Genomic DNA, 144,179 nt, shown 5'->3' with positions numbered 1-144,179 from the left:
CTTTCTTTCTTTCTTTCTTTCTTTCTTTCTTTCTTTCTTTCTTTCTTTCTTCTTTCTGACTGACATATAGATTTATTTATATCTGAACCATATGAGTATTTTGAAGTCCTGTAGCCTATGTCAGTATGTCTGAACTAAATGATTAATCCTCTCTTTGCCATTTGGATCTCACTGTCTAGACATTCTTTTCAACATGAATTGCAAGATTGGAGGCCTGTGTGTGACAATGTAGAATTTCTCTGTGAGTCCAGAATTAAAAAGAATACTTCAATTCATGCTACTTGTAGGTGGGTCTAACCTTTAGTTTTAATTGGGAATGGGTGCTCACACAAGTATTGCTTTGACAATTTTTGGATGTCTTGGGAAGGTATCCAGACTTGGTGCTAAAAGATTTGAGGCATCCTAGCTCTACTTCTGTCCAGCTGTATGACTTTGGCTTTCTTTGGGCTCATTTTCCCCATCTGTGAAAGAAATCTATAAGGGCAGATCGATGGATCATAGAATCCCAGAGGTGGAAGGAACCCTAAGGTCCAATAAGGCCAGCCCATGCCTGAAAAACTCTTCTCTACAGGATTACTGACAAGCATGTGGTCATCCAGACTTTGCTTGAACACACTTTGGACAGAGAGGCAACTCATTCCCCTTACAGAAAGTTCTCATTAATAGAAAAGTTCTCCCCGGACATCTAGCTCAAATCTGGCTCTTCACAATTGTTGCTCATTGTTCCTATTCTTTTCTATGGGAACAGATGTTGCTTTCCAACCTTCAATCCCGCTTCAGAAAGGAAAATCTGTCTATTATTAAAACAACCGGAGAACATCAGCCTCTTGGACCAGTGTTTGCTTGGATGCTGGGGCAAGTGAACCTTCTACTAACCTCAGCCTCTTTCGCTTCTATTCTTGCCTCCCTGTCAACACTCTTCTAATTTTTTAATTTATTAGATTTTTAAAAATTTGTTTTCTTCATAATAAAATACAGCTGGTCTGGGAGTTCAAAGGAATAACAATTAGCCTGCATGACACAAAACAGTGCAACTGGTGGCTGGCAAAGTCAATGACAGGAGAGATCTCCAAGGGCAATCCACCATCACAGGGGAAGTCTTCCTTGCTGCCCCCTGGTTGATCTTCCATCCCCTTCCTGCAGGCTACCAGCAGGATCTCCCTGAAGAATAGTGCTGACCGTGGTGCTGCTCTGCTTGCCCGGCTTGCTATTCCTCTAGAATCAAATGCAGACTCCTTTATTCAGAAATGAAAGCTCTTCCTAGTGTTTCCTTTCAAGCTTATTACACATTATTTTCCAAATAGATTTTCTTGCTATTTTTACTTCGCATTCAACGTTCCAGCTTCTGCTTTCACGTCGTTGCACATTTTCTCTCTGAAATCCACAGCCATCCACTTCCTTCCCCTACTGTCTTCACTGGTGTTCTTTTATTCTCTCTTTAGCAGACTTAAGAGAAAAGTGAAGGATTCTGTCTTCTCTTCACTCAGTCAAAAGGTTCCTGGGGAAGAATCTTATCAGCTCATTCACACTAAGGAACAAATGACTCCTATGACTTTGGTTTTATTTTATCAAGGAATAAGAGTCTAATTGTAGAAAATTTAACATCTGAAATCTGGATGTGGGAGGTAGTGGAGGACATGGAGACATTCTCCTGGTGTCTTTGAAATTATCCCAAGTAGGGAGTTTCCCAGTTCCAAAGCTAGAGCCCAACTTCAAACTTTCAGACTTTTCAATCTGGAATGAACCTTCGATTGAGTCCAAGTCATTCATTTTCTAAGTGAGGAAACTGTCAAATTCACCAAAAGATACTGAGGGCTCTAAGAAGCCAGCGTTGGGTGTCTTGACAGAGCACACCTATCTCTAGGATCTAGGATGCTCTCTAGGATCATCTGATTGGTAATTATAGGGCATTATAGGGCAAGAGATTTGTATTCAAGGGATCCAGATTAAAACCCTGCCCCTTTTGCTGCCTAAGTAATTTTGGACAGATCATTGAAGCTTCTTGGATCTCAGTTTCCTCATCTGGACTATGAAGGAGGTTGTCTAGTTCCAAGTCTGTGTGCTGCTCTAAGTGAAGCTAGTGAATAGCTTTGATTTCAAAACATGGAGAGTGAAAGGAAAGGAAGTCACTGGAACTCACAGAATGTCAGGACCATCAATTTAAGGGGGAAAAAAATCCCAAGAGGGAAAGGTTGCATTGTAGATCACCCTCTGTCCAGGGATATCTCTCCAGAACATGATCTGATGGATTCAGAGTCAGGAAAGCTTGGGTTCATATCTTTCATGACTCTGGGCAAGGGCTCTCCCAGCCTCAGTTTTCTCATCTGTAAGAAGAGCAATAATAATATCTACCTCACAAGACTGGTGTAAGATATAATGAGATAATGTAGAAGGACTGCAATTTCCTTGAGGAAGGAACTCCCTTATTTTTCTATATACCCAGCACTGTGACTAGAAGGACTTCATAGATGTGTCATGAGTAATGGAATATGTAAATTGCCTTACAATCCTTAAAGTTCTATCTGAATGAGAGTTACTATTCTGGTTAGCAAGTCCCTGGAACATCTTAACAGATTTGCTATTCCTCCCTCCCTTTCTTCCTCCCTCACTCCCTTCCCTCCTTCCCTCCTCCCTCCCTCCCTTCTCCCTCTCTCCTTCCCTCCCTCCCTCCCTCCTTCCCTCCCTCTCTCCTTCCCTCCCTCCCTCCCTCCCTCCCTTCCCTCCCTCCCTCCCTCCCTCCTTCCCTCCCTTCCTCCCTTCCTTCCTTCCTTCCTTCCTTCCTTCCTTCCTTCCCTTCCTTCCTTCCTTCCCTCTTTCTCTTTCCTTCCTCCCTCGCTCCCTCCCTTCCTTCCTTCCTTTCTTCTCTCCTTTCTTCCTTCCCTCCTCCCTTCCTTCCAAGGCAATTGGGATTAAGTGACTTGCCCAGGGTCACACAGCTAGAAAGTATTGAGTGTCTGAAGCTGTATTTGAACTTATGCCCTCCTGACTTCAGGGCCAGTGCGCTATCAAGGGGCCATGTAACTGACCCCAAATTTTCTATTTCTTAAGGATCCTTTGTCAAGATGGAAATCAGGATCAAAAGAAACAAAATATATCCCTTTCCCAACTCCTTCTGGGAATAGGGAAAGATAACAGCTGCATTTTGGGAGCATAGGGAATAAGGTGTGAAATCATATTCATTTCTGGAGTGTTTGCTCAGTTATGGGCAGGCAGTAAAACATCTGATGACCCTTTTTTAAACTCCTTCCAACCAAAGCTTACCTAGAATGGCCATTGGTGTGTGCACCCACAACCCAGACGGGTTCAGAAGGATAAAAGAATTCACAGAGATAAGGGGAACTTTGTCCATCCTCTTAATCCTCCATGTCTTCCTCCTCCGAATCTGGGCTTCCAGCAATTTCTCTGTGGAGGAGTCTGCTCAATCTCAGTTGATGTAATAGTCAATACTATTTAGTGAGCGCTCCCATGGACGTGAGATGGATCAGACTGTACAAAATGAATTTAAAAAAAAATTAATGTTGATGAGTTTCTGATTTAACTTAAAAGCCAACAGAGGGGGAGCCCTGCTCTGGGTAATGATTTGTGCATGTGCATGAATGGGTGCTCTCTTTAATTGATCTCCAAATCATTGAATAAGCAGACTTTGTTGTCTCTTACGCTCCACCTGGCTACAGCGACTGTCCCGTGCTGGACTCTGCGGATGTGATGTTATCAGTGCTTACTATCAAAGAGATGGAAGTCATGTTCCAAATACAAGTTCAAAGGGTGATCTTTGAACTGGCGTGATCTAGGGTTCCCAGGGGCTTTGTTCCGGTGGGAGAGAATTGGGAGGAGGGGAAGAGGGAAAACATTCCATGTCTGGGGGATCCCTGTACAAATTTGTTAAAATGTTTTGAGATGTTCATGGGGGAAGGCTGGCTCTTGGAGAAGGCTATGAGGGACTGTTGTGGCTTGGCTAGTAGGAGTATCATTGTTGGAAGCCTCCATGGTGACTGTTGCCTATACAGGGGGCCCTAGAGGCCAGAAGGAGCCTCAGAGCAGGATGGCTGGAGAAACCAGGAAGGAACTCTGAAAGATGTGAGGGTGGTGGTGCTGGGGCTGGGCTGGGCTGGTCTCTTCTAACTGTGGAAGAATTAGGAAAGTCTCTTGGAAAAAAGCTGTTCCTTTAGGACAGAAGGAAAGGAAGAAGGGAGGGAGGGAGGGAGGAAGGAGGAAAAGAAAGAAGGGAGGAGGGGAAAGAAAGAGAGAAAGGAAGGAAGGAAGGAAGAAAGAGAAAGGAAGGAAGGAAGGAAGGAAGGAAGAAAAGAAGGAAGGAAGGAAAGAAGGAAGAAATAAAGGAAGAAAGAAAGAAAGAATTAGGGACAGAGGAAAAAGGGGTAGAGAGAGGGAGGAAGGAAGGAGGGCAAAAAGAAGGGAGGAGGGAAAGAAGGGAAGAAGGAAAGAAAGGAAGGAAGAAAGAAAGAAAGAAAGAAAAAGAAGCAGGGATAGAGGAAGAAGGGGAAACAGAGGGAGGAAGAAGGTAAAGGAAGAGAAAGGAAGTGATAAAGAGCAGGAAGGAAGAAGAGAGGAAGGAAGAGAATAAGGGGAAAATAAAGGAAGTAAAGGAGGAAGAAAAGGAGCAAAAACAACAAGGAAGAAAAAGTAAAAAAGGAAGGATGGAAATAAAAAGGAATGAAAGGGAAAGGAAGAGGAAGAAAAGGAAGTGTTTGAGAGCTATTAGAAGGCCCCTGTTTCTTCCGGACCTCATCTGTCACCTTTCTCTTAAGGAAGCTTCCCCACCCCTTGAAGCCAGGTCCCATCTTTGCCTGTTTCTTGGTCTGGAGCAGCTACTTTCCCAGAAAGAAGCTCCCCCTGAAAAAGCATCTCAGTAAATGGGGGACTACGGACTCTGCCCTCACTGAGGACCTTTCTGCCACCTTCACTGTAGATGGGCTGGGTCGCAGGGAGCTTCTCCAGGGCTGCGGCAAGGAGGACTTTGAGCCTTTCCTGTGAACTTATTTTTTCATATAGAAAAAAGTGAGCCATTTCTTTCTCCGGCTCCTTGCTCAAAGTTATCCTGTCAATAAGTGTCTGAGGCCAGATTTGAATTCAGCAAGATGAGTCTTAAAGACTCCAGGGCCAGCACTCGGCCCTCTCTAGTCCTTAGCTGCCTATAGCATTTATTAGGCACCTATTATATTCTAGGTATTAAGCTACAATCCAAGAGTTGGAAGACAAAAGTGAAAAACAAAATGACTGAAATATCCCTGGCCTCAAGGTGGGCTATATCAGTTATTTTTCTCTAGAAAGATTCTTCCAATGTTATTATGGGGAACATAAAAGTTTGGGGAAATAAGCTTCTTAAAAAAGAGAAAACGTGCCAAATATCTGGTGGAAAGGCAGCCCAGAAATAGCTTTTTGAGGCAGGGCCAAAATGTGGGTGTGAGAATCTTGCACACCAGGGCCAACATGAGGAAGGGAATGGAAGTGACCACTTGGGCTGAAGTCCAGCTCCTTGTCGTGTCCTGCAGATTCAGCTCCAGAGGGGACGCAGGGGAATATCTGCCCTATGGCAACAGATGGCCAAACTCAGCAGCCTCCCCTTCTGAGGCTCCATGCGGGACCCAGTCGGGCCTCCCAAAGGGCCTGGGATAGCTCTATTCTGGGGCCCCCAAGTGCTACTAAAAATAGGTTGGGAGTCACAGGCTTCCCTGAAGCCAAAGAGGACAATTTAAGTCAACCCCAGAGGCAGCAGGTTTGAAACAAGCAAATGCTGGCTCCTCTTTTCCAGAACGACATGCTCGTCTTACTTTCTCTACCTGGGACACATGGGATGCTGTGACTCATCCTGTTAGGATGAGTACAATCTGTGTATTTGGTTCATTCCAACACTCACAGGCCAGTCCAAAGCCAAGGCAGCTTTGCATTAACTATATAAAAATCATAAAGATCAGGAAATATAAGGTGCTTTTTGCTGTTTGTGGAAGATGTGCTTTTCCACATAAAATATCTAAGCAATCAAATATTTAAACAAACGAGGTGGACAATTTGAGGGGAGGAACTGATAGCAATCTCTGGGATTTTCCTTATCCTTCTTCATGGAAAACTATGATTTTTTTTTTTCTGGAGGAGGAGGGAAGGACTTGATACTGAGGCCATTTGGCTGACAACTCTCTTCTTTCCTCAGAGAAAAATAATGGGATAGAATAATTTCTATCTGCTCTCCTAAATATTTCTCTCACAGTTTTGAAATTCAAAAGGTATTAGCTTCTCTAGTCCATATCTAATAAAAGAGAAAGGAGAACTTTATACCTACATCCATTAGTTTGTTTTTTTCTTTCTTTTCTTTCTTTCTTTTTTTTCTTTCTTTTCTTTTCTTTCTTTCCTTTCTTCCTTCCTTCCTTCCTTCCTTCCTTCCTTCCTTCCTTCCTTCCTTCCTTCCTTCCTTCCTTCCTTCCTTCCTTCCTTCCTTTCTGCAATAGCTCTTTATTTTCAAAATACATGCAAAGAGAGTTATCAACATTCACCCTTGAAAAACTTATATTCCAGATTTTTCTCCTTCCCTGTTCCCCTCTAGATAGCAAGTAATCCAATATAAATTAAACATGTATACTTTTTATATATAGTTCCACAATTATCATGCTGCATAAGAAAAATCAGACCAAAAAGGAAAAAATGAGGAAAAAAAGCAAGCAAACAACAAAAATAGTGAAAATACTATGTTATGATCCACATTCAATCCCTACAATCCTTTCCCTGAGTGCAGATGGCTCTCTCCATCACAAGTCTGGCCTGAATCGCTTCATTATTGAAAAGAGCCACGTCTATCACAACTGATCATCACATGATCTTGTTGTTGCTATGTACAATGTTCTTTTGGTTCTACTCATTCCCTTAGTTTCAGTTCATATAAATGTCTCCAGGCCTTTATGAAATCATCCTCCTGATGGTTTCTTATAAAATAATATTATTCCATAACATTCTTATACCGTAACTTATTCAGCCACTCCCCAACTGATGGGTATCCACTCAGTTTTCAGTTTTGTGCCATTACAAAAGGGATGTTACCCTTTTTTTTTTTCCATGACCATTTTTGCATTTTCCCTCCATTATCTCTTTGGGATAAAAACCTAATAGAAATACTGTTGGATCAAAGGGTATCACAGTTTGATAGCCCTTTGGGTATAATTCCAAATTGCTTTCCAGAATGGTTGGACCAGTTCACAACTCCAATAACAATGTATTAGCATCCCAAGTTTTCTATAACCCTTCCAACATTTAACATTATTTTTTCCTGTCATCCTAGCCAATCTGAGAGATGTGTGGTGGTACCTCAGAATTGTCTTAATTTGCATTTCTCTAACCAATAGGTATTTAGAATATTTTTCATATGACTAGAAATGGCTTTAATTTCTTTGCCTGAAAATTGTCCATATCCTTTGATCATTTATCAATTGCAGAGTGGCTTGTATTCTTATAAACTTAAGTCAATTATCTATATATTTTAGAAATTAGGCCTTCATCAGAACCCTTGGATGAAAACTTTCCCTCGACTCTTCTGTTTCCCTTCTAATCTTGGCTGCATTGGTTTTGTTTGTACAAAACTTTTAAATTTAATATAATTGAAAATATATAATCAAAATTATCCATTTTGTATTTTGTGATGTTCACTACTTTTTCTTTGGACATAGATTCCTTCCTTCTGCACAAATCTGAGAGGTAGGCTATTCCTTGTTCTCCTGATTTGCTTATAGTATCACTCTTTAAGTCTAAATAACATATCGATTTTGACCTTATCTTGCTGTAGGGTGTTAGGTGTGGGTCAATGCCTAGTTTCTGCCATGCCAGTTTCCAATTTTCCCAGCATTTTTTGTCACGGAGTGAGTTCTTATCCCAGAAGCTGGGGTCTTTGTGTTTATCAAACACTAGATTACTATTGTCATTGAGCATTGTGTCCTATGAACCTAATCTATTCCATTGATTGATTATTCTATTTCTTAGGCAGTACCAGGTGGTTTTGATGACTGCTGCTTTATAATATAGTTTTAGGTCTGGTACAGCCAGGCTGCCTTCATTTGCATTTTTCATTAATTCCCTTGAAATTCTTGACCTTTTGTTCTTCCAGATGAATTTAGTTATTATGCTTTCTAGTTCTGTAAAGTAATTTCTTGGCAGTTTGATTGATATCACGCTGAATAACTAGATTAATTTAGCTAATATTGTCATTTTTATTATATTAGCTCAGCCTATCCATGAGCACTTGATATTCTTCCAATTGTTTAGCTCTAACTTTATTTGTGTGGAAAATGTTTTGTAATGGTATTCATATAATTCCTAGCTTTGTCTTGGCAGGAAGGCTCCCAAATACTTTATATTATTGAGTTATTTTAAATGAAATTTCTCTTTGTGTCACTTGCTGTTGGATTTTGTTGGTAACATATAGAAGTGAACTTGGCTTTTCTAGTTACATAAAAGATTATAACAATGATAGCAATTAGAACCATTTATCCAAGAAAAATAATGAACAGGAATTGGAGGAGGATAAAGAAGAAAATATATAATAGTGAATGAACTTTACATGAGATTGAGATGAGATCTCAGTTCAAGAGAGAGAAAGGGCTCTGTCTTTTCCAAGGGGACATTTCTCAAAGTCTCTGGGAAGACAAATTGGAAATCAGATATATTGAGGAGCTAGCTTCATCTATGTGTCCAGCCTCTAAAGTTTTTTTTCTCTTTTTTTCTATCATTTTTTTCCTGAGGCAGTTGGGGTTAAGTGACTTACCCAGGGTCACACAGCCAGGAAGTGTTAAGTATCTGATGCCAGGTTTGAATTCAGGTCTTCCTGACTTCAGGGTTGGTGCTCTATCCACTGTACCACCTAGCTTCCCCTTTCTCTATCTATTTTAAGTCCGACCCCAAGAGAATATGGAACCTCCCATATCATCAAAGCAGCATTCAGAAACTCTCCTTTCCAAAGCTCTCCCACCAGCTCTCTATCTGCATTTTCCCTACAATTTACTATTCTCTAGACAACATGCAGCATCTCAATCTGGTTGGAGTGAAAGGGAGGTTACAAATGACTGAAGGGGAGGGGGAAGTCTTGCTCTGGATCCCTTAAAATATTTTATTCCTTAGCTTTTGCCCTCCCTTTGATTGTCACAGTCGAACCAAAAAATTCTCTGGGTCTGGGTCGGGGTAGAACCAAAGTACTGAACCATTATGGAATCTCTTTGGCAGAGCATTCCTCTGAAATGGATGTTGGGACCCAGGATAACTTTAAGACAAATAAATGAGCATAAGGAATTTCTGATATCAAGTCATACAATTGCCTGGGACGACTGATTGTGAGTCAGAGCCAGGATAATCAGATCACCAACAAATTAAATGCCGGCAGGTATTGCTTCGCTAAATGGATACCTTGGGTTCCAAAACAACTTGTTTTCTGAAGATGAAAATTTTCCTTCTGGAGAGAAAAAAAATCATCTGCAATTGAGTCTCTAGCTGAATAGAATTGAAATGTTTTTTCTGCTTATGAAGAGAAGAGTAAGTTTTCCATAGCTTGATATGGTTCTGTGGACTCACATACAGGGGGGAGACTGAGAGAGAGAGAGAGAAAGAGAGAGAGAGAAGAAAGAGAGAAGAGAGGGAGAGAGAAGAAAGAGAGAAGAGAGGGAGAGAGAAGAAAGAGAGAAGAGAGAGAAGAAAGAGAGAGAAGAGAAAAAGAGAGAGAGAAGAGAGAGAGAAGAGAGAAGAAAGAGAAAGAGAGGAGAAAGAGGAGAGAAGAAAGAGAGAGAAGAGAGAGAGAGAAAGAGGAGAGAAGAAAGAGAGAGAAGAGAGAAGAAAGAGAGAGAGAAAAGAGAGAGAAAAGAGAGAGAGAGAGAAGGAGGAGGAGGAGGAGGAGGGAGGGAGGGAGGGAGAGAGGGAGGGAGTGTGTGTTGAAAAGTTTTTACTGACATTAAGCTGAAATTTGTACCTTTGCATGTCTTACCCCTTGCTCTGTGTTCTATTGTTTGGGACCAAGCAAAACAAATCTAATGCTTCATCCACCTGAAGGTCTTTCAGACATTTACAGACCACTATGGTGCCTTATCCTGACTCCCCTTTGCCTTGATGGTCTGCTTGATCAAATGATCCCATTCATGTCTTTTATTGTATATTGACCATATGTCCCTTATTCCCTCCTTAGTCTCTTTAGGCAGCTTTCCATTTTGCTTCTCATCAGATTTGTATTAGAATTTTGTTCTTAGGAGCCTCTTATCCCTCTTGGTCTGAGTCCCCTCTGCTATTTTAGTACTTAGCTATTCAAGTGCTAAACAATTTAAAAATTAAAAATTTCTTCCTGAATATAGATTTGTGTTTGTGTCACAGTTTGCTTGGTTTCTCTGTGTTTCTCTATCATAAACTCTGAAGTGATCACTTCCTCCTAAGGTTATCACTTCCCAAGTGATTACTTCCTCCTAAATCCTAATCTGTGTATGTTCCGATTGCAATTTTATGCCATTTGAAATTTCTATTGTTCTGAGATCAGGCTAAAGGTTTCCCCACCAATTTTCCACCTTTTCTCAGCACTTGAAGAGTGTGGATTTCTGCAAGATGGGGATTAGTAGCCAGAGACCCACATGCTTTTGGAAAACTTGTGGGGCTCCCAAAATTTTAATTTAATTTAAACCTCCCTTTATTCTCCACAGCTCACTATTGTGGGTATTAAAAACATTCGCAAAGTGCTGCCAAATGTAATTTCCTATAATTTTAAAATTCTTGAGTATTGACAGAAACTTAATCCTTAAAGGTTCAAATTCTCTAATATTTGGCTCATTACAGTATTTCATATAAACCCAATGTGGTCGATAGAAAACGTTTAAAGCTCTGGGACAGGAACTCCCACATCCCAAGAGGAAATGAATTAGAATTTCTTGGGATTCCATTTTGAAATCTTGGGTCCAAAACCAAATGGATTCTAAACTTAGAATTCTAACTTGTCCCTCTCCTAGTTCTTTTGATTGTGATTTCCTTTGAAATACATCCCAAGTGGAGTGGAAATAAACAGACTCCAAGAATTGGGATTTTCTTTAAAGATTCCATTTTGAACTTTTTTCTTCAGGAGTTCTGCTCCTAATACTCATAATTTTTTTCTCCTTTTCCTAGATACATGCTTTCATCCTCCACTGGGAAATCATTAGAGGCAGAGAGTCTCTGTGAAGAGAATGACTCAGTGTCCCAGGCTTCTTCTCCAGACTGACCCTCAGTGTGGGAAAAGAGAATTCTGATATTCTACTGAAAGATAGAGCCCCAAACCCAAGGAACAGTGGCCCAAGGCCTGCTCTGCCTGAGGCACTGTGCCCTGGGCCAGGTTGCTATGTGGCCCACCAAAGGGAGTGGAGTGGAGTTGGAGAGGGAAGAGGTGAACAAGAGACAAAAGTTCCTTAATGATTCAAGAATCCCCGGGTCAAGTTCACAGAACTTGCAGCCATTGAGTCTAAGTCAGATCTGAACAAGAGTTCCCTTGGCCACATTCCTGATCGATGATCATGTGACTTTTGTTTGAATAACCTCAATCAGAGAGGAAACTCCAGTCTCTCCTAACCTTTTCTTGTCCTCGACTGAACTTCCAAAATGATCTTTTTAAAGGGTAGATCTGACCGTGTCGGTTCTTCCTAACCCCCCAACACACACACACACACACACACACACACACACACACACACACACACACACTCTTGCACTCAAGCTCCAATGGCTCCCCATTACCTCCAGGATCAAACACAAAATCTTCAGTCCATCTTTCAAAGCCCCTGACCACTTCTATTTCCATTCTTTTTTCAAGGTTTACCCTTCTCTACATACTCAGACATTTAGTGACATTAACCATCTTGCTGTTCCTCCTCATTTCCTGATTCTGTGCCTTTGTATTGTCTGTCTTCCATTCTTCTATGCCGAGGGGATGTTCTTTACCTCCAACATGGGCTCTGGGTTTCCTTGAAGTTCGGAGGCTTTCCTCCCACCTCTCACTCCTAGTGCCTTTCCTCTGACATTGCCTCCGGTTTGTGCTGCTTGTAGCTCATAGTCATTTACATGGAGTCTCAGTCATTATATGCACCCATTTATTTATATGTGATCTCCCACCCCCTAGAATGGGAGCCACTGGACAGGGACTCATTTTGCCTCTCTTTGTTTCCCAGAGCTCAATGAAAAGCACTTGATAAATGTCCATTGACTAAGATGATTTTTATCAACATAGACAACTCATCAAAATTCTCTGAGCCTCAGTTTCCACTTGTGTAAATTTGAAATACCACCTGTAGCACATCCCTCACATATTTCTCATGAGGTTCAAATGCATAAAAGTTCTTTAAAACCTGAAATGAAATGCCTGAATTTGGGCTGTTATTATTTCAGTTGTCTGGAAAGTTTCCTGAAGGTTTTATATTGAGTATATAAAAAATAATAGAATTCTGGCTATTAGAACAGGAGAATAACAAGAGAAAAGCACAGAAAACAGAATGGGAAAAGATCTGGCTATGGGCAGTGTCTGAGATGTATGGGGACCATGAGTTGGCTAATTTCTGTGTGATAGGAGTCTCTGGGGCTGGTGGTCAGGCTCGAGAACTAAAAGGATCCAGAATGCTCCTCCAGGGGAACGGTGGAGAAACATCCATGACTGGGGAGCTGCAGAGTCAATAGTCAAAATCCCACCTTAAGAAGAGCAGGTTGGCAGCGGTGTCCAGGATGGATCAAGGGCTGTTAGAACCCAGACAGAGACCAATGAGGAAGCTATTACTGGGAGGCAGACAAGAAGGAAGGAGGTTCTGCCCTCTCTAGAGTGGTGGCCACAGGTCTGGCAACAGATCCATGAGAGGGAGGCTGGGCCTTGGCTCAAAGGAGGGGGGCCTGGACCTTGGCTCAAAGGAGGGAGGATGGGACTTGATAACAAATTGGTTGTTGGAAGGACAAAGGAGAAGGAAGACTTGTGTTTTGAGCCTGGGTGACCGACAGAAGGACGTCAGCACTCAAAGAAATGGGGAAGCTGGGAGGGGAACTGGTCTTGAGAGAAAAGAGGAGTTTGCTTTCAATTTGTGGGGAGGCACAGGAGTGGGGGGGTTGTAAAGTGTCTCCAGTTGTTTCAGGTCTCTCATGTGGGAGAGGGGCTGCTTGGCCCCTGGCAGAGTGAGGGACACTGGGAGAAGATCTGAGAGATGACATCAGGATCCGAGCTGTCCTGGAGGAGAATGAGCTGACTGCTCCCTCCCTCGGAGGCTGTTGTGGGATCACTGGCATCTGGAAATATGGGGCTAGAGCGCTGGGCTGAAGGCAGTCATGCAAAGAGGAGAGAAGGAGGGCCAGGGAAGTGAAGATAATCCAAGTGGAAAAGACCACAGAAAGATCGCAGGATCATTGGTTTAAAGCTTTTAAGCCATTGAGACCATCTCTCCCCATTTTACAGATGAGGAAACTGAGGCACACAGATGATAACTTGCGTAGTTAGTGTCACGCTGGGGTGCGACTTGCAGCCAAGCTTTCCTGAAGTCCAGGATCTTCCAAATGGAAGCATTGAAGACAGAGTAGCGATGGCCAAGAGGAGGAGCAGGGGAGCCAAGGAGGAGATTTTCAAATTCAGATTTTGACGGACTGTTTCTGGTTATGTGAACCTTGGACAAGTCACTTAACCTTAGCTTGAGACTCAGTTTCCTCGTCTCTAAAATGAGGTTTGTACTTTTACTTGGAAAGGTGTGGAGATAACCTTTAAGCAGTCTGTAGATGTGAGCTGTTACTGTCCACACCAATACTCGCTTCTGTTATTATAATTTTTGTTGTTGTGAGTACTGTGGGTTTGGGATCCTCAACAACGAAATCCACTCCCTTTCCAGTTATGCGACTGTGGACCCTGAGACATTGCTGGGTCGTGTGTCGAGTAGATGAGGGGCCCATTGTCACCTCCCCTGTCACAGATAATTAGGTAAGAACCTGGTGACATTTGGCCAAAATGACTGCCCGGAGGGGTGGGAGGTGGAGAGCTCCCTTGCAGAACGGCCACCCTTAGGCCAGTGCACAGGGTCCTATTCCTTCTTGTGTTGGCTGGCGGTTCTAAGCCGGAGGCCCCCTCTCACTCACCCGTCCTTCCTTCCTTCTCAGTCCTGATGCTCACTCACTGGAGGCTCCCTCCTTCCATTACTCTTTGGCTGCTTTTCAGCTTCCTTAAGGCAAGGCCTCAGTTCCAGTGCATCTCTGATTTCCCTTCTCTCAGCCTCATTTTCCTTCTCTGTAAGATAAAATGACTGGACTTGATGCTCCTCAGGGTCGTTTCCAGTCCAGAAGCCCTTGCTGCAGAGACCCAGGGAAGTAGATCCCAGTCCTGGGCCTTTGTGACCATGAACTTTGGGTTTCCAGCTGCTGCGGGGCCCCCGTGTGAGGTCTGCGCCTGCCCGCTGGCGTTCCGGTCCGGCTGGCTCTTGTGCTCCGGGAGCCACTGGCTGTGCGAGCCCACCTCCAGGCAGGTGATCCCGGTCAGGACAAGGCCCCGAGAGCCCAGGAGAACCAGTCCCTCACCTGTTTCTCCAGTCACCTGTGGTGCCCAAGCCGCTTGACCTTGACTCGTTAAAATTAATGAGCAGAGAACTACACTAATTGTTCTGGAACAAGGATGATGTAATTATCTCGAGAGGAAAACCAGGAAACTGTTTTTGATCCTCCCAGGGGCACAGGGGCCCCCCAAGGCTCCCGCAGCAGCCGTCAGCTGTGTTGGGGGAACTGAGGGTTGGATGCGTTCACTCTGCCAAGGCAGCCGGGCCGGGCCGGTCAAGTCCTCCCCATGTCTCCCAACCTGGCCACTCATTTGGAAGGAGACCTCGAAGGTCTGTGCTTGTGTCCGAATGGCCAGGGAGGAACGTCCGGGTCCCCAGGGTCTCGGCTTTGAAGGAGGCAATACTAGGTGGTGGGGCTGTCAGGGCTAAAGGGCTGGGATTAACCGCTCCAAGGGGCCCCATTTGCTTTATAGGGAGCCAGAATCAGGGTGTGGCGGGAGTGACCTGGCTACTCCTAACAAAATAAGGCCATTGGCTCCTCTATTCTGTTCCTTTCCATTCACTAGCGCTTGTTAAGCACCAATTAATTAAGTGCCAGTCATTTTACTTGGCACTGGAGACACAAAGAAAAATAAGTTAACATGTGGAAACTCTCTCTTCTCTCTCTCTCTCTGTCTCTCTCTCTTCTCTCTCTCTCTGTCTCTCTGTCTCTTTATGTGTCTCTGTCTCTTTTTCTGATTGTGTCTCTATCTGTGTCTACGTCTTTTTGTCTCTTTCTCTTTATGTCTGTTTCTCTTTATGTCTGTTTCTCTCTTTCTATCCCTTTCCCTTCTGACTCTCCCCCATTTAAACAGCTCTCTCTCTCTCTCTCTCTCTCTCTCTCTCTCTCTCTCTCTCTCTCTCTTTCTCTCTCTCTTTCTCTCTCTCTTTCTCTCTCTCTCTCTCTTTTTCTCTCTCTCTCGCACACACACACACACACTCTTAATGTAACAAAGATGAAAAAGTTCTTGCCCTTAAGGACCTTAAATTCTACTTGTGGATACAATATTTATGGAGACGAGCAGATACAAAGTTTATGTGAAGCAATGTCTAAGAGGGGAGAGAGCTCCCAGTTAGTGGGTTCATTTCTGAACTCTGGATTGGGCTCGGGAGGAAGCTGAGAGCAGTGTGGGTGAGGGGGCAGCTCACCCTGGGCCAGGAGGAGCCCCCGGGGAAAGGTCCAGGGACGAGAGGTGGGAGGTCGCAGGACACTTTGGCCAGAATGGGGAGTGCTTGAAGGGGAATAGTAAGATTGGAAATGTCAGTGGGAGATGATGTGGGAGCCGAGGGCTTTGTACCTTCTCGCTGCTGGAGCTTTTAGCAGGGGGCAGAGGAGCAGACGTGTTTTGGAAATCCCACTTTGGAGCTCTGCGGGAGCCGGGAGGTGAGGCAGGAGGACCCGGCAGGAGGTCATTACAGTGATCCAGAGGAGAGATGATAAGGTGCTCACAGGTAATGGACAAGACTGGGAGGAAGATCCAGCAAAAGAGACAGAAGGAGAAATCAAATAAGGTGGGGGCTGTGTGAGCGGTGACGGCCATGGGTAGAAGAGATGTTCTGCTGAAAGAATGGCCCAGGCTAAAAGGGAGGAGAGAGGATGACACTCAGGTTATTCAGCTGGCTGATGAATGAGGGCCCCTCAACTGAAGTGAGGAAGCTTGGGAGAGGGATAGCTTCAAAGGAAAAGGTGGAATAAGGTCACGAGGAGTTTGTGATGCTGTTGGACATCAGGGAGCTTCTCTGGCTACTCGGAGGGTAAATCTATTGTCATAGAAAATGATACAGAACATGAAGAAAAGATGATTTCATTCATATTTCAAATCTGTGCTTTCCAGCTCAGCTTTGAGGCAATTTAGAGGTAGTAGAGCTAGAGATAAGGACTTAGAACACTGAGTAAGAGCTTCTCCCTCCCTCTACCTTGGCACTTACCCGTGGGACTTTGTTTCCCCAAGTCTCCATTTCCCCTGGCTTAAAATGAGTGGTTGGGACTCAGTGATCTCCAAGGTTCTTTCAGAATCTAGGATATTAGTCTTCAAATTCTTATCCCTTAACTGAGAGAGTTGGACTGAATGTTCCCTATGATGTTTCCTGGGCCTAAATCTATGATCCTGAGTGAGAGCCAACGTTGTTAGGACTGGAGGAATGGTGGAGATCCTCTAGACTGATCCCTTATTTTACAACTAAGGAAACGGAGGCCCGATGGGCAGAAGTGACTCCCCATATCAGACAGGCTCTTGGAGACTGAAAAATTATTTGAAATTATATCCTCCCTCATTAAAATCAACATTTCTTCCATGGGACCATTCGAGCAGAGGCAAGAAGAATAACATCATGTGTCAAGGGAGCTCCTGGAAAGGTGAATTGTGTGTATATCAGACAAGTTATTTGAAAATCAAAAAAAAAAATGAGAATTTGCCTTTTTACTTAAATATTTGAAGATTTTTGTTTCCATAAACACATAAGCATCCCAGAGCATTTCCCTCCTCTTGAATTATTCAAAAGCAGCTCTGCACTAAGCCCAGCCCTTTGGCAAGCAGGCCACCCCACCCTGTTAGATCATGGATGGAAGGAATTCTTTTGAGTTACTCAGGCAATTTCCCCCCACTTTAGCTGGGTGACTTTCAAGTGAATTAAAGCAAGCATGACATTTTATTATGATGTGATCAGTGCATTTATTCTGCCAGAATAAAACTGCCTTCTCTAAAACCCTTCTTATCCGTGATGTCCTATGACCCTCCCAGAAACCCTGCGCTGGGCACAACAGGTGGGTATCTGGACCTGCGTGGACTTTGAACTGGCTGCCATCTAATCCAAAGGAAGGGAAACTGAAGCCAAGGAGTGGGAAGGGAAAAGCTTTTCTGGCTTTAAGAAAACTCCCAAATAGCTCACATTTTAGAGCCCTTTAAAAGAAAGTGTCTGACAATTGATTCTCCCAATAGTCTTGGTAAATAAGCACTATTATTATTCTCCTTTTCAGAGGAGGATACTAAGACAGGCAATACCCAAATGTGGCCAGTAAGTATTCTCTATCTGCTTCCCACTAGCTGCCTTTGTGAGGGTAGGAAGGGCTCCAGAAGGGATTGAAACCAAGTTTCCTTGGCTCCAGATGCAGCACTCTCTCTCCTCCTTCGTGCTGCCTTTCTCACTGGCCCCATCTTTAAAATGAGGAAAGTTGCTCACTGACTTTTATGTAGTTTAGATGAAAAACAAAGTGACAGATGTGAGTTTTGAGCCTCTTGTAGCAGACGCTCTCTCCCATCAGGGGATGCAAGTGCCAGGAGAACAGTTCTAGGTTCCTAGATCAGGACTCTGGGTGCTTCCCCATCCCCAATCAACTTCTCCAATGAAAAAAAAGGAAAATAATGAAGGGATTGGAGTCAGAAGGAAGCTGAATTAGTCGAAAGGTTTGCTTAGCAATGGACTAGTCACTGGATTTGAGTCATGAGATTCTAGGAGCCCACCAGGAAGGCTTCTGGCAGCCACAAACCAGGAGGGAAAGGATTTCTGTCCTGGTTGAGCTACTAGTCACTATGTGAAAGACGTTGGGAAGGTGCAACTCTGTTCAATCTGAAAAGAAGGGGGGGATTTGGCAGAGTGGATTGGGGAATTCTTTGTGTGGTGGTGAGAGGGAGGTAAGGAGGTAGTAACCAAGCTCCAGTCCACTCCCATGAAGCCCATGGAGCCAAAGTCTTCTCTTCCCAGCTTCATGGCCAGCATTTTTCTCAGTCTCTAAATTCGGAACATTTCTCACCTTGGGGCAAAGGCACAGAGACCCCATTCTAGGAACGGGGTAGTGAGGTCCCAGGCTTTTACTTAGGAGAGAAGGGCACAAGGACATATCAATGATGAGACTTACCCTCTTCCCCTGTCAGAAAGAAACTAATATCAGATAATTCTACTATCAGATAATTCCCACACTATCTAGGAATGAACGCTTTATCAATTCCCATTGTTCATTCTCCAACTTCTGGGTACCTTTAAGCAACCTTTGAGATACTGATTGACTTATCTTAAGAAGGTCTGGTCTGCCAGGGCATTCCATCTGGTTCCTTGATCTCTCCCTCTGAGTTCCCTCCTTTACTTCTCTGTTCTTTCTGAGAAAAAAAAAGACAACCCTAGAGCTATATTTCCCCTATAAAGGATCTGGTTATTATGAAAGTCTTTGCTAAATTCTCTTCAGGACTAAGCTCATTATGGGATTACTCTCTGTCTCTCTGTCTCTATCTCTGTGACTGTCTCACACACACTCTCTCTCTGTCTCTGTCTCTATCTCTGCGTCTGTCTGTCTGTCTGTCTGTATCATACACACTCTCTCTATATCTCTGTCTCAATCTGTCTTTCTCTGTCTCTCTGTGTTTCTATCTCTGTTTCTGTCTTTCCCTTTCCCTCCCCCTAATAGTGCCTTCCCTTGAATGGTGCTTTTTTTCTTACTCTAACTCTGGTCAGTGTAACCTAATTCCCACCTCACAGAATATTTCCTTTCTCCTGGTTAATTGTGAGTCCCCCTTGAGAACTTGTCTTTTTCCTCGATAACTATATGCTCTCCCAATTTGATTTTAGCTTCCCCCACTTACCTTTTTTGCCTGTAACCTTTCCCCCTAAACAAAGCTGCCTTTTGCCAAAGAGAATGGCCATGGCAAGGGTTTCACATGTTTATTTCTTTTTTTTTTCATAATTATAATTTCTTATTGCCAGAACCCATGCCAGGGTAATTTTTTACAACATTATCCCTTGCACTCACTTCTGTTCCGACTTTTCCCCTCCCTCCTTCCACCCCCTCTCCCAGATGGCAAGCAGTCCTATACATGTTAAATATGTCACAGTATATTCTAGATACAATCTATGTGTGCAGAACCGAACAGTTCTCTTGTTGCTCAGGGAGAATTGGATTCAGAAGGTAAAAATAACCCGGGAAGAAAAACAAAAGTGCAAACAGTCCATTCATTTCCCAGTGTTCTTTCTCTGGGTGTAGCTGCTTCTGTTCATTCTTCATCAGTTGAAACTGAGTTAGATTTTCTCTTTGTCAAAGAAATCCACTTCCATCAGAATACCTGCTCATATAGTATTGTTGTTGAGGTATATAATGATTTCCTGGTTCTGCTCATTTCACTCAGCATCAGTTCATGTAAGTCTCGCCAATCCTCTCTGTATTCATCCTGCTGGTCATTTCTTACAGAACAATAATATTCCGTTACATTCATATACCACAATTTACCGAACCATTCTCCAATTGATGGGCATCCATTCATTTTCCAGCTTCTGGCCACTATAAACAGGGCTGCCACAAACATTCTTGCACATACAGGTCCCTTTCCCTTCTTTAGTATCTCCTTGGGGTATAAGCCCAGTAGTAACACTGCTGGGTCAAAGGGTATGCACAGTTTGATAACTTTTTGAGCATAGTTTCCAATCGCTCTCCAGAATGGCTGGATGTGTTCACAATTCCACCAACAGTGTATCAGTGTCCCTGTTTTCCCACATCCCCTTCAACATTCCTCATTGTCTTTCCCTGTCATTCTAGCCAATCTGACAGGTATGTAGTGGTATCTCAGAGTTGTCTTAATTTGCATTTCTCTGATTAATAATGACTTGGAACATCTTTTCATATGGCTAGAAATAGTTTCAATTTCTTCATCTGAGAATTGTCTGTTTATATCCTTTGATCATTTATCAATTGGAGAATGGCTTGATTTCTTATAAATTAGAGTCAATTTCTATATATTTTGGAAATGAGACCTATATCAGAACCTTTAAGTATAAAAAAATGTTTTCCCAGTTTATTGCTTCCCTTCTAATCTTGTCTGCATTAGTTTTGTTTGTAGAAAAACTTTTCAATTTGATATAATCAAAATTTTGTATTTTGTGATCAGTAATGATCTCTAGTTCTTCTTTGGTCATAAATTCCTTCCTCTTCCACAGGTCTGAGAGGTGAACTATCCTATGATCTTCCAATTTATTTGTAATCTCATTCTTTATGCCTAGGTCATGAACCCATTTTGACCTCATCTTGGTGTACGGTGTTAAGTGTGGGTCAATGCCTAGTTTCTGCCATACTAATTTCCAATTTTCCCAGAATTTTTTGTCAAATAGTGAGTTCTTATCCCAAAAACTGGGGTCTTTGGGTTTGTCAAACACTAGATTATTAAAGTTATTGGCTGTTTTGTCCTTTGAACCTCACCTAGTCCATTGATCAATGAGTCTATTTCTAAGCCAATACCAAATGGTTTTGGTAACCACTGTTTTATAATATAATTTTAAATCTGGTGCAGCTAAGCCACCTTCATTTGATTTTTTTTTTCATTAATTCCCTTGAAATTCTTGACCTTTTCTTTTTCCATATGAACTTTATTATTTTTTTCTAGGTCATTAAAATAGTTTTTTGGGAGTCTGATTGGTATAGCGCTAAATAAATAGATTAGTTTAGGTAGTATTGTCATCTTTATTATATTTGCTCGCCCAGTCCAAGAGCAGTTAATATTTTTCCAGTTGGTTAGATCAGACTTAATTTGTGTGGAAAATGTTTTGTAATTTTGCTCATAAAGTTTCTGATTTTCCCTTGGCAGATAGATTCCTAAATATTTTATACTATCAGTAGTTACTTTAAATGGAATTTCTCTTTGAAACTCTAGCTGTTGGATTTTGTTAGTGATATATAAAAATGCTGATGATTTAGTCACATGTTTATTTTGAACTAGGTATTGCTGTCCCGATTTCATCACTGATAAAAGAAAAGTTTCGGAGGGGGGATTTTGTCTCGCTAGGGTTAGGGCTAGGCTGAGCACACGGCCTTAGATATTAGCAATCAATAAAGGCTTCTGGACTTGCTTTACATACATATGAATGCTGCTTTCCCTTTATAGCTTTATAAATGTCTTTCTAGACTCTAGATCCCTGGCTTCCAAAGAATTCTTTTTTTATTTCCTAAGCAAAATGCCTTGAGTTATTGAACCCATTTGGTCTTTTGTTGTGGGAATGTACTCTGAGCTTTTCAAAGAAGAAAGGCTATTAGTCTAATGCTACTGACTGGAAGAACCCCAATAATGTCTGGAGAAGCAGCTTCAAGGTGTAAATTTGTGGAAATTAATACTTCAGAGAGGACTTTTTCTGGGTTTGGGGTAATGAGAGCTTAGCCTCAGGGGGTGGAATTTAGACTGTGCTGAAATTAGAGGGTGTTGACAGCAGTTGGAGGCTTTCAGAACCATAAAAACACCAGAACTTCGCACCTGGTTATCAGAACAATTCATTAAAAGAGGAAGCCAGCAGATGGGAGAGAGGGAGGGACCACCATGTCCCACCATGCTCGGTGGCCCCAGAGCTGTGGCTTCCCGCCAGCCACAGGTGGTTGGGGTCTTTCTCCTCTCCACCTTGCAGCTTAAAGCAGAGTTTATCCTATTTACCCCAGCTGGGGTTTGTGCCTTTTGCTGCTCCTGGCACCCAAACTCCCAATTTATTGTGAGCTTTAATAAACTTTTCATCTCATCGGGTGGGTCCTTATAACCCCACACACCTTCTCCTCAGCAGTTCTTATCATGGCTCTTCTGTGAAGCCTTCATAGGAAATCTCATGGTGCTTGAGGTGTTCTTCTCTAGCTCTTTGAAGATCTTAGAGTGGAGGGAGGCTGTTCTAGAGCAAAGCTTCTTTGCTCAGGACCCTTCTGAGAAATTTTTATGGGACCCCGGGTATAAAGGTATATGAAATAAGTATACAAATCAAACATTTACTAATAACAAATCATAAAATAATTTAAAAACGATTCTTTGGTATACATATCATTATACCATTTATCAAAGATGAAAGCAAATTTGCATACTAATAAGGTGGATGTGATTGTATATTTTACATAAAGAATTAAATTTTACAGAGATATTTGATAACTTTTACTGTTGCCAATTAATTTTCGTGAGCCCCTCATTTATTCACACGACCCCATATAGAGTTGTGACCCATAGTTTAAGAAACTAGGCTCTAGAGGGTAGAGAGAAACCCAGGGATATTCAGGTTCAAATCTTCTTCTAGCACACACTGGCAGGGTGACCCTGGACAGAGACTTAACCTCACCATTCTCCAAGCAATCCTCTAAAGCTATAAATTGCAGTGATTACTCACATTGACAGAGGGAGTATCATCTGGAGATCTCTGGACGATGAAATCACAAAAATACTAATTCCTCGGCTAGGAAATCCTTTTTAGTAATCATGGTGCTGCCCACCTGGCATCTCTTCCTCTCTGTCTGGGACTGTCCTTCCCCCATTTCCAGGCATCCATGGTTTGGATGCCATTTTTAGGTCATTTTCCTCATTCTAGTTGCTCGATCACTATCTTTCCTTGGCCCTGGATTATCTACTGCGGTATTTCCTCTTGATTTTGATGAATCAGAATTCTCGGCTGCAGGAACAGCACAGGGAGGATATTGTTGTTATGGGTATGTACATATGTGTGTATGTGCACATATGCATTATATATATTATTGGTATAAGAAACTAACCTTTTTCTATAGGTGCATTATGGAATGATTAAAAATACGGCACATAGTAGGTATTTAACAAATGCTTTTGACTATTTGCCTGACTGCTTGGACAGGTGTCCTAAATGAAATCCATTTTGCTCTTTTACTCCTACCTGAGTCACAACCAATTCATTGCTGGTCTAGGGTATAGTTACTAAGAGACTGACTCAATGTTTGGAAATCCATCTAATGGTCCTCCAACTATTATTATATCAATATAAAATATTTTAGTACCTTAAATTTCAAATAAACATTGTTAATTTTCTTCTTGTTGCTGTTCTTCCTTCTTCTTGTTCTTCTTTTTCTTCTTGTTCTTGCTCTTCTTTCTCTTTCTTCCTCCATCTCCTTCTTTTCCTTCTCCTCCCCCTTTTCATTTCTTTTCCTCCTCCCTTTCCTCTTCCTCTTCTTGTTCCTCCTCCTTGGAACCTAAATGTGAGCTATTTGAGAGCAGTCAATATTTACTTTTGTCTGTGTATCTCTAATACCTATAATATTGCCTGACTTATTGTAGGCACTTAATAAAGGGTTATTGAATAAATGAATGAAGGCTGCATGAAAAGGATTGTTGACTGAATGTTTTATTGTCCTGATTTGAAAGTAACATACTTGACCTCTCAGGACAGATATTTAATATTTACTTGTGAAAAAAATATAAGAGGGCTCAATGTTGAAACAGCTGTCTGGGCACCAAATGGAATGGGACCAAAGGAGATGAGAGCAATTTCTGAGAGTCAAGAGCAAGCCCAGGGATGATATTGGATGTCGAGGATATACCAAGGATCTGACAGGGTGAATGGAGACAAGGGGGCACTGAGTATGTCAAGACTTACTTGGTCTTACTTCTTCTTTTATTTTGCAGTGAAACTAATCAAACCAGATATCATTAGGTATGACTTTATCAACATTAAACAATCAAGAACTACACAATCTAACCAACAGGAATCTGCATTGCAAAAATTATAAATATATAATTAAAGAAATCTTTAAAAACTGAAATCACATTTATTTTATTAAAAACAACAACAGATTGTTAGAATGGAAGCACCAAGGGCCTAGAGATTACTTCATTCCTTGTATTTGTATTCCTGGCATCTATCCTATAGTATAACAATACATATATATGTATAAGTATAGTATAAGAGACACTTAATAAGGTTGTTGATGGATTGATTTATAATCGAGGTTTTAAGCTTGTCTGGTAATCTTGTATTTTTAGTTCGGGAACACAAACATCCCCCTCTTCAGCTCAATTTGGGACAATCTTGATCTTTAAGCTTGAAGGAAGAGTTGGATTATACTTTGGGATGCTTAAAAAGACACAGAAGCAGTCTTTAAGAACTTCCTCAAAAAATGGAATTGGGACCTTAAGAACTGAATAATAACAATGGGATTCAATCTTTTTGCTCTTACCTAGGATTTAATGTCCCGAGTCAAAAAATGTTACAGGCAAAAGGAATAAATTGATGTCTCTTTCAAATGTAGAGGGTGGAAAGTGGATATCAGTGAGTTCTTACTAGATCTTCTGCCATTTAAGGAGGGAATCCAAGGGATTTACCTCATTTCTCATCTGGCTTCTTTCATGGATGTGTAGAATTTAGAAACTCATGATCCAACACGATGAACAAAAATCTTTAGTTCACATCTCCTCGAACATTTCCCTATCCCATTGGAAGGCTTCATCACATTTTCTTCTTCCTGCCCCTACCCACCTCCTTTTTGTTTCCTTTCTCTATTAGACCATGAGCACCTTGACAGCAGAGAGCTATCCCTGTCCTATGCCCTTCTTTGTAACCCTCTGAGCTTTGCACAGTGCCTGGCATAGTCAGCTAATAAATATTTATTGACTATTGATTATAGATATCTCACAGTAAAAAAGCAAACTGAATCTAACTTTCCAAGCTCAGAAAAAAGTTCTTTTTTTTTTTTTACAACATTATCCCTTGTACTCACTTCTGTTCTGATTTTTCACTCCCACCCTCCACCCCCTCCCCTAGATGTTGAATATGTCCTAGTACATCCTAGATACAATGTATGTGTGCAGAACCAAACAGTAGAAAAAAAGTTCTAATGACAAAGTTTGCTCTTTACCCAATTTCCCCTCCATGTGCTTATCCCCAAACACAGAGAGCTAAACTTAAATTTACTTAGAACAAAGAGCCAAATTCTGCATAAATTTTAGGAATTTTCCTAACTGGGGCATCTAAACTATTGTCATTTTGTTACTAATTTTTTTTTCCATCTAATCCCCCCAGAGGAGGGGATGATGGGACCTGGAGGGCCCATTACATTGCCCCTTACTGGTAAAAATTAGCTAATTCTAGTAATAAAATGCAGCTGGTTGAATCTCCAGAAGTGAAAGAGCAGGAAGAGAATGTGTGAATTGGTTGGCTCTCAACATGTGTGCCTTACATCACTACATGACCGAATGACTGTTTAAGGAAGGCTACAGTGCAAGGGGTACCTCCAGGTTTCTCCCTTTCTGGATAAAATATTGTAAGCCTCACTACCGTGCTGGAGGCAGGCATGTCAGTTGGTACAACTTTTTTGGTAAAGAAACATGGCAATATTCCGTAAGAGCTACTCTGTTATTCATGTTGCTGACTCAGAGGTCTAAGTAGGAAAAACAATCTAACCTAATTGTTCAAAAATAACCATAGTAACTTAATCCACAACAACAATAACAACAAAATCTTAGAATAGTTCATGTATACAGGACTGGGGAACGGCTGATAAGGTAAGATATGAACATGAGGAAATTATTATACTATAAGAAAAGTCAAATATAAAGAAATACAATGAATTATAAGAAAATCAGAACGGCACAAATGGATAAGATACAGAAGAAAATAAAATCAGAAAGAGTTGGGTTTAATTCCTGATTCTGCTATTGTACAATAAAATCAACACTGACTGAAGTCAGAGAATTTGGTCCCTTCCTCCCAATATGGTATTGGGCAAGTTATATATACTTTGGGGGGTTGGGTTTCCTCATCAATAAAATGAGATACTTGGACTAGATGGTCTCTGAAGTCCATTCTCTAAATCTCTGACACTACTGGGTGACCAGGATCAAGCCACAGTTTTCTCTTCTGCAAAATGGGTATAATGATATCTGAATTACACAGTTCACAGGGTTTTGCAAAGCCAGATACTATAAGCAAAATGTTTGATATAAATATCATTTATTATTAATATACAAAAGGATTCAGAATGAAGATCTTAGAATTAGGACAATTGACACGTAGGCTAAGTGACGATTACTAGAAATGACCATCAAAAGACAAATATGAACATGAGAGACATTGGAAAGAGAAGTGGACCAAACAGGATAGTTTTTTTAAAAAAAATTTTAAAAGGTAACATTCTTATTGTAACATTTAAAATATCAAAATGATATTGGTTATATACATGCATATATATATATATATATATATATATATATACACACCCATCCATCCATCCATCCATCCATGCATCATCTATCTATCCATTTCTCTATTTACCTATCTACCTACCTGTCATCTATTTATCTACCTATCATCCCTCTGTTTCTCTCTCTCTTCTTCCATCCCTCTTTCCCTCCCTCCCTCTCTCCTTCCCTCCTTCTCCCATCTGTCTATCTATCATCTATTTATCTACGCATCATCTCTTTCTCTCCTTTCCTCCTTGCCTCCCTCCCTCCTTCCTGCCCTCCATTCATCTAATCATCTATCCTTTATCTATCCATTTCTCTATCTACCTATATATCTACCTACCTACCTATCATCTATTTGTCTACCTTTCACATCTCTCTCCGTCTCTTTCTTTCTCCCTCCCCACTCTCCTTCCCTCCTTTCTCTCTCTCTCTCTGTTTCTCTCTCTCTCTCTCTCTCTCTCCATCTATCCCTCTGTCTGTCCATCTGGTCCTCTGCCTCCCTACCCCTCTCTGTCTCTCCGGAGACAGAGTTGTGCTAGACCCCGAGGCTGGTCTGGACCTCAGCTCTGGCATTTACTGCCTCATCTTAGGCAAAACCAATATCAGAGTCACCAGAGTCCTGAGGCCCCGGAGCTGCGCTTGGAGATTCTAGATGGTCTCAGAGGTCATGGAGCCCAAGTGGACCTCAGAGAAGGGGAAGCCAGGTGAGGAACCAGGAATTCTTCCTCCAGAAACCGCTCTCCACCCTCCCATCCCCCCGCTCCACCCCACCTTTCTCTCAGCCTCAGTTTCCCCATCTGTCACATGGACCATTGCTCCCTGCCTGCCTCCTGGATGTGCCCAACGGCCATCGCTGGCTGAGACTCTCGGATCCGATGTTTGCCTTTGTTGAAGTTTCCTTCATGTAGAAGGGGACAAGATGGAAGCTCGAAGTCGGGAGGGGGGGGGGGCTTTCACCACAGGCCCAGATTGTCCCACGTGCTTCTCCCGGGGCCGGAACTCCTCTGCCTATGGACTCTGGAGTGTGCGCCCACCTCCACCTGAGAAGGCAGCCCATGATGCAGGGCACCACTATGGCCAGAAGAGGGCACTGTCCTTCAGGGAGCTCCAGAGTCCTGGCTCAGGGCTCCATGTCCCTCCTGTTCCCAAAGAGGAGCCAGAGACATCGGTGTGATAGTTGTGTCCGGGGGCTGACCAGGCCACTCCGAGCTGCGGACGCTCGGCCACAGGGCAGACGCCCAGAGTCCCATGCGCGCTGGGGGCGTCTCTGAATGCGCCCCGTGTTTCTCTGGGGCTCCCTCCATTCCGCTTTGCTCCCCAGCACGGCCCCTTCCCTGGCTGGGCCCGCCACGCTGGGCGGTCCCAGCCACACAATCGGTTCTAAAGTGGTCCCGGAGCGCCCTTGGGTGGCTTTTCCCGACCCCTGGTGAGAGCTTGCCACGTGTGAGTTCTCTATAAAACAGCCTTTGGGCACCTTCAAACTGTGCGGGCCCAGAGGAGTCGGAACGGGGACCGCTTAGCCGCAGAAGGTCCCCAGTGTCTGCCGCCGCATCCTGCCGGGGGTCTTCCTAGTCTTCCCAGGACCACCCCGGGGAAGCGAGCCAGTGTCCCGGCCTGGCGCCGGGAGCCCGCCCAGATGTCACAGGTGAACACCACGGGGTCAGCCCGTAGCCCCTCAGTCCGGGGTCAGTCCCGTCCTCTCCTCCAGCACTTTCCTTTGGCGTCTCCCCCGCTGAGCCAGCTCTGGCGACGAGAGGGTCCTTCTCATCCTCAGCGCCGACGCCCCTGGAAGGTGGAGGGCCACGGGGAGCGAGCTTATCCATGACATTCAATCTGCTGTCCCTCACACTCGGAGATCTGACCCAGGGCTTTGATATTGTGCATCGTTCGAGCTTATGGAAAATTTTGGCTCTTCGGAGTCTCACCTCCCCTTCCAATCCAGGAAACTGGACGGATCCAGGCAGCAATGAAGGAGGGTCTCCTCAGGATGCTTCCTGCATCTCAACTCTTGGGATGTGAATGAGCCCGTCAGGCCCACAGCTCCCTGCCTCAATAGCTGCCTTTAGAAACCACTTTGCTTTCTCTTTTTGAGGAGCTTATTTTGTCTTTTCAACACAAAAACATCGGATGACTGTTCTCAGCTTCTGGATGTGGGCAAACAGCTCAGGACAACAGCCAATCACAGCTCAGAGGTCTCCTCTGTGGCTGGCCAGTTTGTTCTCACTAGGTGACCAGGCTGGTTTCCTCAGGATTATTCAATATTTGAATAAAATAAAAAGAACAAATTCTTCCAAAAAAGAAACTGAGTAGAATATTCAATTGTGATAAAGAAAAAAAAATCCCCTTTGAGATTTTTTCCCCCTAAAATAGTTTTCACAAAACTTTACCCAGAGAAAGGGAAGCTAACTTTGTCAAATGCAGTTAAATCTCAAGTGCCCTGGGAAGATCACAGAAGGGGTGAGAGGGCAAATCCATTTCTCAGGCTGATTTTTAATTACTGATTTAACACAAGCTAGGAGGCACAGTGGAGAGAACGCTGAGTCTGGGGTCAGGAAGTTCATCTTTCTGAATTCAAATTCAGCCTCAGGTACTAGCTGTGTGATTGAGCAAGTCACTTCGTCGTGTTTGCCTCAGTTTCCTCATCTGTAAAATTAATTGGGGAAGAAAAATGGCAAACTACTCCTATATCTTTCCCAAGAAAACCTCAGCTAAGATAATGGAGAAAGTGGGACACAATTGAAAAAAAAAAAAAACAAAACCAAAAACAAAATTCTGTGGCAACACTGATGGTAGAGACAGCCTGTGGAAAGAAGGCAAAGTTTGACCCGTGGTTATTCCTCATCCTGAGGGCTATAGTATGGCAACAAATAGATGCTCTCTTTGCCATTTCCAGGTCCCCATCCATTTTCTCTTTCCCTCCGGCCTGAGGAAGGGGCTCCTCTGTGCTTAGGATAGCCCCATTCTCCAGCTCAGTCTTTATAATACCATAATAATCATACTAACTGGTATTTATATGGTGTTTTGAGGTTTGGAGCCTGTTTTACATATATTATCTCATTCCAATGTGTGACAAACTCATAAAGGAGTTATGACTCCAATTTAGAGTTGAGGAAACTGAGGCTGGTTAGGGGACTTGCCTTGGGTCACATAGTTAATAAGTGTCTGGCCTGAGGTTTGAACTTAACTTCTTCCTGACTCCAAGTCCGGCTCGCCATTCTCTCTGTCATCTAGCTTCTGCGACCTTTTTTCATATTTTTCTCTTTCATATACTCACCACTCTCCACTTGGATGATTCTGGGGAAGTCAGTTCATCTTGCTGGTCCTGTTTCCTTAAAAGGAGGCCGTTGGATGAGATGACCTCTAAGCTCCTTGAAGTCCCTGTGATCCTATCAGCTCCAAATCCTGCCCATCCCACTTTGGAATAGCTGTAACTGTTAGCAAGTTCTTACATCCAGCTCTGATTGTTCTCCTTGTAGTTGCCCCCTTTGCTTGGGGTCCTGACTTCTGGTGCCCACAAGAAAGTCTGATCCTTCTTTCACATGATGACCTTTCAAGATGGATATTCCCCTCGCCAGCTCCCCCATCTCCTGTCCCCTCATTAGCTGTATTCCAGTCTCTGTGATCTAGCCAGTCTGAATATGGCATGTATATGAGACCTTTATGATTAATAAATAATATTTATTTTTAATATATAAGAAATAATAATAATAAGAGCAAACAATGCTTATATGGCTTCTCTTCTCTGCCAACCACTGGGCTGAGTCTCATTTGACCTTCCTATTTTCCTGCTTCAGGCACAGTCCTGCTTGTTAATGTGCTTCCTGAATGGTGGCCCCCAAACTGGCTACAAGGTTCTAGATCAGTTCCAGCAAGGGTACATTTTTTTTTATCTTGACGCCTTCTTCAAAGTATGAGGAAATTTATTCTGGATGAAACCACAGCTGAAGCCACTTCACTGTTCACTGCTTAGTTTTGTTGGTAAAAAAATGAATTGTCTGTTGTATCTAACATCTGTAATCATCTTCCCCTGACCCCCCTCCTTTTAATCCTTATGTTCCTGCATTTCCTGGAGCCACGTAGCAAGTTCTTTTGCTAGCAGGCTCCACTATGAGGAGGAAGACCCAGTTGCTTAGTTGGTTCAGGAAAAATCATAGCTTAGACAGAGGCCAGCTCCTCCTCCCCTCCCTGCCCTTTGATTAAGGGTCAAGACTGGCTTATGATGGAACAAAAGCAAATGTTCAGGAGAGGGGCGTCTCTGACTCATCCCTCGCCACCTCCTGGCCACCTCTTGCAGCCATCCTCTCCCCAGTCCCGGTGCAGAACTCTGGGCTTGCACTCAGAAGACTTGGGTGGGTTCAAATCTGGCTTCAGACATAGCATGGTGTGAACCCGAAACATTCCCATCATTCGTCTGAGGCTCATTTTCCTCATCTGTAAAATAAAGAAGGGGCACCAGTGACCCCAAAGGTCTGCGTCTACCAGCTCTGGACTTCAGATCCTGCCATCCAGAGCTGTTCCCTTACACCCAGGAGACAAATCCAACCTAGCAAGTCTCATTTTGGAGGGCTATTCCTATGGCTCCTGGGCCTAGTTTTTCCTTCAGCAATGACGGGCAGGGTTCTTGGTGATTCCTTTGGGCATTTCTTCATGTGCTTCCACCTTTTCATCCTCTCCCTGCTCTTGTCTCACTCAAGCCCTTCATCCAACTATTAAGCCCTCTTCCATCTTGTCAGACAATCTTCCCGGTGACTGGTCCTGGCTTGGAGATACAAGGATATAGCTAGAAACACAAGACAATCCCTTTGAGGACTTGCAGCAGTGCAGTCAGGATGGGACATGGAAGGGGATGAGAATAGGTGCAGTTTGGACAAAGCTGCCTTTCTGTGGATGGTGGGGATTGGGGGCTAACACACAGAATACCGTACACCATCTCAGTGAGGGTTCCTTGGGTGTCACTGCCTGGGATGCTGAGGCAGGATGCTGAGCGTGTGCTGATGGTTAATGAAGAGAGGGTGTGATCTCCATAGTGGACCCGGCTCTCTGCTTCCATTAGTCGGGGTTTTGGCTGGTCCATCAGCCTTCAATCCCCCCACGCTCTAAATCCCCAACCAAAATAGCATCCCTGAGCTCCAGGGATTATGGGGCACATTTTTAAAATAGTTCCCAGCATGATCCAGCGCACAGGCCATCATTTCAATGTCACTGAGGGATTTTCTGACTTCTCCACCCTGACCGCTCCCAGAGAAGAATCTGTTAGAGTAGGAAAGGAAGGCAGCCCTTCAAAGGCATCCATTCCACCCCCCTCATTTTCCATTTGAGGAAATGGAGCCCCAAAGGGCTAGGGTTTCTACAGCCCCTCAACATTCACAATGTGTGCTACAGACATGACTTCATTGAGCCTCCCCCCAAGCCTGGGGAGCTGTTGTCCTCTTGAGGTCAGGATCCCCACCCTACAGAGGAAACAGGAGCTCAGGAGCTGGAGAGATTGTAAGGTTCAATGTCACAGCAAGATTCGATGCCAGGTCCTTTGCGTGCTTTCCCCATGACACAGATGAGGTTGGTGATATACCATATGGTGATATACCCATTTGGACCTGTCTCCCTCAAGTTGGATGGATCAGCTTCAGATTGTCTTCACGGCAACTAGAGGGCCATGAGATCAGAGGGAAGCCTGAAAGCATCGAGAGAACTTGATTCAACCTCTCTGGGCAATGGGGCCCTGGTCAGCCCTCAAATCCTTAAATAGAGAATCAAGAACATTGTAGGTCACCAGAGAAAAATTCCTTCCAACTGTCCTCAGTTCCAATCTGTCTACACCCTCCAGCAGGGTGTAAACACTAATCAGCAGAGGGTGCCTGGGCATCTGGACTTGATAGAGGGCCAGCAGATGCCCCTGGAAACTTTGACGGCAGGTCCCCCCAGGGCAACCTCGCAGACAGACAAGTCAGCACAGATTTGCTGGTCTCGGGAAGTGGGTCTACCAAATAACCTGTCCGGTGTCCCATCAGGAGTGCCTCTGGGAGGAAAAGTAAGGGTAGTCTCCATCCCACTTCTCACTGAAGAAACTGAAGGCAAGTCGCAGAGATACTGAGCCAGAGAGCCAGGAGCTGACTGTGGGACTGATAATCTGGTGCTGCTTCCACTGGTGCCCATCACTGTGGTAAAGCCCTCCCTGCGTGTCTTCACCATTTGGCTGGGGGACATGCAGACTGATAGCCATTAGCTGGCAGTGCTAATTCCAGTGAATGGATTATATCAAATCAAGCTCCTCCCACAGTATAGAAATGAGACTCTTCTGCTTTGAGAGAAATGACGAAAAAACTTCAAACCAGCTTTTGGGGATCAGGCCCCCAGCTCTCTCACCCCGACAGCAGCACGGCTGCCGGCATGAGGGATGAACCCCAAATAGCAGCTTCTTGAAGGTGAAGACTTTTGTCTCTGTACTGACTGCCACAGCCCAAGACAAGCCCATTTATGAATGTTTGCTCTTTCTGGGGAGGTTGGCAGAGAGACTGAGCTGTGGGTAGCAGCCGTATGCATATGAGGAGATGGGCTGGGCAGGCTTGGGCAGGAGAGACTCCCTCTCCTAATGGGAGCCTCTGGGAAGGTGCCTCCATTGGCCATTGTCCCCATCAACAGGCCCGGCCTGGAAGCATCACGAGCTGTTATAAGTAAGTCACTGAGGACAGCCCAGCCAGCAGTGGTCATGGTAGCAATGACGCCTCCTGGACCATTGCCTCTCCAGCCTCTGGGAGCTCCGAGGCTGTGCTGGGCAAAGGTGCAGTGAAGTCCCCAGCCCTTCCAGAAGGGTAGAAGGGCACCCTAAGGGAAAGCATCATTCTGTTTTGGTTGTAGCTCTACTATGGTAAATAGGACTTCTACTTAGAACAACTGGAGTCCCAGATCAAGAAGGAGGGTTCAGACATTGATGTTATGCTTTCACCTCAAAAGCATTTTTACCTTTATTATTTCAGTTTTTGTTCAGTCAATGACTGAACTGTCAATGACTCGATGACCTCATTTGGAGTTTTCTTGGCAAAGATACCGGAGTGACTTGCCATTTCCTTCTCCAGCTCCTTTTACAGAGGAGAAAACTGAGGAAAACAGTGACTTGCTCAGAGGTTGGATTTCACAAGATTTCGATGGTTTTCATTTAATTCTTCTTCACGAAACCATTTTTATCACAATAGGTATAAAGTAGAGACCTAAAATTTTCCCTAGAAATTATTTTAGCTGCATCCCACAAGCTTTCATATCTTGCTTTACTGTTCTCATCTTCTTTGATAAATTTTCTGTTTTTCAAATAACTTATTCTTTGACAACATTTTTTAAGATTTAAATTATTTAGTTTCCATTTCATTTTCATTATTTTTCAGACTCTTTATGACATTTTAATTTCATCATACAAAGAATATATTTACTATTTCTGCAGTTTTGCATTTGTTTGTGATGCTTTTGTGACTTGATTCATGATTAATTTTTATAAAGGTACCATATGCAGCTGAGAAATAGAGAAAATCCTTTTTGTTCAACGACTTCCAGAAAGCTATTTGTTTTTTTTAATATTCTAAACAGTCTTTAACTTTTGTTTTTAGATTTGTCTATATCTAAAAAGAGTAGATTGAGAACCCCTATTATCACAATTTAACTGTCTATTTTTTCTTGCAGTTCAATTGACTTTTCTTTTTTTAGATGCTACACCATTTGATGCATATGTATGTGTATACATATGTGTACTTGAATAAATAAATCAATGATATATGTTGTGTCACCATTTGGCTTAAGGAAAATGAAGTAAAGAATATGATGGCTTGCAAATCTTCCAGTGTTATTCAAAAAGGTTGTTAGGATCATTCCCTATTAATAAGGACAATGCTTATTTTTAATGATGACAATAAAAATAGTAATAAATTGTATCACCCAGACAACACTAGCCTTCCAAATGAAAGTCTGCTTATTCAATGACTTCTATACAATGAGTCATACCAATCAGCATAGCCACATGCCTTGCAGAAAGGGAATTAGGAAAGGGTGGGTGGAAATGTGGTATGAACTTTGCTTTTCTTCTGACAGAACCATAGCATATTCGATCTTAAAGGGAATTTAGAGATTATCTGGGCCATTTTTCTTTTTTCTTGACCACTCAAAGAAAATCTTCTAGCAGATACTAATAATATTTGTCTTCCAGTTTGCACTCATACCCTCGTAATTCATATTTCTCTTCTCTCTAATTCTGATCCCAATAAAATGTAGCAAAAAAAGGAGAGAAAGGAGAGAAAAAATTCTCCTGGGAATTTTACTCCCTCTCTGTATCCTTAGCATTTATCACAACACATAATAGGACTGATAAATGTTTCCTGAATTTATTTACTTCAAGTACAGGTGGCAATGAGACATTCTTTGGTGACACTGGCTAATAAGGGCAGGTAAGATACTCAGTCTTACCTCTAACAGTGATAAACCATCAGGAAAGAGAACATTTATTGTGTCAGGACTCAGAGACTCTCTGTGTTAACATGTCCCATTTCTCCCTCTTCATATTCTTTCCCAGTAAACGTGTATCTCCCAAAGTCATGTCATTAGTAAATCATTAATTTTTCTCCTCAGGTCAGAAAGCTTCCAATCTGTTTTAGAAAGTCTAAGCAGATTTTGACTAATCTTTCATTCAAGTCAATTTATATGCATTTATTAAGAATAATTTATGTGTGAAACTTCCTGCTAAAAACTGGGGACACAAAGAGAAATGAAAGAAAATCTCTTTCCTCAAAGACCCTCCGTGCATAGTGTTCCTCCAACCCTTCTGCCCCTTAGAACCATGAGGGATTCACCTCCACAAGGGTCAGCTCCTACATGGGATTTCTCCTGATTTCCTCCATTTGCTTTACTTTGTGTAATTTTTCATTCACTAATTTGTATATTTGTTCTTTTTTAAATTTATAAAAATATATTTGTTCTTTTTCCAAATACAATATAAGATTTTTAAGAGCAGGAACTATTTTTTAAAAACTTTCTATATGTCCTGATCAATACGTCTACAGAAGTTGGTGGTCCGGTGGACATTGTGCCGGGAAGACTCATCTTCTTGAGTTCAGATCTGACCAGACATTCACTAGCTGGGTGAAACTAGGCTAGTCATTTGATCCTGTTTGCCTCAGTTAGCTCATCTATAAACTGAGCTGGTGAAAGAAACAGCAAACTACTCCAATATCTTTGCCAAGAAATCCCCAAACAGGATCCCCAAGAGACAGACATGATTGAAAGAAAACAATGTACCAATCACTGTGAATTCACTCAGCTAGAATGAGAACAGCATCTCTTTCCCTCAGGCTTCTTGGGGTCCCCTTGATGGATTGGGAGTGATTAGTGTTATTGGCTTAAGTCTCACTTCTGGTACATCTCCTCTGGCAGCCCACCAACTCCTAGTGATTGCTGTCCCGTTTCCTATGAGCCAAGAGAAATCATTTAGCTTTTACAAAAAATACGTCCTATGACAATATGGGAAAAACAAGGGGGCTCTCTCTTCCATGTCACCTCAGGCCCCAAGGGGAGAGGGCAGTGCTCAGGTGACCCTCTTCTACAAAGCATTCACCCATCAAATTCATGGCCAACCACAGCAAAGTTGATGGACAAATGTACCCATCTCTGCTCCTGTGGGCTGGGCCAGACCCATCACAAGGGATGGCCTTCCTTACCATCTGCCTCCTGGAAAACCTGGGCCTGGCCCCAGCTCCCCCACTCTTGTGATTCATTCTCTCGATTCTTCTCAGAATCCACCAGTTCACAACCAAATCCACTCTCCTTTACCTAAAATAGGACAGGACAAGAATAAAGGGGCAAGAATGGCATCCCCGTGGCAGTGTGGAGGAGGAGGATCTCAGGCCCTCTTCAGCTGGAGCCTTGCAGCTTCTCTCTGCCCTTGGAGCACAGCCAGGGAGGGAAGAGCCAGGCTGAGGGATGAGCCAGGCTGAGCGAAGGCCAGACCTCGGCGGGTAAGTCCCTTCTGAATATAGCCCAGGTCTGTGCATTAGCTGAAAGGCTTCGTCCCAGTGTGGGCAGCGGGCAGAACGTCTGGGTGAGCCCCAAAGCCACGTGGGGATTGCATCAGAGGGTCATGCTGTTACTTGCCTTCCCAGGGCCTGGGAGGGCAGGTCTGACCCTAACCCACATCCAGGGAAAGGACTTGCTCTATTGGCCGTGGGGGGCAGGACTCTGAGCAAGGGTAGAAATGATAAAGGAACAAAACCCACCAGTAAGAGACCCCCCAACACATCCGGGCTCTCCAGAGTGAAGTGGGCTGCCCGGGATGGGGGGGGGGAAAGAGTCTCTCAGTGGAGACCTACAAGGAAAATGTAGGGGACAATTTGTGGGGAGGAAGGCTTGTGGTAGATTTTTTTTCAGGTATTGCTTGGACTGGATAGAACCTGGAGTCCCTTTCAACCCTGAAATTCTGTGATTCTAGCTGTTATACCTCTAGACCAAGGGTCTTTAACTTGGAGTCCTTGAACTTGTTTTTAATATATATATGTGTGTGTGTGTGTGTGTGTGTGTGTGTGTGTATGTGTGAGTAGAAAACAATTTCAATAACCAATGATACAATGATAACTGGCTTCCTGAGACTGATGGCCAAAGGCTTCCATGATAGAAGAGGCCACCTAGATTACAGAAAGCCAGGAAGGCTTGGAGAACAGCTCAGCAGGAAGGGGGAGGGGGATCTGCTTCTCTCTGAAAGAAAGGGACACTGGCTCAGGGAACTGTCTGTAGCAAGGGCTGGAGTGGAACCACAGCTCTGCAAACGTCCTCACAGGGATGTTGGGCTTGGAAGTCCAGGCGGGCCGTCCATCTGTCCTACCTGGAATCCCATCTCTGCCTCCTCAGGGATGGCAGGTGATTGGCCAGATGTGGACCGAATTTCCCCTTCTCCAGTCTAAAGGCAGCTGGTCACTCTCTCTGCATTTGCCAAAGGCACGTATGTGAGAGGAATGAGCATGTTTACCCACTGGACTCAGGGCCAGGAGGCTCCTGGCTCAGGGTCTCCCAGACTCCCGTGCTGAAGGCTGAGATGGCCAGCTAGGACCAACTGCCAGCCAGGATGCCAGAACTTCAAAGGCCTCTCTCCTCTGCCACCAGGAGGCCCTTACAGGATGCCTAAGTGGAGCTGCCAGGGGCTTCTGGGCACCCAGAAGCCCTAGGGGCTATCTTCCCTGGCAGCTCTGGCTGGACCATCTGCAGACTAAAGCAGTGCAACTTCCCCACCCGGCCGAGCTGAGTGTGAGATGCTTGTAAACAGAAACACTTTGCTGCCCCTCATCACAATTGCCTTCACTTTATGGGGACAGGTGATGACTGGATCTCTCCTTGATGAATGAATTAAAATGAATTAAAATCCTCCCTTTCCCCAAAATGCTTTATTTTGTTTTGTTTTGTTTTGTGTGTGAGCACTGAATATGACAATACTTATAAAGTGCTGTGAAAAGCTTCTTTGTTGTTGTTCACTCATTTTTTTTTTCTGTCATGTCAGCTCTTCATGATCCCACTTGGGATTTCCTTAACAAAAATACTTTTGCCATTTCCTTCTCCTAATCATTTTACAGATAAGGAAATTGAGGCAAACAGGGTGAAGTGACTTGCTCAAGGTCATACAGCTGATAAGTAAGCTTATAGAAAGAGCTTATACAAATGTTAGTTTATATTTACTTTAATAATTTCTGTTAATCTTATTTCCTCAGATTTTCACTTGACTCTTTGATACTCTCCTTTGTTATAGAAGCCAGAAGGAACCTCAAGTTAGCCCAACTCCCTCTCACAAACTGAGGCCCATTTGGAATGACTAAAGCAAAACTTAAAAAAAAAACTTTTAAAAAATGACAAAATACTAAAGCAAAACTAAAAAAATCCTCTGGGGAGGAATTAGATCCGGATCTTCCTAACGCCAAGCACAGTACTCAGTCCACTCCATCATGCTCTGTGTCTTCCTCTTCACCTTTTGCATTCCCAATTTTTGCTCAGCTGCATTCGAACCCCAAAGCTTTAAGTAACATGATAGAGAGTTCGGGAGCCGCAGCCCTCACAAGAAATTCACATTTGCCCCTTTAGATCTGGAAAGAATCACATTCAGCCCTCAAAGTTCTGCAACATCACCTGGAAAGGTGAAAAGAACTTGGTGGTACAATGGAAGAGGTTGAGAACTGGAATCACGTTCCCTGGCACCTCCTGTGTCTGTGATTTTGAAGAAATGATATTGCCCCTCTGGGTCTCAGTTCTCTCATCTGTAAAACACAAAACTTGAATTTCTCAGGCTGGTCTCCCAGATCCTTCCCAGACCTAGAGTGAGAAGTCTAGATTTATGATCCTGGGACACTCAGAAGATGGATCTTCTCCTACTCTCCATGTGCTCCTGGTAACCAGAGCACTGGAGGATCTTTTGATTTCTCTGTCAAAGACTTGCTGGAAACATCATAGAGAAATATTTTACTTAATTGAATCAAAGACTTATACATAGAACCCAGATTTGCCGACGAGCCTGGGACATTTTTCCCACTGCAAGTGCAATGGAAGAGGATTTGTCTCGGGCACGGCTTGCTTGGAGGGAGCAGGATGGATGCCGGAGCTTGGGAGAAGAGAGCTCTTCTTTTTATTGTTTTCTAGAACAAAGCTTCTAAGACTGTGAGTTGTGACCCCACATGGGCTGCATAAGGGAATATGGGAGGCGCAAAAGTATGATTCATTATCAGTAAACATTTGATTTTTATACCTATTTTATTCAATATTCCCTGGGCCCGTGTTACGTTGGCAGCATCAGCTATTGCTGTTAGTTATAGGAAGGTGGGCTCCCCTTCCACAATGACTGTTCCCCTCAGCGATGTAGGGAAGGCTGCGTGGGAAGCTGTTCATGGGGGGACACTTGGGCTTTCAAGATTCTTGGACTCAGTGCCTTGAGCTCATTACCATGATCAAGGGGAAATGGGGAAGGGAAAGAGGGGAGAGAGAAAGGGGAAAGGGAGGGGGGAGGAAGGGAGGGAAGAAAGGCAGGGGGAGAGAGAGAGACAGAGAGACAGAGACATATAGAGAGAGACACAGAGACAGAAACAGAGAGAGAGACAGAGGGGTAGAAGGGGAAGAGAAAGAGCTCTTTAACATGTTCCTAATTTTCAGCTTGCCTCCCCAATAGACTGAAGACTTTCCTCCTTTGGTGAGATTGTTCCCTCCTCCTTGGTCAAGCTGGGATCTCATTTTGCTCTCATCATAAGAATTCAATATTCTTGTGTTTTTTCTAGTAGATTTTAGTTGGCAAACCTTCTCTAATTTCTCTTTGCTATTTGTTTAAAGAAATACTTGGGTTTTATTCTCTTCATTATTTGTGACTGTCCTTTGTGTAACTAGCATTTGGTGGGAAGACAAAATGACAAGTGTAAGGTCTCCCTTTAACTGGTAATGGCCAAGAAAACAGCTTTGATCTAACTCTATGTGTACTTAGATGGACAATATTTAGAAGAGATCTAATTTTAATCTGCTAGCACCCCTGGAGGCTCAGGGAATGGATGCTGAGCAAACAGCTTTGACTTCTCCTGTCTCTCCCCTCAGTTTTTCTTCTGCCTGTTCTCTTCATAGGTCCTACATCACATCACTATCTCCTGGGAGCCATATTGGGATAAAACATGTAGCTATAAAGGACAGCGGGCAGCATTTGCATGTTATCTAGAAATTTACACGTGTTTTTACATGCATATGTACACGCAGTAGTGTGCTGGTCAATATTTAACAGCCAACTTTCAGACAAAGTTCACATGACACATGCAAAAGTTGACTTTTCATTACTAACATTTTCTCCTCTAAGCCTAGATCAGCGGGGTCAAACTCAGATAGAAATGGGGTCCACTCAACTGTCCATAAAGATCCCTGGGGTTGAATATTGACCCAGAAAACCACATGTTGGTATTATTTACATTATATTTTTATTTAGTTTGTTTAATGTTTCCTAATCACATTTAGAAGAGGTCTTGTATTTGACATCTTGTGTTTGGAAAGCATTGAAACCATAAATCAAGCCCTGATTTGGAGCCTCTGCCAATTTCTGAATCATGAGTAGAAACTGTTCACACCGAATAATTGGTCCTTGAGGGCTCATTTATGCTGCCCCCGCCCAAGACCTTGTAGGTGTATATTTACCTGTAGACGTGTCCATATGTATGTGTATGGGATGAATGAATACGAAAGTGAACATGTGTGCTTGTGACTATGCAAGTATATTTAGAGTTGTTGTTTTTCTTTTGTTCTTGACTCCAGGAAGGTGATTCCATGACATGAACGTGAACTGGATGTAAACAAAGCAGGGCTGCACAAAGTCACTGCCTCACTTTTTCCTCCAGACCCCCTGAGTCCAGTGACCAGAGACAGATCAGACTAGAGATGGCCCTAGATGCAGGAGGGATCTTGGTCTTATTTTTAAGTTACCGTCTTGAAGGGGTTTCAGTTTGGCGGAAGCGATACCCAGTCACTGATTAAGGCACGGTAAGAAATGAGGCAGAAAATTTCTAGTCTAGTGGGTCTAGGAGGGAAAGCTCCTTGGCATTTGCTATTTATGTTACTCTGAGCCATCAGCCCAATGATCAAGAGGGGCTCGGACCAGGGCCTTCATATATGAACAGACACATTCACACAAACATGCAGGCGAGCGGGCACACACACACATGAAGCAGGGAGAAGGTGCAGCTCATCTTCTCATGGAGAACAGCCTGGGCAAGGCTGCGAAGAGGAGTGATAACGTGGGGGCAGGGATGTGAGCGAGGAAGTACAGCAATAAATAAGAGGGCGCCCCGTGAGGTTCCAGAAAGCAGGAAGATGGGGACTGGATTGTTTGTGACCGGGCCCGGTGGCTCAAACTGGGCGTAAATAGCAGTCATTTCTGTTTTGGTCAGAAACTCCTAAGGTCTTCCCCTCCCAGACATTTTTTAGCTAAGTAGAGGAGGCCATTCTTTGCCTCATTTCTTACCTAGCCTTAATCAGTGAGTGTGTCACCCCAGGATGCTTTCTAGAACTGCCTTACCCCCCACTCAGGCTAATGTCACAACCAACAGACCTTCCCATGCCATCGCCAACCGCAGTGCCAGCTAGGCTGGCATTTTGGGCAAGCCACATGTTTGGCAAGCTGTATTTAAGGAACTCTGAGTCCGGGTGGATAGGACGCTAAAGGCTGTCATTGGACAGGAAATCTCACTTCAGGACAGAAGGGCTGCTCTAAAGAACGAAATCTTTTTACACAGTGATCAATTCTGATGGATGTGACCACAGTGGGATGATTCAGACCAGTTCCAATGACCTTGTGATGAAGAGAACCATTGGCACCCAGAGAGAGAACTGTGGGGACCGAGTGTGGATCACAACATAGCATCCTCACTCTTTTTGTTGTTTGCTTTCTTTTGATTTTCTTTCTCATTCTTTTTCCTTTTGGATCTGATTTTTCTTGTGCAGTAAGATAATTGTATAAATATGTCTGCATAGATTGGACCTAACATATATCTTTACCATGTTTACCATATATTGGATTACTTGCTATCTAAGGGAGGAGATGAGGGAAAGGGAGGAAATTGGAACACAGGGTTTTGCAAGGGTTAATGTTGAAAAATTATCAATGCATATTTTTTGAAAAGTAAAAAGCTTTAATAAAAAAAAAGAATGAAATCTTTATACCATCAACAAAAAATAGTTTTTCCTGAAATGCTGGACAATTTCTATCTTGATGGGAGAGAGAGACTGATCATAAAACTAGAGAAATGTCTTCGAATTTGTGGAATCAGAGCACCTGGGTGCTTTGTCACAAAGACTTTAGTCGGGCACCTCCTCTAAGTGGGCCTCAGCTTCCTAATCTGTAAAGCAAGGAGAGTTGGACCCAATGACTCTGAGGTCCCTTCCAGATCCATGACTTATATTGACCAGCCTACTTCATTTTCTCTCTTCTGTTTTATTAAGACCGGACAAAGGACAAAGAACGCAGATTTAAGCTCTGAGGTGGAATACACCTAATGTTTTGTCAGGTGGAGAGCCCAGAGCCCAGTTGTATTTAACAGAAAATTAGTGGAAAATTCCAATCTGCCCCCCATCGATGTTCGGCAGAATGATTACTCATAGTGATTGTCCCCTTGGGATCTGAGATGCTGCCAACATCGTACCCACCTGGCCACAAAAGGGGAAGGAAAGTAAAAAGCGCTTCCTGACTACAGGTCTTGGATAGGAGTACAGAAGCCACGGCTGCCACAAACACTGACCCACTCCAGCTTCCTCAGGTGGTTTGGAATCGGGCTTGCAGAAACTGCCGTCTTCCCCTTCCATAGAGAGGGAAGCTCAGAGGGAACTGGGAAACACAGCATGTTGCTGAGGGGGACCCTGAGTGGGTAAGTGGAAATGCAAAGCCTAGGAAAGGGGGAGAAGCTGTTTCTTCAGTAATGAAGGTTCAAGCATCATTACCTTCTGATTTGTATCTGCCATTCTTGGAAACGAGGGCCGGTGCTGACATCATAAGCTTGCACGGGCTTCTTCAGGACCTTATCTCACTTTCCTGGAGAGTGGGCGCTTGATTTAAAAAAAAAAGAAAAAAAAAAAAAGAAGGGTCCAGTTTTCTATGATGTTGACATGGAAAACTGAGCCAAGCCATTGGGTCTTTGGAAATGATCAGGACACAAAGACGTGACTGTCAGGGGAGGAGACAGAATTGAGTCTGGGGAATAGTCCACCAGCCTCATGGCTGATCTGTAGCCAGCCACCTGATATCTGTGAAATGAATCAGTAGCTTTTGGTTCTGGCTTTGGCTGGCTTTCAAGCCCTGATTTAATTGATAGGGGAAACTTCCAGCGTGGAAATCCCCTCCATTGGTGCAGTTGGCATTTTCTCTGTACCTGACAGATGCAGAGAGCTTCATGAGACAACAGGGAAGTTAGATGATGTTCTAGGGCTATAGAGAAGTTAGAGGCAAACAGCTTTCTTAACTTCCATGCAAGTTCTCTCCTCAAAGAACACATGTACACACACATATACATATGCCATATAAAACACATATAATTTAATAGCATGTACATATATGTATATAGGACATATACACATATATGTATGTACTCTTTTAAAATTTATTTTATTTTATTTTTTTATATGTATATACTCTTAAAGTTTTAGGTTTCGATTTCTATCCCTCCCTCCCGAGGGGGTAAGCAATCAGATAGCAGTCATACATGTCCAATCATGTAAACTATTTCCATATTAGTCACTTTGTACAAGAAGACCTGAACAAAAAAAGAATGAAAGAAAATGAAAAATAGCATGTTTCATCTGCATTCAATAAATATTAACTCTTTCTCTGGAGGCCGCCGGTGTGCTTCACCATTACTCCTTTGCCTTGGATCCTTGTGTTGCTGAGAATAGTAAAGTCATTCAATTCTCTGTGTACAATGTTCTCTGGTTCCGTTCACCTCACCGTGCACCAGTTCATGCAGGTCTTTCCAGGTTTCGCTTGTACATTAATTTAATGTCGATAGAGGGACCAACTTCTTGAAAACATTAAATAGTTTGGAAGGGGATGATAAATTAAGTGCTTGCCATTTCTTATAGAAGAATAATATTCCATTATAATCGTCTATCACAGTTTGTTTAGCCATCCCCTAATTGATGGGCATCCTCTCAATCTCCAATTCTTAGCCACCACAAAAAAGCTGCTATAGTAGCTAGGTATATATATATGAAAAGAGAGAGAGAGAGAGAGAGAGAGAGAGAGAGAGAGGAGGGGGGGGGGGATTGGTCTTCAGGAGCTTATATTTTAATAGAAGGCAAGAACCAAAGACTTTTCTGCTTGAGTGTCTGGAGTAAAAATGAGTAAAAGACCCAAAGAGAAGAAGTGTGGATCAGTTTTACAGATCCAAGGAATCCTTCCTTTTAGAGAACAGCTATTTTAAATTAGCCACCTAGAAGACCAGTTCACAATGAAAATTGCAGTTACTTTGGGCTCTTGGAAAAGAAAAGGAATATTCAAGAGCCTTTCTGTTTTGTCCCAGGGAATGAGACTGCATGAAACCTGGCGACGTCAGCCCCGTATTTGAGCTCTTGGTTTGCTAGCGCTGGCTTTGAAACCGCTCCATCTAAATGCAGAGAACAGAGCAATGAAGGGTGGGAGGGAGGCGGGTCATTCCTCTGGTCATAGAGCACAGGGCCAGAAACACACAGACTTTTCATGGCTTCTCTCCTCATTTCACTCATTCCAGAAGTTGGTATGGATGGGCAGACAGCTCATTGCTGACTCCTTAAATTGACCTCCAAGTCTGGCCATTTAGTCAATGAACCCATTGATTGCCCAAACCCACAATTCTCCATTATGATGTAAGCATCCTAAGTACCCACTCTGGGGTCAGAGGAGGGGCTGAGGATTCAGATGATGTTTTATAGGAACACAAGAAATGACGAGACTTGGAATCAGGGTCTAGGGACAGTGCAAGGTTCCGGGACATCTACCTTCAAGTTAGTGAAGTTAGCTCCCCACTCCTATAGTATTTACAATTGATATTTATAGAAAATACTTATGTATTACATAGTACACAATGCTCACAGTATACACACAATGCATCTGATTGTATAAATATATAATAATATACATTATATATGTATGGATAATACTTTTATTGAGCTCAGAAGTTCACAAAGCACATTAGCATTTTTGTTCCTCATACAGGGCACAGGAGCTATCATTAGCCCTATCTGAGGATGAGAGTGGTTAGATCCTGACCAAGATTCCAGGGAGTCCTAGAGGCAGGTTTTGCAGCCACATCTCCCTAACTCCATGGCTAACACTGCCCGGTGTACAGCCTCGCTGCCACTCTTCCCTTAGAACTTTCCCAGCTAATCTCCAGCCTGGGAGTTGGTCCATGAAGAGTCCTGTTGAGCCAAGAACAGCTCCTGTGGATTAATCTGATCCCAAGGCCATCTTTCTCTAGCTATCCCAGCTTCAATTTCCCTAATGCCCTGGGACCAGGTGTAGACCTAGCAAGGACTTTGGAGGCCATTGAGTTCATGCTCCACATTTTACAGATGAGAGAACCAAGGATCCAGTTGGTTGTGTAGGTGGAGGAAGGGTCTCAGGCGCGGTTCAAATTCAGGTCTTTTTTACTTTAAGTCACTGGTTTGGACTTTTGTGGATGTTCCCGAAGTAGCCTCAGTATTGGAGGAGATGAGGATCTGCTGTGATTTTGCTGCCTTTCTTTTCATAGAAGACTCAGTATTCCTTAGGAAAGAGAGGAAGAAAAGGAACAAGCATCTATTAAGTGCCTGCTGTGTGACAGGCACTGAGCTTTGCCAACACCCTCCCATTAGTTCTGGGGGAGCTGAATGACCTTGGAAGTGGACGCTGTGGGTTGGATCTTCCACATTTAGTGACATACACGTTGGTCTTCACTTCTAGACACTTTACTGGGGAGGGGGAGGACTTAGGGCCCATTCTGGGGAGGAAGCAGGCCCTTAGAACTTCAGAAAGCTTGGGCAAAGCCCTGACTGCCACATCCTAGTTTGGGAAGTTCTTCCTCCATTGATGGCAAGTTCCTTGTCCGTCGGGTATGTCATCATCGGTCATGCTGAGGCCCCGGGGTACTCATTCTGATCTGTGTTCTGGTTGAACAAAGGCAGCTCTTGGTCCCTTTCCTTCACGTCTGGCCCAGCTTTTCGCCCTGCCCCCTGCTCCTGCTGTTCCTTCTCTCCTCCCTCCCCCTAGTGATGCCTTGGTTCCTCCTGCTTCTCTCCCTGCCCTTCCAGAGCACACCTTGTGCCAGCCCCTCCTGCCACCTCTCGCCTGCCCCGGTGATGTCACCCCGATTAATTTCCCCATGTCTTCTCCACATGGGGGCCAACTGAGGGAAGCCACGCCGTGAGCGCCCCCCCCCCCGGATATAGGGCTGACAGAGCATTAGTGGAGAACAGTGTCCTGGGGAAGCATCTGACTCACCTTTCCTTCTGGAGAAAGGCTATAATTTCCAGTCGCGCACCTAGGGTTGTGGCTCCCCAAAGTGGGAGCCGCCGATCTGGGGGCTAATCTCCAGCAAAGCTTCCCTTAAATAAGCAGGGGGGTGCCCGGCCCTTTGCCATTCTTGTGGTGCTGTACCCAAAGAACCGAGACCCCAGAACCTGGGTGCCAGATGGGTCAGCTGGGGGGGGGGCGGGCTCTGTTCACCTCCAGCCAGCTGAGGGCCCCCGACCTGAAATTCAGGCCGGCTTCTTGGAGTCTGCTACTGCTGCTAATTGGTGTTCAGGGCCCAATCCAGAGTTTGCAGAATGATTTACACAAATCATCTCACCCTCTGTCTTATGGAGAAGGAAACTGAGGCACAGAAAGCAGCATTGGCTCAGCCCTGATCACGCAGCCGGAACGTGTCAGAGAGGGCTCAAGCTGACCCCGTGTGTTTGACTGAGAGGCTGGGAGCCTGAGAAGGTGCCAAGCTCCCCAGCATCGTTCTCATCATGGCGATGGGAGTTCTCTACACCTGGGGCTGGCCCTTCCCAAGTGGAGCTGGCCCTTCCCAGATGGAAAAGGCCCTTCTCAGACCTGGCCCTCCCCAGTGACCCTATCTCTGTCTCAGTGAGGGACTCCAGCATCCTTCTCCAGCCCTCCCCCAGCCCTGGGCCCCTCTCCCTCCCCTTTCTCCAATTTGTGGATGTGGGCCCCTGGCCAACAGCCCTGGTAGTGGGAATGGGGAGGTGGCAGTTTTCCGGGAAGTGATAGGCCTGGGAGAGGGGCAGCTCCTTCTCTGAGGCGAGGCCCCCTTTGTGGGGCTCCCCCAGGCTGAGTGCGGCTCAGAGGCAGGGCTTCTGTTGGTACTTGCTTTGCCTTCCCCTCCGCTGACTCACCTCCATTGTTGACAGGGGCTGGCCTGGGTTTCCTGGTGAAGCACAAAGGGGGTTTGTTCCTTCTCCTCCTCCCCTCTCTTCTCCCGGCCCTTGTTCTCCTCCCCTTTCCCAGGGGCCTGGGCCCTAGCCCAGCTCCTGCAGGCCCCATCCTGGGGTCCTGCCACCGGGGGGGAGGGGTGTCTCTGGGCTACCTGTCCCTCATCTCCTGTTCCAGGACACCGAGAGCCTCTTCTGAGAACAAGCCAGGAGGGTGGGACGGCCGCCCGGCTGATGCAACAGTCTGAGAACACTTTGTTTAGGACAGAACCCACTTACAATATGTCCCTTTAAGAGTCCTGTGGATGCTGGGAAAGTCGGGGTAACTAGATTTCTGTGCACTTTGAAGCTTGTGAAATGCCTTTCCCACGTTACCTCCTGTGATCTTCCCATGAGCCCCGAGATAAATGTCATCATCACATCCTTTGTGGCAGGTGAAGAAACTGAGGCTGAAACGACCCACGTGATTTGTCCATGGCTGAGACAGAATTTGAACTCTGGTCTTCTTGACCTCAAATCCGACACTCCATCTGCTCTTCCCATGACCCGGCTGGGATACACATAAAAGCAGGGTAGAAGGGAAAACTCAGAGGGCAGACGGACCTCAGACTCTGGGTCTAGTGTGTCAGGCTGAGGATCTCAGCAGAGTGCTAAGTTCAGATCAGCCTCAGACACTTACTGGAGGTATACCTTTACCTCAGTTTCCTCATCTGAGAAATAGAGATTATTGTTGTGATGATCAAAGAAGAGAATGTTTGCAAAGCACTAGGTGCAGTGCCTGGCCCCCAGTAGGTGCTTTATTTTGTTATTATTCAGTTGTTTCGGTCCTCGTGACCCAATTTAGGGTTTTCTCAGCAAAGATGAAGGAGTGATTCTAGCTCTTTTCTTCCCCCGAAGGGAACATCATTTTAGTTATCAGCTGGTAAAGAGGGAAACATTATCAGAAACTTGTCTGCCAGACAAACCCAAATGCCCAGCTGGATTTATTAGCGTGAAATCCCAACCAGAAAGTCATTTGGCTGAGCCCCCAAAACTCACAGTCTGGAAAAGTAAAAGTCATTAAAATGCTGCTTGCTCTTTTCTGGATGGAGAAATGTGGATTTCTGGAGGTTCAAGATGTTCATGAAGACAGAGCATTTCCTCCAGGAGATTAGAAAATGCAAGATCCAATTTTGATAAATACGATCTTAGTGAAGATCTTTGTCTCAAAAAAGCATACATATCCCCTAATTATTGGCTTGTTCGATTCAATAATTGCCTTTGGATCATTGTTGTTGTTTGGCCATTTTTCAGTTGCGTTCAACTTTTTGTGGCTCTATTTAGTGTTTTGTTGACAAAGAAAAAACATCACTGAAGTGGTTTGTCATTTCTTCCAGATTATTTTGCAGATGAGGAAACTGAGGCAAACAGGTAATTGACCTGCACAGGGTCATACAACTAATGGGTGTCTGGGGCTGGATTTGAACTCAGGTCTTCTTGACTCTAGACCCTGAACTGTATCTTCTGAGCTGTACCTACCTGCCTGCCATCTGGAAGAAAGAACCATGGCCACCAATTGTTAAGACTGGCGGGGTCACTCTAAGGATAGGGATAGGCACGGGGGATGTTTTGGAGATAGAATCAATAAGCCTTTGCGAAAAAGAGGCAAAAAATGAGAAAGAAGAATTACTGACACCAATGGAGAAATCAGGAGTGGGTGTGTCCGTTTCTCTGCCTTCCAGACAACAGACTCCATTCATTGCTGGAATTATCCTTTCAGCCTGTTCAATTTAGCAGAGCCTGAATGAGTTTCCACCCTCCTCATCAAGCCTTCCAGATATCGAGATCTCTCTTTGGGGTACTTCGTGGAGGTTTGAATTAATTAGTCTACTGTAAGATATTTCTGACGTAATTAATCTCAATGATAGTTTGTGTGCACAAACATTAGCCAGTTGAGAGTCGATGAAAAAAAAATCTGTTCAAATCCATGATCTGTCAACTAAAAAATAGGAAAGAGGCTTTCAGATGAAGTATCAGGACCTTTGCACCTCTCTGAAAACTGGGAAATTCAGCACCATGTCCATGAGATTTGACCTGGCCCTAGGAAAATCACCACAACCACAGGAACTTTCTTCTAAGCCTTAGATGGATGTAAGACCCTTGTCTTACGATGTCTGCAGGAGGCTTACTAAGGCCAACAGTATCCCTTTTATTCTATACTTCTTTTTGTCACTAAGCACCAATAATCACTTACAATGTACAAGACAGGATGTTAGGTCTTGAAGATACAGGATCCATGGTTTCTATCCTTGAAGGGTCTAAAATCTAGGTTGGAAACACTAGATCTTCAGCTCTGGCAAAAGAGGGAGGGAGTGAATGTGATAAGTTAGAGATTGCCCAGAAGGTATAAACAGGATGAAGAGGACCCTCGTGGCCATGCCGTTGGCTGAGGGAATTGGGCATCTTTACCTCATAGGAAGGAAGACTCTGTGGAGATATGATGGCTGTTTTCACATACTTTAAGAATGTCAATTGAAAGAAAGATTAGACTTGGACACCAGAGAGCAGAGGTTAGGAAGCAAGGTCAGATGCAAGGTTTGGAGGTCAAAATGGGTCTGATGTCAGGAAGAGCTTCTGAGCGAGTAGAGTTGCCTCTGAGTGATAATAGAACTCTCCTCCCTGGGAATCTTTATTATTATTATTATTATTATAGCTTTTTATTGACAGAACATACACATAGGTAATTTTTCAACATTGACCTTTGCAAACACTTCTGTTCCAACTTTTCCCTTCCTTCTCTCCACCCCCTCCCCTAGATGGCAGGCAGTCCCATACATGTTAAACATGTTAAAGTATATCCTAAATACAATATATGTGTACATATTTATACAGTTTTCTTGTTGCACAAGAAAATTCAGATTTAGAAAGAAGGTAAAATAACCTGGGAAGAAAAACAAAAAAGCAAGCAAACAACAATAGAAAGAGTGCAAATGCTGTGTTGTGGTTCACACTCATTTCCCAGGGTTCTTTCACTGGGTGTAGCTGGTTTTGTTTATCACTGATTAATTGGAACTGAATTGGATCCTTTCATTGCCTGGGAATCTTCAACAAAAAGTTGCCTTTCTGATTTGGGCCATATTGCAAGGGTTTATGGTATGGATGGGATTTAATGGCTTCTTAGGTGAGGTTTCTTCTAGTGTCCAAACCAATTCAACAAGTATATATTAAGAAGAATCTGCCATTTGCTGGATCCTGTGGCAGGATTGTAGAGACAGACAAAAGAGATTCATCCTCAAAGAGATTTTATTCACTTGAGAGAAATATAACATGTAAACAGAGGGTAATTGGAGTTGGGAGAACACAGACAGCTAGGAGAATCCAGCAAGGCTTCCTGGAGGAAGGGAAACCTCTGAGTTCAAATGCATAAAATTGGGAATAGCAAATGATGACTAATTCATAGAAGGCATGGAAAGTTGTAGAGTGGGGACTCAGAAGGGGGACATGAGTGTGAGCCAAGGACATTATTGGAGGCTTCCTTAAAGAAGGGTCTGATTGAAGTAAACCAAAAGGAGGTGCTGGGCCATTTCTAGTCAGAGTGAGTCTAAAATGCCCTGCTTGGGCTGGTCCGGTTAGCCAAGCATCTCCTTCCTTATCTGCACTCTTCTATCTGATCCAGAAAGATAACCACTGGGGCGCAGCGTGGCAGGGAGAACACAAGCTGTACCGCATCCAAAGCTGAGCAAAAGCCTTTGAAAATGCCATTTCTCTTCAGTGATCTGGAAAATGAGTTCTTTGAATGGGCTTGGAAACTTTCAACTGTTTCAGACCGAACCACGATCTCCTACTCTCCCCTTTGTCAGGACATCCGAATCTGCAAACTCTCCTCCCTGGTCAGTCTGATGGCAGAAATCTTGCTCCCAGTGAGACAGGGAGGGATCCGAGGTTTTGGCTTTTCTGTCTCAGCTCCGCTTGGCAACACAAGGAGAGCATTGAGAAAATACCTTGGAAATTTTCTAGATCTGTGTTATGTTAAGGGGAGTCGTTATTAGTAAAACTCGCTGTTATCCCTTTCTGGGAGAGCTCTTCAGACAAAGGGAAGGAACGGCACACTCAGTTGAGGCTCATCTGTTCTGGCTTCCCATATCTGTCCAACAAGCCATCAGACTCAGGGTGTGTGTAATCCATCATGATCAATGGTAATGAGGGAGTTAGTGAGTCCTCCCTTCATTAATCCCATTTACCCAAACACAAAGGCAATTTGTACCTTGTTCCAAGTCATTACAGCCTCCAGCCAGCTCCAGGAACTCACTCATCTGGTGCAGGCTGTTTTTCCTATAACAAACTCTATAAATGGAATTATCCAGTCCATCCAATGTTAATTTGTCAAGAAAAGCAGAATAGTTAATAAGGAGTATTAAATTTATATTGTAATTCTAGTGTTAGTCAAGCATTGTGCTCATGGTTCTAGGGCATCAAAAGGAAATGTGATTGAATGCTAACTGAATAAAAGACTATGAAATCCATCTCTGTCAAGATCTACATACAGTGCTTTGGTTTTCAAAGTACAATAGACTTCACCTTCCCTTTCTTCCCCCCTTCTCTCTCCTCCTTTCCTTTTCTCCTACTATTTCCCTTCCGTTTCTCCTTCCTTCCTTCTTTTTTCTTCCTTCCTTCCTTCTTTTTCCTTCCTTCCTTTTCTCCACTCCCTCCCTCCTTCCTTCCTTTCTCCTTTTTTTCTTCTCTTCCTTCTTCCTTCCTCTTCTTTCCTTTCTACCTTCCAGCCTTCCTGTCTTCCCACTTTCTTGTCTTCCTTCCTGTCTTCCTGCCTTGCCTGCCTGCTTTCCTTTTTTCCTTGCCTTCTCTCTCTCTCCCTCCCTCCTTCCTTCCCTCCCTTTATTCCTCCCTCCCTCCCTCCCATAAATGTATCAAAGAGGTCAGAATCATGTGCTATGTGATATGTATTTTATATTTTCTTATGTGTGTACATGTTGACACCTCTTTCTCCTTAATAAAAGGCAGTAAAATATAAGCACCTGAGTTCCGGTGCTTTCTTTTTGTCTTTGTAAGTCCAGGGGCTCACAGGTACCGGGCACAGGGCAGGTGCTTAATGAACAGCTATTAAGTTGAATTGGCTTTATAGAAACCCAGGTGGATTGCCTTAGAAATCAGCAGGATCTTTCCACAGCTGGCTAAGATGGCACAAATGAGTCTGTATAAAAGAGGCTCCTTACAGTTTTATGTTACATTTCTGAGGCAAGCAGGATGCAGACTCTATCAGGATCAGGTAAGGGAGTTCTAATGTATTTCATCTCTGACTTATATATATATATATATATATATATATATATATATATATATATATATATATATATATATATACACTTATGTGAGAGACAGAGTCAGAGAGAGAGACACACACACAGAGAACTATAACCCTTATAGTGGTTTGAAAAACACTTGAAATTAAACAACAAAAAATAATGTGTGGTGGGTCTCTGTCTCTGTCTCTGTATTCCTTTCCTTTTTATTTACAAGTTATGTGTATGGGTAATTTTACAGCACTGACAATTGCCAAACCTTTTGTTCCAATTTTTCCCCTCCTTCCCCCAACCCCACCCCAGATGGCAGGTTGACCAATACATGTTAAATATGTTAAAGTACAAATTAAATACAATATAAGCATACATGTCCAAACTGTTATTTTGTTGTACAAAAGGAATCGGACTCTGAAATATTGTACAATTGGCCCGTGAAGGAAAACGAAAATGCAGGCGGACAAAATTAGAGGGATTGGGAATTCAATGTAATGGTTCTTAGTCATTTCCCAGAGTTCTTTAGCTGGGTGTAGCTGGTTCAGTTCATTACTGCTCCATTGGCACTGCTTTGGTTCATCTGTTGAAAAGGGCCACGTCTATCAGGATTGATCATCATATAGTCTTGCTGTTGAAGTATATAATCATCTCCTGGCCCTGCTCGTTTCACTCAGCATCAGTTCCTGTCTCCAGGCCTTTCTGAACTCATCCTACTGGTCATTTCTTACCGAACGATAATATTCCATAATATTCATGTATGTGATGATTTCTTAATTTCAAATATCAGGTAGTTATCAGGAATTGCTTAATTATGAGAGCCCTCCCAAGGTGGAATGAGTCCCTCCAAGGGTTCTGGGTTCTCCCTCTGCAAGCATAGGCTGAGCAACTACTTGTCTGCTAAGTATAGGGAGGATTCTTTCAGCGTATGGATTGGACAAATTCTGCATCTCAATGATATCATGAGAGAGAGAGAGAGAGACAGACAAAGTCTTACAATGGACCAATTATATTTCAACAAAGTGTTATGGACAGCATCCATGCTTCACTGGTAAGCACCCCATCTCTCCCCCAAGTTGAGTTTCACTGGATGAGACTGCCCAGATGCATCAGGAACTGAATCATTGAAGAGATAGACTCATGGAGGAGATAGATGGGTAATAAAGAAATAAATAGGTAGAGGAGTGGATGGATGGATAGATAGATGAATAAACAGACTGACAGATAAATAGATAAGACATTATTAAGGGCTTATGATGTGCCAAGCATTAGGCCAAGTGCTGAGAATTCAAAAATAAGCTTCATTTCCTTATGGTTTAAAATAACATGTGGAAAAGGAGCCAGAAATCTGGGTAAAAGAAGGGGCAGGGCAAAGTAGGAAGAAAAGCTCTCGAGACTGAATTAGAAGGGAGAGGAAGAGAAAGAGGTTAGCCTACATTCAGGGAATTCTGGGACCTAATTTGTCAGGGGATGGGATATGGGTATTTTTGGGGGTGATTTATTAATTAATTTTATTTTATTTAATAAATTTTATTAATTTTTATTTATTATTAATTTATGATTATTTTTAGCACTTTAAAATATTTTCCCATTTGATAATTATCCCATTCACAGGATTGTGATGGCAGGAATAGCCAGGAGCAATACTAAATAATCACATACATTATAAAATTTATTGGAAATAGGATGTAAAAAATAACCTTCAGATGGAATTTTTGATCCTAGAGCCACTGGAATTTGTTGATTGGAGAGGGGGATGTTGACATGATCATATTACTTTGATAGCTTTGGGGAGGGTGGGCTAAAAAAGGGAGAGAGGAGTCGGGGACTACAGTTTAGGCAACTACTGTCGAGTCCAGCTGAAAAGGAACGAGGGTTTCTGCGAAGGTGGTGGCTGGGAGACAGGTGCAAAGTAGCAACAGTGGGAATTGGTGGCTGCTTTAATATGTGGGATGATGGAGAGTAAATATTTGAGGATGACTTTGAGGATATGAAAAGCTGAGGGCTGAGAAGGATGGGGGTGGGTGGGGAACAATAGATAGAGGGAAGTTTGGCTGAGAAAGTGAGTACAAGAAAACTTCAATGCCCATCCCACCCCATCCATACCCGCTCATTGGGAGCGACTCATTCGGTCTTTCCCAAAACGAAGAGGAGGGAGAATGGGCTTTCCCTCGTTCTTTCTGTCCTGAAGTGCAGAACCCTCCCTTCAAGGAAAGGCTGTGTTGCTATGGCCAGGAGGTGATCAGGAAGGCAGGAAGTGGTATGCTGTTGTTTTTTGGAGGGAGGAGATTTTCATTATGACACATGCACAGCTAGGGATGTGGGTGACCATCCAGTGGTTAGGTTATAACCGCCCCCGGGGCTGATGCCCAATTCAGAAGGGAGGAAGTTGAGAACCTACAGAATGAGGGAGTTGTGAGAGTAGGTGTGGTTGTCCTGGGGACAAGGGCCAGTATTGATCCTCTTAAAGATGGTAGATAACGTCTCATCTTCCCATTTTCCTATCTTCCATCTTCCGATTGGTTTATGACACATCTCTTGACATCAGGTATTAGGCTATCTCCCCTTGGGAGGCCCCAGTGTCCACTGTACTCAAGGACAAAGCTTTCAACCCAGTCTTCCAGTGTAGCTACTTTTTAATCCTTCTCTTCCCTGTCATTTCAATTGCTAAAATAAAAAAGAGGACACACGAGTTACATTGGAATCAGTTTTTTTTCTATTTTTCCAGGTACCCTCAGTTATCTATCCCACTATAGATGGGATTATGTAACCCTGACTCCATTATGGTGCCATACTGGGTAGAGCTTTCATAGAGGTTCTTGTCAATTGAATTCCCAATGGCTCCTGCTTGCAACCCTTGACATCTTGTGGGGAGTCTAACTGCATGGTTTGGACTCAGATCTAATGATCTTCTCTTTGAAGTGAATGCCACAGTGGATTGAGCAATAAACTTGGAATCATAGGAAGTGAACTCTTGAATACAATTTATTGTAAGCATTATTATTGCTTTAAAACTCAACTGACACTATGAAGAAAAATATTTATAGCAGCTCTTTTTATGATGATATAGAATTGAAAACCGAGGGGAGATCCATGAACTGCTTGAACAAATTATGGTATATGACCATGATAAAATACTATTGTGCTGCAAGATCTGATGGAAGGGATGATTTTAGAGAAATCTGAGAAAACAGATGCAGAGTAAAGTGAACAGAGCTGGAAAAACAACTTCTACAATAACAACAAAATTATAACCACAAACAACTTAAAAAAAAAAACTTAATAATGTTGATCAACACACTAATGACCACAGTTCTAGAGGACTCATGATAATATAGTTAACTACTTCTTAATAGAGAAGCGAGGAACATGGTGTAGATTGAAATTATTTTGTTCCACAGTCAATGTGGCTATTTGTTTCACTTGATACCTGTGTGTAAGAGGGACTTTGTTTTTCTTGTTTTCGCAATCAATTGAGGGGAGGCAAGAAAGAAAGAAGGTAGATCTTCATGAGATTTTGCTATAGTCTCCTTGGTAATATTTATTTTGTATTTTTGTATCACTATCCATTAGTGCTAATTGGTCTATCCTTTTTTCCCCCCTCATTTGACTTTCCCTGGTTCAGCTATCAAGAATATCATCCTATCACAGAGGAAATTTGGTAGGACCCCTTCTTTTCCTATTTTTTCAAGTGCCTTATATAGTATTGGAATTAATTCTTTTTTTAAATGTTTGAATTCAATAGATTCCATTTTGGTGTTGAAACTTTCATTTGTTTGCTTTCTAGGGATATTTATGGTTGTTGTTATTGCTGTATGATCAATCTGTTGATCTATTCTTGAATATAATTTACAAAATTGTAAATAACATATAGGTCAGTTTCTTCACTGAAAGTTGGGGAAAGAGGATTGGTTGGACAAGGATTAATTCCCAAGTGTATTTAGGATGCTATAATCTGATAAGTGAATGAATGAAGTTCTCCTTGATTAGCAGAAATACCATCTCCAATAGAAGAATTTTATTATTCCTTCTAATGGTTGGTGAATGCTAATAAAAGTATTTTCTGTAAACTGTGTGTATTGTGTATCAACACGTATTGTTGACTTTTTGCATGAATGTTGTCTCCCCCTTTCTCCTTACTAGAATGTAAACTCTTTTAGGGCAGAAATATTTTGGTCTCCTCTTTTATTGCCAGCATTTAGCAAACTGCCTGGGATATAGTTGATGTTTAATGGTTGCTGAATTGAATTAAAAAGTATATTGCAGTAATCACATTGGAAAGGATAATGAAAAAAAAGTCATGTCAGTAAAGAATTTTTCAAAAGCTTTCAGAAGATGGCAAAATATAAACCCTCACTTGTGTAAGAAGCTATCCAGACCCTTAAAAATTGAAGATGGAAAAATGTGCGGTGCATTGCAATTAGGCGCTCTAATTTAATAACGTAAGGCTTTCCTAGGACCGAGTTGTTACTCTTCAGCTATTTTCTATTAAATATTTCTACAGAAAAGGGAGGGTTTTGATTAGCTGACAATTGCATCATCTCTGGGCACGGTATCCAGTGTTAAACAAATATGTCATTGCTAATAATGCTTCTCTTCCATTTCTAATGGTGCTAATAGACTCCGAGTGAAGGCATTTCTGAGGGGTTATTGAATTTCTCTAGTGGTTAGTTATTTATCCTCCGGGTCCCGGGCTCCCTTGTAAAGCCATCTAGAGTGAAGATCCTGTGACAAGGGGCAAAGGCAGAAGCAGCATGGCTTAATGGATATGGAATCGGGAAGTTGTGGGTTCAAATCTCACCTAAGACACTTACTAGCTGTGTAACTCTGAGCAAGGTTCTGCCAACTCTTTAAATATATATAGAATTTAAAATGTGTTTTCTTCACTAGTTCCTTATGGAGTAGATAGTGGAAATATTGTTATACTAGAGGCTAAGCAAATGGCCTCTATCACTTAAATTTAATCAATAAGTCAAGTGGCCACTAGAGTGCCTGGAATACAGTAGGTGCTTGATAAATGCTTGTTGAATTGCCCAAGTCATACAATTCAAGTTATAAAGAAGGGAAACTACTTCTACTGTGCTACTTGCTTCTTTCTCTCTCTTTTTAAATAGCTTTTTATTTTCAAAATATATGCAAAGATAGTTTTTTTTAAAAAGCTTGTGTTACAAAATTTTCTCCCTCTTTTCCCCCCATTCCCTTTCCTAGACAGCAACCCAATATATGTTAAACATGTGCAATTCTTCTATATATATATATATATATATATACATATATATATATATATATATATATATATTTCCACATTTATCATGCTTCTGCCAACTCTAAGATGCTAAATATGGCACAATTACTTGCAAATGGCCCTGGTGATGAAATTACAACTTTGGTCACAGAGATCCCCTTTTGAATGTACTTGGCCAATTCTTTCACCTGTCCTATGGTGGGAGTCTTTGAAGGGGGCATAGCAGGTTAAGAACTATTTGATTGATTTCTTTTTTCTCAGATTTCAGCCCATCTCATCTTACTTTTCTCCATGATCTGCTAGCAGTTCCCCTCAGGAAGTTTCCTCAACATTATCAAGGTCTGTCTCATGTCCTACTGATATTGGATGGACACCAATAAAACCCCAGAAGATTCTCTCTACATCAGTTGTTCTTCATTCCTGCCATAGGACCACACAAACTCCCCTTCCTGCTCCCCAACTCTCACCGCTGCCATTGGAACATCCAACTATGACAACCACACCATTTTAGAATGTGATTCCTTTTTGGTTATTGTACGTGTAAATGTAAAAACCAATAAAACAATTGGGAATAGGCGTGGAGAGTCCTTTGAACACAGAAAGTAGCCAATAAATATTTATTCCATTGAATCCAATATCACCAAGTTTCTATCGTTTGAAGACTTTACAATTTGGTTGAGTTCAATTCAACACATATCAATTAAGCACTTCTTACATGAATGGCTCTAAACTTGGTAGGGTAAGGAGACAATATATATGCAGAGAAGTAAATATACAGGATTTTTACAGCAAAACTCACAAAGGAGTGGGTGCGCAAATATGTGGGTTATCGGGGAACGCTGCAGGAAAATGGTTCCCCACTTGATTGGCCATTTGTTGAAATGTCTGATCTGCTTTCCAAATTACCTTTCAAGAAATAGTCTGGTGCTTTCACTTTCAGAGTGGAACATGAGAAAAATATCTTTTATGTCGGTCCCTCTCCTGCTTTTAACTATATCCTCAAGTTTGCATGAGATCCTGTATGAGCCTAATCTCATCTTCAAATCTTTAAAACAATTTTTTACATAAGGGAAGTATTTTCACATGAGTGAAGGATGGAGGAACTTATGGGATTTTCCAGGCTCATATGACCAAATGGGCTGTGCCTGATCTAAGAAACAATGCTTAGAGATCAAGCACCTATTTCATGATCGAATCCTTGTTCCACTCAATTGGACATTAAAAAAAAAAAAATTCTTTCTTAAGAAGCAGCCAGCCTGTTGACTGAAACAGGGAGAGAAAGAGTCTCTTTGCAGCCAAATAAGGCTTTGACCCCCTTTACTTGGGCATGCTGGACTTTGTCTCTGTTGACTGAAGTTGTTCCTATTTTTCTATATTTTATTTACATTTTTCAACATTCCTTATGCCAAAAAATCCAAACATTACTGAAGTTTATACAAAAGGAAAATCCCTGAAAATCTCCCAATGCTTTTAAGCCTCATTAGTGCTGTCTCTGTTTAGTACCTGGAGACATAGGAAAGGTTGCATTATTCTAGGAGGGGGAGAAAATTCAGGAAATGATGAAATTTGGGAAAAGGAATTTATTGGCATCTCCAAGCAGATAATTGCATTGAAAGTGGCTTTTTGAAAATTCTTTCATTTGGTTTTTAGATTTGTCCCAGATTTGACAAAGTCCATTTTGATGTTAATTACTTCCTGCTACCTAAGTTTACACTCTTTTTTTTTTTTTTTTTTTCCAACTGTATTTTTGAATGGAAGAATGGCAATTTTTTGGTGGATGATTCTTGGCTTTTTCCCATTTGTGAATCCCAAATGCTATTTGAAACTGGTTAATTTTTTTTAACATCTCATAATAATAATTAGTTCACTTTAACATTAGGGGGAGTTATAATGACCATAAGTTCCATGTAGTTCTTTGGCTTTAGGAAGTGTATTTTGGATAAAGTTATAAGCTCAGTTACCGTTGCTGCAAGCATCCCAGGTACATAAATCTCCAACTTTTATACAAAGGATAGGTTTTCTACAAAATTTAACATTTATTTCTTGTTACCACATCGGGCCTCTTTTTGGTTGAGATGTAATATAGTTTACTGGAAACATTTGGTAACCTAAACATCAAATCATATAATAGTATCATGTCTGAAGTCAGATTGGCCCTAAGAGGAGACACTGGGCAAAGAGTTAACTTTTCTTTAAGAATTTTCCACATCCAGGGTCTTCCACTTTGATGATAAGCTAATAACTCTGATATCTCCATTTTCCTCCACAACTTATTCCTCCCTTTGCTCCTGGCAATATTAGAATGTCATCCACGTTCCAGTTTCCAAAACTCAGAACCCTTCCCTTTGGTTCTGAGATTGCTTTCTCTTACACAACTTCTTTAGGACATGACTCAATTTCTCACAGTGGTTTTGATTGATTGAAGGAGGTGCTTCCAATTGATTCATTCAAAAAGTTTTCTTATCTAAGTATATCGGAGCTAAAATAGCTTCCCCTCCCTAAAACCCCTTCTCTAGTTTTTACTATTTGCTGTAATTTGGAATCAGCTTTCATTCTCTTAGTCTCATTATTTTTAGACAGTAAGAAAGATTTCTACTAGCTGCCTTTTAGGGATTGAACCATAGAGAGCATCAGGGGAAATTTGACTCTCTCCAATATTGAGACTGGGGGATAGCATGAGGATTGGGAAGGCCTTGATGGAGATGGATCCAAATTATTATATTGCAAGAATAAACTTGCTATTCATGTAAGACTACAAAATGATGTCATTTGAACCTCACAGCAACCTGGGTTGAGGAAGTCAACATGTAAACAGCTATGTGCTTACAAGATGTGGAAAACGTGAAGTTAATCTTGAAGGGGAGACATTAGGGTGAGAGGTTGGATTCTCTGGAAGTGGGGAGATGGGCTTGGGCAGGGAAACCCTCCTGTGGAAGGTGGGAGTTAAGCTGGATTTTGAGGAAATCCAGAAAACTCAGGAGGCAGAGAAGTTCAGGGGGGAGAAGGGGGATTCTAGATTTGAGGGACAGCCAGTGGTGAATAAGGCTTAGAGTCTGGAGTGAGTATCCTCTGGGAAGAATAAGCAAGAGGCAGCTGGGTACTTCAGAGCTTGGACCACCAGGCCTAGAATGAGGAAGACCTGAGTTTAATTTGTCCTTAGGCCCTTACTAGCCATGTGACAGGTGACCTGTTTATCTCTTTCTTCTTTGTAAAATGGGGATACTAAGAACCCCTGTCTCTCGGGGCTGTTGTTAGAATGACATGGAATAATATTGGTATCATGTACAGTGCCTAGTTAGTTTTCAGTCATGTCTGATGCTGTGATTTCTTTTTAAGACTTTTCTGGCAGAGATACTGAAGTGGTTGGCCATTTCCTTCTCTAGCTCATTTTACAGATGAAGAAACTGAGACAAACAAGGTGAAGTAACTTGTCCAGGATCACACTAATTATCTGAAGCCACAAGTTACTTGTCCAGGATCTCACAGCTACTAAGTATCTGAAGCCACAAGTTACTGAACCAGGATCACAAGCTTCTAATTATTTGAAGCCACAAGTTACTTGTCCAGGATCTCACAGCTACTAAGTATCTGAAGCCACAAGTTACTTGTCTAGGATCACACAGCTACTAAGTGTCTGAGGCCCCATTTGAACCCAGGTAGGGCAAAGTGTCTACTGTGCCACATGTAATAGTTATGATATAATTAGTCATTACTATTATTATAAGTGGGATTTGGGACTTTGACCTCAAACCTTGAAACAAATGTTTTCCATTGTATTATACTGCTTCTAAGTCAGAGTTTATAGACACACAGACACACACAGAGTGTTGATCCCAAGAGATAAGAATTATATGAATATTCATATATATATATTCACACCCACATGCACATGTGTATATTACATATTTATATGTATTGCTTTGTGTAGTTAGGGACGTATGTGTAGATGTGTGTGTGTGAGAGGACACACACAGAGGGATGTACCCACATGCACACGCATCTCTCTTGGAACAAAGGACCGGGCCCAGAGCTGGCCGATGACTGGGGAGTTATTTTTGTCAGACAAAGGATAGCTTCTGATTGTTTATTATAAAGTTGGAAAGTTTATTTTATGTGGGTATTCATATCTCCTTTTCTTTCCTTCTGCTCTGACCCATTTCCTGGAGATTTCAAACCACTCCATCGTGCAAATCAGCTCTTCCTCCAGAGAAAGTTTCCTGCTGAATTTAATGCCCTTAAGTGATTGCTATAGAAACCAGGCCAGATATGACCTCTCCTCTTCCTGGAATGAGGCCCTGGTCAGTTTTTCAAATCTATTTGTCTGCTTAAAATTCAGAAGTTTCATGAAGCAGAATGTGGGGGAAGCGATGGGCTATGTTCTAGGAGCCTGAAGTAACACATTTAGAAAGAGATAAAGAGACTCATTAGAGAGAGAAGGTTGGGTGGCCATTTCCATCTTCTATCAGTCGTATTCAGCAGCACCAAAAAAAAAGTAAAAATCTAAGACCTGGTGGGAATTAGAAATTGGCCAATAAATGATTCTGGAAGGCTTCCTTAAATTCACAAGTTGAGAGTTTGGAAACAATTAGGTCAGAAGATAAATTCATATGCTAAATATTTATAGTACTTGTCTTTCCCACCTTCACCACATAGGGTTACATTTCCCAAATTTGATGATTATTGTAGGTATGGCTCAGCAGCCAGTCAAACCATTGCCATGATCACCCATCAATGTGTTTCTTTTACCAGCCAACCAAAAATAAACATTGGTTCAAAGTGAAATGCATTTGATTAAACAGCACAGAAGTAGGAGGCAGGAAAGTTCCCCCCATAAACAAGGGGTATGCTCCCCAGCATCAGTGGCAGAGGGCAATGTAGGGAGCATTAGTGATCAGAGAGCATGCACACACACACACACACACACACACACACCCATGAGGTGAGGGCATATATATTTCAGAGCTCCTGATGCCCATTGTTGATGCCATCAGGAAATGTCATTACCTACCAAGACTGGGTCCCCCTTTTCTTGGTTCTCTCATTGTGTGTTCTCTTGAGGCTGCCTTAACTGCAGCTGGATGGTTTCATTTCTGGTGCTTTTTCCTGGCTGTGTCCACTGGATTTTTTTGGCCACTCGTTAGTATCTGCTGGTTTGGCTGTTATGCCGCCTTTGGCAGAAAGGCCGGCAGGATCTTTAGCTCGATCATCCCTGGTGCCATCTCTGGGGCTTTTGTGAAGGACCCCTAGCTAACGGTACCTAGTAAGGCAGCCAGAGGAGACCCGAAGCAATTATGTTTGCCTTTCCAGTGGATTTTTTCCTGCTTTTTTTTTTTTTTTTTTTTTTTTTTTTTTTTTTTTTTTTTTTTGTAACTCAATCTAAACTCTTAATTGAGTTTCATTAAAAACAAGCAAAAACCATCCTTTTAACTTGCATCATATTCTTAGGCCACTAACTTAGTCCACTTTGGGATTCCGTTGAGAAAACTCACCAAGTTTTGGTGGGGGCTGAATCCCTGAGCACCATACAGATGAATTTTGTGGCAAGACTGCCAAGGACCAGTGAGAACAGAGGCCTTTGTCCTGGCAGACGCAAAACCACTCGGGTATCTTCATACATAATATGGAAGACAGAGGGCGATCTAATGAATCCATCAGAAGCTGTATGAAACATTGCCATGTGCTCGTTCCTCCTTCCAGGGTCCCTTTGAGCACCCTGGGGATTGGCTGCTTTCCCTGAAAGGTGTGACTGCTACATTCAAGGTGCTATGTCTCTGACAGCCATTAGGTGGTACTGAAGCTCAAGATTCTCCAGTTCACTCAGCTGGGCATGGGCCAATGCCCACCGGTGGCAATTGAACAGGTGCAGTTCACAGACTTCTTTAATGCAGGCTGCTTGTTTTTTAAAGTCCATGAATTGAAAAGCACCTCCTAAATCTCTTTGTTTTAAAAGCTCCCTTGATTTGGATGTAAGTTTTGCTTCTCTTCTCAGAATATTGCCAAAGAATATTCTCACCTGGCATACAGGCTAATTACTTTTCCTCCAATTTCCTTAGGCTGACTTTTTTTGGACCGCTTCCAACCTGCCTTTTGAGCATTAGATTACATTAATTTCTTATTTAGCCACATTTATTTATTTAATTATTAATCAAATTATTTAACCAAATATTTCACCCAAACCAAAAAAACCAAAAAAGTGAAAAACAAGCCAACAAATCCTTTCCCCGTGACAGCTCTGTGACTGACCTGCCTTTTCTTACTCACTGTCTCACATCTCTGAGTTTCCTCAAGATCTTCCTTTTGCTCCTCATCCCGAGCTTCCTCTTCTCAACTTCTTGGGCACCTGTTGATGCATGCACTAGGATGGAAATCGCCCCAGGATCCACCTGTGTTGCTTTTGTTTTTTGTTTCGGTGCTCTGGACCTCATCCTGACACGTGCCTACTGCATTTTGTTTGTCATCATGAAATCAGGTCAATCCAAGTGGCCAGTGGGCTGACCACTTGTGGGTATTTCCTGGAGCCTCAATGGTTTCGACCTCTCCTTGGCACTTACCAGCTATTCCTAGTTTCAAGATTTAAAACTAGAAGGAACCTTAAGGGTTTTCCATTCCAGTTTTCTCATTTTATAGTTAAGAAAGTGAGATTCCAAAAGGTAAAGCAGAGCAAAGATTCAAGCTCCAAATCCAAGCCTCTTTCCAGGCAATCCTTTATATGATTTAGCATCTGGCACTTGGGTTCTTTATTTCCTGGGTTATCTTCACCAAAGTGAAGCCCCTCCTGATGATGAGCCCATCTGCACTTGCCTCACCCACTTCACAGAAAACATTCTGAACCTGTCACTGGGACAAGACACAAATATTTTCCAAAATGGCAGAGCTTGCCTTGGAGAGCTAAATCACCACAAAAATGCCACAATGGAACACCAAGAGTAGTAGTGGAAATACTAACTGCCATTTATATAGCTTTTCCCAAATGTTGTCTCATTTGACTTTCATGATAACTCTGGGAAGAAGGACTATTATTATCTCTATTTGACAGATGAGGAAACTGAGGCCCAGATCATGCAAGATCGTTCAGCTAATAAGCAACATTCAGGTGTTTTGTCTTATCAACCAGACTGCAAGCTCCTGGTGGGTAAGGGGAATATCAATTTTCTCTGTATTTTCAATACCTCACACAGAGCCTGTGTTACACACAGAGAGCCTGAGAACTGAGCTTTGAATGATCCTGCTCCTGGTTATTAGGAACTGAATCTCTGTAGCCTTTGCTAAAGTTCACAGCTTTATTTTCACAAGGAACCCATTAAATGCAAACGTTGTTTAGCACCTGGAAACAACTTCCCACCCTGGACAGAATGGGGAGGAAAAGGTTTAATGCAGCCTGGGAAAGGCATCTGTAAATAGACCCCACAGGGGTAGTAATCACTTCTCTCTCTACACCAATGAAACCTTCAGAAGGCAGATATGGGGGAGGGGGTTGGGGGAAGAGATGGAGAATCCGTCAGAAGCCCTTCAGAGTGTGGGCTGGTAAAACCTGTCTGACTGCCTCTGAAAACATTCCCAGCACCACTACATTAAGGAGAAAAGACAGCAAAGGCATAAAAAGGAGATGAAAGAAACTATCTTGTCTCGCCATTCTTAGACTCAGATTTATGACTGGCAGGATCTTTGGAAGTCAACTTGCCCGGAGCTCCCACTCCATCATTAACCAGTAGGGGAAATGGGCTCCCATAGATGATTTGTCCAATACCACACAGTATTAAGTGGATTTCAAACCCAGGTTTTTGACTTCAAAAGCAAAGCCTGTTTCCACCATGCCACATTTGTCTCTCCATCTCAGGCTGGTTCCAGGACTTTTTTTTTTTTTTTTAAACCAAGAACAGATTTCTTCTTTTTCTCCTTTTCCCCCCTCTTTCCCCCCCCTTTCCCTTTCTACAATCTTTTAAAGCATATGTCTAACCCTGTCGCTCTCTCCTCAAAAACCTTCTCTGGTTCCCCATTGTCTGCAGGCTGGGCTTTAAGGCCCAAATGATCAGATTCCCATCTATCTTTTTAGACTTATTCTAAAGACACTGATAGTGGCTAGTCCCGACTTCCTTTCATAAATTCTACAGTCGAGATAATAATGATAATAATTATTAGAGCTAGCAATTATATAGCACTTGAAGATTTACAAAACACAGTATGCAGATGATTTCATTTTATCCTCATTTTTACCTAGGAGGTAGATAATATCACCATTTCTCTGAGAAAACTGAAGCAGAGAAAGCTTGTGATTTATCCAGGGAAACAGAGCAAGTAGGAGTCTGAGACTGGACTTTAACTTGGGTCCTCCTGATTCCAGGTCCAGTGCTCTATCCATGGTACCATTTAGCTGCCTCCAATAAACTGTGTCATCATCTTCCACCTCCATGCTTTTGCTCAAGCTGTCTACCTAATTTGTCATCTGCTCCTTTGTTTTCTTCAGGGAACAGATCAGGTGCTCAGGAATATCCATCGTGTTGGCTAGGTCTTAATTTACTGGGTTTGTATATTCATTGTTGAATAAAGAATTTCCCCAGTAGCCCATGTACAAGTCTATGAAATGTCTCTTTCCTTCTCTCTGAAGCAAAATTGTACCTCTCATGAGGTTTCACTTCCCAGAACGCTATTGGGCAATGCTTGGAAGATCCCATAAGTCTTGTCCCTCAACAGCTGTAGGGCGTGGTGGACTCAGTAAATGATGGTGGGAGATGTGGGCAGAGAATTTATGAAAAAACAACCAACCTCCTCCCCCCCCCAGAAAAAAAAAAAACCTCTTTCCTTCTTCCCATCTCTGTAGTATTTAAACTATTGGAGTTCACTGAGTTGGTACGATGAAGCACCTATTTAGGGCAGCCATTGCTGAGAGATAGGAGTCCAAATCAAAAGTCAATAAGTACAAGTGATAGTCTGGCTTGCAGTTGGGAATTTGTGTGTTACATTTAAGCATCCCAAGAGTGTCCCAAATAGCAGTCCTCATCTCTTTAAAATCTGTCCTCTCACAGCCATACTTTATGGTAAAAAAAAAAAAATTTAGCAACACCATATTCTCTAAAGAATTGGAGATTGTATAAAGGCGAATGGAAAGCCGCATTGTGTACCAGTAGACGGTACCATATTCCTGACAATGACTGTCAGCAGAAGGGGTGTAAAATGGCATGCAAGAAAAAATATGATTACAATTAATTATATTAAGCACTTACTATGTGTCAGGGACTGTGAGGTACCGTACTAAGTAATTAAAAATGGAGATGAGATGATTGGAGTGAGGGAAGATGGCAGTTGGGCAACTTGGGGCCTGTAGAGAGTCCCACAAATTATAAAGCAACATGGAGGGAGGGAACATTGAGGAGACTGTCCCTCCATGATCTGTGGAGCACAGGGCAGTGTGCCCAGTCTGAGACTTGCAGCCATGGAGACTGCACTCCCCTGGATCAGACGCAGTTCACTAAAGGACTGAAATGGCCTTAAGAAGATCCAGAATGTGATGGAGACTCTTCTGTTTTTCCTCATGTTATGCTGATAGATGGGCAAGATCCAAGTAGCTTCATATCAGAAGCCTGTTCTATCTACATGAGTCTATAATACGATTTGTAAAACACAGTAAATCTCCCCCAGAGGGTTTACTTGGAGCTGGGAAATAAGAGGGACAGGGACTGAGTGCAAAGAAGGGGGCAGGCATTCACACTGATTAGACAATCTGATTTAAGGGCAGTATCATGGCGTGGGACACAGACATACACGTATGTGTATCTGTACATATGCAGAAACGTTCCAAATAAATACAAAGTAATGCAGGGGGAGGGGCACTCATACATTAGCAGCTCTTTGAATCTGACCCATCTCTGACTTCCCAAGCTACATCTTAAGGTCTCTGTGGTCTCCTGTTCATCTGCAGACCATTGAGAGACACCCAGGCGGAGGTCTTCCCTTGGCGCGTCTCCCAGTCAGCGGGACATGGCCAGTTCCTTGTTCACAGATGCTCACATTAGCTTTAGAGATGGTTTGAGTTTCCATTCCCTCACTAGTCTAGGACCAGCTAAACTGGGCATTTTTCTTCACGGCGGGTAGTTTCCCTACTGTGAGATAATAGACTAATAGTTCATTAGCTGCCCTGGCATTGGCTGAATCCCAGACCTAGAATAACAAGTTTCCATCTCTCACCCAATGCACACATTAGCTGGTTGTAATGACTTGCACATGTATAGCTTGGTTGACATCTCAGTAGCATGGAGGCTCTCAGAGATAAGCACAGACCTTAGGTCTCCATTTTATTCTCTCTTATTGTCTCTTACCTCCCAAGGTCTTTCCACAGGTCAGTCAGCTGGAACCAAAGCGAGAACCCTCTGGGAAGATGGGTGAGCCATCTATAATCTCAGGATCCAAGGCCCTCGTGTATTTTTAGTTCCACTCAAAGAGACAGCAGGCTGTAGTGGAGAAAGCTCTGGACTGGGCTTGCTCCCCTTGCCTTCTTCTGACATTGTCTAGCGGGTTGGACCATAGGCAAAGCAAATAAGTTTCTCCCCCTTGTCAAATGGAAATGGTAATACTGCCTGCCCGCAGAGCCTGCATCCCAGATTGGTTGAAGGGCTCAAATAAATAAATGCATGTACTATATTTTGCAAACCTTAAAGAGCCAAATATGTCAGTTATTATGAAAAATAACTGTCAGTTATACAAAACAGCTGGCTAACACAAGCTCCACATTGGAGAATTTTTTTTAGTGACATTATTGAACTTTTTTTTGTTGTTTTGTTTTAAAAAGGGAGTGTGGACTGTTCCTTATTTCTTTTAATTAGAAATTTGAAAATCATTGACAAACTCAAATATTTTAACATACAAAAGGGGGGATACATAGAGAAAAAATATTCATTATGAATCACTCAATTTCTATTAGCTATAATTTATTTTTCAAAATATGTATTAAATTTAACATGAGAATTGAACTGGGAATGTAAATTCTTGGATGATCTTAAACATTTCTTTGTCTATAAATATTTTCCATTTTTCTCCCTCTCCTCCAACAGCAAATTTTGCTCCATTCTCCTTATTTGTTACAATATATGTGTCATATTTGGGACATCCCAAATTCAATACACAAACGAGAATGGAAAATGGGTCACATTCTAGGATTAAAGATGGATGGATTTTCTCCTTGGGAAAGGGGTCCAATCATCCAATAAAAATTTTGAGGGTTTGAGGAGTGAAATCTCCATGATTTTATCCACAGAGTAATCACTTGGTATGGAAACACCTCGTTGCTCCTCAGCAGCCCGTCTTTCAGTCATACAGAGACAGCTGCTTCAGACACAGAGAAATTGACTTCCCAGCGTCACACAGTCAGTATTTGTCATGGACAGGAGTAAAACCTAGACCTTCTATCCAGTAAGTCAGACTGTCCCTCAATGACCTTGGCAGTGAAGGGAGATACAATCAGGCTTTGTAATGATCCCCACAGCCTTGTAATGATCTTTGTAATGATCTCCACATTCTTGATTTGGAGGAACAGGACAAGTGCCTGCAGCCCCTAAATGGGTGTAATGGACATCTAGTTACAGTCAGAGATATAACAGGACTTGATCACAGGCGAACCACACATTGTGCTTTTGCTATATAAAACAGACATAGCATAGCATGATAGACAGGCGACTAATTATGGTGTTAGAAACAGCCAAGTTCAAGCCCTTCCTCTGACATGAATTGTTTTTATGATTTTGGACAAGCCACTCCTCCCTCAAATCTTTAAGAGTACAAAGAATTACAGATAAATTGCTGGGCTGTCCCAATGAGGGGATTTTAGACCCTAGAAGTTCTAAAACTCCAATTATAACCAGAAGTTCATGATGACTAGAATGGCTGAATCTGTCCCCTATGTGCTCTGGAGTAATTTACTGCTGTTGATTTCTAAATGGGAAGGTAGAGGGCAGAACATTAGTCCTACTGAGGTATTCAGAGGCAACAGAGGCTCTTAATCCAAGACTCAGAATGTACAAAACCTTCATACTTATTAGAGAACTTCCTCTGCATCTCCTCCAAAAGTCTTTTTTTCTTGCTCTATCTTTGCCTGTCCAAACAGAACCAATTGATAAGAAGACCACCTGCCTATGGGGCAGTGCACCTATCTCATGTCTGGGCTTGCCAGGGCAGACAAATCTCTCTCTCAGAACTTTCTCCCAAATAGGCCTGGGTGGTGAGGGCCAGCTGCGCATAGATCCCTGGCCCTCCTGGAGCTTACCACTAACTTGGATGGAATCTAGCTTTTCCAACTGACTCCCTGCCAACTTTCATGGCTCGGGAGAGAAGATACCCATGAGAAACAAAAGGCTGAAAGAGGAATAATCTGAAACAGGAGCCCCTCATAAAATGTTTGAATGAAGGTTGGTCCAACACTTTCTTCCAGGCAAGAGTCTTTTTTTATATTAGAGTCTTCTGGGGTAGAGGAGAATCCCAGCTTGGGACAGGGAAGCAAGGGCAGGTCAGACCCACACCAAAGTCATGTAGGATTCTCTGCATATGTCAGAGACAGGCAGATTTATCTCTGCATATGGTCACAAAATTGGTGAGCAGGACATTGGAGACTGGTTTTATGGAAATTCAGGGTTAGAATATCCCTATTCTAATCCCTAATTCTAATCCCTAATAAACACGTCCAATGTAGGGAAAGTGAGATTTGGGATCGGCTGAGAGTGCAAAAGTCCAAAGTTTTGCAGGGTATAATAAGGGTCGTTTTGTGGAATCTGCCTATCTCCCATAGTTTAATTTGTACAATAAGAAAATTGAATCTTGGGAATAAGATTCACCTCAGCCACCCACTCTCCACACCGTCCCTGGTGCTTTTTGGCTGGCAGAGTTAGGGTATTCTGTTCACTTGTTCACCATCGAGGATGTAGCAAGAGTTACAAGAATTTTTCTAATTACAAGTCAGATAGTTGTCTGAGGCAAAGGATGTGACGCCAACCTGGGAGAAAGGTTGTAAAAAAGTCTTGGGTATTCTGCTGAGTTTTGTTAATTCCATGGATACGTGGTGCATTATTCCGTAATGTTGTTTTAAAGTAAAATAATTTGCTCCTATTATGGAGGGACTTTCTAGCTACCGCACCTTAGTGGATGGGAACAAAGGGCAGCAAAAATTCTGAAGGGCTAAAGCCTAGCAGATTAGCAAAGAACATCTAGGGCTGACCATGAGAATAGTGGAATCTTCAAACAGAGAGTGTGGAACAGAAAGCAGAAACACGACACCTGGCAGAAATGACATAATGCTCATGGGATACCCGGTGGGGAACAAAGATGTGCTAGTTGGCAGAGAGTAGCCTGATGATATCACTGGAGGATACTAAAAGCATGAGGGGGTGGGAATTTTACTGGCCTTTTATCTGTCTTGGCCAAAAATATACCCAGGAATGTGCCCTCCACAAAGGAGTTCCCAACATTTGCTGTTTTCCTAAATATTCCCTGGGCCATATTCCATACATGGGTTCTCCATAATTGATTGATTTCCACATTTCTTCTTTATGTATGTGTGTCCCCATTTGATTTTATGACAATCTGTTAATGAGAGTCATCTAGGTGCTCATGGAGCCATTTTAAATTATCTTTATTTTAATTTTCTGTATAGTTTAATTAATTCTTTAGTTTTGAATTAATTGTCATCTGACTGACTGGTAGAAGTAAACTCACTCCTGGGGACTCATAAGCTGTGGTTCTGAACGGCACTGCCCCACAGATCAACTAAAATTTGGAGTAGCTTTTCTGGGGGTCCAGGAGTGGGCGTCTGCAGGAAAAAGATGGGGAAGAAGCAGCAACTGCTATGAATAAAGATTAATGTCATGATAAAGTAAACCCCTTAAAGACCTGTGGTAGCATCTATTTCCACCTTAAGTCAAAGAAACTTGTTGCTATAAAATGACTTAAGAATTAAAACAAAATCAAACAAAACACAATCGTCTTCTACCTCCATGGCTTTGCACAGAATTTCCCTCATCTCTGGAGTGCATTGACTCCTTCATCTGTTTCTTAGAATTCTTCATTTCCTTCAAATGTCCAGTCAGATTCTGAGTCTATGAAGTCTTCCATCCTCCTCTTAGAAAAGTGTGGTTGAAGTGAGTGCAAGGGATAACGTTGTAAAAAATTACCCTGGCATGGGTTCTGTCAATAAAAAGTTATTTAAAAAAATAAACAAAATAAAATAAAATAATTTACTAAAAAAAAAAAAAGGAAAAAAAAGAAAATTGTGGTCATTTGGGGTAGATTTTCTGGGGGTCCAGGAGTGGGCATCTGCAGGAAAAGGAAGGGAAAGAAGCAACACTACTATGAATAAGAAGGGCTAAAAACATGATAATGTAAACTCCTTTAAAACTTGGGGTAGCATCTATTATTCCTTAAGTCAAAGAAATCTGTTGTTATAACACGAAGTTAAGAATTTCAAAACAACAACAACAAAAACCACAATCATCTCCCATCTCCATGGCTCTATACATGATTCCCTTATTCCTGGAATCTCTAGCCTTCTTTATCTGTTTCTTAGAATTCTTAATTTCCCTCAAATCTCCAGTCAGATTCTGCCTCCTCCATGAAGCCTTTCATCCTCCTCTTAGAGAGAGGACTGTGATCCCCATGCAAATTATTCTGTATGTAAACCTGTTTATGTGTTATTGCTATACAGTAGATTGGAAGCTCTTGAAGGCAGGGACTACTTTTCATTTTGTCTTTGTATCCTCAGAGCCTGCACTATACTAGGTTCTTGATCAACATCAGCTGAATTGCTTGGAATTGACCTAATTATTGGGATCTATTCTTCATGGCTCCTTGTTCCAACATTTTTTATCCATCTCTTCTTCTTGTCTCCTGTTCTGCAGCTTCTCAACTGGAAACAGTGGGATTCTGGAACGCTTTTAAATTATTCTTATAAATAAAATGACTTAAATTGGAAAATTGCAAATGACAAATGTGAAAATTTCTATATATGGAGAACAGAAGGGAAGATTGCATAGGAAATTGTAGATATTAACATGATAGTAATAAACTTCCTGGTTTATATGTATTCCAGTTTTCTTTTAAACTTCCTTTTATACATCTCTGGGTATTAAAAACAAACATTTCATTGATTCTCTTTTTGTCTTTATATTCTTATCACCAATACTGTCTACCAACTGGTCCAAGTCCCTCCCTTTTAACCAATAAGTACATTTAAGAAAAAAAAATCAACATATTGATCTTTGATCACCTCTGAAATTTTTCATTCCCTGTTGCATCTCAGGGATCTCGCCTCTCTGCCAGGAGGGTGGAGGTGTTACTTAATTACTAGCTCTCTGAAATTAAGTTCCTAAGAGTTCCTAAGAACCTAAGTTCCCCTCATTCGTGGGCTTGTGGATCTGCTCTGTGGAAGGATTAACTTCAATGAGATTGCCACGTTCAGTAAAGCACCCACCGCACACTTTGCAAATGTCCAGAACAAGAACAGTAATAGGCCCCATTTCTGGCCTAGAAGGCCAACCCTAACTGAGAAGGAGAATTTCATTTCTCCTCATTGGTTGATGGAGTTTTAGAATTTGAGAGACCCCATTGGTTTCCTAATAAAAGTGTATTCCTGATCCCATTTTCCTTGTAGATTTAACACATAAATATCCAATCTGGAAATACTTGAAAATGTCAATATTTGTGATTTCATCACCGGGAATGGCATTCCTGCCTGCCATGAATCAGCCCCCAGTCCTCAGGTTTTGTGTTGTCAGGGGGCTGGGTCCCCAAAAGGCCACATTACCTCCTCTGCTGACAAGAAGCTAGTCCCATTCTTAGGTGACAGCTACGTGTAATTCACATCCAGGTCTATACTTGAAGCCATTTCTATTTGGTTGTGCTTCCTAAGAGGCAGGTATTATACCTAAGTCTAAATTGACTTTTGGACACAGAGGAAGCAAGCTCCTCAGGTAAATCATTTTAGTTCTGTGTATTAGCTTCTTCATCTAGAAGATGAGGGGCCTGGAATCACTCTATAAAGAACCACAGTCCATGATCCTCTAATCCCAAGGAGACTCTCTGGCCCTGAGGAAGGTGCGAGTCAAGCAGCTCTGGACAATTATTACGTGGCAAGTCTTCAAGGGAGAAGCGTTAGTCTCAATACTAGTGAATGGAAACTCACTGACATCATGGGGAAAGGCTAGGGGAAGAAACGGGATTATTTTGAAAGTGCCAAGAGAAAAGTGTGACATTATCCCTTAGGATAAAACACTCCTCTGGTTGGCATCTATAGCCCTAGCTCACCTTTCCAGGCTGATTTCACATTTCTCCACTTCATTTACTCTGTGCTCCAGCCAAGCCAGTGTGTTGCTGCTCTTGGCAGATGTCCCATGTCCAGTCTCCCTGTCTTGGAACCTACCATCCCCTTTACCTGAATGCTTTCCCCACTTACCGCCACCTTTCAGATCTTCAAGCTCCCAACTTGCCAGCTCCAAGTGGAGGCCTTTAATGACTCTCTCCTTTGTTAGAACCTTGCCTAAAAATTGAGAGATACAGGTTATAATTGGAAATAAAAGCAGTAAGCTTGGAACCAGGTATCCTGGGTTTAAATTCTGACATGAGCAAGTCACTTAACCCCTTATGAACTCAGTTTTCTTGTCTACAAAACGATAACAATAATACTTGAACTAATTACTTCACAGTATTGTTGTGAATAAAGAATTAAAAAAAATTCCAATAGTTCTTACAAACTTATACATGAAATTATATTTTAGGTCCAACTAATAATTAAGTAGACAATGATTTCTCTCTCTCTCTTTCTCTTTCTCTTTCTCTCTTTGAAGCCTTCTGGAGGGGAAGGATCATGACTTAATTATCTTTTTAAGCTTCATCTCCACCCCTCTACCATCTATCACTGTGCTCCAGACTTAGAGTCTTCAAATAAACTTTGTTGTTGTTCATTCTTTATACTCGAAGACTCCCTTGATGTCAAGGAAGTGATGCCATGACATGGAAGTGAATGAATTTAAATGAGGGAGGACTGTGTCAAGTCACCAGCCTCACTTTCTCCTCCAGAGCCCTCTGGGTCCAGTGGTCAGATATAGATCAGGATGATGGGAGATGGCTCTGGAGGCAGTGGGAGGCCTTGGCCTTTTTAAGCCCAGATCTTTAACAGGTCTCAATCTGACTGAAACAATGGCCAGTTAGTGGTTAACGTTAGGTGAGAAATGAAGCAAAGAATGACCTCCTCTACCTGGTAAAAAAAAATCAATCCTAGTTAAAAAAAAAAAAAAAAAATCAATCAGGCCAAAAAAGAAACAATGGCTGTTTACATTCACTGTGAGCCAAATAGGGTCCAAATAGTGACCAAGTGGGGCTTGACCTGGGTTCTGTGGTTCCTAAAAAGAAAGGAGACTGGCGACCTTGCACAGCCGTCCCTCACTCAAATCCACTTTGCTTACATGTCAATGCATCTCCTGATGTCATAGTCAAAGGACAAACAACAATAATTGTTGGCCAATCAGCGAGAGCCAAAGTGATTTGGATTTAAGGCCTGGCCCTTACGAGAGAAATCTAGCTGATAAAGCCCAAGATATCTGTTCTAGCCAGTTATTAATGTTTGATGAATGAATGAATGACTATATGGTTTATATTTCAAGGAAAATGTATTAAGGGGAAAAAGCAATTTCTCCAGACCTTATGAATAACATCCTTCAATTTTAGATTCCCCCCATCTTTTTATTGTAACAAAGACGTTCAAGCCTTTTACCACTCCCCTTGGGACACAGCCTCATATGCTGACCTTTTGGCTCCCCAAGTTGTGGGGAAAAGGCACTGAAGTCCCATATCAGAATTGTCCTGAGTTGTAAAAATAAAGGCCTTATGAGAGAGAAATAATGGCAGCTGAGGTGTGTCTCTTTCCCTGTTGATACTGGGATCAGGTTTGTCACAGCTGGGGATCTGAGGCTTGGCTTTTGTGGCTTTCATGCAAAGTCCCAATTCAGTGCCTGGATGTGAGGAACAGACCTGGAATAAGCTCCTCAATTGCTTACGGATTAAAGTCCAGGAACCCTGGGATTATCCTGTATAACTATTTATCCCTATGGATGTAGGGATGAGAATCATTCAAGTTTCAACAATGTGTCTAATCTAGTTATGAGTAAACTTGCTTATATTTGGCTCCCAGTTCATGGGGAGAAGGGAGGTCTGCTATAAGACCCTGAACTTCCAGCTAACTCTTTCTCCAAATATAGAGCCATGACTATAAGATTGGAGTGAGCGGAGAGAGACTCCAGCATGAAAGTGCTTTCTACTTCAGGAAGAGCCAAACACAGAAAGTGAGTGGACTGTATTATTTCTGTCATTTGTATTTAATTCTTTTGTTTTTCCTTTGCATTTGCTCATCTCATTAGATTTTGTGTTTTTAGCATGAGCTTCAGTAAAATTAGATGAATGAAGCAACATAGAGAGGGCAAATGAAGGTGAAACTGAGTCAGAGATCATGTAGGTCAGCTCCTAGACTTAAAAGTGACAATAGTGAGGGTACTACTTGATTTGCAGCTACATGGCCTGGTCCTGATGCTTTAAGAAACTCAGACTACTATATTTTGCTTCCTCCACTTACTTTATATTATGATTGATTTCCAAAAACAAAGACCATTCAGTATGCTCGACTGATTTCTGTTTTCCATGGTGTCGGGGTAGTTTGGCAACGTAAGTTCACACTTCATCTCGTTCTAGCTAGTTGGGCCGTCTCAGTCTCGTTCACTGCCAGGTCCATCACAAGAGCTGACCTTGGGAGCGCTTCCTGGTTCCCTTTCTAATCTCTTGTTGCCACTGCCTTTCCCCTGAGCATGGAGGAGTGAGTTGGGGCCAGGGATGTGAGCCAAGAAGCCATGGAGAGGAAATAAAATGGCAGCAAGTTAGGCAATCCAGGGAAAGACTTTTGGACCAGCAGACCTTGAGGAATGGACGCTTTAGAGCAGAGGATGATGATTTATGACTCTACATGTTTTCTCTCCATTTAAGGCCCAAACAGCTAAAATCCAAATGAAGTACTTTGTATATTTTCCCCAATTGCTTGGTCATGTTGAATTATTTTTAGAACTATGTTATAGATTGGATTCTTTGTAAGCATACTCTCCAAAAATGAAGAACAATTATCAAATTAATATCTATTTTTATATTTCAAGATCTGGTTCTGGCTCTATGATTTTGTTTGTAGCGAAGTCTCAGTATGCAAACTCTTTTCACTTATAGTTAAGGAACTTGTCTATATCCTACATTCTCGAGTCTGACTCACTGAGCGGAAGTTACTTGCCCAAGGGGCAAGCTAAGATGCCTTAAAAACAGAACCTGAACTCTGGTCTTCCTGCTACCAATTTCTCTCTGTCCTGTGACATTCTGGAGCAGTAGTTACCCACTCACTGCCTCTGGAACAAATGAATCCAAAGTGACAAAATGATTTCAATATTTCATCTCAATCATCAGCCAAAATGTCCCATTTTCGATTCTGGCTTGTACCTCTTATAAGACCTACCTGAAAAAGAAGCATTTAATATGGAGTTTGTAATACGAACTCATCAAATGCATTTTGAATGTTTCAAGTGGGCATTACTGGAAGAGATCAGTTCCCAGATGTGTTTATTTAGGTCACTTACCCCTCAGATTTGTTTCTGTAATCAAAGTTAGCATCTGGAGAGAGCTATGAGCAAGAGGTAATTTTCACTTCCTGAAAAAGAAATCTCTCCCATTTCCTTTCGATATTTCAATGCTCAAGTTGAATCAGGTTAAATGTAGAGCAGCCCTGCATTTGCCATCTGCAAACACAGCCCTAACTCAATTTCTTGCTTTTGTATGTAAATGGAAGGAAAAGATCCAAGACTGGATGGAACGGTCTTCAAGACTCATGATCCTATGATCTCTTTCAGCTCCAACACATTTGCGGACTGTGAATTAGGGGAGCAATCATTCAAGGAGCCTTTAATGCTTTGATTGGTGCATTAGACTGAGCTAGATTCATGGTTCATGTGACAAATGGGTTTTGCTTGTGTTCTTGGGAAAGAACTTGCCACCCTAATACAGAGGCTGGTCCATTGGCAACCACGTTATATCCTTAGAGTAATTTTAAAGTCCATGATATAGCAGTTGAGTAAGAAATTGCTTCTTTTTCAAAATCTGAAGGATTTGTGACCTCCTGGATGTGGACACCCTCTCTGTGGCTATAAATTGTGATCTCATGCATCATTAGAACCAATCCAAATCTTCTAAGCTGATTACCAGCCTGGGGAGATGAGCCTTGCCCAACTTAATTCAACGGCAGGGACATAGACGTCATCACCGGATCACATTCTGACTTCGACATGGTTTGAGCGCTTAGCTCCATATCCCGTGATATGACAAAACATGCAGGAAAGATTTCAGTGAAACAAACAAGCAAATATTGATTACTTTTGAATAAGGTCAGAGCTTTTTCAGGGCTGTTAGAGTTCCAATTGTGGGGTCAGGAAGACCCAGGTTCAAATCCTACCTGATGCTTATTTTAGAACTTTTGAGACATCGCTAATCTTCCTGAGCCTCTTCTGTAAAGAAGATGGTAATAATACGGGGAGCTTACTGTCAGGGCTTCTGTGAGGCTTAAGGGAGATAATGTATACTGGGGAGAGAAATCTGACTTGTGATTTCATTGTAATAGGAAACTATAGTGAGGAATTCTTTTCCATCAATGCAGATCAGTCCTTATTTTATTACTTATAGTCTTGCTGGGCTGCCCTAGAACCCGGGCAAGTTGAGTGACTTGCCCAAGATCACACAGTCAGGATGTGTCTCCAAGATCAGCTTCTTAGTCATTATACAGTGCTGTCTATACATTCAAGTAAAAGTATATGGCAGTTGTTTCATTACTTTCTCCAGTAGACCTTAAAAGGATCCAATGATGACATGCTTGTTTGTTGTTGTTCACTTTTTTAGTCATGTCCAACTCTTTGTGACCCCATATAGGAGTCTTGACAAAAATACTGGAGTGGTCTGCCATTTCCTTCTCAGGTTCATTTAACAGATGAGGAAACTGAGATAAACAGGGTTAAGTGACTTGCCCAGAGTCACACAGCTAGTGTCTAGAGACCAGATCTGAACTCAAAAAGAGGAGTTTTCTTAACTCAAGGTCTAGAGCTCCATCCACCCTGCCACTATTGCCTATGTTTTTGTATTTACTCTATTTTTGTCTGATAGATTGTGAGTTCCCTGAGGGCAAGTCTTTTGCCTTTTGTATATCCCTAATACAGTGTCTGACATTTTGATTGATTGATTGTTCCTTGCCCTTGTCTTTGTTCTCTGGAGTTGGCCAGTGTATCCCCCAGCATTCCCGATGGTTTTGTTAGATCCCTCCCCAGGATGGCTTTTAAGATAGTGAGCTCATTTCCTTATGAAGAAAACTCTGGTTTTAACATTTGCTGTATTTTCAATGTCTCCATTTCTTCTCCTTGATATAGAGATGAGTGAAAGAAATGTAATTTCCCATCTTGCAGCATCCAATAGGGACAGAAAACCTTTAAGATCTTCCTTTCTCTCATCACCAAACCAACAGTCATTCTCCTTGTACTTCCAAAGAACCAGAACAAAGTTTATGGCTATGTGAAAGCCTCCTACTTTATGTGCTCTCTAGATGTTTTCTCTCACTATCACCCCAATAAGCCCACAGAATTTTCTTTGGAGAGCTGGAGCATAGGACTGAAGATCTAGGTCTTCTAAACATTTTGCAAAAACTCATGCAGGCCCATTATTTGGCCAGCATTCAAGGGGGAAGGACTTCACGATGTACTGTACACTCTAGATGAGAATTGCCAACATGGAAAAAAAGTCAATCTAATTTCCCAAGCCTCAATGTGCCCAAGGCTATCTCCTCAAAATAATTGCCTCCTTGGGCAAGATTCAGACTATGCCTCTGATGCTTATGACTTAGGTGACCTTGTACAAATCACAAATCTGCTCACCCATGAAATGAGGAGTTTAGACTAGATGGCTTCTGAGGCTTCTGGCTCTAGTTCCTAGATCCTGTAATTAGGATCTAGCATTCTATAATCTTACTGAGATACAAGGAGATATAGAGAAGAGCTCCCAAAACTAAGGCTCTAGGTAACTTCCAACCAATGACCTAAGATTTCTTCCAGGCTTTGGAACCTGTATTTCTTACTATCAGATATGTTTCTGCTTTTTTCTACTGATGATCATCATTTTTATGGCAGTCTTCACAAGAAAAGTGGGTAGGTCCAAGACAGGACAACTGAGATGGAAAATGCATTCATTTCCTTTGGTTTATTTTGGAACAAATTATTCTATCTCTTAATTCTCCCCCATTAAGATTTTGGTCTTCAAAGCCTCGTGTATTAGGGCTTCCCAAGGATGTTAGAAGGGTTTAATGGAAAGAAGAATCGACATTTAGTAGCTTCTCATAAAAGAAAGTGTGTCGGGTGGGGAGAGAGGGGAACAACAGCCTAATGAAGTCTGGTAGTTCCGTTGTTGTGTCATCATGTAATAATACTGCTCTGAATTTATCCTGTACTTTTAGGGGAGTTTACACACATTGAGCCTGACGCTCTCCAAATACATCTAGTCCCTTGCTCTAACACCCTTTCTGGAACGTCAGCTTTTTCCTGGTGATGTGTTCATTCAAGCTAGAGAGATGTTCTGAATTCAATGACCTCTTTAGTACTTTCAATGATGATGTTGCCATTGGAACACCCATTCTTTGAGGGCAATGACTATTGTCTATTTTGCCTAGTGCCTAGGACAGTGCCTTCTTCACGAAGGGGCTGGGAGTTGAACCTGTGAGTTCAGCAATAGAGAGGAACTTTCTTTAATATTCGTCATCTCTTTGCAACTTACAGTTTTAGAGAGCTACCTAAAATAGCAAGAAGTTATGGACTTGGCCACAGTCACATATCGCTAAGTTTTCAAACCTGGATCTAGTGAGTGTTCAATAGATGCTCATCAATTGACTGGTTGATGTACTGATTAAATCATGCATGAAGTGCTCAATAATGAGCATGACTGGGATGGATATTTAATAAAGAGAACAAAATAGGCCGGCTCCCTGACTTCTGGGTGATGACAATTTAAAGCTAAAACATGTCATCTTGCTAGTAAGGGACTCACAAATTCAAAAATTTAACTACCAAAAGGGACACAGTGTGGTTAAAGAGTACCAACTTCCACAAAGTCTTTGGCAGGAAGTGGGAATTAGATCTTCTGCCACTCACCTCAGACCTCTGCAGGACAAATCAGCCTGGACATCGATGATGGAATTCAACTGGTAATTATTAAGCATCCTGCTAGACATTGAGGATATAGGAATAGAGAGCTTGTGGTCAGAGACTCTCCCTGACTCTAGAGGGCAAAAGCAGGAGCAGTGCGTACAAAATACATGGGAGTATATTTGGGCATGGAAGGAGCCAGATCAGAAATATTAGGTTCATCCCAAGTCAAATGCACTGCCTTGGGAGATAATGGATATTCTCCTTCCTCTGAGTTTTCAAGCAGAGGTTGTGGAGCCATTTGTCATGTATGAGATAAGAGAGCTAGTCTTCCTGAGAGCTTCTGAGATTCTTTTCAGCTCAGAAAAGTGGAGGGGCTTAAGAGATACTCTCACACCAGTAGTTAACCATCAACATGACACCCATACACTATTGGGGTCACTAGAGAGACAAAGGGGGAATTACAGAGGTCAAATTATAACTGGAAATCAGGTGATTTCCCCAATGATTTCCCCCTCCACTCCACCCCACACACCTTGTCAAAAAATGTACTTCCCCTGACTCATTGCCATAGCTCACCAGGAAATCCAGGTGCCCCATGGCTTCTCCTAATGCAAATACTTGGATATTTTAACACTAGTCTGAGACTCGGGGTGTTTCTGTGTACTCTCCTAAATTCTTTGTTGGTCGCTCTTTATTTCTCAGACATTTTATGAAGTTCCACCAAAACCTTTGGTGGGAAGTAGAATTTAAGAGCAGTTTGAATGATGGAAAAAGGGGGCGAATGGTACAAGTGGTGATGTTTTAGTAATAAGATGCAAGAAGAGAAAGGCCAAAGGCAAGATTACAATAGGGAAAAATAACTTTTAAGTACATTTATTCCATAGATTTGCAAGGATATGTCTGTACTCCAAAGTAAGGCAACCACCCATTAAAAATAATATATAAATATAAAAAAGTTATAAAATTGAGTCCTAAAGAAATAGATTTAAAATATTAAACGTGATGAAGATGGAAGGAGAAGATAACTTTCTCCATAGAATGGAAAATTATAATTGTAAGCAGATCTGTCTTCATGTCTACTTTCACCTTCTCTCACATGATCTCTTCGTTTCCCATGGCTTCATTTATCACATTTCTACAACCATGAATCTAGTTCTTATTTCTCTTCTGACAACCAATTCTGAATCTATCTTTGGATATCTCTACCTGGATAACCTTGAAGTTAACTTTGCTAAAGTGAAACTTATTATCTTTCCCTGGAAACCTACCTCTCTTCCTAAATTGTCTTTCTATTTAAGGTCACCATCTTTTCATCCATTGATGATCCCAACTTTGAATCCATCCTTAATACTTTCTTCTAATACAAAGACCACTTCCAAAATGTTGGTCAAACTTGTAAACCCTATTTCTCCATTCATCCCTCTCTCTCTACTACCCTGGATCATTGCTTGCACTACTACTCTACAATCTGCATTGACCTCCCGGCTTCAAGTGTCTTCTCTAGCTAATCCACTTCAATACAGCTACCAAAGAGATTTTCCTAAAGCATAGGCCTAATGATGTTACTCTGCTCAAAAAGATATCTCTTGCTAAATCCAGAAGACTTTTCTCAATCCTTATCCTTCTTCACAACATTGTGGTACTTGGTACTCATCTATCCTCTCCCAGAAACCTTCTCTCTTGGGGTTTTCATTGTATGATTCTCCCCCAAATAAGTATTTTCAAAAGTGAGCCCTATTAGAAGTATCCACTCAGATATTTTCACAGATACATTATATGTAATTACAAAAAACCAGAAGCCGTCTAAATACAAAGGAATGATGAAATAAATTGTAATACAGTATTATAATAGAATATTAACATAACTAATATAAATAAGAATGAGGAGCAAAAAGACGAAAGGAAGAAGTTTTCATTAAAAACCATGCATTGCCAAAATGAGAAGGAGAAAATAAATATGCAGCATGACTATTTAGACAGGAAGCTAATGAGACTGAATAGACAAATTATCTCAAAGGAGACACAGCAAATAGCTAAAAGTCATGACCACTGGAATTATCCAATTCCACTAGGATTCATTGATTTACTCTTTCTGCAAATCGTTTAAGAGAACAATTAATTGGCTGCATTAGTGATTTAGACACATAAATATCTAGATTTTTTTGTTGAGCTGTAATTTCATCCATGTGAAGCACTCCCTGCTGATGAAGCTGCTTCACACAGATACATCTCTAATGTATAATGGTATCAAATGGAGGGACACTATTGGGATCCTCATTAAAAACTATCATTATCACGACTTGTATTCAGCATAGTCTTAGCAATGTAAGCTCATAGAAATGAGGCAAGAAAAAATATTAACAAAGAAGAGGTTAAAATTCCCTCTGTGTTGGAGATGTCAGAATAGCTAGAAAACATAAGGCACACAAAGGCAATAAAGAGTTTTAGCCTAGTATGGAGTAGACGGTGAATCCTACAAATTATTATAGGTCCTCAGTAGAAATTCAAGGAAAGCTGAGAGAGAAATGATGAATGGAAGAAGGTAGTGGAGCTAGATTTTCCACATGTTCCTTAATGTTTGTGCCTTCCCTCTGTGATAATCGACTTATCTTGTTCATAGCTTGTTTATATATCACTAACTCCTCCCATTAGACTGCATGCTCCTGAAGTGTGGAGACTCCAGAAAGTAGGTTTCTTTAAACTTTGTATCCCTAGCACTTAGCCCAATGCTCAGAACATAGTAGAGCATTGAGTGAGGTGTAATGAGAACTTCATTCTTTAGTCTTACCCCTACCTCTCATGCTCAAACAGCAACAGTTAATGAGAAACAATACTATCAGAAATCCTGCAAAGAAAATCCTGTATAAAATAAAAACAATCAAAGGAATAAGTGATTTCTGATGGAAAAAATTACACATTAAAAGCAGCAGCAGAGGAAACAAAAAAACAAACAAAAAACCTCCCGAAAAGCTATTCCAACAACACTAAGAAAACTCTGGAAATGAAACTAAGATTTTTTTTTTTAAAAAAGATGGATATGAAGAGAGCAAAGGGGTTAAAGGAAGAAATGAAATTAGCAAAATTTCACAAGATTAAATAAAAAGGAACTAGCTGTAACTAAGAAATCTCAGAAAAACACAGTGATGAAACTCAACAGTTTATAAATATCTATGGAAACTATTAAAAAATAGACTCAATGGAAAACAGAATTTTTTTCACCAGATGAAAGAATGGCAAAAACAACAAAAGAAACAGAAAAATGTGCCCATAAAATTACAGAATTGTAAAAAGATTTGGAGTCTCTACACACAAAAGTGACAGATTTGGAATACAGCGTAGTGAGACAGAAAATTTAAATCATCCAGCTTCTCACAAGCCATTAGGAAGACAAAGAATCTCACCATTCTAGTTCAGGAAATAATGCAAGAAAGTTTTCCGGAAATCTTGAACAAGGGAAAGGTAGTGTATCACAATGAGTAGTGAGTTTTGAAGAGCTGGGTTCATGCTCCTCCTCTGACACATACTAGCTGTCTGTGGGACTCTAAGCAGGGTACTAAGGCCTCAAGCCAATCTCGAAAACAGTAGCTTGCAGAGAATCTATAATAGTTGAAGTTCCTAACTAGGAACTCCCTAAAGTGGTGGTGTCAAAGGCATTAAAGATCTAGTAAAACAAAACAAAAATTAAGAAAAATTTAAAAAGAGAAACATAAATGTAATTCAGAGGGATTGGCAGGATGCCAATGGGGAAGAAATCACCAATACTGTTTTCCCAAGAATTTCATTGTCCAACAGCAAAACCAAAATGTCAAGAAGAAAACATTACATATACAATATCGATTTGACTTGGACAAGATTTTTCTAACCTGAGACTTTTGGGCTCAGTCCATGACTTTTTGGATTACTTCCTTACTTCTTCCTTGGTATTCTTCATCTTGGTGATCTCTGTCCCTACCACCTGGTTCTCCAATTAGTGAGTTCCTTCCTCGAACCTCCCTTGGAGGAACTGGATCATTCTCACTCCTTTCCTTGTCCAGCTACTGCTTTTCTAGTCTACTTTTCTATCTTGCCTCCATTTGGGTACTTGGTCTTCCTCCCACCTTTCGGTTGCCTTCTCCCATTAGAAGAGATAACAAGCTCCCTATGTCAAACAAGATGAATACAAGAAAAACAGAGGGCAAATTGAAGATAATCTCAAAGTGAAAACACTTATATTGAGAAGGACTGGGGAAAGACTTTTAAAGTAGACAGACTTTTAGCTGAGACTTGAAGGAAGCCAGGAAACAGAGAAGAGGAGAGAATTAGAGTGATGGAGGAAATCAGTGGGAAAAGCAGAGACCAGAGATGGAAAGTCTTCTAAAGGAAACATCAATAAGACCAGTGTTACCAGATTTCACAGGAACATAGGGAAGGTAGGAAGGGATCAGGTTCTATATGAATGACTTTAGAAGATAGATTTTATATTCAGTCTTAGAAGTCACTGGAGCTTATTGAATAGGGGTGTGACATAGGTCTGTTTTTTATTCATGGTTATTTTATGTGAAACAGGAAAAAAAGTATAAGCAATGTTTTTGCTTAAGAATTCGTGTATGGTTGGATTTGTATTTATCTATTGTTCGCACCCATGATTTTATTAGCAAAGGGAATTTCTGGCATGGAACTTTTCTCTGCCCTTGAGATCAGCACCTGTGTTAAAATTTATGATTATTGAGAATGGCCTGGGGCATGAGGGGGGCACATTCCCACAGAAAATATCCATCAAAGGCAATATTTAAACTCAGTTCTTCTTACCTTGAGACCAGCTTTCTATTTACTATGATTCCTGCCTAATACTTAAAAATATAATGGGAATGGAATGGAATAGACTATTATTTCACTATAAATATAACAAGAAGCAAAGAAATATGGAAAAACATAAAAGGGGTGATACAAAGTGAAATCAAACAAAATAGGAAGAGCAGAACAAATATTTTTTTAAGGATCAGTAAAGACAGAAGAATTATTAAAATTCACAGGCAGATTAAAATAAGGACAGAGGTCCAATGGAATCTTCATTTTTATTTTGTTAAAGAACACATTATGCTGTGGCTGTTACAAGTACTTTTAATTTTATGTATTATTTGGAACTTTCCCCACAATTCATTTAACCGTTTCTTCATTTGTATTTCTCCATCCTTCCTCTGTGGCAGAGCCTGAGTTGACCCTGAGTCCTCAAAGTCTCTGCCATTTGAATAGAAGCCATGGCAGTTTTGAACAAAAGAGATTCTGGGTAAAAGGCCAGGGAGGGAGCTGCCATGTGCTGAACGATATTCACAATCATCACCAGGTTGGCTGTAGAGTCAGGGACGTTTTAGCTACAATTGTTCCCAAAGACCATTTGCTCAATTAGAGAGGAATGAAGCTTCAGCTATTGGAGTTGAAGAAGAGGGAGGAAGTGGCCAGCCTGGAGAAATCAGAGGAAGTCACTGTGCTGGCTGGAGTCTTAGACCAGAACCAGGAAGACCTGCATTCAGTCCAACGTTGGAGATTTACCACTGTCATTATTCTCCTATAATTCTCCAAACCTGGCTTCCCTCATTTGTAAAATGAGGATGGATATCTGAGGTCTATACTCCTGTCTACTCCTTAATATATTGATGATATTAAGTTTGTCATTATTAGAGTATATTTAATAATGAAAAAATTACGACCCAACTTTGAATTTTGTACTTTTGAAGAGACCTATATTTCCTTTCATGATGTAGTACAATTCTGAGGAGGGATGTTTAAGCTGTTCTGTGTACAGAGTTTGCTCTGCAGTAGCAATAATGAGTCTATAGTAACTCATAATAGCAAAGGAAACGGATGGAGTTTTTTATTCTCCCCCACCTTCAGAATCCCAGCTTTGGAAGGGACCTCAGTAGTGACTTGGTTCAACTCTCAGTCAACAGTAATTCATAAGAACACAGCCCCACGAAGGGCTCATTCAACATCTACTTGAAGGGCTTCGCTTCATTGATGACCAGTCCTATACTTCTAGTATTTATTTAGTTTTATTTTTCCAAAGATTTGTAAAGATAGTTTACAGCATTCATTTTTAAAAGACCTTGTGTTCCAATACAGCAAGCAATCTGATATAGATTAAATGTGTACAATTCTTTTAATCAGATTTCCATATTTGTCATGTTGTGCAAAAAAAAGACCAAAAATCAAAACAAAAAAACCATGAGAAAGAACACAAACCAAAAAAGAGATGAAAATTCTACACTTTGATCCACATTCAGTGTCCATAGTTCTCTCTCTGGATATGGATGGCATTTTCCATCCCAAGTCTATTGGAATTGCCTGAATCACCATGCTGTTGTGAAGAGCCATGTCCATAACAGCTGATCATCATATAAACTTGCTGTCACTCTGTACTATGTCTTGGTTCTGTTCACTTCACTCAGCAACCATTCATGTAATCTTTCCAGGCTTTTCAGCCTGTTCATCATTTCTTACAGAACAATAATATTCCATAACATTCATATACCATAACTTATTCTGCCATTCTCCCACTGATGAACACTAAGTTTCCAGTTCCTTCCCACTACAAAAAGGGCTGCTACAGACATTTTTGCATATGTGGTCTTCTCTTCTATGATCTCTTTGGATACAGACCCACAGTCCCACACTTCTTAAGGCAGCTCCCGTTAGTCTAGCAGTAGAATGCTTCCCAATCAAGCCAACATTGAGTGCCATTTTTGCCAGTTGCTCCCAATTCTGCTCTCTGGGCTCAGGCAGACTAAATCTAAAACCTCTTCCATCCAGCATCCTTCAGCAGATGGGCCTTGTCTAGCAAACAAAAACCCAGTGTGGTTTTAGGAGAGACCATTTCATATAGCTAAGAATGGATGTATAGGGGATGAGTCTTTCGGGGGAGGAAACCATACATGAGAATGCAGAAAAAGAAGGAACCCAAATCCAGACTTGGAGAAGATCCAAGAAGACAGGGAGAGAACAATAGGTTTCCCTAATCACTGGGAGAAGATGCATTGCACATGTATAAAATGTATGTACATGTACCTACAGAATCTGTAGCTGAGGACATGAGTAGGGCAGATAAGAGAGTCTTATAGAATCATAAAATGGAGCCTAGGGAGGGATCTAAAATATTTTCCAATCCAATTCCCCCATTTTAGAGGAAAGGATTAAAGATGAGAAAGTTGAAATTATTTTTCCAAAGTTCCACTGGGAGTAAGTAGAGCTGGAGTTCAAACACAAGTTTTTTGATCCCAAACCCATTTTTGCACATCATTGTTCGGAGAGGGCAGTCCAGCACTGAAAGCAGCACAGCTCTTGACCATTCAGATGTTCATGAGATGGTCAGATAATACACTGATCCAGGAGGGGATTCATGCTTGACTGAAAAGGACCATAATGTGTGTCCAGCAGTGATATTTTTAACATTCGTGATGTCAAAGGTAACAGCAGTCTCCCTACTCATTGCACTTTAGGATGACTTTGCTCTGCTTATCCCAGTTATACAGAACTAATGGGAATGAACTGACCTATTCCACTGTCCAGGAAAACATGGAAGTGAGTTTTTGGGGGCCATCTTACATTCTAGAGGCCACAATCCAACTCATTTCACAAATGTCCAAAGGGAAAGCTCTAGATGCCTTAACCCAGAGTAGAACTGACGTCAAGCTCTCAGACAATGCAGCAATGGCAGGGACAGATATTTTGTGTCCTCATACATTGCAGCCCAATGATGATCAGAAAAATTCAGTATCGCAGTGACTCATGGAACTTTCTAAAAACCTACCCCTTAAACTGTCTCACACTAAAATTTCTTCTCAGCTTTGGTCCTCATGGACTTTCCTGGACCCCCATTTGTAGCACTCCTAGACTCCAGCTGTACAACCTTCCTCCCCTGCCCCATTACTTAGATTGTGTGTACACCTCCTCAATTTCTCAGCCCCATTAGCGCCTGCCCACACCCCAGCTTATATTTAGCAAGCCTATTTTGTCCCTAAACAGGTGCTCTGGTTATAGAGAGATTAGCACTAATAGGAACATATCAGCAAAGGCCCTCTTTGCCAGACGCTGAACGGCCTCGTAAGATCTACTTAATGGCTTCAACTAAACAATTTCTTAACATACACAAGCTCACAGAAAGTCCCAGATGGAGAATGTCAGCAAGATATATGAAACTCCTAACTTTCTAGATTCATTGTTTGAGGTTAGTAAGACTGTGTTTTCTACTTCTTTCATGGTTAGTTAATTTCTGTTCTTTTATTAATAGGCACTTATTAAGTGCCTTTTGTATGCCAGGGACTGTGCTAAATCCTAGGAATGCAGAGAAAGGCAAAAGATGGTCCTTGATCTCAAGATATAATTAATGGAGGATGAGATGTACAAAAATATGTACAAACAAGCTGGTAAGAGAATAAAAAGGAAACAATCAACTGCTGGGGGGAACTAGAATTAAGAGGCATTAGAAAAAGCTTCTTGTACAAGACAGGCTTTTAGCTCAGACTTGAAAGAAACAAGGAAATAAAAATGAGGAAGGAGGGAGGTACGCCTATTCATATCTCTCTCATCTTAAGTTGGGAGTCTGGTTTTTTTGTTTTTTTTTTTTAACCCACATAAATGTAAGACTTTACATTTATTTTAATTAAGTTAAACTTAATCCTTTTTTGGTTCCTTTTTTGTGCTGCCCCTTGCTGTTTCAATGAGCAGGCCATTCTGGAAGACTTCTTATACATAAAAGGAAACTGAGTCAGGATGATTGCTATATATTTGAATTCTGGTCATCCAAATCCCTGACTTTGCATGCTGCTGAATCACTTTCTATATCATTAATCTTTGAGACACATTTTCTCAACTTTAGAAATATTTTAAACAAAAGGAACTAACAGATAATGATTCTATTGTACTTTACATACATGTATACATACATGCATATATGTTTCAATCATACTTCATGGAATGGCTCATTCTAAGTATCTTATCAGATAATTCCTTCTACTTTAAAAATATTGAGTAATTTTCAATAAAAATTTAATAAATTTCAATCATTTTCAATAATAGGATTTATATGAATAGTACAGTGGGAGATCTCTACTTATACAGAACGATTTTAAAAACTGGATGTAATGTGGTCAATGAAGCTCAGATCTATATTTTGCAGATGAAGAAACTGAAGACCTGGAATTTTAAGTGACTTCTGTGATGTTATACTATGATACAAAACTGCCCTGACAGTCATAGGAACATCAAAGTGTGATTCAAATTAGTTGAGAGAATTATCTCAAAAGAGTAATCTACTAAAGGAGAAATTTAAGGTAATTCCAAAGCCCCCCAAAATGCAGTTTGTTTTCCTTACCTAGCTTTAATCACTGAATAAGCACTGCCTCAGTAAAATTGGGGCTCATTAAAGATTTTAGCTTAAAAGGGCCAAGGGCCTCCACTTTATCCAGAGCTATCCCCAGTGGTCCTGGTCTATACCTTAACACTGGACCTAGATGGCTCCAGAGGAGAAAGTGAGGCAGGTGACTTTGCCCTGCCCCACCTCACTTAAATCCAATTCACTTGCAAGTCAAGATATCACTTCTGTTTTGTTTGTTTTTGAGATCAAAAGACAAACAAAAACAGCAACAATGGAGTTTTCTGTATTCCAGGATTTCTTGGTACTAGTATTTAAGATATGGAGAAGAGAAATGCACAGGCAGAGTAGAATTTGTAAGAAAGAAGTAAAAATTTCAGAGTTCATTTTTTTCCACATAAAACGAATGTCCCAAAAGTCTTAGTGCAGCTATAAACATTGTCAGCTTTAGCTTATAATTAAGACTTTTGGGATGCCCTGTGTGGAACTGTCAAACTTCTTAGAGCTGGAAGGCACCTGAGCATAATGTTCTCAGAAAACATTGTTCATCTTTTTCCTCTTCCTCTTCCTTTTCTTCCTCCTCTTCTTCCTCCTTCTCCTTTTTTCTTCTTTCACAAAGGAAACATTCAATAAATGTTTGGCGAATCATACAACAAATGGTAGACCTTATTTCCTAATATTGACAATCCAAATGAATGCCATTGGATTGTCCTTAGATTTTGAAATCACCATTTAAGCAACTCTTGATCTTGGCAAAACGCACAGTTCATTTCGATGTTCTCTGATTCATATAAATGAATGTCCAAATAGAAAGTGGTTCAAGTCCATTGGAATGTATTGGGCAAATCTCTACTTCCTTTGCCGGAATCTAAAATGATTCAGTTTTTCTTTCAATGTTCTTTTTTTTAAACTCCCTGTGAACTTTTTGCTCACCTTTTCCAAGTTGGATATAAAAAGGACCATCTTTGACTGTCCATAAAAATCATTCTTGACTTGCAGGTCAAAATGGAGACTGCTAATGGAGAAAAGGGTATTACTTGTTTATAAACACTTTAGTTCATGAGAGGAGAGTTTCTGTGTATTCACCTACTCAGTACTCCCAGAGGCCACTTAGAGCGTAAAATTTAAAAAAGAAGTATGTACCAAATTACTCATAGTGACGCCTGTTTGTCTGATATCTTCTAGAATACTGTGGGAAGCTTGTAGCAGTGAGAGTTGGCAAGCCATTTGGAGTTCTTTGTGTTTTTATAATGTGATGGCTATAATTTGGTTGTCAATTTTTGACTCATGATCTTTTGAAGGAGTCCTGAGCAACCCCAAATTCATAACTTAAGAAACACAGAGAATAAATTTGTACAAGGAGTGGAAGAGGTAGGAATAAATCGGTCTTTGTTCGGGGAATCACTGCTATCAGTAAGATCAGCCATAAGCAAAGAAGAACATTTGAAGCCAGACCAGAGTTCAGGAGAGGGATTTGAGTTATGGACTTAATGAAGATGTTGGAGAACCCCTCCACATGTGTATTGACATTTATGTGCTCCTCTTGACATTAAACTGGGCGGCTGTTCTATTACTTACTATCTGAATCATCAGATCAAATGTTAACTCAAGCACTTGTCTACAAGAGACCACATTTGTGATGAAATCCTGCTCTGCCTTTCCAGTGAGTAGATAAACCATAGACAAAAACATGTCATCGGCCACAATAGAGCCTGGACCTGTTATTCATTATTCACTGTATTTACTCTTGGGCTCAGTCTTGGGCACATCTTGCTTTGCTATCTTAAAAAAAAAATTGGCAGAAGAAGAGATGCTGAAAACCAAAAGTACCTTCTTGGTGATTAGAATCAAGCCTTATGCTCTGGTGCTCAGACTTTCCATTGAACATCTGATGACTGATGGGAAGTTATTGCCCCGGGGAGCCATATTATTTAGCATCCCAAGAAGTATGGGGAGCATATTTTCCATTTCAAAACTCAAGACACAAGGTTTGATAAAAGAAATTGCTTTTGAATAGAGGTAGCTAGGTAGGGCAGTGGATAGAATGCAGGGACTAGAGGCAGAAAGACCTGAATCCAAATCCAGTTACAGACACTTCCTAGCTGTGACACTGGGCAAGTTACTTAACCTATTTGCTTCAGTTTTCTCATCTGTCAAATGAGCTCCCAGCGAAGAAAATGGCAAACTCTGCTGTGTCTTTGTCAAGAAAACCCCAAATAGGGTCATAGAGGATCAGGCATGACTGAAAATGACTGGACAATTACAACAAATCAGGGTTATCAATATGCTAGTTGTCTCAAAGGATCGTTGTGGGAATCAGTTAGATTAACAGGACTGGGTAAATGTGTGCACCATTGTCTTACCCAAGTGGAAAAATAGTCCACGACCAGTCATAGAGATGCCATGTATCTCCCAGGAGATATGGAGATGATATGGCGAGGGGGTGCAGAACTATCTGCGTCCCCTATGTTACTCAAAGCATGGACTGAGAGCACAGAGTCCTGAAAAGCCCATCCAATCCAGCCTTCTAATTTCCCCCAGTGGGAACCTGCAGTGTGGAGATCTGACCTGGTTTGGGCAGAATCTGTATAAGAAGCCAGGACTCTGATTCTAAATCTGGCACTCTGATAATATGGAGAAGAAAGATGCAAAATGGCAATTAGGGGTAGGTGAAGTAACACAACTAAGCTTATATGGTGGATATGTTTTTATGAATTGGTTTCAGAACACTTATACTGTAATGGGTCCATGATTTCCCCAAAGTGGGTAGTCCCTCCAATGGGATGGATCACACTCCTGCCCTGCCTGCCCATCTTGATGGACTTTCATGCCCGTCCTCCAATGAACTCACCACAAGTGGGGCCTCTGTTTTTTGTATACCAAGCCCACCTCTCAGGTAGCCCCTTGTTCTTGTCACCTGCACAGATGTCTGGCAGGTCTTGTGGGATGCAGGACAGTCTCCTCATGTCCACCTGCCTCTCTCCATGATCACCACTTAGGATGCTGGTTATATCTTATACTGGAAAGATCCATTTAAGGCCCAACTTGCCAACTTGCCAGCTACCTTTGGGAGCTTGAAAGTGTCCTAGCATTGGGGATTGATTGTCACCTAGGAGCGTCATTTGGGTCTTCTGTAAATGGAAGTGTAGACATGGCCCTTAGATTAATAGAATCGAGGACCCCAGATACCATCCTTCATAGCCTCAGAGAATTTGAGAGTTGAAAAGGACCTAAAAGGCCATCTAGTTTAATACAACATAGAGGGAATAGCCATGCCTGATAAATAATTTCTAGTCACAGAATGAATTTGGAGCAAAACAGGACCATTGAGTCCAACTTCTTTTTACAGATTCAGAAACTGGCCTTGGAACACTTTGGGACTCACCCAAGACCACATTGGTAGCAAGCATCAAAGGTAGGATTTGAATCCATGTCTTCTGACTCTTAAGACGATGGTCTTTTCACTGAACCATAACTGATTTAGCTTTAGCCTAATAAGGTTCTTCTGAAGTAAATAATGAGGATGGGCTATAAATTCTTTCAATCCCATCTTCCACCAAGCACATGCCTTTCTTTTGTGCCCTCACAAAAGCAAACATCCCCAGATTTACTGTCTTGCCTTCAGAACAGTCATCAAGCTGATGGTTAAGATTTCTGATTAAATACAGACATCTCTAGGATGCACAGACCTAACTGAGCTCAAAAGAAGGGTAGGGAGTAAATGGAGGGAGGAGGGAGTCTATAGCATCAGGGGTTTTCCAAGGCATCTAGATCTTCGGTTTGCAGAGATAATCATGGTGGAACATTCCATATTGACTGCAATTGATCCGGGATGCCCTTTTGTTCAAATCATATGAGGAAATTTATCATTTTTGACCTTAGATGATAGACATGTTTCCATTCAGTTTACCAGATAATTAAAACCACATCTATTGAAGGTTTGGAACAGAAAGCTCTTAAACCTCAGTCTTTTGACCTGTCAAATGGGTCAATATTAGCACTGAATAAATGCCTCATTCATTCATGTATTAAGTACCTATGTCTCAGGTACGTGTTAGAGAGGGGACATACAGAAACAAACAAAAAAAAAAATAGTGGAAACATCGTGCTTTCCATGAGCTTATTCTTTCTTTGAGGGGAAGGGTACAATACATAGGAAGCCAAAAACAGGAGTTTTAGGAAAGAAAGAGTCTCAGCAAATTGTGGTTGGAAAATGAGGTACTAAGATGGTACCTGAGCAGATATTTGCAGGAACTTGGGGATTAAAAAAAGCCTTGGAGGGAGGCCAAATTCCTTGCCATAATTGTATTCATTTTTATCACCAATGTAAATGTTTTACAAGCATTATAGATTCAGATGATTTCCTTGTTTTCTGAGCTGAAGAGAGTTAGATAAGAAGTGGAAGGACCAGGTGGAGCAATAGGGCTGGGGATGAGGACCTCTCTCTCTCTAGCTGATGGCCATTAAATCCTTTCTCCACCATTTCTTTAATCTTTCCTCACAAGTATGCCTTGCCAAACCTTTAATCATCTCTGGGGGTCTCCTGTATATTTTTTCCAGGCTTTCACGTGATCTCTAAGTTGGATTTAGAATAACTGTATGAAGTTTCAATGATTAAAGGATTTGTTCCTTATAACAACAATATGATTCCCAAGTAATTTGAATTTAAAATATAAAAATATATGTGGATATACTTCCCTTAAAAACAGGAAAGCGTATCACGCCAACAGAAACTTAATGGAATATGCAGAGGGTTGGATGTGCTCGGCCCCTTTGGACTGCAGAATTTAAAGTTAATTTTCTACTTGGCGTACAACCTTTTCCCATTACTAAAATTCAAAGCATGATTTGGTTTGAAGGTTAATTGCCTCAGTGGCTTTCAACTAGTATTTATACACAATAAAGTTGCCCTTTACAAAAACAGGGTCACATTTCAGAGCAGATAGGAGCTAGATGGGAACTCAGATGCCAGTTATTTCTTCCCGTAATACAAAGAATCCCATTGAGAACATTCCCAACCAGTTCTGCTGCATGTCTAGTCAGTGTGGTAGATGATCTGGATAATTGAGAAATGAAATAAACCCTCCTCATTTATGAATGGCCACAACACTAAGACATTCTTGACTTTTTTCAGCAGATGGAGGCTTATGTCAGAATAGCTCACAGTAGAGGGATTCTTGGAAGAGGAGGAGGAGATTGTCCAGAGTTCTACATGTTGACTTCTGCATCTTGCCATCCACAATTTATTTAAGCAGGTTTGCACATGATTTTCTTGAATATGAGAGTAAATTACTAGAATTGACATGCTAAATTCTGCAAAAAATATCACTGAAATGGGGGGGGGTGTAGTTGGATCAGAAGTGGTAGTGAAGCGAAGGGTCAGCAGGAGTGAGAGGAAGAGTAGCTAATTTTGGTGGCTACGTGTTTGGATCTTTATGATTGTTGTTGGTATGGAAACACAAGTCGACCTATTAGCCAGCATGCATTATTCTTCCTTGGGTCTTTTGTTATAAGTCGACCTGCTTAGCCATCCTTAGTGATATTAGAATTACCAATTAAACTTCTATCTATTTTAAATGAAGGGATTGCTATCAATGGCACAAAATATTTCCTCCTCTTCACCATTCCAGCCAAGACCAAAAATCCCAGGAAAGAGTGTTCTCTAATCCATCAGGAATTGAAAAGATAATTTTCTATTGGAACTACTCCAGTAGCCTCTAAAGTTCCTTCTGCTTCTAAATCCTTAGTCCTATCATTAAAATTGATGGTCCATAAGAAATTGTGTAGACTGGATCAAGAAAATGGTTTTGTATTAATGAGGGAGAACTTTCCTTAAATTCAAAACTGACTCCTTTATGGAAAAAGAAATCACCAAATCCATTGACCTGAAGAGCTGGCAAAGGTTGGGTTGGAAATACATTTTCTCAACTTAGAGAAAGGATCTGAGGTAATCTAGACCTTAACCCAAAGGGATAAGACAAGAAACACCTGATATGGCAATGATTAGTACATGAGGTTTCAAGAAGCAGGTTTTCTGGGGTCTCATCCTTTCCTCCTTCCTTTTAATTGATGAGAAAAACAGATCATGGTTCTCCCTCTCTTCATGATGGGGCGAGGAAGGCTTATTGAGTCTTCCATCCTCAAGTGATGATGACATGCAGACCTTCCCAAATTTAGGACAACTACTGTTTGGTAATACATTGTTATACTCATTTTAAACATTTTATCAAAAAAATTCACCTTGGTCATCAGCATCTCTTGGTTTCCCCCATTATTCTTGTATGCTGATATCTTTAAGGATCTACATTTTTTTCATTTAAGATGTTAGCTTTTTTTCCTAACCTGGCCATTTTTAGACATGGGACCCAAGACAGATCCTAATGATTCTCTATGGATTAGAGATGTTTAAAGTGGATCAGCTATCATCCCTGAATGGGCTCCCTTAGGGAGCCTTCCATAGACTTCCACTCAGCCTTTCACAGGCTTTATCTGCACAGATGTAACTGGGCTATATTTACCTAGAAAGTTTGGTTGTGTCAGTTTCATCAGGGAATACTGACTTTGAGCTCTGGAGCTGCAGGACTTTGGGATGATGGATTTCCAAAATCATTTCTTCTTCTGAAATGGTTGCCATGGACATACTCGATGTCCTGAGATGAGGGAGGCCTCTGGCTCCCCAGACAATAAATGAAGAGGCTTTTGTGTCTGGATCTTTTGACTATAAGACAGACTTGTCCACTTTCCCTGGTTCTCCCCCTGTTTCCTAGAATGTCAGGTCAATTTCCAAGTGTAAGTTGGGAGTCAGCTCTTCCTGATGTTCCCATGCATTGCATTTTCCCTTTCTTCTCATTCCTTTGGACAGACATGTCACTGCTTCCTCCCAGGAAAATGCATGTGAACTCCTGAGGGCAGAAACAGTTTCATGTTTGTCTTTGGAGCCCCATCACACGATGTGATGTTTGCATGGTATTGATTTAGCAACTTTCTGTTGAATTGAATTCCTTTCTCCACCTGCCCCCTCAAAGAAATCATTACATTTCTATTGTATCCCTCTGTAGACTCTGGGTTCTGTCTGTGACAATCGGAGTTGACTTATTGACTGTTCTATTTCTGTTTCAGACCTGTGATTTCACTGCCATTGGGAACTCTCAATGTAAAAATTCTGATTTAGTAATATCAAAATGCCTCAGATATTGATATCGTGGTTTTAAGTTTTATATGATACTTTAAATATATTATCTTGATCAATGAAGGTCAACACTTGTTCTGAAACTTCTGATCTTCCAAAATTGCCTGGAATACCGAAAGGATCGCCCAGCCAGGAGGGGTCAGCCATCACATTATATCTCCTCTTGCCCGGCATATAACAGGCACTTCCTAAATAATTTGTGAATTGACTTTGAAATTTAACTTTGAAATTACTTACTTGCTTGGAGGGGGTAAGTGGGAGAATTAGAACACAAGGTTTTGCAAGGGTTCATGTTGAAAAATTATCTGTGCATATGTTTTGAAAATAAAAAGCTTTAATTAAAATTAATTTTTTATTTAAATTTAATTTTAAAAACATTTTTATTTAAATTTAAATTAAATTTTAAAAAAAGAAATTGCTTGCTTTATGAAAGTCACCCAGAATACAAATGAGTCTAGACACCATGCTCATGTGCCGGGGTACAAGATCATATAAAAACAGTCACCCTGGGTTTTCTTTATTTCTGAAATCCTGGAGGGCCTGAATGCAGGAATTCCATGGAGAAGTTCAGAATCTAATAACATGTAGAGTGAGAGGATCCATGAGAGAAAAAGACTCCAAGCTGATGCCCTGAAGAATTTACCCTCCTCCCCCCCGGGGAGGGCAGTGTTCCAAAAGCCAATTTTTTAAACTCTCTAAGCACTACTGAAAAACCCACAAGACAAGCCCATGATTAGACTTTCCTTAAGCATTTTAAGAACAATACTGAGACAGAAAAAAAAAAAAAAACATGAGAAAAGAACAGTCTGGAATTCCCCAGATGGTTACATAAAACCAGCCCTTGATAGAGTGTGGGCCAACTTTTATCTGATGGTTGGCTGGGTTTGATCTAAAAGGTACACAGCCTGATGAGAGAAGAAAAGCAATCAGTCTTGAGGAAATTAAGGAGGGCCACACTAGTATGATTTTTTATTAGAGACCTCTAGCCGCGAACTTATTTTCAGCTCTCTTCAGGCACACAAATGCCAGGAAATCCAATGGCAAATCGCTTTCTGAAAGTTTTCAAAGAAAGGGGCCCACGAGGTGAAAGATCTTGAAACGATGCACTTTAATGCTAGCTGAAGAAATTGGGATGTTTAACTTGGCAAAGAGAACATTCAGGGGTGATACAGAGTTGAGAACAATTATTAGAGGGTCCGTAATAAGGACTAGACTTGGTCTGCTTGTCTCCAACAGTCAGACCAGGAGCAAGGAAGTCCAAGTGACCAGGAAATGAACCTGAGGTCTAGAGGCAACAAGCGGAGCTGTCCCCAAGAAGGAGGTGCTGCCTTGGGGCTCTTACTGGAGATGTCTGAGAAAAGCCTGGAATCTAACTTACCAGAGACACTTTCAAGCAGAGGCAGAATCCCAGAGTCCAGTCTTGGTCTGGATGGTTACTTCCATTACTGAAAACCTTGGGCCTGTCTTTTGATTGACATCAGAGTTATGGAAGCAAAAGGACATTTGCAAAAGCCATTAAAATAAAGGGCCACGAAAGAGCCCCCACAATATGGAGGCTCTGAATGACTATTTGGATTTGTTTCCAACTCTTTAATCTTGTCTGAAGCCTTAGCTGACTCTTAACTGTCTCTGGCAAAAAGATACTAAAATCAAAAGTTAGTTCAAATCCCATTTCAAAAAATTCCATTTCATTGTTGTGAAATTTATGATCATTTGATAAAGACTAGGCTAAAATTTATCCTCTTTTGGGATCTAAGGTTATGTGAAAAATTGGAACATTTTAAAATTGGGGCTGACAGCACACAGAACTTTGTGTTCTTTTAATTAATCCTTACAGAAAAGAAAGAAAAGTTCACTAATAAACATTAGTCATCATCCTTGATCTTAGATCTGTTACCTTTTAGTGTCATCTTCATTTATATTCTTATAGAAACCTCCTTTATAGGGTTACTATAGGGATCAAAAAAGCAATTTGCCAGCTCAAAAGGGCTGCATGAATATTAGCTATTATTGTTGTTTAGGTTTCCCTAGTTTTATTATTTTGCACTCTGTATCATTTTTCCCCTGTTTCTCTGAATTATTAATATTTTATAACATTCATATATTTCTTCTTTAGTCACGGGACACAGATTTGATTTTCTTTTTATTATTGTTTATTTTGCTCATTTGCTTATTATTGATTATTATTGCTTTTTTGATCCATATAGTAACCCTATAAAGGAGGTTTCTATAAGAATATAAATGAAGATGACACTAAAAGTTAACAGATCTAAGATCAAGGATGATGACAGAAAGTTCTGTGTGCTGTCAGTCCCAAATTTTAAAATGTTCCAATTTTTCACATAACCTTAGATCCCAAGATCTTTATGTAACTATGAAAGGTCAATTAGCAATTATTAAGTGCCCACTATGTGCCAGACATTGTGCCAAATTCTGAAGGATACAAAGAAAGGCAAAAATCATATTTTGCTCTCAGTCTACCGAGCGGGGCAACAAGCAAAGAATTAAAGGTAAACTAGGTATAAGCAGGATAAATTGGTGGTAATCTTAGAGGGATGGCAGCAAGAACATTAGGAAAGGCTTCCTAAAGGAGATGGGAGACTTTTGTTTCTACTTCAAACTGAGACTTGAAGGCAGGCAGAGAAGCTAGGAGGCAAAGATGAGGAGAAAGAACATTCCAAAAATGGGAGACAGCCAGTGAAAATACTTGGAGTTGGAAGATGGAGTATTTTGGCATATCTGGGACCTTCCTTTTGACTGTTGGCCTACTTGGTGTATAAAATAAATAATGGGAATGCTGAATCAAAAAGTAGGCAAAATTAGACTTCTTTCCCACAATTCCAAATAGCTTTCCAAATTCATAAACCAAATCGATGGTTCTTCTAGGAATGGAATCATGTATTCATCTTAACACAGTGCTTGCAACATAACTTTTTTTTCCTTTGTCAATTTGATGGGTGTGAGATGATCTTTCAGAGTTATTTTGCTGAAAATTGTTATTTGTCATAAATGACTTTTTTCATAGAGTTGTTGAGAATTTGCATGTCTTCTTTGGAAAATCCCTTGTATCTTTAGTTCAAAACATTTGGGCAAAAACAACTTCATCTGAGTTTCAAAGTCATACTTGAATCTTTTGTTGACTGTGTGATTATCTTCATTAGTGAATATTCTATCAGTTAGAGATTTTGAAGTTTTCCCAGGTGATAGTTAAACCCAGTGGAATGAATGAGTCAGCACGCATTTAATATGACTCCAGTGGGACAATCAGCCTGTATTCTCATAGGCACTCCTGACTGCCAATGGACCAGTTTTCTGTGTATCTGCCATGACATATTTATTGCAGAAAGATGGATGGAAACATGAAGAACCAGAGGTTATAGATGGGTAACAATCTGTGCAAATGAATTACATCATGCTGAGAGCAATGGTCTGTGGACATGGGGGTGGAGCTCATGCTAGGGAATGATTGATAATGAGGATAAAAGTGCTTTCCATCAATCTGTCTTCACTTTACATACTTCCACTACCAGCCAATAAATTTTCATTATTGACTAATGTGTTCTCCATGTCGACCGGGACCCATCTTCAAGGGCTTTGGAAAAAATGTGGAATGCTGGTGGGTCTGAAGAGAGGATGAATCACAGTATGAGACAATAATACTGGTAACCCCAGAAATGTACACAATGTTTTAAGGTTTGCACATTTTTCCACCTTGGTCCGCTCCCCCCCCACCCCCCATTCACACACCTTACAACTAAGGAAAACTTTATTCTGTCTCCTAATCTATAATAACACTGTAAGGCAGGTGCCTGTTCTATAAATGAGGGAACCGAGGTCCAGAAGGGTCGAATAACTTACCCAAGACCACAAGTGTGGTAAGAGAAAGAAAGGTTGAGTTAAAAAAGTCCAGATCAGGTTTCGGAGGAATCACCATATGTTTTGCTGGAGTCATTTGGAATTGTTCAATTTTGTTATGGGAGTTTCTGTCCCAAAGCAAAATGAATGAGCATTTGTGAAGTACTTAGCACTTGTGTGGGATTTATTTTCCATTCAGCCTCTGAAGTGATTTTCCCAAGAGCCAGATCTGTGACCATGTCATTCCCCTTCTCAGTAAAATCCAATAGCTTTGGGAACAAATGGAGAAGGCTCAGTTTGGCTTTTAGAGCCACCCAAAGCCTAGCCCCTTTCTACCTTTCTAGTCTTCTCACACCTTTCTCCTCAGTACATATTCTTCAGGGCAGTAACACCAGCTTTCCAGCTGCTCCACGAACAAGACAGTCCATCTCTCAACTCCCAGAATTGTCTCTGGCTGGCCTCCATACCTGGAATGCTCTCCCTGCATTGAGTGCCTACTAATCCTTGTAAATCCCACCTAAAATGCTTTTTTTTTTTTTTTTTTTTTTTTTTACTGGAAGCTTTGCTCAGTTCCTTTCAATTCTAGTGCCTACCTTCTGTTGTTTAGATCCTGTTGTGTAGCTCATTTTCTTTTTGTTGGTTTGCATGTTGTTCAGTCTTCCCTCTCCCTCAGTAGAGTGTAGCTCCCAGAGGACAAGGAGTATCTTTTTCCTCTCTAGTGCAATTGCAATGCTATTCACAATGTCTGGCAAACAACAGGTACTTAATAAATGTCTGCGCACAAACTTATGAAGCGCTGGGAAAACAAAGAGAAAATCAAGACAATCTTTGTCTGGAGGAATTCGGTCACCTAAGATATGGTGGGTAGTGAGTGCCGCAGTGATGGAAGTCGTCAAGCAGAAATTTGATGATCTCTGAAGGAACTTGTAGTATGAGATTAATTAATTAGGCTGAGGTTGGACTGGGAAACCATTGACAAGAAAGGGAAAAGGCATTTATTAAGTACCTACTTTGTGCCAGACACGATGCTTAGTGTTTCACAAACATCTCCCCAACTGGTCCTCACAGAAGCCCTGTGAAGTGAGCGCTGTTATAAACTCACTTTTACAGTGGTTGTTGCCCTTTGTTCTCAGAGGTACAAAATGACCTTGCTGTGTTAGAACAAGTTGCCCTGTGTCTGACTGTGGCTGATCAGACCGATGCGAGCTTGGAGGGCTCTGCCACAGATCGGGCACAAATAGTGCCCGAGAACATTTGGGGCAACGCCTCTAACTTTGTCCATCTCGTGTTTCTTCTGAGCTGCTTCAATGCTGCTTTGCTCCTAGAGCACGGCCCCTTCCCTGAGGAGGGCACACCATGTGGGCAGTCATGTGCCAGTGCCTCCCACGGGATCCAAGCAGATGGGGTCAGGGCTAGAACCGGAACCCAAGAAGACAGTGTAGTTTTATGTAAAGAGAATGAGATTTGGACTTGGGAGATGCGAGAACTTCAACAAGTCCACCCCCCTCTCTGAGCCTCAATTTCCTTTTGTATAAAATGAAAAGGCCATTGGACCAGATGATGTCTAAGGTCCCGTCCATCTTGGAATCGCTAAGACTATGATCTTATACTTCTCACCACCTTCACCCATCCCCACATTTTTGTTGAGGTCACTAAATAACAAGATATATGTTCATCTAATTTATTGGATTTAGCAAGTTCTCTGTAGATTTCCTCCAGCCCTTCAACTTTCATAATGCATCCTGATAACTAATTTGCATTGATGTTCTTAGTGCTCTAAGCTCAAAAAACAAGACGATCAAAGCTTGCATTTGGATAGCAGGAAACAACTTATTTTGATGTTTGGATATAAGGCCAAATTTGCTAACTCTATGACAGTTTTTGGAGAAGAACCCCAAAGTCGTCATTGTCCTTAGTAGCGGTTTCCTTACACCTTCTGTCTTATAGCAATATTGTCAAAACCTGACCCGGTTCCATACCTCCATTTTCTTTGTTTATTCAACCAGAGTCTCATATTTAGGGTCCCTAAAGTCAAGTTTAAGATCTTAAAGGGCTAAAAATGGTGATCCTGAACATACATGTCTTTCTGACTCTGGCCACTGTGCCGCTTTACTGGCCTAGACCTTGAATATTCCAATAATGAGGCTTTGGAATTGCACTTAGCAGAGAGATTCCATCCAAAACTTCTGAATGTCTTTGAGCCAAGATCTCATTTTGGTTGCAAAAATGAAAACTTAACTATTATTATTATTATTAACACAGCTATTGGGTCAAAGTTTAATAATGATTTCCATAACTTGTACCATATGCTACAAGACAGCATTTCCAATCAATTTATATTTTCCATTTCTACCAGCAATGAGTATGTCCATTTCATCATATTCTGGAGAGCAGGAATAATTTTAAATATTTATTATTATTATCATTAACATTTCTGCTTTGTACCTTTAGTGCTTATTATGGTACCGAATAAGGTCTGGTTGGAATGAACATGCTTGAATTTTCAATATTGAATCCTGCTGTTTGTCCCATTAATCTTTGTTGATAGGATAAGACTCAAAGACTCTCATACAATGATGTATACTATGAAAATTCAATTTAATTTAGTGAACACTACTAAATGTGTTACCAATGCAATATTAAAAATAACCAAGCATCTGCCCACAAAGAGCTTACAGTTTTACTAGTAGGTACCAAATACACATATATGGATATATGTATTGAATGTGCATATATATGCAAACTATGTATATATACACATATATTTATATATTATATATACACCTTAAATACATATTTATATACATATATATATTAAGTGCACATATACATATATATTAAGAGCAGACATACATATTTATATACATTACATACATTATACAATGCTTATTTATATACATATGTACATTAAGTGCACATATACATATACCTTAAGTATGCAATACATATATATACATTAAGTATACAATGCTTATTTATATACATATGTACATTAAGTGCACATACACATATATGTACATTAAGTGTACAGATACCTATTTATATACATACATATATACACATACATATTTATATACACATATACATTAAGTGCACACATACATGTTTATATGCATATGTACATTAAGTACACAATACATATTTATAGACTATATATATTAAGTACACATATATTTATATACATATATACATTAAGTGCATATATACATATATGCACATTAAGTACACAATACATATTTATATGCATATATACATAAGTGCATATATACACATATACATTAAGTGCATACATACATATTTGTACATTAAGTACACACATACATATTTATATATACATGTACATTAAGTGCATATATACATATATACATTAAGCATGCATACATATTTGTACATTAAGTACACACATACATATTTATATATACATATACATTAAGTGCATATATACACATATACATTAAGTGCATATATACATATTTGTACATTAAGTACACACATACATATTTATATACACATATACATTAAATACACACATATTTATATACATATATACATTAATTGCATATATACATATATATACATTAACTATACAATGTATACTTATATACATACTACTTTAAGTGTACACATACATATATGTACATTAAGTATACACACATTTATATACATATATACATCAAGTACACACATGTTTACATGCATATATGCATTAACTACACAATGTGTGTTATATACATATGTGTACATTAAGTATATACATATATACACACATATTTATATGCACACATATGCTGAGATGTATATGATATATATTAACGTGCACACGCACGCATGCACATATGCACACACAAGATTACTTATAATCACGGTAGGATGGTATTGATAAAGGTGAAATCCAGAGAGAATGGAAGAGGCCTGAAAGGCTTCCTGTAGGTGTGGACGCCAAGTTGCCCTCAGAGGATGGGAATGACTCGGAAATGCGGAGGAACCACATTCCGTGCCTGGGCCACGGCCCAGGATGCTCTGTCCCAATGCAGTGCTTCCCCACTCCCCTCGGATCACTGAGCCCCTGTCAAAGTCAGGGGAGCCCAGGTTCTTTGGACAATTCTGGAGGTTTTGCGGCACCTCCTTGAGTCTGTCCCGCGCCTGCCGAGTCAGGACCAGTTTAGGGCTTGCCTGGGGGTCTTGTGTTTCATCTCTTCCCTAGAAGGACCCGGAACCTGCGGGGCGCGGCATCAGAGGGGTTTGGCGGCAGCTGCTGCCATGGGTGAGGGCTGGGAGTCGCTGGGCCGTCCTTGCTCCGCATCTATGCCCCGGTTTGATCCTCATCAGGCTGCCACGAGGGGGGCTGCAACCAGAGCCAAGGGTGGCCGAGTCTAGGGGGACAACGGGGGCTGCTTTAGCTTGATTCATGGCTGCCGGCATCTATAGTTTGATGTTGTGTGTTTTGTGTTGTGTGTGCTGCTGCTGATGAGTGTGTGTGTGTTGTGTGTGTGTATATTGTGTGTGTGTGTGTAGTAGGGGTCAGACATAAAAAGTGCTTGTTTCAGCTTCACGGAATTGAGTCTCACTGGGACATGTGAAAAACTCACAGAAAAATACCCAGAAAGATTGTCCGAGGCAGTATTCTGAAGCAGCAGGGAGAATTAGACAGTGTAGGGAATCGAGAAACCGAGGTTTCAATCCCATCTCCTATTCTAACCTGGAAAAGACATTTTATTTCTGAGCCTCAGTTTCCTCATCTGTAAAATGGAAATAGGAATAGCACCCACGGTTGCTATTGAGATCAGGTGAGATGTATGTGAATTTGCCTTGAAGGTTGCCCAGGTGGTTACATAATTAAACACTGAATTTTTGGTGCTTTGTTAGGGGTCCCAGGATTCAGAAGTGTTTTCTGACAGCTTCCTCCTAGGAGTACTGCATCTTCCAGTCTAGCCCATCACTCATGGATGGGGCTGCTGGCCAAGTCTAGACTCTCCTTACCTCCCATCTGAGAGCTGATTAATCCCTCAGCCTCCAGCTTCTCCCACATCCAATACATTCCTCAAACCACTTCAGAGTAACCCTCTCCGTGAACAAGTCTGGCCGTGTAACTCTTCCTTTCCTCCCCAAACCTTCCTGTAAGTCCCCCAGATCCAGCTCAGGAATCCTAATTGATCCCTGTGCTTCCTAGGTCTTTTCTCTTTGATCCATCTTCCATGGTAGCCGAAACCTGCCTAAGATTCTTTCCATGTCACTCCCCCTTTGAAAAAACCATCATGTCCCCTGGTTACTCTTAGAATGAAGTGCAGGCCCCCTCTGGTCTGGTTCCAATCTGCCCCTGAAGCTTCCATTGTATTATTCCCCTTAAAGCTTTTTTTTTTCTGTTCCAGCTCAGCTGGACCATTACTTACTCTCCAAACTTCTACCTTCTGTCATGGTTCAGGCCTCCCATCTGCCATACTCTCCCTTCTTGTTTTTTGCTTGTTCTTCATTCAAGCTCTAAGTTTGGTTCTAGTTCTTTCCTGTGATCTTCCAGAGTCTGTTAAGTTAAAAACATTCTCAAACTCTTAAAATGTTCCTGGAGAGTTTTGGAGATTTCTTGTGGCTTTATCCTACCTTGTACATATCGTCCTCTTTGCTCAATCTCCATTCTTCCATGAGAATAGAAGCTCCTTCAGGAAAGGAGCTGTCTCATTTCACTTTTACGTTCCCCTAGCAAAATATCTCACATATAGCACATAATAAATGCTTATTGTGGAGAAAGGAAGTCACAAGGCATTACTGTCCATATAATGTTTTCACTTATAAAAAAATGAAATTTATTCTGATGACTTTGTAGACTTTTAACTTTAGACACAAATGCACCAGCCTACCAGAGATCATTTTTATATTAGAAACTTAGGGACATCCCAACAGCAAAGTCATACATATAGACACTCAGAAAAGAATTCTGCTAATATTTAGGGAGGAAAATGACCTGGGAAGCTATCTTGTCAACCTCATAATTCCATAGAAAAGGAGTACTAAAAGATTGACTCATTTCCCAAGGAAGAGAGAATTTGAGATTTTGAATTTGAATTTGAATCCAAGTCTTCTGCCTGCACACTAAGATACCACGTATGCATAAAAGACTGATGGGTTGCTACTTTTAGTTTGTGCAATTTCAGGCGTAGTGACCATGGACTGGACTTTGTTTAAATGGGAAAGAACTTTAGTCACTCAGCTAAGCAAACTTCGGAGGTTCTTTGACTTCACATACTGTGCAATCCCAGCACATTAGCCAACCAGCCATATCTATATTTTGTCAAGGAACAGTGGAAATTTTCAAAACACGGTAAGTTTTTATAAAAGGGACAGTCATTTCATATGTTTTTCTTAACCAGTGTCTCTAGGGGCTTTCAGAACTCACCAAATCTATTTTAGACCCATTGTCTCCTCAATTTGCAGTTCCTGGAATATTCCATCAAGGGGAATATGCATTTGTCATAATCTCCCTTATTCTAAATCTCAGTTGTTTTCAGTCTACTTATTTCCTTTTTCTTCTGTCCGGATATTCTGATTCAAAAGTTGATTCTTCTTCTCTATTTTCCACTTGGTAGAATTAAACCAACTCCTTGTTGCAATCACCTGCCTGCTCAAAGCCTTGTTCTTTTGACTACACTGAGTAGACCCTATACTCCCGGAGTTTCTTGGTGTTCAGGATGTAGTGCTCCCTCCCAGGAGATCTCAGGTTGAGGCTGGGTGATACCTCAATAGGTGTATTGGAGGGGATTCCTTTGAATATGCATTGGATAGAGAATGACAAGTCTGTGATTTTGCACAGAATGGAGAGTGGAATTTAAAATCCTATTTCCCTATACTTCAGAAATCCTCCTCTTTAATAAATCTGTCTCTTAAGGCTCAAACATCTTGACTTTTTAACTTGTCTTTTCCTGATTTGCATGTGTAGCTTCCATCCTGCATAGTTGGGGTAACTAAAACTCTGCCCAACAAAGTTGAAAGATGCAGTTGGACCTATTGCCTGAATTGTTTTCTCTAAAACTTCTAAATGCGCCCAATCTTAAGCAACCCCCAAAACTGCAACACAGTGCATCAAACACCCAGGCTAAATGATTTTGCTTTAAGTTTAAGCTCCCAGCATGGAGGATCTAAGAGGTGGATCAGATCAAAAGGCAAGTGAGTTGCCCAGGAAAAAAAGAAAAAGAAAAACAAAGAAGCAAACAAACAACAACAAAAAAGGTGAAAATATTATGCTTTGATCCATATTCAGTCTTCACGGTTCTCTCTCTAGATGTAGATGGGTCCTTCCAGCACAAGTCTATTGGAATTGGCTTGAATCACTTCATTGTGGAAAAGAGCCAATCCATCACAATTGATCATCACATAAATGCTATGATTCTTAGCAAGGTGAGTTAAACCAAAATACAAATGATAAATGTTTGGTGTGAGCAGGTTAATGTCTTTGCCACATCCCTCCCCAGCCAAGTTCCATCTAATTTTTGAGTTAGAGTGCATCCATGTTAATTCCAAACTCCAAGTAAAATTGGGGGGGTTGACTTTTTCAAAAATCAGGAAGAAGAGTAGCTTCAAAATAGTTGCTTGGTCTTGTTCCATATTAGAGAATGAGGCCCAATGAAAGGACTCATTGCTATTTTATATACTCAGATTTTTAAAAAATGAAAAAAAATGAAACATTTCAGCTCTGAATTTTTGTAAAGCCTTCCCTCTACAGCCTCAGGAAGAGTGTCAGAAGCCATAAGCAACCCCCCAATTTTCTGGGTGTTGGCCATGCAGTCATGTGCTCAAGGAAATGAAAGGCTAGGATGGGACTGAATGTGAACAGGAGACAGGAAGGGAAGTTTTCTGCCCCCTTGACATGCAAATGTTCCAGTGTCCCAGGCTTGGGCCAGTAACTTATGGACATTCCATGATTCAGAGTCTGGCAGGCCTGAGCAGGAATGTTTTCTTTAGCTGCATTTTGTAATTGAAGATGTTTGGAAAATGGCTATTTGAGAGTACACAGCTGGGAAGACAAGCTGGCACTGGGAATGGGGCCTGAGCCTCAGAACTTAAACATTGGTGACGCTAGGATCATAGAATGCCTACATATGGGAAGGGGCGGTGCTCTCCAGAAAGGAGAAAACTTCTGGGATTAAAAAAATACCAATAATAATTCTAGCTTGACAAATGAAGACTAATGGCCTCTCATTTGGTTGTCCTCTTCTCTGTTCTGTCTAAATAAATGAGAAGAAACAAGAACTATGGAAACAGGATATTCTTTCAAAAACACATAAATAGTAAGTAATTTTGATTATCCTGGAACATTTGACTACAACTTGACTAAATTGACTGAAAAGTCAATTTAGAAGGTTCAGAGTTTCCCCAGATAATAAATATAATTACGATAATAACAGATAGTACTTTATCTAGATATGTTATCACATTTGATCCTCCAAATAATGCTGGTGAGTAGGGACTATTTTATTCCATTTTATAGATGAGGAAACTGAGGATCTTGAAATTAAGTGACTTGCCCAAGATCAAAAACTAATAAGGTTTCGAGGCAAGATTTGAACACATTTTTGATTCCACATTCAGAGCTCTGTCCATTGTACTACCCATGATATAAAAAATAATTTTCAAAATTTAAAAAGTGGACCTTCAGAGGGGATTTTTAAGGCTACCAAAGAGATTTGCATTCCTTCTCTTACCTGATTTCAGAACAGCTATGTGAAATAAATATAGACATAATTATTTCCATCTTACTGATGAAGAAAATGATGAAGAGGCTCTGGGAGGCTCAGTGGTTTTCTCAGAGTCACACAGCTAGAAAATCCAGAGGAAGATTTCACAGTCAAATCGCTCCTGACCACAAGTCCCACAATACTTCCACTAAAGCCCTACAAAGCTTTCAAATGGAAGACCTCGGTGGAATCTCACTTATTAGGGATGGGGTAGAGAAACTTTGGTTTTAGCATGGCAAAGAGAAGATTTAAGGGAGAACATGGTGGCGATGCTGAAGTTTTCGATGAGTTCTCACATAGAAGATAAAACTTGTTCTCTTTGGCCTTTAGTGGCCAAGTAAGGAATAAAGGATAGTTCATGGAAAGAAGTAGATAGATTCATGTCCAGAGGATCTTCCTATTCATGGTGACTGTCCCAAAGTGGGCTGGGCTGTCTCCCCTTTAAACCAAGAATGGATGACATTTGGGATGTATAAAGGAGCCTTTCTTCAAATATGGGCTGTATCTGAAATTCTGTGAGAGTCCAAATGTTTAGCCAATTGAATCACTTTCTTCTCACTCACTACTAACTGAACTCAAACTTTCAAAGTTGCAATTGTCCCTCTATGTCTTGGGTTGCCTTTTGACAACTGCCTTTGAGAGTTGTCATGACTTTGACATGATACCAAAACATTCTGATTAAAAAAAATGTCAAGCAATCAAACATCTGCTGAGTCTGCATGAACTTAGCAAACTTAAATTGTTTTCCCCCATTAGCAAGTGACAATCATTGTAGTCAGAAAACATATTAGGACCAGGGACTGATCCGGACCATTTTAGAGAGAGATCTGAAATTATGCCCAGAGTTGTTAAACTGCTTATACCCTTTGACCCAACTATGATATCACTATTAGGTCTACTTCCAAAGATGATTAAGGAAAGAGAAAAAGAACCAATATGTTCTGAAATATTTACAGCGGCTCTCTTTGGAGTGTCAAAGAACTAGAAATTGCAGGGAAATCTATCAAGTGGGGAATGACTGAAGAAGTTGTGATATATGATTGTGATAGAATATTACTGTGCTATAAGAAATAATGAGCAGAATGATCTTAGAAAAATATGGGCAAACTTGCATGAAATAATGAAGACAAAATGAGGAGAACCAAGAGAATTCTGTATACAGAATAGCAATATTATTTTAAGAACAACTGAGCAAATCAGACATTTTGATTATTACAAATACTGAAATCAACTATAAAGGACATTTGAAGGAAGATGGTATGTGCATCCAGAGAAAAACGTTGCAAATACAAGTATGTACAGAATGATTTTACATACATACACACATATAGAATATGTATAAATATACTGTCTGTATATCTATATTTAGATCATGAATAATTGATCTATCTGCAAACATGTAAGGCAGGAGGAGAAGGGGAGAAAAAAAGGAAAAAAAGGCATTTATATGGTAACTTTATTATGTAGGAATGGCAAGTTGTACATAAGAGATTTGCAGTTTCATGTCCAATTATCCTTTTTAATGTATTATTATGGAAATGCTTGTTTTATTCCATAAATTTAAAATTAAATAAATAATAAAAAACTCAAATCAAAATACTTTATGTCCCAGAAGCATGTACTCCCTAATTTCTCCTGGGTACAAATATAGCATAGTCAGTTGAGAAGAAGTAAATAATTTTAGTAGGGATTTGGGGGATTTGGCACTTCTTAAACACACAACTCCATTATAAGCATGTACCTGCTTTTATAGATCAGAGAAGATCAATGGTCACAATGAACCTCTCTACCTATGTACCCCCAGACAGCATGGGATCCCCAATTGGTTTCTTAATCATCATAAAGATTACATTATATTCAAAGTAATTTAAAGGTCACCTATTATTGGAATCAATATTAATAATTGAACATTTGATTGCTTACCTATGATATAATCAATCACTCTTTATTAACCAAATCATTCGATGAGTTAAAGCATCCAGTTTGGTGATCCTATGATGGAGCGATCTTCCTCCTCCCCAATCACACTACATTTAATTTGTATATTTTTGTTTATATGTACTTCAAGCTGTTTGAAGATAGGGACTGTTTCATCTCTGCCTTTATAAACCCAGCACCAGGCACAATGACTGGCATATGGCAGATGTCTTATAAAGGCTTAATAATTGACTGATGGAAGATCATCCCCCCTTCCCCCAAACTCCATGTTCCAGCCAAGCTTGACTATTTGCTGTTTCCTGAGCATGACATTCAATCGCCATTATTTCTGTGCTTCGATTCACACCAATTTTGTTCAGTAATTCGAACTCCTCCCTTTTCATTTCCACCTCTTTGAAAACTAATCATCTTTTAAGATTTAACTGTCATCACTTCCATCAAGAAGTGCTCCTTCTTCCCCGCTTCTGCTTGCTTCCTTCTCCTTTTTCCTTTTATTGTGCTTCCTAAGGCTAGACAAAGTTAAAAATTGTTAATCTGACCTCACATTGAGCTGTCCACTGCCTATCTAAACTAGAATGTCAGCTCACAGAGGGCAAGCATTACTTTGTTTTTGTCATTGCACTTAGTGAATGTTTACCAAGTTTCATCTAGAACTAGATCTCAATTAGTCCAAAAATGAATCCTATGAAGTGGGCACATTATTTGAATTCATATTATTCAAAGTTATAATTATATAGACAATATGGTCATTTGTTCTAGCCCAATAAAAATTAGCAATCAAAAATGTTAAAGTAGGTTTTTATGTTAATTAACAGTAAAGCTTAAGAAAATGTATTTCTGATTCAAGTTTATTACAAAGTAGTAGTTATAGAAAGTAAAATTAAACAAAAATAAAACTACTGAATATCCCATTTAGAGTAAAATCTGTCCCGATGACATAAGGAATCTGTCACCTTCGTTATTATTTAAAATATCCAGCAACGTTGACTGAACTGCCTTTTCTAACTTTCGATCTTGCTACATAAGCTGGTAGGGAGAGAAAGCTTTAGTCACCGCTTGGGAATTTTGTACACTCGGATTCTCACACAATGACTCAAGTGTAGTTGAATGACCTGGTAGTCTCAGAAATCAGTAACGCTTTGAAAATGATGTTGTTGTCCTTGTGATATTTTTCAACTACTCAGCTAAAATTACTTAAAACCCATTCTTTGAAAAGAGCTTTCATTATCCAGGGTTTCTTTCTGGCCACCAAAAACTCAAGATAATCTATTGTCATAGCCTCAAACTCAAGGGAGGATTTTGAGATAAACAAACATGGATTTTTATTTGTGCTGCGTACTTCCTAATAAAAATATGAGAAGATCCTTAGATACTTTAAATCTTAGTACAGCATTTTTTTTCTTTTTTAGAAATGTAAGTTCTGGAAGGATCCTTTTCTAGAAAAAGCCCTGTTGTGCCTCATTAAAGTCTTGTTGGTCAATCACTCCACTGTCTTCCTTTGGAACGTCAGGATAGCGATCTGGTTCCTGATCTGTACTGGCAACTCGATGGTAATTTTGACCTTGTGGGATTGAACTTTGTTAAGCACTTTGCTCTAATTCTTTCTTCCCCATCTATCCATTTCATTCCCATTGCTTTCACTTCTTTAAATCAACTTGAAGATTTTGTCTGAATGGCTGCTCAGCTAAGAAGAATGGGTGTTTTGAATGTCAGCTCCAACACACACAGCTAAGGGACCCCTGGTCTCTGTTACTTCTGTTTCTGGGAGTTGTTGGCAAACCATATAGAACTGATAGCGCTTTGAGTTCTTATTTCACCCGTGCGTTTTGGAATATTGTCTCCTGTAGTGGCAAGCATCCTGCTATCTCATCCTCTCTGGCCTCTGTCACCGTGTCCATGTTCAAGTTTTGTTCTGTTGCAATAACAAGAGTTTTTTTCTTCTCATGTTCCATTTGAAGCTTTCTTTCCCTTGTCCATTTTGCAAAGGACTCTTAAAAATCTGATTACAACTATTGGAGACATGCTATGTGGCAGTCACATGATACATCTACAATGCTGCAATAAGCAAGTGTAGACTATTTGACAGTCCTTGGCCATCTTGCATTCAGTAAGTTTTTGCTCATATTCAATGAGTTTTTTTTATCATTTTATAATTCTCACTAATTTAGCATTATCCAAATTCACATTAATCACAACCTAATTATAGTACAAAATTCTCATTTGATAAATGAAGAAACTAAAGCCAAGGAGATTTTCTCTGTCTCTCCCTCTCTTTGTCTCTGTCTCTCTCTGTCTCTCTGGGTCTATCTGTCTCTGATTCTCTGTTTCTTTTTCTCTCTGTCTCTGTTTCTTTTTCCTCCCTATCTCTCTCTGGCTCTGTTTCTCTCTGGCTCTCTGGTTCTCCCTCTCTTCATCTCCGTCTCTATCTCTCTGTCTTTCTCGGTCTCTATCTCTCTCTGGGTCTATCTCTCTGTTTCTAATTATCTGTCTCTGTTTCTTTCTCTCTCTGTCTCTATCTCTCTCTGGATCTATCTCTCTGTTTCTGTCTCTCTGTCTCCATCTTTCTTTCTCTCTTTTTTTCTCTCTCCTTTGACTTGCCCAAGGTGGAGCAGATGGTACATAGCTGAACAGGAACTTGAATCTGACCCCAAATTCATGGGCTTCTCCTTGACCCCACCCTGACTATTCAGGTACTCAGAAGCATAGATGAATGAATTGTGTTGAATGAGGATTACAATGTAAACAGTGATTGTTTTCTGGAAGGTCCAAATGGCCTGGCTATTCTTGTCTATTTTCAAATAATGGGAAACAGGAAGATTAAGCCAAGTGAAAGACTAAATAAATAAACATTAGGAGGCCTAATTAAAATGTCAGTGAATACGGAGCAACTCTTAAAAAGAAAACCATAGCCCTTAGCTTAAGCTCTCAGGAGCAACATTTCCCAAACTCATTTGGTCTTGGGACCCTTTTACACCTCTAATATATGAATGGGTCCCATGAATATTGGACTGGGTTCTACCAAGAAGTACTTGTGCCAGAAGAAAAGAGATCAGAGAAATTTTGGAGTAAAAAATGAAATTAAGTTCCTTTTTTAATTGCCACAGTGTATATGCACACACGTACAACTTTGTATTTACTATTCAGTAAGGAAATGTTGCCAGCGTTGACATTTTTCTCGGACTCCCTTTTCCCATAGTCTGGGATATTGGAGCCACAGAATACAGTGACTGGAGTGGAAAGCTGTGGAAGCTCAGTTTCCCCAAGAGAAGGAATATTTCCATTGGACAAGTGAAGTAAAGCTGACAGTATTTTTACCTGGATTGGAACTTGCTCAGTGGGGACTTGCTCCTAAAAAGTGGGTCACAGGATTAAAGTCCTTCACCACGAGAATGTTTGAGGCAAATGTCAATGTAGCCTTCACAAGTCAAGTTCAGCTTAAATTCAGTCAATGAGCATTTATTAAGTGCTTCCTGTATGCCAGGCATTGTGCTGAATGCTACAGTTACAAGGAAAGAAAAAACAGGCTCCCTGCTCCCTGTGATCTCACAGCCTCCAGAGGTGACAGCGTGCACGCAAACAGCCATTTCTGAAGCATAAACAATATAAATTGGAGATTTCGGAGGGAAGACAAGAGTGTTAGGGAGCACTGAGAATGGCTTCTTGGAGAAGATGGGATTTTAGCTGAGGCTGTTAAAAAACCAGGAGAGCCAGGAGGAGAGATGAGGAAGGAGATTGTTCCAGGTGGGAAACCAGAGATGACCTGCCATGTTGGAGGAACCTGGAGGAGGCCAGTGGAAACTTCCTAGAATATGTGGAAGATTTGCCAGTAGGAAGACCAGAGTAGGAAAGACTTTAAAAATCAGAGAGCATTCAGGAGGACCTGAGTTCAAATCTAGCCTTAGACACTTAATACTTACTAGCCGTGTGTATCTAGGCAAGTCACCTAACCCCAATTGTCTCACATACAACAAAAAGTCAGAGAAAAATTTACACTTGATAATAAATTATTTGATCCGGTTAAACATCAATCTCTTAAATAAATCAAAACTGTTAGTATTACTATTAATTGTATCGATATTATTCCATGATGAAATCGTGCCCGATTTTCTACTTATAATACTGAAAAGCGAAGATAGTCTTTGTATCTTTTAAAGAAATGCAGTCTTGGACTTCCCCACTGCCTTCAAGATATTAGATCATTCTGATATATTGAACCCACATGTGAATTTATATTTTTAAGTGAACTTTATTTAACTGAAGAATTCTCTCCACATGATTTATTTCTGTTACTTATTGAAAGATGGGATGGTCTCCAGTTTGTTGTTGTTGTTGTTAAGTCCCAATCTTCGGATCCCTTTGGACATCAGAATGTAGTATTTATCTGGATCTGGGTTTAATATTTTCTTCAGCTGCTTTTGAGCATTGTTCCTTAACTATATCCCATGCTAGGGTTGTAGAGTCCCTGGGTAGAATATATTGTTCAACCTTTCTGGCTACACTAATGATCATTTTTACATGTTTAGATAAAGATATTAAGAAATAGGTCAAGTTGAGTCAAGAAGCATTTATTGAGTGCCTATTGTGTGCTGCGGCTGGCTCCAATGAAGAGGTCAGAAATGAGCCAGAGAAGGCTGAGAGAATCAGAAGAGAGGTCTGTGTTTTACGGTGTAGGGTCAATATTAGATTAACTACAATGGATTTTCAAAAAGGCCAAAGGCAAAAGTCATTATCTGTGGAATTGTAGGATGAAAAATTTGGAACCAAAAGGGGCCGAGGGATCGGATCATTCTTTTCTGCAGAAGAGGAAACGGATCCAGAGAGAGGAAGTGGAGATAACTACAATCACACAGAGGGAAGGGGCAGAGGCAGGGCAAGGGTTGAGGGCATAGGTCAGTGGGACTGGACCGCAATGGGGCCATGACGAAGAGTATGGGGAAAAAAAATAAAAGGAGAAGGAAAAACAGAATTAGTGTTGGAGTTAATGTACCAGAAAAAATCACAGCAGCAACAACAACAGCCGACACTGAAATACAGCTTTAAGGCTTTTGGAGCAGGTTACACAGGCGGAGGTGTGTGGAGGCTGGAAGGGCCTGAGCAGCTGGACTTGGGTGTTCCTTCCTCCCAGGCTATTCCTTTGCCTCCCTGGGCCAGGGCAGATCCAAAGGAGAGAGAGGATGGTGACAAGCAGAGCAGCCCCCTTTTTTTGCAGGTGGGGGAGCTCCACCGGGAGCCCTGGGTCTGCCACTTTCTCCTGAAGTGATCTTGGGCGAGTCCATTGATCTCTCTGGGTTAGTGCTGGGTAATCCTGCCACTTTCCTGTACGTGGCCCTGGGGGAATTTGTTGGGAAACCAAGAACCTTGGATCTCTGGGACCAGAAAAGTGGGAAGAGGAAGAAGACTCTGTCAAAATGTCCTGGGAACCAAAATATATCTGGGTCGTGCTTCTCAACTTGGGAAGAATGAGCAAAACAACGGGGTGCAGGGCACCTCACGTGCCCGAGCCCACTGATCTCTCACCAGCTACAGCCTTGCAGAATGGCTGCAGCAACTGTTCGTTCACGTGGAATTAAAGCCCCAGAGTTGCATTTCCATTGGGGACAATAGTCCAAATGAGTCTGAAAATGCTTTCCGTCTCTGAAGTGGAGACTCCTGCTTCCTCTCTGCTCTGGACGGGGGAAACTCCCTTCCTATTCCTTCCTACTTTTCCATCTTACAGATTTCCTCAATAAACTCTGTAGGCAGTAAGTCTGAGCGAGACAAGACTCTGGGGATTGTCAGGCTGCTTCCAATTGGGTCTGCATTTTCATGGAAGTCTTAGATGTCTGTAGTACAAAGCAAGAGGGATAATCAGCTCAATGACATCCATTTTAAAGCTGTTCTCTGGGTTCTTGTAGCCCCAGACCAGCGCCAAACCCTTTCTGTGAGTTTGGGGCAGGATTTATTTAATTTTAAAAATAGTCATATTGCTGCCATTTACTTTTCCAATAGTCATTTCCCCTTAACACCACCAAAATTATTCAACCTTTCCTCAGAACAGCATCTCAGAACAGAAACATCTCTGTCCCACAGCCCCATCTCTAGTAAGAAAAGAGGCAGGAGACCTCCCTAGGGTCACTATTCTTCCTGATGATACCCAAGCTCCCCATTTAGAGGTCACTTAGCCCGGCCCTTCTTTTATGGATGAAGAAACTGAAGATGAAGATGAAGAAGAGATAGAGCAAGCCCTCCTGCTGCTGCCCCGTGCTGCAGGTTGCCTACTTTATAGAGAACTCACACAGGGCAAGTACTCACCAGGTGGGCAGGATGAGCATTGATTTGATGCCATGGGACCGCCCAGCATGGCGTGCCCTCCTCAGAGAAGGGCTGGGCTCTAGGAGCAAAGCAGGATTGAAGCAGCCCAAAGGAAATGCAAAGCCAGAGAAGCCCCCCAATGTTCAATGAGCCATTTGTGGCCAACTTGTGGCCAAGCGCTCCAAGCTCGTACCGGTCTGATCGGCCACGGGCAGACACTGGCTTCTAACATAGCAAGGCCATTTTGGGCCTCTTCGGAAAAGGAAGAACAAGAAACTGCTCCTTGGAGTCAACAGCACAGGCTGTGGTTGGAGAGCTGGTACCAGACTATTTGGATTCAGATTCTGCCTTTGGTTTACCTTGGCTGCATGACTAGAGCCAAGTCATTTCATTTTCCAGTGCCCTACGCAATGCTCCCCAACCCTAAGTTACAGAGAGTGCAATGGGCAATTTGTCATCTGGAAGGACCCTCTGCCAAGGTATCACAAGTCAAGTCAAGTCAATAAGGATTTTATCAAGGAATTGTTATGTTCTAGTCACTCAGAATACAAATATAAGACAAAGAATAAAAGATGAGTCCTGATCTCAAGAGGAGGAGGAATAAAATGGAAGGTGAAGATATAGAACAGAGCTGGAAAGGGATATTGTCAGGGGGAGAAGGAAGGGAGTCATGGTAGAGGAAGTCCCATGGAGGAGAGCCAGCAGTATAGTCTGGGAGGAATGAAGACCAGAATGGCCTAAACCCTCTCCTTAAAATGAAATCGTTGGGAAGAAGCCTGGGGAAGGCAAGCGCTGGCAGTGTGAGAAGTGTTCCAGGGTGCAGTGACATTCCGAGTGAGAGTTTTCTATACTAGTCTCGTGGAGGCAGGGAAGCAGTGCAGGCTGGGGAGTCCCCCTCCCTCTTTTATTTTGTTGTGTAACTGTGTACATTCTGCTGCTGCTGCCTTCTTCACCCTACTTCAGTTCATATAAGTCTTCCCTTGTTTTCTCTGAGCTCTCCTTTCTCTCCTCAGTGGGGTTCATCTGAGTTATCCACCTGCCGCAGTCTGAGGAACCAAGAGAATGGCTCCTTCTGAAGAGCATCTATTATATTTCCACCTTTTTTATTGCTGCCCCCATAGAATTCTGCCAAGAATATTGTTGTTACTCTGGAGCTCATTCTCTGTCATTAGCTTCTTGGAGCCTGCGCCAGGCCACGGTATTGTGGGTCAAAAAATGAGAATAGATCTTTCCATGAAGGTTACCTGGGAGCTTAAATGGCTAAAGAGAATAGTTGTCCAGCAAAGTGAATCAGACTCGAGCTGTGTAGCTGGTTTCAGGGGAAATGGAGGATGGGATTATTCAGCAGAATTCTGGAGGTAGCAACAAAAATAATGGAAGTAAAATGGATGTTCTTCAGAAGGGGAAGAGTTCAACAGACTGCGGCAGATGGATAACTCCGATGAACACATGGAAGAGAGAAAGGAGAGGAGCTCAGAGAAAACAAGGGAAGATTTGTGTGAACTGATGCAGGGCGAAGAAAGCAGCAGCAGCAGCAGAATGCACACAGTAATGGCAACAATAGCAGTTTGATGAGATCCAGTCCCTCACTAAGCACTTTTTCAGAAGGAACCACCTGGGAGTAACTTTTACAAGTGACGCAGGGAACGCCAAACAAGTGCAGCAACTCTTGGGTTTTTAGCAGATGACTGGAAGCCCCAGCAAAGCCTCTTGGTGGGTTTTTTCTTCCCCACGCTCATGCTTTGACCCTTTCTTTCCTCTCTTTATCACAAGGTGCATTATAGACATTTGTAGCAGCTCCTCCGTTGGGCGGATTCACTGTGATATTTATTCTCAGGTCAGCTGATGAAGTGACCAATGCAGTCTCCAGGAGTCTGCAGTCACCACATCTCTGATAAGTTCCTCTGGGGAATCTGGATGATGAAATCATACCGAAAGCATACAAATCTTCAAATCTGATGAATACCCAAAGGTCCCCAAAGAGTGGTGATGGTGGGGGGGTGATGAGTGCTGTAGATTTAGGGGATTTGGATCCTTGAGTTTCTTGCCCTCTCCTGCCAGGCCATCCTCGTGTTAGTGTTTCTGGCCGCAAAGTCTCTGGCAACATTTCCGATGACACTTGGGCATGAATTCTTCATGCACATGTTGCAATTGTTGAGACTGGAGGGCATCCCGTGAGACTGGCACCTGCCCAACAGCAGTGGGAAAACATCAGGGGCCTTTTGGGGAGCAGCTGGGGTTAGAAAGACAAGGAAAATTGGGAAACGTGCATATTCTCCTTTACCAAAATCCTGGAAAATGAGTGACACATGACGGGATCCCTGCATAGATACCCTGATCCACTTCCTCTTTGGCGAATTATAAGGGCAAGGAGGTGACCCACCTCCCCATGGTCAAGGCCTTTAGAGCTCACCCTTTTAAACATTTTAATGACTGCAATGTGCCCAGAGGTCATTTAGTTTCTGAATGGGATCATAGATTCAGAGTGGGAGGGGATCTTAAAGGTGGTAGAATTAAACTTCTAATTCTACTTATTTTACATCCGATTAGGCAGGTAGATGGCAGAGTGGTTAGAGTGCTGAGTGAGGAACTTAGTAGTTAAAATTCAACTTCAGAAATCTGCTAGCTGTGTAACCCTGGACAGGTCACTTAACCCTGTTTGTCTCAATTTCTTCATCTGTGAATTAGACATGACTAATTGACTCAACAACATCTAATTATCTAGACATTAAATACTACATCATTTTATCTAATTTGCCTCAAAGAGCTGACACAGCTGGCCCCCGGTCACCGTGATCCGGAACCTGGGGCTCGTCCCCTGGTGCCATAAAGCCCTGCACCCTCCCATGGCCAGACTGTAATGGGTTGCCCTTTGTTAGATGATGGTTTAAGTGGCTTTCTGCAGGAGCCATTTTGTTCACCTTTGTTTCTCTGTTTTCTCCTCCCTTTCTTCATTCCCTCTCAGTTCTCCAGCCAACTTTCTAGGACTAAGCCGCGGACCCTCATCAGGAGAAGGCGTTTCCCCACATTCTGACAGCGCCGTGGCTCGGGAACAGCACCCCCACACACACACACTGCAGGGAAGGCGATCTTTTCCTAGGCTTCTAATGGGAGGCCCGAAATACCTGGAATATGTAGGATATGGCGACTGATGGAAATGTTCCCCAACAGCTGTGGGCAGATGCATGAAATTCCAGGTCACGCGGGGCTGGGATTCTGTGCGTGTGTGCGAGCAAGAGGGAGCCTCTCCCAGTTGTTCTGAATAGTCTCATCCTATAGTCATCTGATGATGTCAGGTTGTAAACGGGCTTCTGAGCTCATTGAGGGAAGACCCTGTGAGTTGGAGGGGGGAACAGCCCTGCCCTGGCCCTCCAGCCAGGCTCTGGGGCTCAGCCTTGGGGAATCTGCTCTCCAAGAGGATCTGGGGGAACAAAGCTGATTTTTCTCAGTCTAGATTTGGTCTTTTTCAGGATCTTGCTGCTGCACTCCATGTTCCTAGTGTCCCCCAGCCCCAATTCTGCATTTAATCCCCATGCTGAGTTGTAAAAGCACCAGTGACAGAGGAGGACCTATTTAGTGAGAGAACAACCCAGAGGGATAATCACAGAACTTGATTAAAAGGAGCCCTTCCTATGGCTTCGCTCAGAAGGTTAGAGATTGAGAGGGGAGAGGGACCTTCAAGCTTCCATCCTTTTTACTGAGGCAGAGGATGAAAAAAGGTCCCACAAGTAATGGCCCCTGAGTCCAAAGGCCTTTCTTGGTCGACAGCAAGGTCAACATGGAGCCATTCTAAGCTGGGCTCCCAGGTGACCTAGCTCCTGACCAAGCTCTTGGCCACTTTCCTCCTCTGCAAATGTGAATAATGGCTCTGGGTGGAGAGGCGATAACGTGAGGTGCCGAGGGAGCTGTATGTTGTCAGACGCTGCTCGTGTGGGAATGCGCTCTGCTTGTGGCTTCTCGGGGAGGGGGGAGAGAAGAAAGAAAAGAATGCTAGCGAAACATCAAAAACACAGAGAAAAAAGAGAAGGAAATCCAAAAGGGGAAATGAACAAGTAAGGCAGTTTTGCTACTACTGGGACATTGAATATATGCTTTAAAAAACAGGTACGTAACAGAAGGCTGCGGAATTGTAGCAAACCAATTCTGCTCTTTGTTCACTGAAATGATCTTGTTTGTGAATGCTTGTTAATTGTATAATAAACAAACAAAAAAGAAAATAAAAAACCAAATAAAATCAGCATTTAATGATATAGTAAACTTACAGGTGCCCTGCTAAGGTGAGTGATTGTCATCTGACTTTTTCCAATAGTATTTTATTTTTTCCAGATACACGTAAAGATAGTTTCCAGCATTCATTTTTGTAAAACTTTATGTTCTGAATTTTTTTCCTTTCCTCTCTTAGCTCCCCTCTCCCCAAGAGAGCAAGAAATCTGATATAGGTTAAAAATGTCCAATCTTCTTAAATGTATTTCCATATTTATCACATTGTGCAAGATTTAGATAATGGCAGGCTACAGCCCTCAAGCTAGAAGCAGCCTGAGAGGCCATGGACTCCAATGGCCTCCTTTTACAGATGAGAAAAGGTCAGATGGCTTGTCCATGGTTACACATCAAGTAAATCTTGAGGCAGGATTTGATTCAGGTGCCCTAATTCAAAAGAACTGGGCTCTGTCCATGAGGTCACCCAGCTGCCCCATGAGTTTATCATGATAAGTAAACCCCGATGTCCGTGTCATTGGCCACTCAGTAACATGGTGCTGAGCATGAACACGGGTCAGGTAGTAAACCATTAAGGATCTGAGACTACAGATAGAAATTTTCTTCCCTTGACATGGGTGACAGCCAGACTTAGGGTTTAAGAGCCAAAGGCTGAGGGATCACCCAAATACTCTGGGTCAGAGGTGAGATTTGAACCTAGCACTTCTAAGTCCAAGAACAATGTTCCCTCTGTCCCCTTCTCCTCCCTTCTCCCTCCTTCTCTCTCTCTGTGTCTCTTCGTCTCTGTCTGTCTCTGTCTCTCTCCCTTTTTGTTTGTTTGTATATGTATGTGTTTATGCATGTATATATATGTACACACACACACACACACACACACACATATATATATATATCAGAGGAAGTTTACTGAGGTCAGTTCTTCAAAGCATGTACAAAGTGAACATCATGCAATTCCCCCCAATGGAAGAGGCTGGGAAGCTGCTTCTGGAAGAATCAATGTTAGAAATGTCTTGGGGAGACTGTGGAGCTCCAAAAACCATTCCCCAGTTGGTTACAGAGTGCTGACTATACCCAGAGGAGGAGGGGGAGGCTTCTGAATTGCATTTATTGAGCCCTCTTCTCTTGGTTTGGCTTCTTGTTCTTGGCTGAGGACCTCAAACAAGATGTAAGTCTGTAAGGAGAGAGGTCCTGCATTAGGGCTCTCTCTTCCTTAGGTTGACAGATGTATAACCTTGATTCTTTGCCACACCATTTATTCTTTTCTTTTGTGTGAAGGAGATTAATCCAGATGCTGTGACCTTTGGGTTTTGTAAGATCAGGGAGCTAGCCACACAAGGTCCAGAAGTCTAGGAGTTGCATCCATGCCCTGAGGGACAATATATAATCTTTGGGACCCAACCCAGTGGCAGCTGAAATAAGGATTCACGGGACAGCGATATTGCATTTGGGCATGCACATGGATAGGACTAATGCTGTGTAAAAACTGAATTAATTCTGAGCCTTTTTACCCTAGAGATTGGGTGCCATAGGAAAAACTGTGCCCCTTGGTATCGGGAAGAAGAGTTTTTACTTCTATTATTGACATATCTTCTAGTTGAATTGACATATGTTCTAAGCAAATACGCCTTTGTAGAACCTAACTGGTGTTAGTTGGTTAAATGGAGCCAGAGAGTTAGTCCCTCCCAGCGAAGAGTCAGTAGAACCCACCAAAATGGGGCTCAGCCTATGGCAGCAAAGAAAGTCACTTTCCCTTGAGGGAAGCCCTAGAACTCTGAAACTAACCCTAACCCTAACCCTAACCAGTCTTGCTCTGGGATGAGTTAGTGAGCAGGAAAAGATCATATGTGTATAGTGGGGATGACATAAATGTATATCATTACACAGATATGTGTGTCTACTACAGCAGATTTTTAAAACTTTTTTTTTTTCAGAATGGTAGATCTGGCTGACGAGGGTCAAAAAACCCTTAGCTTTTCTAAGACATGTAAAAGAGATCATTACCCGTGAGAATATTCTTTTCTTTAAAAGAGTTCCTCCCTTTTAAAAGATTTAGGGTTTTATGAGCTGATGTCACACAATTGTCTCATTCTGCTCAGGTTGAGATTTTGCTCGGTGACTAACAGAAATTCATCTTATTAATAATAGTGACAAACCCCTAGAGACCCGAGAAGAAGATCGAAAATGCCTTGAATATCCGGGCACTTGAGGAGCTCTAGGGGACTGCACCCATTTTGACATTAAAGCTTCTGATCAAAAGAATCCAGGGGGATGGTGGGTGGAGCCTTGAGTTCAGATCTTTCTAACAACGGAAGAAATGACTCCCTGAGAGGAGACAACACGGCAGACAAGACTGGCAAAGCCAGAGCATTTGCATAACTTGACTTTGTTTACCTGTTACCGTTCAGACATAAAAGCCTGAAGGGAAAAAGTTTGAAAGAACATTTCATAGAAGTTAATGAGTGATGGAAATTAGGCCGTCTGCATTAATGGAAACAGTTTAAAACCAGTAGAAAGATAGAAGGAAGGTTATGAAACCATAGAGACTCAGCAAGAGATAAGAACGATATTGTAAATTTGTACCGACTCCCTCATGAAAGCAATCTCCGGAAACGGGCTGGGGACACAGGGGGAAGTCGTGGTAAAGGGAAGGCTAGGAGATAAGACAGCATTTTTATCAACTGTGGATTGAGATGATCAGATTATGGGGGAGAGATGGTGTCTCTATTCTCTGGGGAAAAGACTGGCATGGCAAGCCAGTGGGAACGAGATCAAAAGCATGAGAAGTCAGGACTGGCCATGGGAGATGAGGAAGTGAAATGAGTTTCTTGGGAAGGAAATTTTGGTCTGTATATTGGAATTGCAGCCTGTTGGGGCTGGAAGCTTAGTGATGTCCACAATATGAATAGGATTCTGTGTGTGTGTGTGTGTGTGTGTGTGTGTGTGTGTGTGTGTGTGTTGGCCATCTAACAACTGGCCAGGATCTGGAAAGCCAGTATTCTCCATCCGTCTACTTAGACCAGCTCTATTGGACCAATTGCCAGGAGACTTTGTAGTGTACCAGGGACTGATCCAACCAGTTCATTGTCAGCACATGGGTATTATCCTTCCCCTCCAGCAGATGAAAGCCCATTCAAAGGTCTTCTTTTGTGTCCTATCAATCCTTGCTGAGGAGCTTTCTACTGGACTTTCTACACTCAGCACTCGATCTGTGCCTCAGTTGGCCCTCACTTTTTCTAGCTCCTCTCTTTGGGTCATGTATGTCCATCCTTTGTACCCTGAAAGATCCAGGGCCTAGACTGCTGGTACCTCCATGGTGCTAAGTTCAAGGCCTTGGGTCCATTTTTCTAAGCATTCTAGACTTAGTATTTTGTGATTTTTTTTCTTTTCTTTTTTTCTTCTTTTTTTGTAATAGGTAGTTGTTCTCCTTTGTGCTTGAAGAGGATCAAAAGTGACATCAATGTGTTGATGGCATTTTCCCCAAAGAGAAGATAAGACATTAATTGAAATATATTCCCCCAAATAATGGATGTAACAATCCTGTTGCTCTTCTCAGGTCCCATCTGGAAGACTGGGGGACACAGTGCAGGAAAACTAGCCAGGCAGCCTCCAGGAGAAGCATGGGAGTGAGGGGTCTCTCACAGTGAGGGTCCACAAGGACACTGTGAAGGGACTGGAATAGAGTGGCCCGGGGGCTTCTTTTGTTGAGGAAATCCCAGTTTGGCTCAGAAGGCTGAACTGGGAGCACAGAAAAAAGTCACAGGGAGGCACATTTAAGTCCAATATCAGGAAACTACTTCTTTAGGACTGCCTGAGAATGCAGCAGCCCTGAGCTGCTGGGAGATGCTGTTCTGCGAAGTCTTTGAGCACAGGCTGGGGGAGCTCTTGGTGGGGCGTATTGAGGGGACTTTGGCACTAATGGACCCAGATATCTCTGAGGTGCTTTACAACTCCTGTGCTCCATGAGGCTGTGAGCTTTTTTTTTTTTTTCTGAGTTGTACTTAAACCTAAGGCACACAAGGTTGTGCTGGAGCCAGCTCAAGTTGGATTCTGAGAGCTGATTGTTAAATTTTCAGTGTGAGCATTTCCCCTTAGAAACTTTCAAATATTACAGATTTGATTTGATTTGCTGTTTTATTGATTGTCTAGACTTAAGAATGTAATAGAAGAAATGTTAATAAGGCACCTTAAACTTAAAAGTGGGTTGTGTATAGAACTCCTTCCCTTTTTAGAGAGCTGATTGTTAAACACTTACCAATAAACCTCTGAGCACAAACCCAATATTCATCCATGAAACTCAGAACTGCTTATCTGGTTCCCTTAATAACCTTCCTTCTTTCCTCCCTTCCTTCGTACATCCCTTTTTTCCTTTCTACCTTCCTTCCTTCCTCCCTCCTTTCCTTCCTTTTTTCCCTCTTGTCTTCTTTCCTTCCTTCCTTCTTTCCTTCCTTCTTGTCTATCTTCTTACCTTTCTTCTTTCCTGCCTGTCTGCCTGCTTTCTACCTCTACCATGGTAGAGGTACATTGTACATACCAAAGTCTTTCAATTTTCCTGGACTTCGGTTTCTTCATCTATTAAATAAGGAGATTGCACTAAATGGTCTTGGAGGTGACCTCCAGCTGCAAGCTCTGATCTTATCGCTTTACTACATGTGAGAGACTGTGCCGGGACTGGGAACACAACAGGAAAAAAGCAAGGCTTCCCTGCCCTCAGGAAGCTTCCACGGGGAGAGCTTGTGTGCACAGCAACTAACTCCAAACTACCCAAAGTGACATCACTGGAAGGGGCCCAAGCTCCCTTTACACTTTGCCTTCTGATGTCTCCTACTTGTCTACACATCCTAATCCGGCCCCTGGGAAGCATCCTAGCTGCCTCCTGACCTTGGAAAGAATCCTTCATTAGTAACAGATAAATCAAAGGCAGAAGTGGCCGGGGGCAGTCGCCTGGCACATCATGCAGGTGAATCATCCAGAATGCTCGGGGATGCTTGGGAATCCGCCAGTAACTGAGCTGCATCCGGCTCGTTAAAGCTGGGCTTGCTGCTGGGTCCCGCTGGCAGGTAATAGTCCACAGGTAGCAGACGTTGCATCTGGCTTTGTGAGCCGCAGGGGAAGCAGACCGCTGAAGCCCGCCACTGAAACCCACCTGCAAATGGAGAACGTGGGCCGTTTCCTCGGGCATCCGCTCAGCAGCTGAGGTGGCTAATAGCCAGCCAATTCAAAACACACGATTCTCTATAACAAATAGTGGTCAACCAAGCCTTGTTCCTCCCAGACATTTCTCCCTCACCGCCTTTCACTTCTCTTTCAGATGGCTTCCCCTTTCTGTATTGTGTGTCACTTCAAAGCAGTTCTCTCTGGAGGTGGCCACCGGAGGCTCCTGCATGGACTCCTGCCCCTTTGGATGGCCCTGCAGTCCACATCGTCATTTCCAGGTCATTGGAGAAAGAGTGAGGGACCAAAAGGAGAGTTTATCATTGAAGAATATTTTTTAAAATTACAAAAGAAAACAGAAGGAATTTCAAGGGGGAAACACAGACAAGTAGGACAGCTTTGAACATAATATGATCAATTGGATATTTTGGAAAAAATAAGATGTACACAATAGACACTCATTATTTCTTATATAATCTTCTCTTCCCATTATATCTATATAGAAAAGTTCATATTTGTAAAGAAAGAATAACTGAAATTTAAAATTAAAAAGAAATAAAAGTAAGGCCCATAAAGGGTGCATTGGAGGCAGTGAACACGTTTTAGGAAAGGGGAAGAGCCAGAAGGAAACTCCCACCCCTCTACCAAAACAGCTGTGGGAATCAGATTTCAGTGGCATTGTATTAAAGTATAGAGAGAGCACATCTTCACCGCCCAGGTCCCCACTCCCTCTGACGCTGATGGGTCAGTCAGGACCCAGCTTCCTTGGCTCAGGGCCCTAAGAACTCCCTGGACTGACTGGCCTAGAGCCTTCCCTCAGGCTCTCAGCCCAAGCTCCCTTTCTGATGTGTCCCACCAATATCATTTCCCAATTATCTCCTCAATATCAGCGCCAGTTGATATCACTTCAGTATCTTCCATAACTCTGATTAACACCCAGGAGCATTTCATCAATGCCATCAATGTGCTATTTGACAGGAGATATTTATGGAGAAGCCATAGCAAGCACAGCCCTGGAAACAGGGGCACCCCCTTCTACACCACCTGGGTCCCGGGGGAGCACAGGCTTAAATGGAAAGCAGTTGGTACAAAGGTACCCAGTTCCCTTCTGGATGGCGCAGCTGGTGCACGGAATCGTTCCCTCATTAGCAGAAACTGAGGTCTTGGGGTAAATCCATTGCTGGTCTAGGGTCAAGGTTTGGGGCCACCAGGACCAGCTGCCCCGATCTCTGGTCCTGGATGCCTTTCCCAAGCATCCGAAACTCCCAGAGCCCCGATGTAACCCATTTAACCTCCACTATTGACCAAGGCAAGAATGAATCATCACAGAGAGACAGAAGCAACAGATGAGCCACGTGGGGATGGCGTGGTGTCTCCTGGGGCGAGAGAGCAGGGGCTGGCGCTCCCCTCGCCCAGGGCTCATGGCAGTTATTTCCCCTACATTCAAATGTAGCCGGGCAGGAAATCGGGTCACTCTGAGGCCACCTTGTGCAGTTTGAATGAACACTCACTTCCAGCTCGTAGCCAATCAGATAAGTTTCCAGCAGATTTACTGGAAAGAGTCGCAGAAAACCTGAAGTCCACGTGGGGAATCCCCCTGGCCTGGTGGGCTGGGCTCTCCTTAGCCGTTCTCCACCACACGTGGGACAAACGAATGGGGATTGGGGCAAAAATAAAATCAAAGTAGGAACTTAATAGAACAAGTCCAAAGGAGCCGAACCCTCAAAATCCAAATGGTGAACTAGAAACAAACATATAATAGATATAAACAAATAAACAATCATTTGTTCAATCTAATAGTTCAAAAATTAACCTACTGGGAGCAGAATACGTTGTCTGCCATTAGGAGACATCTGTAGCTTCCATATATGGGAGAGGGATATGACAAGTACGACATGATGGCTAAATACATCCCAGAAGTAGAAAGGCGCCCTGCTGGAAGAGTTAATGACCAGCTGGGACATCAAGTAAAGAAAAGCTTCCTGGAAAAGATCCCGATTAAGGGGCAATTTTAAGGAGAGCTGAGAAATCAGTCATCTGAAGGGGATGGGTGAGGGAAGGCCTTCCAGGCGCAGGGAAGAACGTGGACAAAGGCGGTGAGGTGAGAAACTACAGGGAATCTGAAGTGCTGCTGAATCATCACTTTGGCTGAAGTATTGAATACACAGGGAGAAAGAGTATGTGATAAAGTTTGAAAGGCAGGGCAGACTATATTTTTAATTTTATTTAAAACTTAAATAAAAAATAGAAAAATAAAAATAAAAATTGTCATGTGCACAGCAGAATATAAAAAAGATTCAAAATATGTCACAATAAATTTTCATTTACATAAATAATGATAGAACACATTGTATTCAGAATTGTCCATCTTTTCTTGCTTCATCATAGGTTTTCTTTTGTTCTCTACTCTCTCTATATATTTTTTTTACTTTATTCTTTTCCTGCCCTTTCTTCCCCTTCTCACTTTCCCCAAGCAGGCTATAGTTAAGCATGGATATAAATAGATAGATAGATAGATAGATAGATGGGTGGATGGGTGGACAGACATTCAGACAAACAGACAAGCAGACAGACAGACAGATACACACACTTGGATATACATCTTTACATACTTATATATGCATATACATATATATATATATACATATATTTACATACACAAACTTCCTTATATACACGTTATTCTGGTTTCCTATCACTGCTAACTCTTTTACTTTACTTCTACCTGCTAACTTGCCTTATTTAACCTCCTCCTGTTCCTGTCTTCTACCTCCCAAGGATCCTTCCCATTTCCTCTCCCCTGACTCTTTCCCTTCCTCTTTATCCCTTTCCCATTAATCTGTATGCCTTGTGCTACTGACTTGTTGAGGACTGGATTGTTGAGGGCCTTGCATCCTGGCAAAGAAGATATGGCTTTCATGCATTAGCAATAAATAGCTCTAGAAAAACTTTAGAGAGGGGAGTGCCATAGCTGGACTGGTGCACACAAAAAGTGAATCCGAAACATATAAAGAATGCTTCAGGTGCAATGAATAGAGCACCAGTCCTAGAGTCAGGAGGAGATGAGTTCAAATCTGGCCTCAGACACTTAACACTTCCTAGCTGTGTGACCCTGGCAAGTCACTTAACCCCATTGCCTCAGGGGGAAAAAAAAGAATGCTTTAGATAAGGAAAATTTTCATTTGTAAAACTTACTGAAGTCTTAGGGCAATGGTGCAGTCAATCATATCTTTTACAGAAAGGTTTTCCCAATCCCTCTTAATTCTAATGTCTTCCTTCTGATAATTGTTTCCTGTTTATACTGTATATAAGCACCTTAATAAATTTAGATTGATTAATCAAAATGAGAACCTAGATCTGGATAAGGACAATTGGAATAGAAATGAAGGGATGGATGGATGTGAGCAATATCATGGAAGAAAAACAAGCAGGACTTGGAACTAATTAAATACAGGCAGAGAAGAAGAGGGAAAAGTCAAGGTGAGCCACTGGCCATGAACCTGGGAGAGGAGATGACTGTGGATCCCATTGATGGATGCTGCAAAATCAGAATGGGGAGGTTTGTGGAGGGAAGACATCAATCTTACTTTGGCATCCATTATTCAATTCAGTAAGTACTTAGTAAGCTTTTAGTGTGTGTAAGAGGCTGAGGGGGAAGAGCTAAGAGAGATCATTGAAACCCTTTCACTTATGGAGGAGTAAATGAGACAACCCTAATGACTTGTCCAGAATTGCAAATAATTCAGAGTAGAGTCAAGGATCAGAGCCAGGTCCCCTAACTCCAGTCTGTTCTGTTGCTTAAACGACCCTTCCTCTGGGCTAAGCTTGAAGTGCTCCTGGGAGTCGGGGTGAAAGTCCCAGGAGGGTCTCCCATGCTGCAGGGAGGCACAGGACTATCAGACAGCCAAGCCTTGTCCCTGAACAAAGGTGAACAAAAGCAATTCAGAAAAAAAAACAAACCAGCGGACCCGCTGAGTGTGGCAGAGTGGGGGACGTGGCCCCCCCGGCTGTGCAGAGACAGGAAGGAAGCACTAATTCTTGTATAACTAAGTTTGGCCACTGCAATCATACAAAGTTCGGTTTCCTTTGTTCATGATGTTGGAGTGGAGATCCGTGCTGCCTTCCTGGTTCTCCTTCCTCTTCTCTAAATCACCCTAGTCTTCCCAGGCTCTCTGTGGCCATCACATTCAGTTTCTCACAGCCAAGTCAACAAGAATTTGTCTGAATGCCTACTATGTGCCAGACACTGTGCAGAGCATTGGAAACAGAAACACAAGCAGAAAGAAACTCCATCCCTGACCTCAAAGAGCTTGCATTCTAAAGGCAGGAGCTGAAAAGGTGAGGGGCAGGGGGTAGAAAGCACAAGGACCTTGGAGAAAAAGTCCAGTGAGTCAAGAACATAGTCTGATGATTAATGAAAACAGGGTGATCTGAACAGTCTCCTTAAAACGGGTTTGCAGAGGGAACCAGCCAATTATAGGGAAGGTACTTCTAACCTCAATAGTCTAGAAGCAAGCATCAGAATTAAGAGGGTTCCGTCGAATGTTCCAGTGTCATAATATTCCACAGACCACAATTTATTTGGCCGTCCCCAAGTTGATGGAGAGGACATCTATCTCATTTTGCACTGTACGTGAGGCTATGTGAAATTCTGATACTGAGACTTTTTTTACACATGAACAATTTATTAAATTAAAAAGGGGAAAGTAAAAAGAATCCTAACATTTACTAAAGGGAAAAGTAAAAAGAATCCTAACATTTACTAAATTGGAAGGGAAAAAGAGGAATAAAAGCTGAACAGTTTGTCCAAAAAGGACCACACTCTATAACTAATAATTCCCATGGTGCCTTTGGGAGGAAGGAGACCACAACCATATAAAGACCCAGCAGTGTGGTACTTGAGTAGAGAGATCCACACCCTTGGGTCATTGTGCTCTGGACTGAGCACCTGAATATCAGGTAACAGTCTTTTGTATTATTATTTTTAAAGCTTTTTATTTACAAAACATATGCATGGGTAATTTTTCAACACTGACCCTTGCAAATCCTCTGTTCCAAACCCCCCCCCCCCCACATGGCAGGTAGTCCAGTATATTCAGGTAACAGTCTGAGTCACTCTTGTTCCAAGCTACCTTAGTGCCCTATTGGAAAAATCCATTTTTCTATTATTCTCAACATGCTGAAGCTCTTTTAGCTGATAACAGCTTCAGTCCTGGGACCTACGCACCTTCCCACCTCTGCTCTCTTGACGAGGCACTGAGGAAGCACAACACAAGCACTTCCAATAAAAATCGGCTCCTTTTTTGTCCTCAGATTTGCTGTGACTTGGCTTTGGCTTTGCTTTGGCTTTGAAGCTGCAGTTGATGCTGGAGAGCACGGGATGCTTTTCAATGAAAACATAGGATTTCGCTTTCCCCAGTCAGCTCCCGGCTTGTTCCTTCCATCCAACCAGTTCCTCAACCATTGCAAAGCCTGTCTACCCACTTCTCAGATGGTTCTGGACTCCCAGCTTTAATAGTTCTTGCATCCTAGCTTCTGAGGGTATGACTTCTGTAGGGGACTTCTCTCTCTGGCTTTCCTGTTCCTTCCAAGGTTGTCTTAGTTGGTTGCTAATTCCAGATCTATTGATCACGCTTCTAGTGCCTCAAATCAGTGCCTTTTCTTCTGTAGTAATCCAACTCTGATTTAAGGTAGGGAGCCCCAAAACTACGTTTCTGCCAGATAGGACAGAAAAGCTATTATGCAACAGGCCTCCAACTGTTCTTTGGTTGAAAGTTTCCCTCCAAAAAAACCTGGGAAAGTTATATTCAATTTAGCTGCTAGTAAACTTAAATCCATTTCACTGGCAAGTCAAGACATCATCCTCATGCCCTTGTTCCTCTTCAAAAACAAAGAAACAAAGAAACAACACCTCAGGATTTTTGCCTCAAGAATGGTGGCTCTCCCTCAGGTCCTCAGGACTGTCTGGGTATCTATCTGGAGGTCTTTTCCTCTATGCTTTTTTTTCTCTGTCACTGAATAAAGTACTTTGCCTTTATCCCCATTTGATTTGATTTTATTAGGCTGAACCTAATACCACAACATTTAATAGGAATAAATGTAAAATCAAAAATGCCCATTCAAAAAAAAAAATCCACTTTCCAGACATAAGATGGAAGGGGCCTAGGATTACTGAAAGATTTGGAAGGTTTGCTAGACTGCAAGCTCGGTAGCAATGCATACTGGGATAGAAAGTCAAAAAAGCAAATTCAATCTCAGGTTTCATCAAGATGGATAATGTCCAAGACTAACAAAGTTATTGTCTTCTTAGACTGTGTCCTGGTGAGCCACCGCCCTCCCCATTGCTCTGGTTCTGGTCTGCATTTGCTAGAAGAGGGAGAGTGGTTGGGTGGGGAGGCAATGGGGCTCCCAGGGAACCTTGGGTTCACGCCATCCAAAGCTCAGCTGAAAAACCCAGTGCACAGCAGACAAAACTTTGTGGGGGACTCATAGTGGAAGCATTTGCAGGGGAGGGGAGGGGTTGGCTGCACCCTTTGTAATCTCAGTGAGGGAGAAAGCCTTTGCTGTGGCTGTGGGGGTGCGGACAAGGTCCTGAGAAGTGTAGTAAGATCAGGAAGTCATCAAAGTCGAGTTGAATGATTTCCAACAGCTCTTTTTCAGCTACTTGGATGAAAATGACACCAGTTGCAGAAGTTTCACCGACCATGAAAGTTTCACCAGAACCTTGTTTATTCTTAGAACTTTCCCTTTCAAAATGACAGAAAACCTGGGCATCTTTTTGCATTAGAATGGCTCAAAACAATTCTAAGAAACAAATTCAAAAATTTTCCACTGTGTACCTGGTAGCTGATGGGTGTCGCAGAAGACAGAATGCTGCTCTTGGAATCAGGAAGATCCGAGTTCAAATCCAAGTCACTGAGCTTTTCTCAGTCTCAGTTTCCTTATCTGTAAGAGTGGAATAGTAGCACTTACTGTGTACATGGTGGCCATGACAATTAAATAAAACAAAATCTCTAGTGCTTTGCAGACTTTTAAACCTTATATATGAATTCCAGTAATAACTATTATAACATTATTATGACGGAGTCTCTGAGGATCAGGTGGACATAATGGAGAAAAGGAAAAACCAAATCCCATGGAATCATGTACAAGATCCTTCTCCTTCTCCTTCTTCTTCTTCTCTTGCCCTCATGGCTGAAATGCAAAAAAAAAAAAAAAATGAGACATGTTAAACAGCTAGATCACCAACCAAGTATTTTATGGAGCTCAAGAAGAAGGATCATTTCGCCTGGGCTAGTCAGGGAAGCCTTCATGGATTCTCTCTAACTGCTAGTACCCTCCCTGATTATCTTGTATTTATTTCTATGTGTTGTTTCTGTATTTGTGCTGTGTCTACATAGGCAGATAAAAAGATATAGCTATATAGGTATACATATGTATTTATAATACACAGGTATCTACGTATATATGTATACATATACATACATATAACCTGACTGAATGGGCCACAAAAGTCAGACAGATGAAAAATGACTGAACAGCAACTGTCAGAGTGTGAACTTCTTAAAAGTAGAAGGGATTTCTTTCTTAGTGCCCATATCTTTTAGCACACTGCCCAGGATACAGTAGGAACATAATATATGCTTGTTGCTTGGGTGATTGATTGAGTTGATTCTCAAAATTCAGGTGGGATTTCCACCCAGTGCCTCGGACTTCATGGCAGTGCTCTTTCTGCATCCCTGTGTTAAGCAAGTAAACTGAGGTAAGTGGTGTGAACTAGAGCTAGAAGGCAGGATGGAGCTACACATGCTGGAGGAAGAAGGTGTGAACATCCTATTAGATGAGTAATAGAGAGCCATTGTAAGCAGTTAAGAGGCTTTTGCCATCATCCAGATGGGCTCAGGCCTCTGGCCTCCAAGCACAGCTTCTGGCACTGAGTTTTTCCAGAGCTGTTCACACTAGTGACTTAAGATGGGAACACTTCATGTGAGAGAATAGCGGTCCAGGGAGCCATTCCCTTCTGACCACAAAATGGAAGCAAAGCCACAAAGACTCCAAGAGAGCCCAAGTCTTAGGGTTCCATTTTTGTTAGCACCCTTGGATCCAGGGGCCTATTGTAATCATCATTGTCCCTATATCCCCTTGTGAATGGATGTTACAGCCTCTCACATCCTTTCTTCACCCTGAAAAAGCTGGAAAGGGAAAAAAAAGTAAAAGAAGAGAGGAGAGGGGTAGAATGAGAAGGAGGGAGAGGAGGGAGAAGGAGAGGAGGTGGAAGTAGAGTAGGAAGGGGAGAAGGAGGAGGAGAAAAAAGAGGAAGAGGAAGAGAAGGAGGAAAAGGAGGAGGAGGAGAAAGAAGAGAAGAAGAAGACAGCAACAGCTTGGAAGGAAGTCTTAAAGAGGGCGTTTATGTCACCATGCAAATCTATTCCTGATAAATGTAATGGTGGATAAACTCTGCATGTGTGGTATTTATAAATAATTTTCTGCATAATGGAACAATGGCCTCAAATTCTGATAAAATCTGTCTGACTGATGAGTGTCAGCAAAATGCCAGAAAACAGACGATTTTCCAGTGCAGCCACAATCCTGGTACAGCTGCTTCAGAACCTCATTTCAGATATGTTTAAAATAATTGTAATAAAAGAGTACTAACATTTTCATAATAGCTCCTATGCTGCTTTTTTTTAGACGTGTGAGACCACAAATACAGAGCAAGTGACGACTGACATTTACTTCTCTAAGAACAGGGGATCCGGGGATTTCATGTGGCTGAGAGTCACTAGAGAGACTCTTCATGACCCAGCTAGAGTTAAGGTGGGGAAGCTGGAGCTTTTATGAGAGCACCGGCCTCCTGCCTGAGAATCTTCTTCCCAGAGCCGGCGGTTTTCATCTGCTCTCCGATCTGAATCCCAGGCCTGAATTGCAATGGATTCTTTCTCTCAGGAACCATCTTCCCTCATCTGAAGGACACTCAGAGGACAATGGAAGGAAGTCTCTCAAAGACACACCAAGGATCCAACGTCTTCCAAGTCAACATGGCCCGACTCTTACCCCAAGGAAAAGATTCAGCGCCATGGTCCCCAACTGCAAACTGAAGCTTTTACAGGAGCTGAGTGGGGCCGCAGCAGTGGCCATGGTCAAGAACTTATCACTTTCAGCCCGCCTCGAGCTGAGCCAGGCTGGGCTTAGAGGGCCAACAGACCAGTACGGGAAGTCTCGGGCTGGATGGGAACTCTCAGAGCTTCCGATTCATCTATGTGACCTTGAAGACCCCACGGTCACCTCCACACAGTGACCTGACCTTAAAGGAAAAATGAACTCCTATTGCCTTATTTCTAATCTAGTCAATAGGTGAGATAAAATAAAGAGGAGAAGGAAGGGAGAAGGGACATGAACAACAATGAACAACAACCTCCTTTTTTTTCTTTTCTTTTCTTTTTTTAGAAAATGCTGAAGAATTTGGACAGGGAACCAATTACCCATTTCATGACAAGCAAATTGATAAATTTTCTTGTTTTTTCTTTACTTCAATGAGCCCATAATTTCTTCAATGTGGGGTCTCTACCCAATGGCTCAGATACTATCCCATCCACACCTGGGCAACTCTTGTCCACATTCACACATAAACTTTCCACAAGGCTATCATACTATGTGTTGGTGGGAAGCCTTTTGAGCTTTGGCCTTCACCTACAGTCTATGTTGGTTATCACTTCTTTGCTTCCTTGAAAACCCACACAACTATTCATAAGTGAATAATGGAATCCTCTCTCATGTTCTGCTCTGTACATGGCAATTTTTTTCTCACTTTTTATTTAAGTACATGACCAAGTCATTTAACAGTTAAAGACTTTAGTTCATCACTGCATTCAGGGTCATCTCCAGCTATCCTTGTCTCTATTTGGCCACTGGACCCAGAAGGCTCTGGGGGACAAAATGAGGCTGGTGACTTGACACAGCCCTCCCTCACTTAAATCCAATTCACTTGCAGGTCATGGCGTCATGTACCTAACAGCATGATGCTTTTCAGGAATGAAAGACAAACAAACAACAAGTTTAAAATAAATATTCAAAATTACAAAAAAAAATAAGTGAATGGTAGCTGGCTGTTCATTTTACTTTTAAATATGATCATAAGAACCCACAGACATTCACTACAAGAAAAATTGCTTATTGTAATGTGACAATGACAAAGAAAAGAGAGACTCCTGGCTATGACTGATTCCATTTGATACAAAGACATGTATCTCATATTGCAGTATAAACAATAATCTGATGACAGAACGAGAAAGCACCTGTACCTGAGGATCCCCTTGGATCATGACTGCATCCTATGCAATATAACTTCCCACATTTAGCCAAAAACACATGGCAGCTCTTTGCAATCCCTAACTGCCCAAATCACAAATAGATAATCATAGAGATGAGCAAGTGGCAAAGGGAAGGGGGAAAGTCATGTAATGAAAGAAAGGGATACCCAATACAACACACAGCTCTCTTGGTAGGCACACAACTCTGTTAAGTGAAGAAGAAATAGAGGAAGGCACCTGGAAATCCCAGTTGGGGATTCATGGGAAAAGAAAGGTAACATTTCTGTAAGATAAGCCAAGGATGGGTTGAATTCTGTAGCACTGGAGACCATTACGATGATAAAGAACAGCCAGCAGAATTGAGGCGATTTTTTAGCTCTGTCCTTTGGGGACAAAGATATCTCATATAAAGATAATCTATGTCGATGCCTTCTCTAACAGCATTAGACAACCTTAATATTATGCATTGTATTCCATTTTAGCATAATATTCAATTAGCATCTCCAGGTCCACTTAAAGCTAATTTGAAATGGAACTTTATATTTCATGCTGACTTAGGAATTCTCTACCTTCCTGCAGGGAATTAAGATATTGACATCATAGATGTAGGAATTATACGACCTTATAATTAGAGATCCATCATTGCTGATAACTGAATAAACTTGTGTGATTGTAGAGATAACCACATTTCCCATATGTTTGTCATCCAAATGCCAAGGACTTGACCTGTGTTCCAACGACGGCAACCGTAAAACGAATGATGCATTTATTTATTGAATTTATTAAAAAATATACAGCCAGGTTCAATGAATTTTGGAACATGTGCAAAAATGAGTTTGAGAATAAAATTAGATTAAATGTGGCAACAACTAACTTCATGCCTGGGCCTCCTTCTACTTAAAACAAATGGAGCAGGAAGTAATAAACCAGAAATTTTCAATTGTTCTCAACTGCCCAAGGATATGCTGAAAGACAGAATCATATTTTGATTCTGAAATTTTACAGGGCCAGGATTGTTTTTCCCCACTTGTCACTGACTTTGTTACCACTGGTCAGTGTGGGAATATTTTGAAGTTCCGTTTCTGAAAAGCAAGATGATTTTAGATGGGACATTGCTGGGTTGGAGGGAGCTCTGATAATACTGGGCTTAAAGTCATACTGTGTCAAAACTGGCTGTAGCAACTTGGATTGGTTAAGCCATAGATGAGAAGGGAAATAGGGAAATTATAATTGTGTTCAGATATTTGAAGAGTGGTCATGGGAGTTTGAGAATGGACTTATTTTGTGTGATCACAGAGAGTGAGCAAGGGACAAGAGATAGAAGTCACAAAAGTTGCATTTTGGCCCAAAATAAGGTCTCTTCTAAAATCAAATATTAATCTGGCTCTCTTCTTTCCAGAATCAGGCACAGAAAACATAACCGGGACACTGATGAAGAGTAAAAAATAACATGGTAGATAGAAAGCCCAAAGACCTCCGTTAGAATACTGACATCCTGCCTTGACTTACTGGCTATGTGACCATAGATGAATGAGTTCTTTCCTTATTCTTCAGTTTTCACTGGTTAAATGAGGGCTATAAAGTCTCTTTCCCTTAAGCTAGGACACCTTCCAGCCCTAATTCTCTATTCTCAGCCCAATTTGTGATTAGCTTTCTTATCACACTGTTGACTCATACTGAACAAAGAATGAACTAGCAGCCTCAAGTTGTTTTTCTACAAAGAGCTTCAAAGCTACATCTCCCCTTCCTATACTTCGGGATATGGATTTTGAACCAGATTTAGATTGTTATTATGATTTAGGGAAAAGTATCCAGAGGGCAGTTTTCCTGAGGCTATTGTTGAGGCAATATGTCATTTGATCCAAGATGGTGCTCTGAGCAGGGTCCTGTTGTCAAAATCAGAAGACCCGGGTTCAAATCCCACTTCAAATGCTGTGAGTTCTTGGGCACGACGCTCTTCCATCTCCTCCTTTATAAAACATGAATATTGGACACAACAGCCTTCTGGGCTCTATTCAGTGTTGCTGACAACCCTCAAAATCCCCATTTTATGAATGAGGAAACCTTGACGGGGACATCATCTGCCCATGGTCATGACACTAATAAGTGCCTGGTGATATTTCTTGAGTTGTTATATTCAAAGGTACAATGTGCCCTTGACTCTGATGAAACTTTACATCCCTTTTTTTTTTTAAAAGATGGCACGGAATGCTTAATAGAGTGGCAACCTTAAAGTCTGGAGTCAGGCTAGGAATCCTGCTTCAGACATTAGCCATGTCACTCTGGGGAAAGACTTCTCTGAATTTCTTTTCTCATCTGTAGATTGGGATAATACCAGTAGCATCTACTTCCCAGGGTTCTTGTGAAACTTAAATGAGGTAATATTTGTAACGTTCTTTGCAAATGTGAAAGCACTGTATAAGAGCAATTACTGCTATTTTTTTCCCCTGTTACTCATGCAATATACATTCTTTGAAGGAAATACTCATATCTTACCTGAATTTCCCTGATACTGGGTTTTTATCTTATTGATTTAGAAATCAGGTATCATCAGAATGATTTCCTCTGCTCTCTCAAAGTTGCAAGTATTTTTGAGTAAAGTCTTGTACTTTCCCAGTTTGAGTGAGAATTTCACACGTGAGCCTTGGCGCCCTGATGCACTTCCTGCTGATTCGATGACCTTCTCAGGAACTATAATGCACTCATTCCGTTGTCATCGTTATTCAGGACTATTCCCTTTCAATTCTGGCCTCCCAGACTTCTGTCCCGGAGAGAAACGACTGGGTTTCCATGGTTCTGTGGGGCTCTGGGATGGCTCAGGCTCCCTTGATGAAAGGCTCCCTTTCAGTTGTCCCAACGCCAGCTAAAGGCAGTCTTGGGCTTTGCTGACACACGCTTGGTGCTCGTTGTGTAAGAATTGTTTTTGTTTTTCCAGCTCGGCGCTGCCTCTGCATGTACGAACTTGGCCCCGGCTCAGGCTCTCTCCCCGTCTCTTCTCAGAAGCCATTTGATGTCTGGCATGAAACGAAATAACTCAGGACATAAATTCCATCCTGAGGAAAAATACAAATATCACTTACACAGAGTAATTAAAGGCCCTAAGCCTTCATACACTTGAGGTTATTCAAAAATCAAGGAAACCTTTTCAGCTTATTATCTGTGTGTTGGCAAAGCCCTGGTCGCTTAAGAACTTAGCCATGAACCCCATTTCTCAGGAGCTCATTTCCCAGTCTCTGTCCTCAAACTCTGTTGGGATACCACCAATGGAGGGACTCCTGAACGCGGTCATTCCACCCTTATTCTTACCACATTGCTCATAATAAGGTCTAAATTTGATTCTAATTTCTTCAGGTGCTCATTTGTTAACTTATATGTGATTAATTATAGATTATACATAATTATATATATATAACATATTATATAATGTATAACTTATATAATTAATTATAGATTATATAGAATTATATATACAACATATATAATATAATATATGTAATTAATTATAGATTTTATATATAATATGTATAACTTATGTAATTATATGTAACACATATATAAGTATGTGTAATTAATTATAGATTATATATAATTATATATTATATATAACATATGTAATTAATTATAGATAACATATAAATATATATAATATATTATTATAGATAAAATAATATAGATAATATAGTATATATAGAGAGATAATAGATGATACATGATAAATATAGTTATATAGATATTATATATAGATAATATAGACAACTACTATGTGCCAAGCACAGTGCTGGGGGCTGTGAATTCAAAGCTAGAAATACAGGAGTTCCTCCCTTCAAGCACCTTAGATTTTACCGGGAGAGGGATGAACTTTTGTTCATGGAGGCAATGCCTCTGTCCCCCGCCTTCCAAAGGCAATAACAAGGGGCCTGGCGGCGAAGTCAGGGAGAGGAGAGGTCCGTCCCGAGGATGACACATGCTGGCTGTTACCCTGGGAAAGTGCCCCCAGGGAGAGCTCGAGCACAGGTGCGGTTCTGTCCTGGAAGCTGAAAGTCTTCCCCCTCCCAATAAAATCACAGGTGCAGTCCCAGGAGGTCCTGGCTCACCGACCGACTGGAGGAGCTTTACCGAAAACTGCCCGAGTCCAGCCCTCTCTAAAAGGGCCATTTACACAGGGAGTGTGGAACTCTCCACAGGTGTCGGTCATGGGATGAGTCCAGCACCAGAAGCCCTCTGTTCAAATCCTGCCTCCGTCATTGACCGGCTGCACCAGAGCGCAAAAGCCAGTGAGTGTCTATTAACCTCAGTTTCCAAAGTTATAAAATGGGGATAATCATATATAAGTACTTTTCTCACAGAGTTGGGAGCTACAAAGGGGATCATGCCTGGAAAGTGCATATTATTAAGGATTAGAGAGGAGTCAAGCTAGGTTCATGTAAACATGATTCAGTTCTTCTTTGAGCCATAGATTTCTTTGTTCTTTAAGGAAAGATTTATTGATGGTTTTCATTTTTACATAACAGCAATTCTGGATATAATCCTTCTACTCCTCCGTTATTGATCCTTCTCTTAGAACAAGGCCAGAGGTGAGGGGAGGGAGAAGATGGTAAACAGAAGGGGAAAAAAAAATCTGATAGAGATAACATGCAAGTGTTGAAACTTCCTGTCCCGTGGAGTCCTACCTCTCTGCCAAGAAAAGGTGTGCTGATCTCCTTAAGGCAATTCTGGAGTCCAGGGTGGCCATGCCGGCTTCCCCCAATTCAACTTACCCAAAGTCTTTTCTGGTTTTCTGCTTACTTTGTCATAGCTGCTGGGTATTGTCCTGCTGGGTGGGTCTATTTCATTCTGCAGAAATTCAAACAAGTCTTCTATTTTTTCTGTATATCATTTTCATGATTTCTTATGGAAAAAAAAAGTCTTATGACTTTTCAGCATCACAATTTTTCAATCGCTCCCCAGGTGGAGGTCATCTATTTTATTTCTGGTTCTTTATGACCACAATATGTATATATATACATATATATGTGTGTATATATATATATGTGTGTGTGTGTGTGTGTATAAATATATATAAATATTTATAATATAATATAATATAATAAATATAAATATTTATATTATAAATGTAAATAAATATGTTTATATATATATATTTATACACACACATATATATGCATATATATGTGTGTATAATATTCTATATTTATGTAAATATAATATACAAATATTACATATATAAATACATATACATGCACATACAAATATGGTATGTATCCATGTGTATATTAATATATACACATAATATTCTATATTTGTTCTTGTGTATATTTATTTATATATTTGTATACACTTACACAAATAAAGAATATTGTGTGTGTATATTAAGATATACACATGGCTATATATGTATAATATACATAAATATTACATATATATGTATATAAATTTTGTTTTTGGAAGACAGAGGGGCATAAATTAATTCCAAGTCTTAAAGAATAGAAACATTATTTTGAAAAACGACCTATTAAAATTTCACAAGGAAACCTAAAATGATCAGTTCAAATGCCATCAGATAATATTGCTATCAAGTGTCTTTTGGGAACCGAGAAGTCGGGGGTGGGAAACATTCATTCAAAGTCAGGCACTAAGTCTATCTATTTTCTATATCTAGAGAACCATCTATGCTTATTTATATTTATAGCTACCTCAGTTCTCTAAGCACCGTCCCGCCCTGAGCCAGCAGCCAGCCCCAGACACTGAGCATTGTCCTGGGGAGGGATGCTGCCTCTCCCCCAGTGTTTTTGTTTTCTGAAAGGAAGTGAAACAAAGTGATGAGTCACCCTCAGTTTCATCTCTTTGCCAGATCTCACCGGTGCTGGTTTGATTAGGTAATAAAGAGCACACTAATATTTCCAGTAACATCATTTGTTTTTGGAGATGAAATAAATAGCCCTGGCGGGGCTTCAGGAAAGAGAGATGGAAAAAGCACAAGTTTCACCTTTTCTCTAATGCTTCTTTTTTCCATGGGGAAGCCCAAGGCTGAGAGT

The sequence above is a fragment of the Sarcophilus harrisii genome, chromosome 5, assembly GCF_902635505.1.
Source record: "Sarcophilus harrisii chromosome 5, mSarHar1.11, whole genome shotgun sequence".
NCBI lineage: Eukaryota > Metazoa > Chordata > Mammalia > Dasyuromorphia > Dasyuridae > Sarcophilus > Sarcophilus harrisii.
Note: the sequence above shows the minus strand (reverse complement) of the source record.